The sequence below is a fragment of the Xenopus tropicalis genome, chromosome 4, assembly GCF_000004195.4.
Source record: "Xenopus tropicalis strain Nigerian chromosome 4, UCB_Xtro_10.0, whole genome shotgun sequence".
Taxonomy (NCBI): Eukaryota; Metazoa; Chordata; class Amphibia; order Anura; family Pipidae; genus Xenopus; species Xenopus tropicalis.
In genome coordinates this window covers 13,629,987-13,756,501 of record NC_030680.2, presented here as the reverse complement: position 1 = coordinate 13,756,501, position 126,515 = coordinate 13,629,987, and the positions used below count along the sequence as shown (strand labels likewise).

General features: G+C 46.9%; 3 protein-coding genes across 7 annotated transcripts; all 3 read left to right on the top strand.

The window, feature by feature from the left end:
- The first annotated feature begins 50,519 nt into the window (after positions 1–50,519).
- Positions 50,520–58,908, top strand: slc35c1 (solute carrier family 35 member C1). Of its 4 annotated transcripts, none has more exons than XM_004913376.4 (3): positions 50,520–50,625; positions 55,116–55,636; positions 58,206–58,908. In XM_004913376.4, the coding sequence occupies exons 2-3, from the start codon at positions 55,144–55,146 to the stop codon at positions 58,769–58,771; spliced, it is 1,059 nt and encodes a 352-aa protein (XP_004913433.1). In that variant the 5' UTR covers positions 50,520–50,625; positions 55,116–55,143; the 3' UTR covers positions 58,772–58,908. The 4 variants fall into 4 exon arrangements, with proteins under 4 accessions (XP_004913433.1, XP_002934120.1, XP_031756345.1 ...); XM_002934074.5 differs by lacking the exon at positions 50,520–50,625 and adding an exon at positions 53,651–53,917; XM_004913375.4 differs by lacking the exon at positions 50,520–50,625 and adding an exon at positions 53,652–53,990.
- A 7,378-nt stretch (positions 58,909–66,286) lies between these two features.
- Positions 66,287–86,962, top strand: cry2 (cryptochrome circadian regulator 2). Its single transcript, XM_031900484.1, has 12 exons — positions 66,287–66,708; positions 70,881–70,989; positions 73,425–73,567; positions 77,888–78,072; positions 78,708–78,796; positions 79,098–79,238; positions 79,884–80,195; positions 80,336–80,487; positions 80,839–81,041; positions 82,478–82,558; positions 83,970–84,123; positions 86,395–86,962. Exons 1-11 carry the CDS (start codon positions 66,539–66,541, stop codon positions 84,095–84,097), a joined length of 1,713 nt encoding a protein of 570 aa, XP_031756344.1. The 5' UTR covers positions 66,287–66,538; the 3' UTR covers positions 84,098–84,123; positions 86,395–86,962.
- Positions 86,963–91,058: 4,096 nt separating this feature from the next.
- mapk8ip1 (mitogen-activated protein kinase 8 interacting protein 1) lies at positions 91,059–126,056 on the top strand. 2 transcript variants are annotated; one of them, XM_031900483.1, is made up of 12 exons: positions 91,059–91,175; positions 107,334–107,448; positions 108,976–109,203; positions 120,942–121,023; positions 121,103–121,915; positions 122,033–122,108; positions 122,279–122,451; positions 122,611–122,717; positions 123,152–123,271; positions 123,888–123,958; positions 124,108–124,206; positions 125,136–126,056. In XM_031900483.1, exons 1-12 carry the CDS (start codon positions 91,090–91,092, stop codon positions 125,206–125,208), a joined length of 2,043 nt encoding a protein of 680 aa, XP_031756343.1. In that variant the 5' UTR covers positions 91,059–91,089; the 3' UTR covers positions 125,209–126,056. The 2 variants fall into 2 exon arrangements, with proteins under 2 accessions (XP_031756343.1, XP_002934139.3); XM_002934093.5 differs by lacking the exon at positions 91,059–91,175 and adding an exon at positions 99,365–99,468.
- The last annotated feature ends 459 nt before the right edge of the window (positions 126,057–126,515 follow it).

Sequence of the window (126,515 nt, the reverse complement as noted above, 5' to 3'; positions counted from 1 at the left end):
CATTTTGTCCATCTGTCAGTCTTCTTGATGCTCCCGCTGGCTAATGTCATCTTGTCTGCCTTGTCCGCTGTGCATTTGAGCAGCGAGGACATTGCAAAGGCGATTCTGCTTTACTAGGAGCCTGCAACACGGGACTTACTCATATATGCTCCCTGCTATAATTGGTAAGCATAGAAATTTCCCCTTCATTATCGACTTAAACCATTCCAAGTACAGTATAGGGGTAGCTTAATGAAGGCCCAATAATGACCTGCCATCACACTGAGCACTGATAACCCAATCCAATAATATTGCCCATCTCTATGTCCCCATCATCCTCTGGCTAAAAGGTTAATGATCGTAATAAAATTAAACTGTGTCTCCAGCCCCCTATAGGCATTGACCCACTGAGGAAAGTAGCAGCCTTTCAATATGTTTTAGTTGTCTTCCCTGTAAATAACAATGAATACATTCATACCTGCTGGTAACATTACCTACACTATATATATATATATATATATATATATATATAATTCCATCCTTGCCCTTACCTTGCTAGCTGTTGAGGTGACAGGTCAGGAGTTAGGACCCTATCCCCTTAGGGTCAGATACAAAAGAAAATATCATAAGCCATATGTCTGCAACATGCACGTGAAAAATTGCAAATTGTATAAACCTGACTTTGAAGAATGGAGGCCATAGCCCAGCACTCTATATATAGCAGCATCATTTGCAGCTTTCACATCGCACAGTATTGCCTTGACAGCTTTTCCTTCACTTTTTTTCTGGGGCTTATATATATCATGGCGGAAAATCAGTGAAACCAGTGGCAGGTCCTCTTGCCAAATTTGATCACAGAGACCTGTTAGACATAGCCCCCAACCTTAGAATATGTGTAACAAGGACAGTCTGGCGCCCCATCATTGAGTAAGAAAGGGCTCGGTACCCCAGAAGCTATTGTGCCAGTTAGGGTTACAGTGGTTAGTATAGGGATGATAGGAAGCACCATGATGGGGAGGTCCTAGTTATTCCTACCAGGCACCAGATAGTGAGCAGAACCTGACAGTATTGAGCTATAGAAATAGTTTCTTTTGGCTCCGATATACATTCCAGTGAAAAAATTATTTTGAAGTCACATGTTTTTAGCACAAATGTATCTTGTAGTCACAAAATGAAATTTGCCAGCACAAAAGAAATCATATGTGCGCAAATATAGATTTTGTAGTGATACAATTACAATCTGTCTAACAAAAAGTATCTTTAATTTAGCAAATTTAGTTACTGAAAACTGTGATGATGGAAATGAATTAACAGGTGTTGTGAGGATCAAAAAGACTGACAGAAGTGAATTAAAATGTATAATTGACAAAGAAAAGCTTCTGAAAGCTGAGGAAAAAGTAATAATAGAAGTAAAAATAGGAGGGTTTTATAACCTATCATTGCCTTCATTTTTAATCCCCCGGCCAGTGTCGGACTGGGCCCGAACCCCCCAAGGTGCCCCTGCGATCCCCTGACGCACCACAGGTAAGTTTCATTTAGGCACTATCGGGGGAGGGGGTTGGAGGGTGTTGGAGGCCCCTGCAGGGGTGTGTAAAGGCGGCGGTGGGGCCCCTGAGACAGAAGCCCCAGTGGGCCCTGCACCCCCCAGTCCGACCCTGCCCCCGGCCCATGCTCACATTAATTTGGCATAAATTGGCAGGATTCATTGTATTACTATTGCCGGGAACTAACTATAAATTTGACACCATTTTTCTTTTGTAGTGCTAAGCAGTGAGGAGAGACAGGAAGTGAATGTGACAGGAAGTAGGTTTGCCACCACGGCCTGTATTTTACCAGCCTGGCCGTTAAAAAAGATGCTTGTTCCCAATGTTATCTATAGGGATGAAAGTTAGAAATATACAGATGCTGGTATAAAGGTGGCAACCCTAACAGGAAGTGAATGTGACGGTGAGCACATACAGGAAGTGACTGTAACTTAGCATTATGGCAGCGCAACGCAGGGTTGAGTGTAGACAGAGGCAGCGCAGTTGCCAGTAGTAAAACCTGGTACTCACACGTGTCTATGAAGATTCTCATTTATCCAGGTCATGATATACAGTATCTAGTAGAATTAAGTCTAAAACAACTGGACTTTTCTGAGTTTTTCTTGAAAACGTTTCACCACTCATCCGAGTGACTTCTTCAGTTCTCACACCATTGAGCAAAAGGTGGACATTGGGTGAATATCTGTGTGGGCTGGAGCCTTTCCCAGAATGCAGCCATTAGCAGAGGAAGTACTTCAGAGACTGTAGGGAGCGATGGTGCTTGCAAAGGCGGCGGCATCAGCAAAATCACAGATGTATTGAAATTCATACCATGGTGGTCATGGCAGGAGGAGACACAGCAAGGGAAATACAGCAGCCAGAGGATGAGACATTCCACCATAAAAACTATAGTGTCAGAGGCCACCCTGACCGGTTGAGCTGAACTACTGATAGATTTTCGGAAACAAAGGTAAATCAGGTAGGCTTGGGCACATTTTTAATTTAATTAATCCAGTCAAGTCACTCTGGCCAAATAACCCATAGGAACCAATCTGATTATTCTAAATCAGGGGTGGGCAAACTAAGGCCCGCGAGCCACATCCAGCCCGTTGGTCTTTTTAATCCGGCCCGCCGACTCCGCAAGTCTCATCATGCGAGACTTGGCATCTGGGGACTGATGAGCGGAAACGGTGTAACGCTGCCCCGGCCTGTTTGTAAGTCAATGTGGCCCCTGAGCCAAAAAGTTTGCCCACCCCTGTTCTAAATGCACTGACTAGATCAATAAATCCTAACTGCTGATTGGCTAGTATGGATTACTGAACCTGAGCTAAAGCACAAGGTAAAATACCAGAACATACAACAACAAATTAGTAACACAAACTGTGATTGTGGCTTGTCTCGGGAGATATGAGTGCTGAGGGAATGAAGCACTTCGGCTAATGTAACAAAATTATATAGCTTCGATGCCTTTATTGCTTCACTGAAGGTTAAAAAAAAAAGTCCTTTCTTCTTATCAAAAGGAACATACACTTCTATGGACTGAGATTTCTATTTCTATTGTTTTCATCTTCCATTTCAGCATTTAGCATTTCCCCCTTATCTTCATTATTAATTTAGTTGTGCCTTTCTGTACTTTTCCAGCTCATTGAATTTTATATAGAGGTGCCCTTGCCCTGCATACTTAAAGTGTCATTTTCCAGGGGATATATAAAGTGGTAAAGTGGTAGAAAAGTATTTTGAACACTTTTGAAGGTACTAACTGTCTCTATTGCAAACTCTGATATCCACCTCCAAATCTGTCCCAGCTATGTCCCGCCACACACTCCTGCCCCACAGGCTACTAAACTGCCCAGATCACTGTATAAAGTCATAACATTCTGCCTGGTTCTTTTTATTCGTTTTTTTTTATCTATTTTTTTAATCATCAGCACGCAGGGACCAACATAAGTTTCAATGACACCTGGAAGGTCATTAATGAATAACATAAAAAGAAACAGCCCACTGACAGACCCCTTGGGTCCCCCAGCAACAGAGCAATGAATAATTACTGGGGGTAATTACGAGGGGAGTCCATAGAGACACTTCAATAAGAACAGATCCACCTCACCAACCATCAATGCCTTGGGACTACAAAGCAGTCACCTCTCCTTACTGAAAAGGTGAAAATTAGCTTTGGTATAAGTACAAACAGACTTGCCTTTTGTGGGGTGCAAAATGGGGGTGACTAGGGGTAGCACAAGATGGCAACGTAGGACAAAATGGCGACAGTAGAGCAAGAAAGCAGAGTGACGCATCACTATCTTTGTTGGCCAAGGACTTTCCGACTTGTAGGTATTCTGTAATCTCAGTTAGATACATGTGAGATTTTTCCACCTTCTCCCAAATTTCAACGAAATGTTACTCAGTTGTTACTGGACTACAAATCCCAGAATAATGTAACATATAATGAAGGGTGAGGCATGCTGGGAGCTGTAGTCCAGCAACATCAGGGTTGTATTCTTAAAGCAATATTGCACAATAAAACTTTTCCTAAACTTTCCCCCAAATCCCCACAGCCAGCGACTGCTTTTAAATGCAAAAGATGCTCCAATGAGAATCCCAGCTGATCTGTATAAATCCGGCTCCATGTTCTCTGTTCCTGCAATTGGAGTTGGGAGCATTAAACACAGTTTCCCAGCACTGAACAAGTCTGTCCTTATCTGACATTATCTGCATATGTAAGATACCAGCAAGATGCCTGACATAGTGCTGGGAATCAGCATTTTCATTGGTCAATTCATCTGCATTTATAATGAAGTTTTTTATCAGTAGAATTCTCATTGGTACATTTTTTTGCATCTATAATTATGTTTTTGGCAACTTCTATAGCAAATCAAGGGGGCGCAGTGGGACAGCATCATGGCTGGGTTTGTATCCCCTTTACTCATATTAAATATACCTTCCCCGTAGTGCTTATTGAAAGGGCAAAGCCCCTTACCTAATTCTGTGGAGTGTTCCTTGAGTGGGATATGTAGTTCAGTGCAGAGTGATTCATTTAAGTGTAAAATTAAGAAGGAAGTAGCCTGAAGTCTGGAGTAAACTCTAGGTTATAAGTGGTAGGAGTGGAGATGTGTCCAAAATACATTATATCTGTAATCTCCATCTTTAAGGTGTGTGGGGGCCCACCAGAAAACCTTAGACCACAGACCTACTCTCCAAACTATTTTTCCTCCTTTCCCCACCCAACCTCTTTATTATCCTAGTCTCTCATGCTAGCATCTATTCATCCATCTATTTTTCCTCTTTATTTCCATTCAGAAATAGGAAATGACCATGCAGCCAGCTGAATGGTCAGGGGCAGGAGGGCCTAGGGACACCTGGGCCAACCGGGAGTCTTCCAGGTATCCTGGTGGGCCAGTCCGTCAGTGGGCCTCCTACCCAAGTTGTGAGCTTCTCCACAGTTATCAGGGCTAATTGCAAACACCCTCAATCATGTCTTTATGGAGGGTAGAGGGAGAAATGCCTGGCAGGGAGAGCAGAACTGGGTCAGTGGGTCTCACAACCTGCAAAAGGGCCCTCAACCAAAAAAGTAAGACCAACTTGTGATTGATTGCAACTGAAGCAGCACTGGAATGTAAATGGGCAACGTGCCTCGTCCATCTTGCTCACTCCTGACTGACAAAATCTTACCTGCAATTAGGGAACTGTAGTTCCATTTTCCCAGCACTTTTCAGAACGAGCTCAGACTAACTATAGCCAAAGTTTCCTTCTTCTCTCAAACTTACTTACATGCTTCTTCGTGCCTGTCAAGTGCCGAGCCTGCATCCACATTACTGAGCGTTCAGCATGGCTTGGTGAATTAATTCACCTCGTCTCTCTGGATGAAAAGCGGCAGCTAACATCACAAGCCCCCGCTCAACAGCTAAGAGCTGTGAGACACTGTCTGATGGGGGAATTGTAGTCTGATTCCGTTGTCTCTCCATTGAAGTCTTGAGACCCAATTAGAGACATGCGCGGCACAGCGAGAAGAGTAAAGGGCAAGAAGGTTAGTGAAACCAAACTGTTCCTGGTTTCTGCTGTACCGGCGAGCTGTCTGGATTTGATGTTGGGTGATGAAACAGTTCTGATAAAAGAAAAAACAATAAAGTGTTATTTGTCTAACAAGTTCTGCTCTTACCCAGGTGCCCTGTTCTCTACTGACGGCAAATTGCAAGGCTGAACAAGAAACCGACTATCCAGAAAACGTAGACGCGGGCCATTCCTGTAGCCTTGAGCTGAGGTGCTCACCTTGTCTCTGAAGGCAAATTCCACATCACAGCAAACTAGTTATGAACAGCAGCTAAATTCTAGAAATGTAAGGTTTAAAGGGGTTGCAAACCCAGCCGTGATGCTGTCCCACAGCGCCCCCTAGTTTTGCTATAGAAGTTGCCAAAAAATATAATTACAGATGGAAGAAAATTCGTCAGCAAGAATTCTACTGATAAAAAAAAACTTCATTATAAATGCAGATGACTTGGCCAATGAGAATGCTGATTCCCAGCATTCTCAGGCATCTTGCTGTTATCTTACATATAGAGATAATTATGTCATTTTTCCCTAGGGCAAAACGAGTTACAACAGCGGGCAAAGGCGCCGTCGGATTGGGGACTGCATCAACAAGCCAATGCGGTCCCTCATCCGATGGAAACTCAAACCTGCCAAATCAAAATCTGCCCAATTTTAGGCCTGGTCTTGGTCGGGTAGGCCTGTCGGGGTGCCCATACATGGGGAGATAAGCAGTTGAATTGGTCTGAAGGACCTGAACCGGCGGTTGAAATCTGCCCGTGTATGGCCACCTTTAATGGGGTGTTCACCTTTATGGGGTTATGTAATAAAAGGCACTAAGTTTACTAAGGAGCAGTAACCCATAGCAACCAATCAGCAGGTACCATTTACTGGTCACTTGTTTAAAAGCAAAGATCTCATTGGTTGCTATGGGTTACTGCCTTTTATTACATATGGGGGTTAATATGTTATAGAAAACCCTATTTCTAGCAACTTTGCAATTGGTTTATTTATTTTTAAAGGAGAAGGAAAGTCATTTTGGCATTTTACTGCCAATAGATTTGCCACGTTAGTGCCACGTAGAACAATATATTTATTCTGCAGAAACCTTTACCATACCTGAGTAAACAGCTTTAGAAGCTTTCTCAGTTTGCTTAAGATAGCAGCTGCCATTTTAGGTAGCTTCCTTCCTGCAGCTCTAGCCAATATAGCTGAGATCACACATTCCTCAGGGAGAGGGGAGGGAGTTCTTAGCATTCTGGTGGGAGGGGGGGGCAGGAGAGGGGAGGGGGGAGCAAGAGAGGGGAGAGAGCAGAGAACTGCACAGACTCTGGCCCCGGGAATGAAGGCTGTTTCTGAGAGAGGAAGTCAGACACTGGAACATCATGTTTACAAAAGAAGAGACAAGAAATCCTGTGTTTCTTTTGATAGAGGACTCATGCAGCATTACTGAAAGGTCTATGCAAATACAGCCATAAGCACTTACAGTAATGCTGCACTGAGTCCTCTATCAAAAGAAACACAGGATTTCTTGTCCTTTTTTTGTCTTGCCTTCCTCTCCTGCCTCTTGCCGGTTTCATACGAAGACCAACTGCAATTTTTCATACGAAAAGTTAATTTAAAGCTTAACCAACGATTTAAGTGGAATGTTCCTGCAAAACATCCCCAGTATAAGGGATTATCTACAGTATAATGGCATAATTTTATCTCTAGGCAGACTTGCTTATGGGGGGGTCCCTGCTCCAGCCATTAAGCACCCCACTGGCATCTTGTAAAGTGATCATAACATTAGAGGTGACCTGTGGGGTGTGCTACTCAAGGCTCTTAAAGATTAAAATCTCCTTCAGAAGCCTGGAATGACACATTAAGAGGGAAATAATAATAACCTGCACTTCGCATTAGACAAATATAGAGGAAATATTTAAGTGGATCTTTATATATACCTTAAATATCTTAATAGAGCAGCTCACAAGCTGTTTTCCAACAGTTTCTCATCATAATTAGTATCCTTGTCCATTTAAACACCCAACTAAGATTCAACTCTGACATCAAGAGCCCACCCTGTCAGCAGTTAGACGTCAATAGCGCCATGTAGATGTTATTTATGGTGGAAATAAGCTCCCATAGGAGGGATACAACGACCATGACAAAAGACCGCAAATGTTCACAAAAAGGGGAAAGGGAAGGGGCTTCCCCCTAGGAAGTTTGCATTCTTCACAGTCCACTGCCCAGATCACTGTTTAAATGTCCCATATTGCTCCTCAAGTAAAAAAATTCAAGATGGCTGTGCATTCCACTGTGGAACGCACAGCCATCTTGGAATTTTTACAGGAGCCAAGCAAAAGAGGAGGAGAGAAAGAGATAAGCAGCATGGAAGCAGCAACTTTGGTGTTAGTTTTCTGCCTATGTAGCGTAGGTGAGGGAATGCTTTCAACCTTCCTATTTCTAAATTCGTCTTACTAGCATGTGTCAAATTAATGGAGTACTTGTGTCCATTTTTCAGTGATTTTACTGGCTTCTCTGGGGCTAGAAGAGTGCTCATTGGTCATTTCTACAGTGATTAAACTGGCACGTCTGTGGTTAAAACAATATGCTGATTATCCATTTGCTGTAGTAATTATACTGGCTCATCTGGGGTTAATATGCTCCTTTTTGTAGTAATTATACTGGCACATCTGGGGAATGTTTTGATAAAATATTGGGGTATTTAGGGGTGTGGTCACCCCTTGATTGATTACCTACAATGTTATTGTATACAGGCTTAGTTTAGAAAAACAGGTTGTGTTTTCTTCATAACATTGCCCCCCACTCCGGAAAATTTTCTATCGACACCCGTGCAAAAGGCAAATCCAGGTTAAATGAAGTTTAACATCCTTCTTGCCTTCCTTGCCTCAGGCCCAACTTCATTTTATTTCAGCCATTATATTCAACCTAAAACTCTGCTCTTATGTATTATAACACTATTGCCTTGTTGTTAAATCATTGCATGAATCTATAGCCCCAAAGGTCACTGTATACTACAAAAGAACAAATAAAAGTCCAAAGGCAATTGCACTAAAAGGTCTTGTTAAGCAAATTACAATTTGTGGATCAATAGTCCCACCCTTTCTAAGAGATCCCAGAAACAATGATCAATAAAGTGTAATGTGCTATACAGTACTTCTCAGTACAAAATAGAGTGGCTATTGAACCCCTAATGTATATTATAAGGATATTAGAAGTCACTGAGGGGTTCTGTGCCCATATAAAGGCACAAGGCTGCAGGCTGAGTTATACAGGGAACTCTGAGTATCACTCATGTATTATAAGGGATAATGTACCCCCTACTGTAAATGATAAGGATATTAGCAGTCACTGAGGGGTTCTGTGCCCATATAAAGGCACAAGGCTGCAGGCTGAGTTATACAGGGAACTCTGAGTATCACTCATGTATTATAAGGGATAATGTACCCCCTACTGTAAATGATAAGGATATTAGCAGTCACTGAGGGGTTCTGTGCCCATATAAAGGCACAAGGCTGCAGGCTGAGTTATACAGGGAACTCTGAGTATCACTCATGTATTATAAGGGATAATGTACCCCCTACTGTAAATGATAAGGATATTAGCAGTCACTGAGGGGTTCTGTGCCCATATAAAGGCACAAGGCTGCAGGCTGAGTTATACAGGGAACTCTGAGTATCACTCGTGTATTATAAGGGATAATGTACCCCCTACTGTAAATGATAAGGATATTAGCAGTCACTGAGGGGTTCTGTGCCCATATAAAGGCACAAGGCTGCAGGCTGAGTTATACAGGGAACTCTGAGTATCACTCATGTATTATAAGGGGTAATATACCCCCTACAATAAATTACTGAAAGATCCCTTATTCAGAAAACCCCAGGTCCCGAGCATTCCGGATAACGGCTCCCATACCTGTACTTTTCAACCCCTTCGCTCACCATTAAAGCCTGCATTTTTTTTTTGGTTAAAATAAATTACTAATGAACCTCAGGGATCTGTCTTGCCCAAAAGAGCCTACGGATATCCGATAATGAATAAAATGAATGCAGCACTAAAGTAAATCCAAACAATTCGGTCCTACTGTAGGACTGGAAATTTAAGAGAAAGTGTCTCCCCGAGCTCCCGTTTAGAGCAGCTTTTATTTCGGTGCATTGTTTGGTATAATGGCAGCATTATGTTCCTGTGTAGCCTTCCCATCAGAGGAAACGGCCCCCACAGGTGGGCTTTCAGCCATGATTGGATCATTTTTCTAACTGACAGGCAGAAGCCTTAGCCATTCCTTTAGGCTGTCACACGTTGGCCCCGACAGAGCCAAACTTAGCGCTCTTGCTTGGAAACTTGAATATCCGAGTAAATAAGCCACGCCGGGCAACAACCCTAGTTAGGCAAGACTCACACATAGGGCTATAATACTAGAGTCATATATAACCTGTAAAATATCCATCTTAAAAAATATTGCATAAGTCATAATCTATAGGCAGCGACGTCACCTGCATGATATAGTAAATAATGTACCCCCTATTGTCAAATATAAGGATATTATAAGTCACCAAGGATCTTATAAAGGCACAAGGCCAGGGATCAAGTGCTTTTATACAGGTCATGGAACTCTTCGGTGACTTCTAATATCCTCATAGTTGACAACAGGGGGTACATTATTTATTAGTAATTCACAAGTCATGTGACAGAAATGACATCACTAAGCACCGTTTACAGGATATTTGTGGCTCTTTTTATAAAATGATTTAGATTTTAGAAGCTTTATTTTCATGATTTACCCATTTGATTAGCCCTGATAGGAGCGGAGGAGGTGGCATGGTCTAGGTGTAACAGGGTATGGGGTAGGGTTGACAACTTTCTCAGCTTCTTACTCCAGGCAGGAAGCTGGAAGTGACATCACAGGGTTGGGTGGTGACATCACGGGGGCAGGAACGGGCAGACCATTGATGTCACGGAGGCAGGGCTATGATGTGGCGGTCAACGATTGGCCGATCACTGCATCAATCTCCTGCAGTCCTGCAGGTGGCAACCATAGGTATGGGTTTGGTGTAATTGGATGTAGGGTTCTGGCAAATGCCTGAGGGGCTGCTGTAAGGTGCCATAGACACTCACTATTTATTGGGCTGGGGGGCTGTTTGTGCCTCTGGGTACTGGGAATGCCAGGGGGGCTGTAAGGTGCCACAGACAGTCACTATTTATTGGGCTGGGGGGGCTGTTTGTGCCTCTGGGAACTGGGAATGCCAGGGGGGCTGTAAGGTGCCATAGACAGTCACTATTTATTGGGCTGGGGGGGCTGTTTGTGCCTCTGGGTACTGGGAATGCCAGGGGGGCTGTAAGGTGCCATAGACAGTCACTATTTATTGGGCTGGGGGGCTGTTTGTGCCTCTGGGTACTGGGAATGCCAGGGGGGCTGTAAGGTGCCATAGACAGTCACTATTTATTGGGCTGGGGGGGCTGTTTGTGCCTCTGGGTACTGGGAATGCCAGGGGGGCTGTAAGGTGCCATAGACAGTCACTATTTATTGGGCTGGGGGGCTGTTTGTGCCTCTGGGTACTGGGAATGCCAGGGGGGCTGTAAGGTGCCACAGACAGTCACTATTTATTGGGCTGGGGGGCTGTTTGTGCCTCTGGGTACTGGGAATGCCAGGGGGGCTGTAAGGTGCCACAGACAGTCACTATTTATTGGGCTGGGGGGCTGTTTGTGCCTCTGGGTACTGAGAATGCCAGGGGGGCTGTAAGATGCCATAGACACTCACTATTTATTGGGCTGGGGGGTCTGTTTGGGCCTCTGTGTCAGGGCTGGAACTAGGGGTAGGCAGAAAAGGCACCTGCCTAGGGCGCAATAAGGGGGGGTGGTGCCAGGCAAGTACCCAGGCCCAGATTTGGGGGGCAGGGGGGGCAGAAGAATGGAGGTGGCATCTGGGCGCCCTGCAGGCACGTCTCCACCTTACCCCTAGTTCCTAGAGGCTATAATTTAATTGTAATTGCCACTTTTTATCCCTTTTCTTTCCATTCAGACCCACTCATATTCATATTCCAGTTTTCAATTAAACCACTGCCTGGTTGCTAGGGTAATTTGGACCCTAGCAACCATATTGCTGCTAAAATTCCAAACTGGATAAAAAGTGAAATAATTCAAAAACTTCCAACTAATAAAAAAAAATGAAAACCAATTGCAAATTATTTCATAATAGCACTCTCTACAATACACAAATTAACACAATAGTTAATTCAACTATTAACTATTATTCTAGATACCGGAAAATATCCCGGTGAGCCCCGGTCCTACTGTCTCTATACTGCAGCTAGAGGACTGCTGTATTTAGAGTTGCAGGGAAAATAAATGAGTCCCTTTGTAGTTGTCACTATGACAGGTTCATAATACAGAATTTATAGGTTTTTTAATTGTTGACATTATTAACAAGGGAGGACAGCCTAATGAATGATAAACTGCCACCATAACGCATTACCCGGCCCCTTTAGCTGCAGTGTGGCTTCAGGTACATTTGTGGCTTTTCCGAAGACATTTATTTTCTGCTTCGGTTGCACAAAACTGCCGCTAACAGAACAGAGGATTACGATTCCGAGGAAATATTTATCTATGTCTGTATTTACACTTCCCCGTGTTGATATTTTCCCTGTTTCTGTTCAAGGGAGCAAATTGCTTTTGGCTCTGAAACCCTCCACTGCACCAGTATAAACCAAAGCATTGCAGGGGATTTTATATCCACCGGGGGCTCCCTACAAGCGAATTCAAAACTATATCTCAATGTAGGATTTACTTTCCCTTTATGTTATTATAGACGTCCACGAGGACATATTAACAAGCCATAGCTTATTCTGCACAGAGGCGCTCATTTATTTGCTTGATTGGATTTATTCATTAGAGTGCAGGGTCGGACTGGGCCTCCAGGACACCGGTGGGCCCCGGCTCTATTGGGACCCGACCCTTTGCCGACGCTCCCCCTGCGTCGGCTCGGGGGAGGACGTCGGGTGGGGGGCCCTGCGAGGGGGGTTAGGGGGGCCCCTGCGGAGGGGGTTAGGGGGCGCCTGCAGGGCCCCTGGGGTGGGAGCCCCGGTGGGCCCTTTACCCCCCAGTCCGACCCTGTTAGAGTGGGAGTAGCCATAGCCCGCCCTGTTAGGCCAAGTGCTTACAATCCATCCATAATGCAAATTAAAGGGGAACTCCACCCAAACACAACTTAAAGGGAGTTCTATTAACTATATAAATATAATTTCAAGCAACTTTGCAGTTATAGTTATAATATGGTTTGGAACAGTTCCCTAAGCCCCGCCCCCTGTTCCCCTACTGATCTGGCTGACTACTTTGAGACTCAAATAAATGAGTCGTCAGTCTGCCTTCAGCCTGCAGCCTCCCAATCCCACAATTCCCTGGACACGGGATGTCAATAAGGAAAGGAACATCCCAGTGCAATGCATTGTGGGTTATGTAGTTCCTGCATGTTGCCTCTAAGCCGTGGAGAAGTTGTTACAATTTGTAACATCAATGTTTTAGTCCCTCCTCCCCTGCCAGGATTTCAAATGATGCAGAAAGAGAAGAACTGTTTTGCAGCTGGATTTCTGCATATAAAATGGTATTTATTCCTACTTTGTGAAGGAACAGATTACAGTGACAGGTATATTAGGGGTTTCTGTGCTGTGTGGGTTTTTTCTATAAATGTCATAAATGATAACAAAATATCATTGTTATTTGTAAATGTTATTGCTATGGAAAGTAGTGTTTGCTTATGCCTTTTGGTTCTCTGGATCTCATGAGTCAGAACCGGTACATGTAAACAACCTGAGAGTGACAGCATTAGCTGCAATTACATTTATAAATATTGTTTAAGCTATCTTAATTGTTCATGGCTTTGCATGACGGCATTATTACGCTAATAATCACTGCAAGCCTGACAAGGGCCAAGCCCAAATGTCTCTATTTAGGAGTAATTTATAGTAATGAGCAGGAATATAAATATGTCAGTATCTGGGCATAATAGCAGCTGGGTAACCTGTATGCCAAGTAAGTTAGTAATAGTAGGGTGATTACTATACAAGGGGCCCTGGATGGTTGCCAGGTAAGCTGTAGGGTTGCTGCTCATTGCAAGCAGGGAGTGGGTTGGTGCAACTCATTCAGGGGGGCCAGGGGCAATTCTGCTCCCCCATAATGCTCTATGGTGGCACTGCTGCCCCTGCACTTACTTTTTTGTGCAGCTACAAGGGCATGGAGAGACTGCATTGCTATTGAAGAGGGGGCAATTCCATTCCAGATTTCCAGTTTAAAAATTTTGGGTTGTAGCTTTTTGTTGCCTCTGCCCTGGTAACCTGCAGGGTACTGCCACGAGAGGCAAGGTTCCCCCCTAGTCTAGCCATATTCCCTGGGAAAACCAATCAAATCATGGAGCAAGTCTGCCTATGCAAAGGGGTAACTATACAGGATGGAGACCTAGGGGGCACAAGAGGTACAGGAGACCCAGGGGGCAGTTTAAATATGATAAATGTCTTCTTCTCAAAGTATAAAGGGGCCCTAAGATGATTTCTCTGTGGGGCCACTGTTTATATGTGTGAACATGCCACCCAGTATCGCTAACAGGGGTAACATTATGAAACATTCTTTCATTAATCTTATTAAATTATTAATCTTTCATTAAAAAATCTGTTTATAAAATGATTTCCCAATTTCATTTCCCTATTTTTCTTCAAAAAATGTATTAAAAAAAAACACACAAATAAGATGCGGAAAATTACCCTGCCAAGTAAATTATTTCTTTCAGGCCATTTCAGGTCAAATCCAGAGCACTGTCTGCAAGGAGCTTGCATCGGGACCTTAGATTATAAGCTCCACTGGGGCAGGGACTGATGGGAATGTGATAGGGACCTTAGATTGTAAGCTCCACTGGGGCAGGGACTGATGGGAATGTGATAGGGACCTTAGATTGTAAGCTCACTGGGGCAGGGACTGATGGGAATGGGATAGGGACCTTAGATTGTAAGCTCACTGGGGCAGGGACTGATGGGGATGTGATAGGGACCTTAGATTGTAAGCTCACTGGGGCAGGGACTGATGGGAATGGGATAGGGACCTTAGATTGTAAGCTCACTGGGGCAGGGACTGATGGGGATGTGATAGGGACCTTAGATTGTAAGCTCACTGGGGCAGGGGCTGATGGGAATGTGATAGGGACCTTAGATTGTAAGCTCCACTGGGGCAGGGACTGATAGGAATGTGAAAGGGCCCTTAGATTGTAAGCTCACTGGGGCAGGGACTGATGGGAATGTGATAGGGACCTTAGATTGTAAGCTCCACTGGGGCAGGGACTGATGGGAATGTGATAGGGACCTTAGATTGTAAGCTCACTGGGGCAGGGACTGATGGGAATGGGATAGGGACCTTAGATTGTAAGCTCACTGGGGCAGGGACTGATGGGAATGTGATAGGGACCTTAGATTGTAAGCTCACTGGGGCAGGGACTGATGGGAATGTGATAGGGACCTTAGATTGTAAGCTCACTGGGGCAGGGACTGATGGGGATGTGATAGGGACCTTAGATTGTAAGCTCACTGGGGCAGGGGCTGATGGGAATGTGATAGGGACCTTAGATTGTAAGCTCCACTGGGGCAGGGACTGATAGGAATGTGAAAGGGCCCTTAGATTGTAAGCTCACTGGGGCAGGGACTGATGGGAATGTGATAGGGACCTTAGATTGTAAGCTCACTGGGGCAGTGACTGATGGGAATGCGATAGGGACCTTAGATTGTAAGCTCACTGGGGCAGGGACTGATGGGAATGTGATAGGGACCTTAGATTGTAAGCTCACTGGGGCAGGGACTGATGGGAATGTGATAGGGACCGTAGATTGTAAGCTCCACTGGGGCAGGGATTGATGGGAATGGGATAGGGGCCTTAGATTGTAAGCTCCACTGGGGCAGGGACTGATGGGAATGTGATAGGGACCTTAGATTGTAAGCTCCACTGGGGCAGGGACTGATGGGAATGTGATAGGGACCTTAGATTGTAAGCTCCACTGGGGCAGGGACTGATGGGAATGTGATAGGGACCTTAGATTGTAAGCTCACTGGGGCAGGGGCTGATGGGAATGTGATAGGGACCTTAGATTGTAAGCTCCACTGGGGCAGGGACTGATAGGAATGTGAAAGGGCCCTTAGATTGTAAGCTCACTGGGGCAGGGACTGATGGGAATGTGATAGGGACCTTAGATTGTAAGCTCACTGGGGCAGTGACTGATGGGAATGCGATAGGGACCTTAGATTGTAAGCTCACTGGGGCAGGGACTGATGGGAATGTGATAGGGACCTTAGATTGTAAGCTCACTGGGGCAGGGACTGATGGGAATGTGATAGGGACCGTAGATTGTAAGCTCCACTGGGGCAGGGATTGATGGGAATGGGATAGGGGCCTTAGATTGTAAGCTCCACTGGGGCAGGGACTGATGGGAATGTGATAGGGACCTTAGATTGTAAGCTCCACTGGGGCAGGGACTGATGGGAATGTGATAGGGACCTTAGATTGTAAGCTCCACTGGGGCAGGGACTGATGGGAATGTGATAGGGACCTTAGATTGTAAGCTCACTGGGGCAGGGGCTGATGGGAATGGGATAGGGACCTTAGATTGTAAGCTCCACTGGGGCAGGGACTGATGGGAATGGGATAGGGACCTTAGATTGTAAGCTCCACTGGGGCAGGGACTGATGGGAATGGGATAGGGACCTTAGATTGTAAGCTCCACTGGGGCAGGGACTGATGGGAATGTGATAGGGCCCTTATTTGATATAATTAGATTGTACATAGATACATACATGTAACTTTATGGGTTTAGATGGGTACCCTAAGGGTTATGCAGAAAATCTACTCTAATCTTATTCTTTGTAGCATTAGCATTATTATAGACCCCCCCCCAAGCTATATCCTCAGGGCAGCAGTTATTGCCACTGGGCTGTACCAAGGGGTACGGTGGGAGCAGGTCGATGGCTGTTGCACTGCAGCGTTTGGTGCAGAGTGAGGGATAGAACTAAAGTCTCAGCAATCACTGATCTCCAGCCCAGGCACTGCAGTCACATAAAATAAAGAATAGATGGCAGAAATCAATATGGGTGACTCATGACTGATGCAGGTTGCTGCTCATTTCCGCCATCAGTTATTCAAGGGAGAGTCACCTGGGCATCTTGCAGAGCCAATGAAATGATGGGCCTAGGTTGACCAAATGGCCAGGAGATGTGGCCAACTCTTCCCCTTGGTCAGGCAGGAGGGAAAGACTATTCTGGCTTGGGTTTCTCATATTTCCCCTTTATGGCTCATCTCAACCTCTGGAAAGCTCTTTGGTGGGGCAAGAATCCAGCCTCATTGTTGACTGGCAGATACTGCACTACACATAGGTTCATAGCCAGGCTCGGACTGGCAATCTGGGGGTTCTGGCAAATGCCAGAGGGGCTGCTGTAAGATGCCATAGGTAGTCACTATATTTTGAGCTGCTGGGGGGTCAGTTAGGGCTTCTGTGTATTTTAGGGTTGTGACCTGTCCAGGGGTGTATTAAGGCCCAGTGCTGCCCTAGGTACCATACTTAAATATGCCCCTACGTCATGCGCGTGACGTCACTTCCACAGAGTGCCACCACCCCCTCACCCCCCAGCTCCATCGAAAAAAATATAGGCACCCAAGGGCCGCCCCCAAACCTGCCTCCCTAGGCATAGGCCCTTGGGTGCCTTATTATAAATACACCCCTGGACCTGTCCAGTTTTCACCCAGACAGACCAATTTTCAAAAGGGCCGTCTGGGTGAAAACTGCTCGTCTAGAGCATGGCAATCAGCCAATGATCACCATGTCATAACCATGTCCCCTGATGTTATAACCACACCCACGAAATGCCAGCTGCCCCATGACGTCACCTGCCCCACCCCCAACATCTTCCCACCCCGGGACCCCCAAGCCTCAAAAGGTGGCAACCCTAGTGTACTTGAAATGCTAGGGCATATTTTGAATCCCAGTCCAGACCTGTTAGTAGCAGGTAAATGGCCAGTGAAACATGATTTACTTATTTGTCTGCTGATCTCTGAGGGAGCACACAGGCCTCACAAAATGGCGGCTCAAGGGAAAGGATGTAAAAGGGCAATTTTTACTGATATATTGGCAAGATTCTTTAATAGGCCACTTAATATGATATAAACTATCTGTTGGTTAAATATTCTGAACCCCTGAGACTGCTGAGCAAATGCTGCACCCAGGAAGGGGAACATTTGCAGGTCTAGTGTGGTTAGATTAATGAAAGTGAATGTCTGAATGCTATTAATTTAGACTGTAAGCTCTAAAGGCCCTCTGTAACCCCTATGTCTGCTATCAGAGGGGCAGTTATCCCCTTATTGTATTTAATATAATACTAAAAACTCCATGTGCAGAGACACAAGGCACCACTGTCTGCTGCGAGATTAGCCCCGCGAGGAAACAGGTCTGCTGCAGTGGCTTTGATTGGCCCTGCCGGCGTATGAATCAGCACAAACAGAAAGGTAATCTGTCTCCCCGTAGCAGACACAGCAACAGCCAGCGTATACAGGAGATCTATTCATGGGCAATGGGCTTTGGGAAAGGCCACAGAACTGGGAATGATGGGAGTCACTGTCTGCCCTGTGCAATTTAAAGGCAAACTATACCCATTATAATTAATGTTTCATATACATTCTTTACATTTACATTAAAAATTATGTATTGTATTGACATGTCAGTTATTCTTATCCAGTACTTTAAAGCTACAGCCCTGATTTCTATATATAGTAGAACTGTTTTTATGCCACCTACCTGTTTTAGGCCTTGGCTTTTCTGGTCCTACCCACTTCCCATAGTCTACACCAGTGCTGTCCAACTGGCGACCCCCCTCTGTGTGGCCCCCCACCTGTCTGGCTGCTTTGATGGCTTACCCTTGTATAAGCTTTAAATGGTATCAGAACTGAGATTAACTGGCCCCCTGCATGGTTCTCACCTCAGATTCAGGCTGTAATCCCCCTGTATTGTTTAAATATGTAATCCTCTGTGTTGTTCACACCTTTTAATCTCTGCATTGTTTACCCCCTGCAGTGTTCACACCTCAGGCTCAGGCTGTAATCACCCATATTGTTCAACTGTTCACTCCTCAGGCCTGTGTGTAGGCAGCATAGGGTAGGCAGAGTATGGCACATAGGCAGCATGGGGCAGGGAGGGTATGGCACAAACAGGCAGCATAGGACAGGGAGGGTATTGAACACACAGGCAGGGTAGGGCAGAGTATGGCACACACAGGCAGCATATGGCAGACACGGGCATCATGGGGCAGTCAGAGTATGGCACACACAGGGAGCGTAGGGCAGGCAGAGTGCCACCCTATGCTGCCTGTGGGAGGGGAACCTGGCAGGGGTTTGTTCTGGGAGTTTGTTAGCAGTTGGAAATAGCCAGTAAATGCTCCCTAAGGTGTGTAATTATGTACTGATAAAATGGGTGTGGTTTGAAGTGGGTGTGGTTTAAAAGGGGGAGTGGCTTCCATTAGCAGCCCTCCACCATGTATGCGCGAGAAATTCTGGCCCTCGGCACCGCAGAAGTTGGACAGCACTGGTCTACACCTTCTTAAAGGTGCTCCCCCGGCCAGACAGTGTTCGCCCCTGACGCGTTAAACTTAAGCGCACTCAGGGGAGGATGTCAGCCGGGGGCCCATGCAAGGGGTTAGGGAGGCTCAGCGGGGTGTTAAGGAGGCTCTGCTTGGGGTTAAGGAGGCTCAGTAGGGGGTTAAGGAGGCTCTGTGGGGGGGTTAAGGAGGCTCTGGGGGGTTAGGGAGGCTCAGCGGGGGGTTAAGGAGGCTCTGCAGGGGGTTAGGGAGTCTCTGCGGGGGGTTAGAGAGGCTCAACGGTGGGTTAGGGAGGCTCAGCGGGGGGGTTAGGGAAGCTCAGCGGGGGTGTTAGGGAGGCTCTGCTGGGGGTTAGGGAGGCTCAGCAGGGGTTAGGGAGTCTCTTCGGGGGGTTAGAGAGGCTCAGCGGGGGGTTAGGGTGGCTCAGCGGGCAGGTTATGGAGGCTCAGCGGGGGGTTAGGGAGGCTCTGCTGGGGGTTAGGGAGGCTCAGCAGGGGTTAGGGAGGCTCTGCTGGGGGTTAGGGAGGCTCAGCGGGGGGTTAGGGAGGCTCAGCGGGCAGGTTTGGGAGGCTCAGCGGGGGGTTAGGGAGGCTCTGCAGGGGGTTAGAAAGGCTGAGCGGGGGGTTAGGGAGGCTCTGCGGGGGGTTAGGGAGGCTCAGCGGGGGGTTAGGGAGGCTCTACGGGGTGTTAAGGAGGCTCAGCGGGGGACGAGGCTGGCGGGGGCACCTGCAGGGCCCCTGGGGCAGCAGCACTGGTGGGCCATGCACCCATTTAATTGGACATTTAATGGGTTGTATAATAAAAGGCACTACTTTTGCCCAGGTGCATTAAGCCATAGAAACCAATCAGCAGTCTGTGCACTGTTGCTGGTAGATATTAAACCAAACCTGTCTGACCTTCGGGGAAACCTGCAGGACCTGTAGGTATCAGACAAGCCCACTAGGGATGTGTGGGTCAGCCCAACACCCAATTCCAGGCAGATCAATTGCCCCCAGAAGTAGATGGCTAGCCAAATTCGCTGCACAGTGCCAAGTCACAATTAGTGGGATGAGCCTTATTTAATACTCATACTTATCCCGTCCCTTCAATGAAATCAGAGAAGGGACCTTGTGAAGGTATATAAATCAGAATGTGGGCCAGTTCGGGGGTGGGTTAGGTTATTGCAGATTAGGGTCGGGTCCAGGCATCACTATTGTCCCACCCTAAACTAATGTTGGAATGAAGGATTCAGGTTTGGCCGAATCACAAAATAATGAATTTGGTGCATCCCTAGTTTAGACCTGCATTGATGGGACTGTCCTTGGCTCAGGTCCACTAAGTCAGGGCCTACTGGGAGATCCTCTGGAACTATAGAAGACCAGTTCAACCCTGTAACCATAGTTGCCCAGACCAAGATGGTGGCTGGTCTCCTCCAAAAGGTGGTTTTGATGTAAATCTGTGAGTAGAGTAGCCCTTTAAGGCGGCCCTGCCTTTCTGAGAGTGGTTTGTTCCTACAGAAAGGTCAGCAGAGGACAGAGGAATAATCTATTTAGGGTTTGTATTTTCTCGGGGTATAAAAGAGTTCAGTCTCAGCAGGGGTCCTTCCATTAACATTATAGCTTCATGCGTAGCACCGGCAGGTCCGGGGTGGGCCATGGACACACATTTTATACAATGGACTAACACCGCTGCGATCTCCACGCTCCAATTCCTGCAATTGCCCAGCCAGGTATCCGTGCTGAAAAGTAGGCCTGCGTCGCACAGCCGGGGAGGAGAGAAATCGTTTTACCAAAATAGAGAAAGCCTGCTGTTATGCAGTGTAGCTCCATGCTTTAGGGCAAGCATGTCATTGGCCTTGGGGCCCCAGCAGCAGAGGGGACACATAAGGGAAAAATGTTGTGAAATGTACAAAAGACATTGGGTTTTTCAGTGTATGCATGAGGGATGTTCAGGCTGCGGCCCACTAGCTGTTGCTGAACTACCATTCCCAGCACCCTCCAACTCCCAAACTCAAGATAACTAATAAGGGTGGCACCCCATCACATGGGCACCATGCATCCCTGAGCCCCTATCTCTTTGGGTACCTCACATGCAATCATGTTACTCTCCTTATCTACCCTACTGGGGGCAGTCCATGGGTCAGAATGAGGCCAACTTTACACAACCATTATAAAGTATCAATGAAATTACATCTGAACATCCCAAATTGCATAAAATACAGGTCAGAACAAATTATACCAACCAATAGCGTTGAAGGCTTCATTTGCTAACTTGTGGGCCACCATTGTTGTGCCTAAGGGCTGTAACACATGGGGAGATCAGTCGCGCCACGACAAATCTCCCTTGTCGCAGGCGACTAATCTCCCTGCAATATAATCCCACCGGGTAGAATGTAAATTGCCGGTGGGTTGCCATCCCACCGGCAATTTACATTCTAGCTGGTGGGATGGCATTGCAGGGAGATTTGTCGTGGCACAACTAATCTCCCCATGTGTCACAGCCCTTTACTAGTTAAGCCAACCACATTTCCTCTCCCCAACTTATGCATGGCCGTTTTAATAAATGGCTAAAAAGTACATTTGCCCAGGGTCCACCAGGATAGGGGGCCTACTAGTAGACCTTTCATTTGGGATAACTTTTGGCATCCCTCAGAGATGGCAGACCCCTCAACTGGAAGAGGTCTACAGCATGGTCATTTTAATTTATTTGCCTTTTTCCTTGTGGCATCACCGTTTTGTAATTTTTCTGCTTCCAGGGCTGTTGGTCACCTGTAAGCGCAGAACATTTCTTCATTGCTTGCCTTAGTGTATTGAACTCACATGCTAATAGGTTATTCTATCACAAATTTCATGGGGCAGTGGGGACCCACCAATTTTGACAGGTACTTTAAAGTGGCCCTCAACTTATGGTCAGCTTCCTAGCCCCCAGACTTACAGTATCTGTCACACCACATATCAGGGCTACTCCCCTTACCTTCTATAGCCAGTAAGGGTCTGCCAAAGGCTCCCACTGCCCCAGCAGTCTCCCCTACCTCCCCACTTTACCCCAACCTTCTTCGGAGGGAAGTTGGGATGGAGCTATTTCAGGAAACAACTTACTTTTAACGTTCTCAAACATCTTCACAGTCTACCAGAAAGGGAACTACGATCCCCAAAATCCTACTACTCCTGCTATCCAGGTCTCTGTTGAGGAATCTAATCTTACCGAGTATGGCCACCTTAAGTCTTAAAGGGGATCACCAAATCCGTGTTCCTTGAACCTGGCCTGCGCTTTATCAGGGGCAGCAACAAGTGTCCCTTGGTTCCTTTATGAGCTGAATGTTCAGGGGTTTTTTAACCATGAATTTTGGATGTTTTAGTGGAGATAGAACAACTGCATTCTCTTCCCTAGCAACCCAGCACCCATTGACCTGATATGACACTGGCCAGGGTCGGACTTGCAGCGGCGGCCCAGACCCGATCCCCAAAGGGCACCCCCTTGATCCTCCAGTCTCCCTTCTCCGACGCACTGCAGGTAAGCTTCATTTATGCACGCTCGGACGAATGGGTGGCCCTGCGGGGAGGTGTGTGAGGCCCGTGGCAGGGGCCATTGGGGGGTATAGGGTCCCCTGCACCCCCCAGTCCAACCCTGACACTGGCAGTAAGTACAGAGGGTTAAGTGGGGTAAGAAATCCCTCTGTTGCCTCCGCCCCAGAAGTACCCCTGTTTATCTCAGGGCAGCAGCTGAAATCTAGATTTTAGTCAATATTTGTCAGCATCACTTTACAGGGTAAGCAATAAAACAAATGAGCTGTTATGATTATAGAATGCGGGTGCTGTGCCATGTCGGACCGCCAGCAGCCCCTATGCCACTTAAAATAGATCTACTGGTATCTCCTGATAAAGTATATTAACCCCACCAAACGAGCAGATCTTCCTGTGTCTGGCCAGCTTAATATCACATTGCTCCAACCTGTTGGGCAGCTCTCTGACCCATATCTCAATGCTGCTCGGCCGGATGCTGAATAGTAAGGCTGAATAATCATGGAGGGCTACATTTGGCCGTGGCAACAACAGGTCTGACCGGTTAAGCCTACCACCTGGCTGGCCAGATCGGATAAAGAGTCCAATCAGATTTAGCGATTATTAAAGGGGACCTGTCACCCTAAGAAATTATTCCAAATCCTTTTCTATCATGTTAGTTGAGCAAAATAAACTTTACTTACACTGTATAAATTCATTTTTTTCCCCTTTAGCCTTGGAATTTACAGTCACAGTCTGCCAATTTGTGTGCACTGTTATTAAGGTAACTTTGTAATTATATCTTAGTTGGGATCAAGTACAGGTACTGTTTTATTATTACAGAGAAAAGGGAATCATTTAACCATTAAATAAACCCAATAGGGCTGTTCTGCCCCCAATAAGGGGTAATTATATCTTAGTTGGGATCAAGTACAGGTACTGTTTTATTATTACAGAGAAAAGGGAATCATTTAACCATTAAATAAACCCAATAGGGCTGTTCTGCCCCCAATAAGGGGTAATTATATCTTAGTTGGGATCAAGTACAGGTACTGTTTTATTATTACAGAGAAAAGGGAATCATTTAACCATTAAATAAACCCAATAGGGCTGTTCTGCCCCAATAAGGGGTAATTATATCTTAGTTGGGATCAAGTACAGGTACTGTTTTATTATTACAGAGAAAAGGGAATCATTTAACCATTAAATAAACCCAATAGGGCTGTTCTGCCCCCAATAAGGGGTAATTATATCTTAGTTGGGATCAAGTACAGTTAATGTTTTATTATTACAGAGAAAAGGGAATCATTTAACCATTAAATAAACCCAATAGGGCTGTTCTGCCCCCAATAAGGGGTAATTATATCTTAGTTGGGATCAAGTACAGGTACTGTTTTATTATTACAAAGAAAAAGGAAATAATTTTTAAAATTTTCTAATTATTTGCTTATAATGGAGTCTATTGGAGATGGGCTTTCCGTAATTTGGAACTTTCTGGATAATGGATAAACCCACTATGCCGAAGGCATACAGGCGGGGCAAGCAATATATGATTGACAGCTCAGATTTTTAAATCCATTTATACCAAGTATGGATAATTTAATTAAAAAAAGAATTTGTGTTTCATGTTTCATTTTTAAAGGACTTTTATTATACAGCTTTGTATGTGTGGGTGACAGGTCCCCTTTAAAACCAGGGATTTCCAGCTCAAAAAAAGGGAAACTACTTTTGAATTCTCCCCTGCTGCCTCCTAATTGGGACAGATAAAATGCACCCCCTTTGCAGCTAAAAGGCCAGCCCCTCTATATCTGAGGTCAGGAATGGCACACAAAAAATCTCAGTCCTTTGCCACCAGCTGGGAGGGCAATGCAGAGCGTAGAGTCGCCATGGAAACGGAAGTTGGCACTCATTCAGGGAGGCACAATGCAACAGAAATTAGAATACGCAGCACAAAGCAGCGAGGGGACGTGCGCACCTGTGTAGCAGCCCCTCAGAGGGATGTGGGTGTGAGGGGTAAGGACTGGAATAGCAGAGCAAGAGAAAGGACTGAATCGCAGCAGATGCAGCGGCTCCCCGTGATTGGCCACTTGTCAGCAGAAAGTGCCGCCGGTGCTCCGATTGTGCCAGAAGGCGTGCAATGCCCTGCAATTACTCACAGCCCCCTCCGGCAGCCAAACGGGCAGGAACACAGATTTCAGCACAACCAGGATCAGCAGAGTTAACCCCCTTTGAAAATAATGGGGATTTTGTATGATGGGTACAGGAATAGCTAAGTGGCAAGGGGGCACCCCGGAGATAATGCAGCACAAAGCGCAGGTGCTTTATGAATGGGGGGTATATGGGGGATGAGGGGGTGGAAATGAAAAGACATGGAACAGTTTAAAGGGCCACTAAGCTTTGCGGTAACTTTACTACCGTGCCAAAAAGTATTTACTAAACATTTATACCATTTGGTTTGTAAGTCCCAGCCTCCCCATAGGGCAGGGGTGGCCAGACTTCGTCCATCAGCGATCTACCGCTGACTCCTCCCCCTAGACGCAGCGTACATATGCATTCACGCCGCACTTCGGCATCTCCCGGCTTTGTCGCGGTCAACTAGGAATCCACGGGGGATCAACTAGTGGACCGCAATCAACGTCTTGACCACCCCTGCCATAGGGTGTAGGATTATTACTATTCGCATTTATTTATAAAAGTGCCAGCGCTGTACAATAAGTGGGTTACATACATTGGACATACAGAGTAACATATAAAGCAATCAATAACCGATACAAGAGGTGAAGAGAGCCCTGCCCAAAAGAGCTTACAATCTACAAGGAGACATACAGAGTAACATATAAAGCAACCAATAAACGATACAAGAGGTGAAGAGAGCCCTGCCCAAAAGAGCCACCTTTTTATAATATCTATACCAGGAGGGAAGCGGGCACAAAAAGGGGCGGGTCATAGTGGACTTGGGCGGGTTTGTGATGTCACATGGGCGGAGCAACAACTCCACAGGGCCTGAATCTCATCACCCAGCATGGAATCCGAAGAGGATTTGGTGACAATGAAAGCTATAAAGGAAAGAAAGGGGTCGGCTGGGGGCAGATTGGAGGCTGATTTCACGAGTTATTACAAATTTACCAGCAAGTACATTGTAATACCGGCCTCAGCCCTTGGCTGGTATGGCAGTAAAATACTAGCCCATTGGCAAATGTCAACTCTAGGGAATTAACATCTTGTCTCTCCTATCCAGGCCTGAAGGTTACCTACAGTAGTTCTACTAGTGATGGCCGCCCTGTATGGATCAATGGCACCGATACTAGGGATGCTCCGGACCCACTATTTTAGGATCCGGCTGAACCGAATCCTTTGTGACAGATTCTGCCGAAAACCACACCGATTCTGAGTCCTTGTTTGCATATCCAAATAGGTAAGGGCTAAAGAAAACTGTGCACAAAGTGCGTGGTGAAAAATCCGAATCCAAATCTTGGCCGAATCCTGGATTTGGTGCATCCCTAAACGATTCCAACAGGGACATAGACAAACATATAAGGGAAGTACTGAAAAAATACAAAGCGGTTTCCCTTTAACCCAGGTAGAGACAAAGGTGCCAATGGGAGGCTGCAGGGAAGCTGATCTATATAACGACCCATGGGAATTGATGCTCCATTGAAACCAAAAAAAGCTCTCAGGAACAAAAGTAGAGGCTCCTTATAATGGAAGAGCTCTATAAATAAGTGACCTCCTTTCAGGCATTGTTTGGGAAAATACAGATCAATACCCAACAGCCCTGCCTCAACCCAAGGGAAACTCTAAGCCAGGGACGGCGATGGGCACGGACTTCCCCAAGCTTCGCCCTCATTGGAGGCCACTGACCCGGGAAAGGTTCTTTTTCTTCTCCCTAATTTGATGCACTTAGTACAAAGTTTCACAATCAGGGAGAACACAGACACTCTCAGAGGGGAAAATCTATCCTGTATTGATGGGGAATAATAGGGGGAAAGTGCAGACTTCAGGTGGCCATTGTCTCTGCCTTTGCCCGGGCCGTGGTTATTGTGTTTGCACTGGCTTATAGGGTTACCTTGGGCTGAAAGCGTCCCCTGTCCTTATGGGTGATAATGGGGCTGTTATTGTGCTGGCTTTGTAGAGTCTCCATTAGTTCTTCTTCATAATGTACCTTATGTCGGGGCAGTTGGAGGTTCCTGAGACTTTTCTGTGGCCCCTCCTATACTTGTGCCTTTAACCTCTTATCACTTAGCTAGGGGGCAGGTACGGGGCATACTAGGCATTCTGTATACACTTTCTGACCCCCTCAACCATGGTCCTTAGGTGGGGTTGTTTATTATTATCATCATCATCATCATCATCATCAATAATAATAATATAGTACCTTCCCCTGACAGAGCCTTGCTTTTCTATAACTTACAATACATACACTAATGAATTCTATATTCTGTATGTCTAAATAGTACTTTATTGAAGTACCTGCTGCAGACTACACTGATTTCTGTGCAGCTATGCATTCAATAGTTAAGTGTAGTGTAGTGCCTTATGCGGCTCTATGGGGTGTCCCAGGTGGTCACTCCTGCTTGCACCTTCCTAGCGATGGCTCTGAGTGCAGGGGTAAGAAATTAGGAACTAGAACTACCACTCCCAGAATCCTTGGCCAACTGTACTTGGCAGGCCACAGAGTTTATTTCCTGTATGGAGGCCGCTGTTGTTTAGAGGGATATGAAGTAAAGGGCTGATGGACATGCACTGAACAGAACATGAGTCTATTAGATTCTGTATTTTTTTCTGACCCCCATCTCGCCCCCACAAGGTGGGCACCAGGCCCTGCAATCCTCTTAGCTGTGGGGATCTCAGGTGTCTCAGGATGGCCACGTAGCACACAAGCTTCCCCCTTAATCTGTGATTAGCCGCATCAGGTTGCTGCCTTAATGAAAGTGTGATGACAGCCATACTAGCACTCACTTGTTACGCAATGCCTGCCCATACACATAAATAATACATATATATCTATATATATAAAGTTCTCTCTACATCCATGCATACACGAGATAAGTTATGAGTGGCAGAGGGGTCAGTGTTGCTGTCTTGCACCTCTCAAAACCTGGGATCAATCCCAACCAGAGCATTAGGGTTTTTCCTTCCCAGTGTTTGTGTGGTTCCTTCCTACATTCCAAGTAAAGACTGCCAGGTTAATGGGATTCTGATGGCATTGTGCAACCCAGAACACATAGCAGGATAAATACAGTGCCAATTCCATGTATAATACCCCAGAACCCACAGCAGGATAAATACAGTGCCAATTCCATGTATAATACCCCAGAACACGGCAGGATAAATACAGTGCCAATTCCATGTATAATACCCCAGAACACACGGCAGGATAAATACAGTGCCAATACCATGTATAATACCCCAGAACCCACAGCAGGATAAATACAGTGCCAATTCCATGTATAATACCCCAGAACCCACAGCAGGATAAATACAGTGCCAATTCCATGTATAATACCCCAGAACCCACAGCAGGATAAATACAGTGCCATTTCCATGTATAATACCCCAGAACACGGCAGGATAAATACAGTGCCAATTCCATGTATAATACCCCAGAACACGGCAGGATAAATACAGTGCCAATTCCATGTATAATACCCCAGAACACACAGCAGGATAAATACAGTGCCAATTCCATGTATAATACCCCAGAACCCACAGCAGGATAAATACAGTGCCAATTCTATGAATAATACCCCAGAACCCACAGCAGGATAAATACAGTGCCAATTCCATGAATAATACCCCAGAACACACGGCAGGGTAAATACAGTGCCAATTCCATGTATAATACCCCAGAACACACAGCAGGATAAATACAGTGCCAATTCCATGTATAATACCCCAGAACACACGGCAGGATAAATACAGTGCCAATTCCATGTATAATACCCCAGAACCCACAGCAGGATAAATACAGTGCCAATTCCATGTATAATACCCCATAACACACAGCAGGATAAATACAGTGCCAATTCCAAGTATAATACCCCATAACACACAGCAGGATAAATACAGTGCCAATTCCAAGTATAATACCCCAGAACACACAGCAGGATAAATACAGTGCCAATTCCAAGTATAATACCCCAGAACACACGGCAGGATAAATACAGTGCCAATTCCATGTATAATACCCCAGAACACACGGCAGGATAAATACAGTGCCAATTCCATGAATAATACCCCAGAACACACAGCAGGATAAATACAGTGCCAATTCCATATACAATACCCCCCAAAAAAGAAAAAGTTCAGTTGTTAAGCCCAGACCCATATGGAGTTTTGACAAGTTTTCAATGTAAATTGATGACAATAAAACATTGGGAATTCTGTAGAATGTCATAGTGGAGTCTTATTTCTAATGGCACGTGCCATGCTGGATTACAGGGGTGGGTGATTTGTAATCTCCACTTTTATCACAACAACACCTTGTCTCAGCAAAAGTTCTTTTGACAAACCCGATTTGTCAATACAACGTTAGTACTCGCTGGGAAATGCTGACCCCTAGTGGTCTGAAAGATAGTACTCTATCTTGTTATATGTTTGGTTTTATTTTATGGAGTAGAGCATTATATGTTCTTGAGAAAAGGCAGGGGACAAAAAATAAAAGGTTGGAGGAGATGGGGATACAAAGGGGAGTAGAAGAGACAAAAATAATGGATTAGCCCGAGGAACTGAATTACTTTCTGACCCACAGTGCAGTTGCTAATGACTACCCAAGGGCAGCGCTGCCCCATTGGAACAAACCTGCGTGCTCAGCTTGCCAGTGCCCAGCATTACCCTGTGCTAATGTGAATACTGCCAGCTCTGCCCAGTGCTTCGCATAGTGCTGAATGCTAATGATAAAACCCTATCTGCTGTTACAGGCAAAGGATAGCCCTGCGTCTGTGCAACTGAAATCACAGGGTTCACAAAATATAAAGTTCTGTATTTTTACAGCATGAATGGGGTGCAAAGCTGTTGCCCTGAAAAGTACAGTATAACTCAGTTTGCTTGCACTTAGTGTATCCATGTCCTACAAGAAACCTGTGCAGCCATCAAGGCCTACCTGTGGGTTCTTACATTCACTGAGCCAGGTGTACTCAACCTACTGAGCCAGAAGTACTCAACCTACTGAGCCATTTGTACTCAACCTACTGAGCCAGAAGTACTCAACCTACTGAGCCATTTGTACTCAACCTACTGAGCCAGGTGTACTCAACCTACTGAGCCATTTGTACTCAACCTACTGAGCCAGAAGTACTCAACCTACTGAGCCAGGAGTACTCAACCTACTGAGCCAGGTGTACTCAACCTACTGAGCCAGGAGTACTCAACCTACTGAGCCAGGAGTACTCAACCTACTGAGCCAGGTGTACTCAACCTACTGAGCCAGGAGTACTCAACCTACTGAGCCAGGTGTACTCAACCTACTGAGCCAGAAGTACTCAACCTACTGAGCCAGAAGTACTCAACCTACTGAGCCAGAAGTACTCAACCTACTGAGCCAGGAGTACTCAACCTACTGAGCCAGGAGTACTCAACCTACTGAGCCAGGTGTACTCAACCTACTGAGCCAGGAGTACTCAACCTACTGAGCCAGGAGTACTCAACCTACTGAGCCAGGAGTACTCAACCTACTGAGCCAGGAGTACTCAACCTACTGAGCCAGGTGTACTCAACCTACTGAGCCAGGAGTACTCAACCTACTGAGCCAGGAGTACTCAACCTACTGAGCCAGGTGTACTCAACCTACTGAGCCAGGAGTACTCAACCTACTGAGCCAGGTTTACTCAACCTACTGAGCCAGGAGTACTCAACCTACTGAGCCAGGTGTACTCAACCTACTGAGCCAGGAGTACTCAACCTACTGAGCCAGGAGTACTCAACCTACTGAGCCAGGAGTACTCAACCTACTGAGCCAGGTGTACTCAACCTACTGAGCCAGGAGTACTCAACCTACTGAGCCAGGAGTACTCAACCTACTGAGCCAGGTGTACTCAACCTACTGAGCCAGGTGTACTCAACCTACTGAGCCAGGTGTACTCAACCTACTGAGCCAGGTGTACTCAACCTGCTGAGCCAGGTGTACTCACCCTGCTGAGCCAGGAGTACTCACCCTACTGAGCCAGGTGTACTCAACCTGCTGAGCCAGGTGTACTCAACCTACTGAGCCAGGTGTACTCAACCTACTGAGCCAGGAGTACTCAACCTACTGAGCCAGGTGTACTCAACCTACTGAGCCAGGTGTACTCAACCTACTGAGCCAGGAGTACTCAACCTACTGAGCCAGGTGTACTCAACCTACTGAGCCAGGTGTACTCAACCTACTGAGCCAGGTGTACTCAACCTACTGAGCCAGGTGTACTCACCCTACTGAGCCAGGTGTACTCAACCTACTGAGCCAGGTGTACTCAACCTACTGAGCCAGGTGTACTCAACCTGCTGAGCCAGGTGTACTCACCCTGCTGAGCCAGGAGTACTCACCCTGCTGAGCCAGGTGTACTCAACCTGCTGAGCCAGGTGTACTCAACCTACTGAGCCAGGTGTACTCAACCTACTGAGCCAGGAGTACTCACCTTACTGAGCCAGGAGTACTCAACCTACTGAGCCAGGAGTACTCAACCTACTGAGCCAGGAGTACTCAACCTACTGAGCCAGGTGTACTCAACCTACTGAACCAGGAGTACTCAACCTGCTGAGCCAGGTGTACGCAACCTGCTGAGCCAGGTGTACTCACCCTACTGAGCCAGGTGTACTCAACCTACTGAGCCAGGAGTACTCACCCTACTGAGCCAGGAGTACTCACCCTACTGAGCCAGGTGTACTCAACCTACTGAGCCAGGTGTACTCAACCTACTGAGCCAGGTGTACTCAACCAACTGAGCCAGGTGTACTCAACCTACTGAGCCAGGTGTACTCAACCTACTGAGCCAGGTGTACTCAACCTACTGAGCCAGGAGTACTCAACCTACTGAGCCAGGAGTACTCAACCTACTGAGCCAGGAGTACTCAACCTACTGAGCCAGGAGTACTCAACCTACTGAGCCAGGAGTACTCAACCTACTGAGCCAGGAGTACTCAACCTACTGAGCCAGGGACATTCAATCTAAATCTTGTGCAGCCAGCATAGAGTGCCAAACCAGTTAGCCTGATGCCATTACCCTGTTCAGCCTGGTACCTGCTATCTTGTATTTTAGGATTTACAGGTTACTGTTTGAGCTGCCTAGGATTCATAGGAAGAACAGAGTGATTATGCGATTAAACAACATTGCAGCCAGTTGATAAATGCCGTGCCTGTGAGCCGGAAGAATTTGTTTTTTCATTTTATTGGCTACAAAGGGAACACTGTGCCGGAACACTGTGCCGCGCTCTCCTGGAAGGTTTAATATAACTCAGGTGGCTTCTTCCAGGATCTTCCACATGGTTTCACTCCTCTCCATGAACCAAAGCAAACGATAACAGATCTGAATTGGCTGAAATTAAATTAAAGGTTTGATGCGCAAGGCGGGAACATGCCAGCGACTTATTATTCGAAAGGTACGCTCTCTAGAAAAGGTTCTATATTTCACCAGCTCAATCCTTTCCAATGATTGACAGTTTTCCTCGCTAATATACAGGGGAAGATATACTGAGCCTCAGCAATGTTTTCTGGGATGAGATTAATGTTGGAATGAGGAATAATGTTGCATTCTGCTGTGCCTGGTCTGGGATTCAAACTAGGCCCTGGGTTTCCAAGTACACAGGGGCCCAAACAGCCCCCCAGCCATCCCAATAAATAGTGACTGTCTATGGCACCTTACAGCCCCCCTGGCATTCCCAGTACCCAGAGGCACAAACAGCCCCCCAGCCATCCCAATAAATAGTGACTGTCTATGGCACCTTACAGCCCCCCTAGCATTCCCAGTACCCAGAGGAACAAACAGCCCCCCAGCCCAATAAATAGTGACTGTCTGTGGCACCTTACAGCCCCCCTGGCATTCCCAGTACCCAGAGGCACAAACAGCCCCCCCAGCCCAATAAATAGTGAGTGTCTGTGGCACCTTACAGCCCCCTGGCATTCCCAGTACCCAGAGGCACAAACAGCCCCCCCCAGCCCAATAAATAGTGAGTGTCTATGGCACCTTACAGCAGCCCCCCTGGCATTCCCAGTACCCAGAGGCACAAACAGCCCCCCCCAGCCCAATAAATAGTGACTGTCTATGGCACCTTACAGCAGCCCCCCTGGCATTCCCAGTACCCAGAGGCACAAACAGCCCCCCCCCCCCAGCCCAATAAATAGTGACTGTCTGTGGCACCTTACAGCCCCCCTGGCATTCCCAGTACCCAGAGGCACAAACAGCCCCCCCCAGCCCAATAAATAGTGAGTGTCTATGGCACCTTACAGCAGCCCCCCCTGGCATTCCCAGTACCCAGAGGCACAAACAGCCCCCCCAGCCCAATAAATAGTGAGTGTCTATGGCACCTTACAGCAGCCCCCCTGGCATTCCCAGTACCCAGAGGCACAAACAGCCCCCCCCCAGCCCAATAAATAGTGACTGTCTATGGCACCTTACAGCCCCCCTGGCATTCCCAGTACCCAGAGGCACAAACAGCACCCCCCCAGCCCAATAAATAGTGACTGTCTGTGGCACCTTACAGCCCCCCTGGCATTCCCAGTACCCAGAGGCACAAACAGCCCCCCCAGCCCAATAAATAGTGAGTGTCTGTGGCACCTTACAGCCCCCCTGGCATTCCCAGTACCCAGAGGCACAAACAGCCCCCCCAGCCCAATAAATAGTGAGTGTCTGTGGCACCTTACAGCCCCCCTGGCATTCCCAATACCCAGAGGCCAAAACAGCCCCCCCCCCAGCCCAATAAATAGTGAGTGTCTGTGGCACCTTACAGCCCCCCTGGCATTCCCAGTACCCAGAGGCCAAAACAGCCCCCCCCAGCCCAATATATAGTGATTGTCTATGGCACCTTACAGCCCCCCTGGCATTCCCAGTACCCAGAGGCACAAACAGCCCCCCCAGCCCAATAAATAGTGAGTGACTATGGCACCTTACAGCAGCCCCTCTGGCATTTGCCTGAACCTACAGATTGCCAGTCCAAGGCCGGACTGGGGGGAGCAGAAACGATTGAGCATGGTACACTTAGGGGCTGATTTACTTACCCACGAACGGGTCGAATGGAGTCCGATTGCGTTTTTTTCGTAATGATCGGTACTTTGCGATTTTTTCGTATGTTTTGCGATTTTTTCGGATTCTTTACGAATTTTTCGGATCCAATACGATTTTTGCGTAAAAACGCGAGTTTTCCTATCCTTTACGAAAGTTGCGTAAAAAGTTGCGCATTTTGCGTAGCGTTAAAACTTACGCGAAAAGTTGCGCATTTTTCGTAGCGTTAAGTTTTAACGCTACGAAAAATGCGCAACTTTTCGCGTAAGTTTTAACGCTACGCAAAATGCGCAACTTTTTACGCAACTTTCGTAATGGATACGAAAAACTCGCGTTTTTACGCAAAAATCGTATTGGTAACGAAAAATTCGTACAGAATCCGAAAAAATCGCAAAACATACGAAAAAGTCGCAAAATGTTCGTTTTCAAGTCGAACTTTTCCAATTCGGGTCGGATTCGTGGGTTAGTAAATCAGCCCCTTAGGGTTGGACTGGGCCACTTGGATACTGGGAGAAATCTGATGGGCCCCGGCGGCCCAGATGCGACCCTTGCTGGCACTCCCCCTGCCTGACCATTCCTCCCCAGACGCGTTTAATTTACACAAGCTCAAGGGAGGACATTGGGTGGGGGACCCTGTAGGGGGTTAGGGGGGCCCCTGTGGGAGGGGAGCCCTCGGTGGGCCCTGCCCCCCCCCCCCCCAGTCCTACCCTGGGTACACTCAGGGCATAACTAAGGTTTATACCTAGAGATGCCACCTACCCAATATTTGACCAGCCTAGTCGGCAAATCACCAGCTAGGGCCAGTCAAATACTGCCAGTGCAAACCCACTGCTCTGTGTGGTAGCGTCCGACTATTGAGCCCACGTTCCTGCCTACTGACTGTGATGTGCCCAAACTACAGATTATATTTCTAATGCACTCAAACTACAGAGCCTGCTGGGCTCAAAGTGCTGAGCACGATGCACATCATTTATTTATGAAAGTTATAAATATCCCTACACACACATATATATATATATAACATCTTATATAAGCCCGTACTGTTCCTTTAAAGCACCAAGCCATTTTTAGGTTCATGTATATTTTATATAAAACTTCTTTTTAAACTTATTTTTAAATTAAACAATTCCAATATGGGGATCCATGCAACCCCCCCCTACTGAGTTTCTACTTTCCCTTTACTATTCAGTCAGGCAAGCACACAGAAAGCCATTGTAATTTTTTTTGTATGCAAAGGGGATGACCCCCTAATTAGTAAAATAAACCAGCCCTGATTTTCCCAGCTCCACGCCAGCAAGCCGGCCCATATAATGAGCTTTGGGCTCACCTCCCGAGTCCCCCGGCAGCACCCCTAATTATTCCACGCCAGGCACACATCTGTGATTGTACCTCAGCCCATCCCGGCCCTCCCTCCTGCTGTTCCTGAGGCGCCCCCCCATCTCAAAACCCTGGCAGGTTCATGATTAATGCTGCTCGTCTCCAGAAATAATTATAATTTATGGGGGAATATCAAACAAGGATATCATGCATTATTCTAGAAATTAGCTTTTATTTGCATGTTCTATTTCGTTACATCTGGCTTCTCCACCAAGGACAACACAGGGGACGAGATGTGATGGGGCGCATTAAAAAAAAATGAATAATAATGCACTTAAAGGAAAAGGCACATTACATTACCAGCTGTTATTACTTGGAGCAGTGATATATTTATATAACATGGCGGGTTTCATAAAAGGGAAATTGCTGCTTAAAAAGATGATAAAAGGAAGCACTGGGTTGGATGTTAGCATATATTAAGCCCCCAATGCAATTCCTCAGCAAACCATAGTCAGTATTATATTAACTGGCTGTAGGTTTATAACACAAAGGTCCCTAAAGACTAGGGTTGCCACCCAGATGGTATTTGATTGGCTTAAGGCCCCCATACATGGGCCGATAGAAGCTGCCGATATGGGTCCCTTGGACCGACTCGGCAGCTTATCGGCCCGTGTAGGGGCAGAAACGAGGGGCCTGGCCGACCGATATCTGGCCTGAAATTATGCAGATATCGATCGGGCAGGTTAGAAAATCCAGTCGGATCGGGGACCGCATCGGCTCGTTGATGCAGTCCCTGAAACGACTGCCCCATGGCCGCAAGTGTAATCCGATCGTTTGTTCCCAGGGCCAAACAATCGGATTATTTTTTTTTTAAGCTACTTGCTACCCAATATCGCCCACCCGTAGGTGGGGATATCGGGTGAAGATCCGCTCGCTTGGCGACATCGCCAAGCGAGCGGATCTGCCCGTGTATGGCCAGCTTTAGTCAGCAAATGGCCAGCTAGGGCTGGTGCCAGTATTATATATTTATAGGTACATGGTGGTTAGTTGGGTTCTAGTTAGAACAGGGGGATTATGCTCTCAGTATAGGTAGGATGGTCCTCACCTCTTAGATTTAAACCAATACACATTTTATACTAACTATACATAGTACTTGGACTGAATGGGAGTTGAGCTCAGGGGGCAAAAAAAATGTAATATGTCCAACCCCCCCCCCCCCAAATTCCTATATACAGAATGGTTGCACCAGCAAGGTACCTGCCGAGTAAGGGTGCTGGCTGCCTTGAGACTACACAGGGGCCGTAGGCCAACCCTGATATTCCTCTGATTGAACCTGCTGACAATCCCTATTTCAGTAGGAGAAATGAAAATAATGCAGACAGAAACCCTTCTTACACATTGTTCTTGTCTGTGTCTTTATATAATAGGCATCTAGTGCTACCAACCCCTATTTCTGTAGGGAAATGAGAGCAGAGCAGGCAGTAACCCTTCCAACACTTTCCCCTGTCTCTACCCCTATATATTAGGTACCTACCTAGTGCTACCAACCCCTATTTCTGTGGGGAAATGAGAGCAGGGCAGGCAGTAACCCTTCCAACACTTTCCCCTGTCTCTGTCCCTATATATTAGGTACCTACCTAGTGCTACCAACCCCTATTTCTGTAGGGAAATGAGAGCAGAGCAGGCAGTAACCCTTCCAACACTTTCCCCTGTCTCTGCCCCTATATATTAGGTACCTACCTAGTGCTACCAACCACTATTTCTGTAGGGAAATGAGAGCAGGGCAGGCAGTAACCCTTCCAACACTTTCCCCTGTCTCTGCCCCTATATATTAGGTACCTATCTAGTGCTACCAACCCCTATTTCTGTAAAAATAATAAGAACGGGCATTAACCCTTCCAACTGTTTTCCTTTGTCTCTTTTTATATTAGACACCTATCTAATGATATCGGTTCTTGTGTAGGTAGGGGTCAAAATGATTCCATTTTCACATAGGTGTTCTTTTAGAAATCAAAGGCAAGGAACCTGTGCTGAATGTGCTTGTGACTTATGCTCTAAATGACACTTTAGAACATGGAATAATGCAACAATGTTTAAAACACAGAATAATGACCAGACGTAGCTGTGGGTTCTCTCTGCTAGTGGTCTTCTTTCATATTGGTGACAGTCATTATATGGCACAACTTCAGAGAATTCCCGCTAAAATATGCAAACTTTCATTAAAACATGGCACGTCTCTTTGGAATCTGCTGACTGCGGCAGCTAAAGGTTTTCTTTCAGTTCAAGGGGAGATGACCTGGAGTATTTGTGTTTAGTGAATGTTTATGGAACTGTTCCATGAGCAATATCAGAGCCTGGCCAACGCAGAAGGGTGCCCAAGGCAAGCACCCAGCATAGCCAGCTCTCAAGCCACCCCACCCACCCTGTCTCCCCTCAGCCTCTCCCTCTACTAGGGTTGCCACATTACAGAGAAGCGAAACATGGGTGGGGGCATGACGGGTGACATCAGGGCTGTGGCTGATGACATTGGAGGCAGGGTTTTGACATGGCAATCGGTGATTGGTTGATCCCTACTGTCAGTCCTGCCCGGTTTGTGGACAACCTTATAGTGGACAACCTTATAGTAGACTAATTAATACTACTTTGTTGCTTAAAAAAAAGTACACCTAAAAAGTGCATTGGGGCAGATCTGGTTACTTGGCACAAGTAAATACACCATAGCACCAGGGGTGGGTAGGCAGGTTTTTGCCTAAAGGGGGCAAAGAGAACTAATAGGTGTGAGCAGTTGCACTAGCTGGAAATAATCCAGGCCACACCAACTCTAAAGCTGGCCATACACGTGGCGATCTGACGATGTTTGGTGCGACCATCGGTTGCACGAGACATCATCAGATGTGCCACACACAGTCAGGGCTGAATCGGCAGGTAAGGAGGTAGAAACAATAGGATTTCTACCTCCTTCTGCCGATTCAGCTCTGAAGGGAGATTTTGATCAGGCGCCTTCTATGGCGCCCGATCAAAATTTTCCAACTGGTCCGATCGGCGTGTCGGCCGATATCAGCAGGTTCCTGCGATATCGGTCGACTCGCCGACATACCATACACGCACCGAATATCGTACGAAACGAGGTTTCGTACGATATTATCGGTGCGTGTATGGCCACCTTAAGCTGTCCCTGCATGTTTATAGCCGGAACCTCACCCAATGACATTACAGAATTAACAGGATAATGGTATAATGTAATAATGCCAGGGAGGAAGAGGAACCCCATCCAAATTCTGACTCCCCACCTACTTGCACATCATTATTGAGCTATTGGGTTGCCCTATTTAGGAAGATACTGGCCTTTACCTTTAAGTTAACTTTTAGTATATCACAGAATGGCTAATACTAAGCAACTTTTCAATTGGTCTCCATTTTCTCTTTTTTATAGGTTTTTAATTATTTGCTTTCTTCTCCCGACTCTCTCCAGCTTTCAAATGGGGGTCACTGACCCCAGCACCCAAGAAACAAACGCTCTATAAGGCTACAACTTTTATTGTCATTGCTACTTTTTATTACTCATTTTTATTTTAAAGCCCTCTCCTATTTGTATTCCAGCCCCTCATTTAAATCAGTGTCTGGTTGCTAAGGTAATTTTGGACCCTAGCAACCAAATAGCTGCTGAAATTCCAAAACTGGAGAGCTGCTGAATATAAAGCTAAATAACTTAAACAATTGCAAATTGTCTGAGAATAGAGCTCTCTACATTATACTAAAAGTTAATCTAAAAGTGAACAACCCGTTTAATAATGACATCAATCATCATTTTAACCTTGCCGGGCTAGAAAAATGCCAGCCAGTTGCCACAGGGATGCAAACCTGGGCCCAAAATGATCTGGGGAATCTTGGCCATACCAAATGCATATTACTGACAGCGGGAGACAGAGAAAAGGGGGTTTAAATCAGGAAGAGTCCCTGGGCCTGATTCACTAAAGGGCGATAAAAATTATCGCACGCTTTTTCGCGTTAAAAAACGCAAAATAACTTGCGCGCGTTTCACCATAGTATTATCACGTGCGAAAAATCGCCATTTTCGCATGGGGTATTTCTCGCACTAGTTTTACCGTTTTGCGTTAATTTCCGCGCTGAAAAGAATACGATCACATGATTCACTATAACTTTTGCGCGTTAAATATCGCATTCGGCTGTACGAAAATTAACACCTACTACAGGCAGGCGAAAAATTATACAAAAGTACAGTAAATGATTTTTTGCAATAAAATATGGACTTACAGTGTTATTTATTCAAGTATGTGTTTCCCCCAGAGTGACGCAGCCGCCAGTTTGCAGCGAAATGTTCATTTTTAGTATTGGCGTGTATGGCTAACATGGCGTGCGTTCATTTGCGCAACTATTTCTATTTGGCTACAAGTGATGAAATGTTTCGCCAGGCATGGATTCGCAGCGAATTTTTGGACGTGCGTTGAATTTTTTCGCGGTGGATTTTTTCATGCGTTTCGCAAAACAATCCGCCAATGGCAAAACACATGAAAAAATTTGCCACGCAAAAATTCACCGCACATCCACAAATTGATACAAGTGTCAAAAAATAATAGTCACGGGCAACAATTTTTTTGCCCGCACAACATTTTTGCCGTTTCGGGGATCTTTCGAAAGATTTGCTAATTTTTCACTAAAGAAACCAGAACACATTTGCTCATCACTAGTGGCTACTATTTATAAGCATCTACTATTTATATGATACCATTTATATGTGGCTTATATTTATATACACCATTTATATGTGGCGACAATTTTTATACACTATTTCTATGCTACCATTCATATTCGGCGATTATTCGCGTAATTTAGCGCATGTACAGGCAAATACCGCATTGAAATAGTCTTTCGCGAGTTAAATAACGCTTGCAATATCGCGCATAAAAAGCGCGAGTATGCTTATAGTGAATCGTGCGAAAAATCGCCAAAATTAAGCGGCGGTAAAAATTTTAGCGCACGTTTTATCGCCCTTTAGTGAATCAGGCCCCCTAAATGTATGGCGGAGTGGACATGTCTGCCAACAGGAAGTAGTTCACTTTTTGGTCCGTCTGTCACCCCTCCATCTTTAACAGCCATGGCACTTTCTATTAAATAATATCAGGAGAAGTAGATAGGCAGACCAAGTTGCACACATAATGCCCCAAGCAAACTCTCTAGATCTTTCTCTTAGTAAAATGGCTCCATAAAACAAGATGAGAAGCAAAACAAACAATGTTGTTGTGAAGTGACGCCTTCCCCCCTCCCAGACCCCTCGCTGGCCCCTCTCCCGCCTCCTTCAAGTTCTGCAGCTCACAAACAAATCGATTATATTTTTGCACAGAATTGCTGTTTCTCAGAAAGTTATTTTTGAACTCTCCTGCACCAGTAGGCTTTATTAATCGCCATGGAAACGGCTTGCCTCACAGTAACTTGATCAGGCCTGGCTTCCTGTTTATGAGCGTGCTGACGTCCCCTTTCTACCTATTCCTCACACGCTCTCCCCATCCCTCATCTACTCCCTCCTCTATTCCTCTATTGCTTCGCTCATTCTTTCCTCTCCCTGGGAGAGGAGGGCCGATCAGCCAAAAATATGAGACTGCCAAGGATGTAGGATTTAAGTCAGTGGCAGGGAAGGGGTTAAGCGTAACAGAACCGCCACACAGGACACAGTTTTTCTTCAAGGGGAGATAAACCTTTTAGAGCAGAGTTGGTTCAGACAAATGACTCCCCTATATTATCCAACATATGGCCACGGCGGTATTTATATATAGGCACCTGAGGGCCTGTACCTAGGGTGGCAGCCCTAAGGGGACGACCATGGGGTGCCTATATAATCAATAATTGATATGATCAATAATTTCCGAAGGAGATCACTGCTGGTGCGTATGATGTCACTTGCAGAGGAAGCTATGTCACGCAGAGGAAGTGATGTCAGGTGCACAAATACACTTTCGCTTCCAGAACCTAGGGACACATTTTGGTCTGGTGTTTAGGGTGGCACCAATGCATATGGCTAAAGAATGCGGAAAGCTGTAGTAAAGTCACTGGTGCCAAAATCCGCAATGAAGGGCATAGGAAAAGTCAGAGGAAGGACCATATCAATGAGCTGATATGGTCCCCAATCTGATAAAAATCAAGCCTGTCCAATCGACATCTGACCAATTTTGGGCTTGTCGGTGAGCCCCACACACGGGCAGATAAGCCACCTTGAGGGTAAGGACCCACGGAGAGGTTCAGTCGCCCGCAATAGATCTCTGCTATCATGGGCAACTAAATGCTCTGAAATGGATTTCCACCAGCAACAATAGGAAAACCGAAGTGCTGTTAAGGGCTTTCCATGGCAGGGCTCCTGGGGGGGGGGGTGCGGGGCCCCTGTGGTGGCAGCCCCGGTGGGCCCTGAACCCCCCATTCCAACCCTGCCTATGTATTGGACCTGGGTCCCAGGAAATCCAGGAGTTGAGCATTTCTGACCTAGAGGGTAACCTGATGCCCAGATTTTAGCTCAGTAATGACCGCTTATGGTGCTTAGCATTCTATAGCATGCCCATCTTGTGGTTTTATCTTGTTTTATGCTCTATTCCCAGCCAAGTTATGCTCCAATGTTTCCAATGCATTACTGGACCCTTGAGTTGTTGCAAGCTCGCTCCTCATCATTATTCAGGATGCAGCAAACTAGGGGGTCCGAGGGGGCTGTGAATGAGGTCAAATCACAATGTATGATGGAGAAACAGGTCAGCTTCCTAAAGTACTAGGGAAACCTAAATTGACTGTTCAGCCCAGAAACCCCCAGTTTTTCCACTAATTACTGTGCAGCAGTGTGAAATGCATTGACCTTTTATAATGACTCGAGCACTTGGAAGAAGAAATGAGAGTCTTTGAGACAACGTAGTCACCACAGAAAGGTTAATTTTACCGAAAACGCACACCAGAGTGATAAAAGTAATCCATAAGATTCAATTAAGTTTACCAGGCAATTAGACACACAGCGGCACAGTTTCAGTAATTACATCTTGCTGATTATCGGGGGGAAAGGCTGTGTCTGTCGCAATTCTCCCGAGTGCCGGCCTGAACTTCTCTGTAACCGGCAAGTGAAGAGTAGAAATCTCAGCAGGTCTGGCTGAATTCAGCGCACAGACATGGCCTGACCCTAGAGTGAGGCAACCATTGGGAGCAGAGCTGCCAGTGGGAATCCAGCACATTATCTAGAAAGTAAAATTATTCATTAGGTTTTTCTGTGAAAAAATGCCCATTGACTCCAATATACAGTATAGTGCGCTGAAAAATACGTTGTTGCAAAATATATGCCCATTGACTTTAACACCTTTCACAAATTTTTGCCATTTTGCCAATTTTTCAGCAAAGTGAAATGGGAGACACAGACTGCACAGTTATGCCCACCAGCTCACCCCAGGGCACTGAGATTATTAACCCACTACCTGCCTGTGGATTCTGGCAAATGCCAGAGGGGCTGCTATAAAATACCATATACAGTTACTATTAGTGATGAACGAAAAGAAGATTTGCGAAATGGCGAAAAATTTGTGAAACAGATTTGTTTCCTGATTTTTATTTGTCACCCGCGTTTTTTTTTTTTGTCTCCCGCGCGTTTTTGACACGACCGCGCCCAATTTGACACACAGCATTTTTTTACACGCGCCAAATTTTTCCGCTGTGAATTTTCACAGAAGTTTCGCAAAACAATTCGTGAATGGCGAAATGCGGAAATTTGCTGCGAATCCATGCCTGCCGAAAAAATTCGCACATCACTAGTTACTATTTAGTGAACTGGTGGGGGGGGGCTGTTTGTACTAGAAATGTCAGGGCCTATTTTGAATCCCAGTATAGGCCTGGCTGGGTCCCCTGGGTGATGGGCCATGCCAACTAATTTATGCAGCAAAGTTAAAAAGTCAACTATAGAGCATGCCTGGTGACAACCATGATCTGCAGCTAGCCCCACCCACTCCCTGCAAGCCCCACCCACTCCCTGCAAGCCCCACCCACTCCCTGCAAGCCCCACCCACTCCCTGCAAGCCCCACCCACTCCCTGCAAGCCTCACCCACTCCCTGCAAGCCCCACCCACTCCCTGCAAGCCCCACCCACTCCCTGCAAGCCTCACCCACTCCCTGCAAGCCCCACCCACTCCCTGCAAGCCTCACCCACTCCCTGCAAGCCTCACCCAGTCCCTGCAAGCCCCATTCACTCCCTGCAAGCCTCACCCACTCCCTGCAAGCCCCACCCACTCCCTGCAAGCCTCACCCACTCCCTGCAAGCCTCACCCACTCCCTGCAAGCCCCATCCACTCCCTGCAAGCCTCACCCACTCCCTGCAAGCCCCACCCACTCCCTGCAAGCCCCACCCACTCTCTGCAAGCCTCACCCACTCCCTGCAAGCCCCATCCACTCCCTGCAAGCCTCACCCACTCCCTACAAGCCCCACCCACTCCCTGCAAGCCTCACCCACTCCCTGCAAGCCCCACCCACTCCCTGCAAGCCTCACCCACTCCCTGCAAGCCCCACCCACTCCCTGCAAGCCTCACCCACTCCCTGCAAGCCTCACCCACTCCCTGCAAGCCCCATCCACTCCCTGCAAGCCTCACCCACTCCCTGCAAGCCCCACCCACTCCCTGCAAGCCTCACCCACTCCCTGCAAGCCCCATCCACTCCCTGCAAGCCTCACCCACTCCCTGCAAGCCCCACCCACTCCCTGCAAGCCTCACCCACTCCCCGCAAGCCCCACCCACTCCCTGCAAGCCCCACCCACTCCATGCAAGCCTCACCCACTCCCTACAAGCCCCACCCACTCCCTGCAAGCCCCACCCACTCCCTGCAAGCCCCACCACTTTATGGAACACAAACTGGAACTTTGTGTCATCTCAGCCCCCCACTGCCACAATGTGCCCCTATCTATATCCCCCCCGTCTTTCCTGATGGTGGCCTTGCCCACATGGAAGCATAAGATACAAATAGTACCAGTATTATAGCAGTGGAGGCAATAGCACCACAAGGCAGGGCATACGCACTGAAAAATGCTTGTGACTGGGGCTCAACTAAAAGTAACTGCCCCCCCCTCAAACTAACATTCCCCCCAGCAGTCTCAGGGACTGCTTCCTAATTATGCCCCGCCCCCAGGCAATGAGCTGGTGTCTCTATAAGGGAATCATTTCACCGGCAAAGAAATACAGAGAAATGGCATATTTTGTACATTTATAAACAAACCCTGAAGTGCGCTAATGAGGTTCTTTCACCTTCTCTTTATAAAGAACCAGAAAGAGGGGGGGAGGGGGAGGGGGGGGGAGACGTCAAGCTCCAGCAACTGATTAAAATGGGGTGCGAAAAGATATTTCATTTCCGACGTCAATAATGGCTTGTCTGCGGCACAAAGGGAAAGGGAAAGCGCCGGTGCTGTTTTATTGCCGCCAATCTTCAAAGAAATCGCTGCTTGGACGGCGGCGCTGCAGATCACAGCGAGTTACGGGCTATCAAACCTGTTTATAGTCGCAATAACTTTCAAATGGAGCAACTCCCAGAAACAACGGGCCCCTAATCTTAATCACCCAAGAAATCCTGCAAATATTTGTTATGGGGGAAAGAAAAGCCTCCTATTAAAACTCCCTGTTCGCGGGCGACTAATCTCCCCGAGTTGCCTTCCCCTGCCATCCCATTGGCGACAATGTAAGTCGCCGGTGGGATGGCAGACGCGGCGGGGCGATTTCGGGAAATCGCCGAAAAAGACTTGCGAGACTTACATGTTCGCCGGTGGGATGGCAGGGGAAGGCAACTCGGGGAGATTAGTCGCCCGCGAACAGGGAGTTTTGCCGCGGGCGACTAATCTCCCCATGTGCCAGAGCCCTTAAAGGGGTAGTTCACCTTTAAATATGATGTAGATATTGATATTCTGAGAAAATTTGCAATTGGTCTTCATTTTTTTATTTTTTTATGTTTTTTTCAGTCATTTAGTTTTTTGTTCAGCAGCTCTCCATTTGGTATTTTAGCAGCTATCTGGTTGCTAGGGTCTTACTTACTCTAGCAACCAGGCAGTGGTTTAAACAAGAGATGGGAATATGAATAGTAGAGGGTCTGCATAGAGAGATACGTATATACTCGAGTATAAGCCGAGTTTTTCAGCACACAAAATGTGCTGAAAAATGTACCCTCGGCTTATACTCGAGTCCCAGACCCAATGCTAGCAAATCCTGCTGCCCCCGCCAACCCTATAGCGATTCCCACAGCCCCCACCATCTCTATAGCCCACACGCACAGCACGGACAGTCTCTCAAAATGAAACAAGTCAGTCTTACACAGTGGCCGATTTAAAGTTCCTTCAGTCCCAGTTAATGTCGCTCTCAGCATTGGCGGGGGCAGTATATAACTTTTCCCATTACTGTACATGTGACATATTACATACATTACATATATATAATACTGTAGTATATATTTCCTATAGATCCTAATTATAGTTAATCATAATTGATTGAAGTTAAACACATATTATGTGTCAATCAATAATTACCTATAATTAGTACCTAAGTACAGTATTTCCCATAATTATCAATACTGATCAGGTATATCCATATCATGTGATCAGCTACTGCATTTCCGACCCTAGGGTAGGCTTATACTCAAGTCAATAAGTTTTTCCAGTTTTCTTAGGTAAAATTAGATACCTCGGCTTATACTCGGATCAGCTTATACTCGAGTATATACAGTAAGTAATACAAAGTAACAATAATGATAAAACTGCAGCCTCACAGAGCAATAGTGTTTGGCTGCCGGGGTCAGTGACCCCCATTTGAAAGCTGGAAAGAGGCAAAAAAAAAAGGCAAATAATTCTAAACTATAACAAATAAATAATAAAAACCAATTGCAAAGTTGCTAGGAATAGGGCATTCTATAACATACTAACATATATAAGAAATTCAGCACATTGTGACAACTTAGCTGTCTGTTAAAGGGACAGCATACACCCCTTTTCAACATGAGCTGAATGAATAGGGCTTGTGTGAAACACACTGTTTGCCTATTGTTTAAATTATGAAAATATCTATGGTGTCTATTATTTCTGGCACTAAACAAGAATATCAAAGCCAGTTCCATTTTAGCACTTCCAGTCACTACCTGATCTCTAGAAACTTCAGAGGAGATGATAAAACAAATTACCAGCCCACTGATAAGCCCCCGATAATGAGCTATACAAAGACTGCTGCTTAGATAAGGGATGGGTTTGTTTAAAGGTAGATAGTGAAACCTGAACTAACTGCCTTGTTTATAAAGGGGTAGGTAAGTATGAAGGGGTTGGTAAATTCAGTGAACATAGCCTGACCTTTTAAATGAGTGCTTTATAATGGCAAAAAATAGGCTTTTTTCAATTAAAACAATAGGCAAAGTGTAATTTCAACAAGTCCTATTTATTGTGCTGATTTTTAGGTGTATTCAGTCGCTTTATGTGGATGTTTTTGTGCTATAAAGTTCTTATAAAGCGATTATTTAACTTTGTTCTTTGAAACCCCCCCCCCCCCTTACATACTGTTATGCCCCACCACCACCCAAGGAGGCACCCCCATAATTTTGGACTTTATTTGTTCTGATTATCAGTGCATTTCCCTTATTATTCACACTGCTTCATAAATAAATAAGGCCGGAAGCACTGATCTCTTAAACTGGGCCTGAATATTTAGGTTTAGAGCCAGTTTTTGCGGAGGAATCTGACACTGTAAAAAATGAAAACTGAATAATACATTTTTTAATATCCTGTTCCTTTAGAAGTCATCTTTAAGGATTCTTTCTTAGATGCCATCTCTAAAATATGATCCTAAAATTGCTTTCCTCTTATCAGTGCCCATATAACCCTTGTATTGTGCCAGGGTAGCTATTCATGGGGTGAGAGTGCCCTCTAGAGGCAGCAACCAATCTGAAGGGGAAATTTATCTGTCTGGGCAATGCAGTTTAAAAACAAAAAAGATTTACCACTGTAGCAAATCGAGGATCACCGTGCCCAGATTTGGTTGGGTAGTTTGGGCAATTTGTTTCCATTGCTGGCCACAATGTGAGTGTTGCAGTTATACCTCTATCTACTGAGTGTTCTGAGCAGCTGTGGTCCAGCAACATTTAGGATAGAGTTTTAAGAAGGGCTAAAGCATCCTGGGAGCTGTAGTCCTGCAACATAAGTGATAGCAACACGGTTTATTAGAACTTCTACAAAGCTCTTTTGGGTCAGTAGCCCAATGAATGAACAACTATGCACCAATGAAAATCCTGCACTTTCCCTGCACACCTAGTTCATTGTTTTTGTTTGTGACGTGGTTAGGAAAGGTTTATGTTTCCTTTACTAACCTGGCCCTGGTGTTGTTGGACTACAGCAGGAGGTGAGCAGGAACCTCGACTTTGGAATGGCAGTGGATGTCATCTAGTCGGACTTTGCTAAAGCGTTTGATACAATACCGGACAGAAAGTTAATGATAAAATTGAGGCATATTGGCGTGGAAAATAATATTTGTAGGGAACTGGTTGAAGGATACAGTATATTACAGAGAGGGGTGGTCATTTGAACCTTTTCTAATTGGGCCAGTGTTGTTAGTGGGTACCACAGGGGTCAGTCCTTGGTCCTTTGCTTTTTACCTTGTTTATTAATGACCTGGGGGTGGGCATACACATTTTCTATTTTTGCTGATGACACTAAATTGTGCTATAAGTTCCATGCAGGATGCTGCCGCTTTGCTGAGCGATTTGATAAAAACATATGCACTTTGGTAGAAATAATATAAACACGTATTATACACTAAATGGTAGTGTGTTGGGGGATCCTTAATGGAGAAGGATCTGGGGGTTTTGTAGATAATAAGTTGTCTAATTCCAGGCAGTGTCATTCTGTGGCTACTAAAGCAAATAAAGTGCCGTCTTGTATAAAAAAGGACATTGACTCAAGGGATGAAACTTAATTTTGCCCCTTTAGGGCTCTGGCACACGGGGAGATTAGTCGCCCGCGGCAAAACTCCCTGTTCGCGGGCGACTAATCTCCCCCGTGTGCCAGAGCCCTTATAGGTCCCTGGTAAGGCCTCACCGTGAGTATGCAGTGCAGTTTTGGGCTTCAGTCCTTAAGAAGGGTATTAATGGCCTGGAGAGAGTGCAGAGACTGCAACTAAACTGGTAAAGGGGATGGAAGATTTAAACTATGAGGTGAGACTGTCAGGTTTGGGGGGAAAAGGTGCTTGCGAGGGGACATGATTACTCTGTACAAGTACATTAGAGGGGATTATAGGCAGATGGGGGGTTCTTATTCCCATAAAAACAATCAGCACACCAGAGCCCCCCCCCCCCCTTTAGATTAGAGGAACGGAACTTTCTATGTAACTGTGTAACTATGTGCAGCTTTCATCATGTTTTATGCACCTTGGAGTATGCTGAGAATTCTGTTTCACATATAACTTAACTATATTCTTCCCATCCCCTTTATGTTTCAGGATTCCTGTAGATGGCAATGTTGATTCACAAATAACGTATGATTCTTGATTATGTCGTTTAAAATCATAGATTTATATTAATAAATGAGATATGTAGAATGCGCTTACTATTTGCCACGGTGCACCGAGTTTCAGTGAAAATAAAACCTGCCTTTTTTTATGTGCAAGGAAGTTTTCAGTTACCCTTAAAAGGGCAGTAAACCCCTCTGAGTCCAAATAAAGAGGACTGAATGTACATTTTGCCTTGGTTTTTGTATTTGCTTGAGTTAAACAGGGCAAACAAAGAAAAGGGATAGCTTTTATTTTCCAACTTCCTGGTTCTTGTGAGCAATTGTGGGAGGATATGTTTGTTAATTAGATTGCCAATATACAGACAAACCCCCTGCATAATGGACTCTCCCTATCTGTAAGACAGAGACAGGCACAACTAAGGAGGGGATGGGACAGGGTTGTTTATTGTGATTGTTTAGTAAAGGCGGCCATACACGGGCCGATTGTAGCTGCCGATATTGGTCCCTTAGACTGATTCAGCAGCTAATCGGCCCGTGTATGGGCACAAACGACAGGCCTACCCGACCGGGCAGGTTAAAAAATGTAGTAAGATCGGGGACCGCATCGGCTCGTTGATGCGGTCTCCGAACCGACTGTGGGGGATATCGGGAGAAGATCCCCTCACTTGGCGACCTCGCCAAGCAAGCGGACCTTCACGTGTATGGCCACCTTTAGAGCTTGTTAGCTCTATTTAGATAGACTAAGTTAAATAATTATGTATCTTGAAATCAAGTATCATTTAGGACCCTCCCCCCATTCATAGAACCCTTCAAACTCACCCTTCAGCCCCTTTCAGCTGCCCTTATTGTTTGTTGTCCCTACTCCCCCACCCCACAAGCTACAGCCAATGGTGTATACAGTGCTATTGTCTCACCTCAGCAATGGATACACAACAGTTGGGCGCAGCTATGGAGATGCCAACACAGGGTGGGGCAATTGGATTAAACGGCCCATACCTTAATCCTCTTCATACCAAGATAAAGGCTGCAGAATGACTAGCTAAACTAGATCTTGGCTAATTTCGCACATTCCTTAATGCTGAGTTGGGCATACCCTTTTACTTTGCCAAATGTATGCCATTAAAGGGGATATAAACCCAGCCATGATGCTGTCCCACTGCGCCCCCTAGTTTTGCTATAGAAGTTGCCAGAAACATAATTATAGATGCAAAAAAATTCACCAATAAGAATTCAATAAGAATAAAAAACCTCATTATAAATGCAGAAGAAGTGACCAATGAGAATGCTGATTCCCAGCACTGTGTCAGGCCCCTTGCTGGTACCTTACATATAGAGATAATGATGGCATTTTCCCCTCATTATATGGCACAGGAATCAGACATGGGGATAAGGGCAGACTTGTTCAGTGCTGGGAAACTGGGTTTAATGCTCCCAACTCCAATTGCAGGAACAGAGAACATGGAGCCGGATTTATACAGATCAGCTGGGATTCTCATTGGGGGATTTTTCGCATTTTAAAGCAGTCGCTGGCTGTGGGGATTTGGGGGAAAGTTTAGGGTTAATGCTTCTATAATTTTTGTTTTATGGCAACTTCTATAGCAAAACTAGGGGGCGCAATGGGACAGCATCGTGGCCGGGTTTTAAACTCCTGGATTATGGGTTAGTGCTTGGATGTGATTTATATGTCTGACCTACCTGCCCTACTGCTGTACAGTACTATAAATAACTAATAATACAGGATATATACAGTATGTAACTAAAAATATCACACAATCAGTTGCCTGCAGTCAGTGAGGCTGTTAGAAGACAAGGGGGTGGGTGCAGCTGGAGCTGAATAGGCACCAGAAAGACCAGTTCCCCAGCCTGGGAGTGCCAACATCACACATAATGAGTAGGTAAGTGGCGTAACTCCTCCCTGACACCTGTTTCCTGGTGCTGACAGAGCAGGAAGGATCTTGCCTCGCTGAGGTTCCTGGGTCCTGCAGCCTCCCTGCCCCAGTTTCAGATTCTCAGGTACGTGAGAAGGAGTTTTCGGGGATAGGGGTCGCAGTACAGAAAGGCTTATGTTTTGGGGGGTTTAATATAAGGAAATGGATTTTATTTTATGAAGGATTTGGCTTCTACAGTGACATATATAGCTCTGAGTGAGCACTTGGGAGAGCGGCCCCATTCAGCTGCTCCTAGCTATAGCTCAACTGCAACTCCCACATCCCATAACTGCAGATGGTGAGGGATCACTTAAGCACAACCATCACTGAGATACATATATATATATATTTATATATATATATTGACCTTCTGTTTGAGAATTTCTGTGAATGTGGTGCTTTTTCTCTTTATAGTTCTGTTTACCTGCACCCGAGACAGTTGGCCTTACACTTAGGGTGAAGACACACAGAGCTACTTAGTAGCAGCAACTTGTTACGGCTACTTAAATCCAGAAAATCCCCTGCCATAGAGAATACTGAGAATTGCCTCTGCTAAACACAAGTAGAGACAATTATCAGTAAATGATCAGCATTGTCTATTTTAGTAGCCGCGACAAGTAGCTGCTACTAGTAGCTCTGTGTGTCTTCACCCTAAGGGTAGTGACCCTTTTTGTTCTTGTATATATTCCCAAGCTGCACATCATCTGTTGTACAACTGCAACTAACAGCAGTGCTGGAGGGCTGTATATAACACAAAGATAGTTATTACTGGGTCCCACTGACTGTTTCAGAGAGGGCTTGCCTGATGTGGTATTTGCACCCCTGTGCTTGGGTAGGGAAATAGAGTTTTACAGCTATACTACCTTAATAAACAAAAGCAGTCACAAGGGCTGCAGTTGGGGTATAAGGGTCCGACTTGAATTAAATAAGAGCTTGTTGTTGAATTGCAACTCTCTGAAACCCCTGTTAATTTAATATCAGTGTGAGCAGGTATGGGAGATGGCCCCTTATGTAATTTCCAGTCATTGTGACATTTTCCATTGGGCAAAGGCCATATCCTGTTGGCACCAGGAGCCACATCACACGCTAAAATGCCAGTCACAAGCTCCAGCGTAAGAACCAACAATTCAATTAAAAGCTGTTTTTTGGGTGGACAAATATCATAGGAGAATATAGCTATGCATGCTAATACACTGCACATAACACTAGGATCTGAAATCTATTACAGGTATGGGATGCCTTATCCAGAAACCCGTTATCCAGAAAGCTCCGAATTACGGAAAGCCTGTCTCCCATAGACTCAATTTTAATCAAATAATTCAGAATTTTTAGACTGATTTCCTTTTTCTCTGTAATAATAAAACCCAATAGGGCTGTTGGGGCAGAACAGCCCTATTGGGTTTATTTAATGGTTAAATGATTCCCTTTTCTCTGTAATAATAAAACAGTACCTGTACTTGATCCCAACTAAGATATAATTACCCCTTATTGGGGCAGAACAGCCCTATTGGGTTTATTTAATGGTTAAATGATTCCCTTTTCTCTGTAATAATAAAACAGTACCTGTACTTGATCCCAACTAAGATATAATTACCCCTTTATTGGGGCAGAACAGCCCAATTGGGTTTATTTAATGGTTAAATGATTCCCTTTTCTCTGTAATAATAAAACAGTACCTGTACTTGATCCCAACTAAGATATAATTAATCCTTATTGGGGCAGAACAGTCCTATTTGGTTTATTTAATGGTTAAATGATTCCCTTTTCTCTGTAATAATAAAACAGTACCTGTACTTGATCCCAACTAAGATATAATTACCCCTTATTGGGGCAGAACAGCCCTATTGGGTTTATTTAATGGTTAAATGATTCCCTTTTCTCTGTAATAATAAAACAGTACCTGTACTTGATCCCAACTAAGATATAATTACCCCTTATTGGGGCAGAACAGCCCTATTGGGTTTATTTAATGGTTAAATGATTTCCTTTTTCTCTGTAATAATAAAACAGTACCTGTACTTGATCCCAACTAAGATATAATTACCCCTTATTGGGGCAGAACAGCCCTATTGGGTTTATTTAATGGTTAAATGATTCCCTTTTCTCTGTAATAATAAAACAGTACCTGTACTTGATCCCAACTAAGATATAATTACCCCTTATTGGGGCAGAACAGCCCTATTGGGTTTATTTCATGGTTAAATGATTCCCTTTTCTCTGTAATAATAAAACAGTACCTGTACTTGATCCCAACTAAGATATAATTACCCCTTATTGGGGCAGAACAGCCCTATTGGGTTTATTTAATGGTTAAATGATTCCCTTTTCTCTGTAATAATAAAACAGTACCTGTACTTGATCCCAACTAAGATATAATTACCCCTTATTGGGGCAGAACAGCCCTATTGGGTTTATTTAATGGTTAAATGATTCCCTTTTCTCTGTAATAATAAAACAGTACCTGTACTTGATCCCAACTAAGATATAATTACCCCTTATTGGGGGCAGAACAGCCCTATTGGGTTTATTTCATGGTTAAATGATTCCCTTTTCTCTGTAATAATAAAACAGTACCTGTACTTGATCCCAACTAAGATATAATTACCCCTTATTGGGGCAGAACAGCCCTATTGGGTTTATTTAATGGTTAAATGATTCCCTTTTCTCTGTAATAATAAAACAGTACCTGTACTTGATCCCAACTAAGATATAATTACCCCTTATTGGGGGCAGAACAGGGGGCGTACTTGAAATTCGGTTGGAAGGCCACACACTAAGGGTGACAACACACTGGACTACTAGTAGCTGCTACTTGTTATGGCTACTAAATGCCAGAAAATCCCCTGCCATAGACAATACTGAGAATTGCCTCTGCTAAAACACAGGTAGTGACAATTATCAGTAAATGATCAGCATTGTCTGTTTTAGTAGCCAAACAAGTAGCTGCTACTAGTAGCTCTGTGTGTCTTCACCCTAATAAAGGCCAGAGCTGTTCCCACCCCTCCCTTAGACTCTTCAGTAAAACTTCCCTAATCCCCCCCCCCAAAAAAATAAAAATGAGCTCGCCCAACATTCCCAAAGCAAAAATGAATAAAGAACACGTGATCGTGACGTCACGGCACAGTCTTCCGCATTCTAAGAACTACCGTCTACCATAGAGAGTTCGGCGGCACAGCACAGTCTTGTCTAGGAAATAGCAGTTACCATCGAGACGTGCAAAGAGCGCTGTATTGTTATCTATGGCTGGGAGGACAGATTCCCCACGCTAATCTCGCAGCTCCTCTCCTATTAACTTTAAGGGGTTCATCTCCAGCTCTAAGCGAGTTCCTCCCGATTGCTGGGCCGCACAGGAGATCTGCCGGCTCCGGACTGAGAATGTAGGGTGGCCTCGCCCGTGTCATTGGATATTGCTTATTCCTCTGCCAGTCACAGGAGCGCTTTGTTTCTGCGGTGAAGATACCTGCGTACCGTTTCCCTTCATAGGGAGTGTAGGCTCTCCCCAGGGCGCTTACATAGGGCACTAAGAGCTGCACTTTCACTTGCCAGGGGCCACAGGAGCTGCCCTTTAGCCCGCCAGGGGCCACAGGAGCTGCCCTTTAGCCCGCCAGGGGCCACAGGAGCTGCCCTTTAGCCCGCCAGGGGCCACAGGAGCTGCCCTTTAGCCCGCCAGGGGCCACAGGAGCTGCCCTTTAGCCCGCCAGGGGCCACAGGAGCTGCCCTTTAGCCTGCCAGGGGCCACAGGAGCTGCCCTTTTACTTGATGGGGACTGCCCTAGCCTTAACCTGGGTGTAGCTGTAGTTCCATCTTGATTTGCCTGGCACAGTAGGAAGTGCCCTTTTACCTGCCAGGGGCTTTAGGAAGTTGCCCATTACTTGCCAGGGTCACCTAATCAGTTGACGGTATAGAAAGTAGCTGAAATTGCCCTCCTGTTCTAGGTACTCTAGTTTTACCTCGAATTGCCCTCCTGTTCTAGGTACTCTAGTTTTACCTCGAATTGCCCTCCTGTTCTAGCTACTCTAGTTTTACCTCAAGTAGCCCTCCTGTTCTAGGTACTCTAGTTTTACCTCGAATTGCCCTCCTGTTCTAGCTACTCTAGTTTTACCTCAAGTAGCCCTCCTGTTCTAGGTACTCTAGTTTTACCTCGAATTGCCCTCCTGTTCTAGCTACTCTAGTTTTACCTCGAATTGCCCTCCTGTTCTAGCTACTCTAGTTTTACCTTGAATTGCCCTCCTGTTCTAGGTACTCTAGTTTTACCTTGAATTGCCCTCCTGTTCTAGGTACTCTAGTTTTACCTCGAATTGCCCCCCCTGTTCTAGGTACTCTAGTTTTACCTCACAGCCCCAATTGTAGGCTTCCCTAGAATACAGCTCCTCACCTTGACAGGCGAACCTTTCCTCGATGTGATTGTAATGGAGAGATAGGAAAGGGTTAATATTCAGAATTTTCTGCCTTCTGCTTTTTGGGCCTGCGCGGGGAACGCCCTCTTGCTTCTGCCTGCACGTTTCTAACTCTTGCGACTTGTTCATGCCTTGCTGCCCTGACCTCCGTTTTGTTTCCACTGCTAACCATGAACAGGAACTTCAAGCGCTCCAGCATCCTCAGGATGGCTCTGATGGGGGCTGGAGAAGGGGACCAGGAGAAGGTTTCCCGGGAGTCCTTCCTGGTAAGGGCTGTGAAGATCGCATTGGTGGTAACGCTCTACTGGTTCATCTCCATCACCATGGTGTTCCTCAACAAGTACCTGTTGGACAGCCCGTCCCTGAAGCTCGATGCCCCGCTCTTTGTCACCTTCTACCAGTGCGTGGTCACGGTGGTTCTCTGCAAAGGTCTCAGCCTGCTCACCCACGTCGTTCCATCGCACATCCTGGAGTTCCCCTCTCTGCGCTTCGATCTCAAAGTCCTCCGGACGGTCCTGCCGCTTTCCATAGTTTTCATCGGCATGATCACCTTTAACAACCTGTGCCTCAAGTATCTCGGAGTGGCCTTCTATACGGTGGGCCGGTGCCTTAGTACTGTGTTTAATGTGCTGCTTTCCTACATCATGCTGAAGCAGACCACCTCCATGTACGCACTGATGTCCTGTGGAGTCATTTTAGGTAAGACTGCTGGCCAAATAAGCTCAAAATTGGGAAGAATTCTTATTTTTCCTAACTTTGTGCACAGGTTGCCATTGGTGAGTTTGATGTCCATGCATTAAAGGAGATGGAAAGTTAACAATCACTGGGGGGGGGCAAATGTTAGGCACCCCCCAGTGATTGTGATCGCTTACCTGAAACCCCCGGTGCTCCTGTTATGAGAAACTGCACCGGCCCGGGGCAGCTGCAAGCCAACGATCCAGAAAATAGAAGGAAGAGGATTGCTGTCTCGCAGCTTATCTTATACCCCAGGCTGGTGCCCCTGTTAGGAGAAAGCCACACCAGCCCGGGGTATAAGATAAGCGATTACAATCACTGTGGGGTGTTTAATATTTGGGACCCCGCAGTGATTTTTACCTTTTCTTCTTTAAACTGTTTAGACTCCATGGGGGTCAATTGGACTTCGAGCCACTCGGTACATTGTATTTGATTGGTCTGTAGTGAGTGCTTGGATTGGTATGGGGGTCACTTGCATCCCTTGGTGTTTTTAGAAGCCAGTGAATGTAACCCTCAGTACTGACCTAAGCACTCTGCAGGCTTTTAAATACTGTATGGGGTCGCCTTGTATATGGCTGCCATTAGACCAAGTATGTTGTTGGAAAGCCCTTTTAAGATGGCCATAAACTTACCTATAAAACTGAATTAAACAAGATTTTGCACAATTTTTAGTAAGTCTGTGGCTGACAGTCCCGACTCATATCACAGGTCGGTAGGTTTCTTGATTGGGCGGGTTTGCAAATATGATCTGAAGGAGCCACAGGTAAAGAAGAACAGCCATGCCTTGTACTGTATCCGTCTCTTTATCCCACGGGACAAGCAGTCGAGTACAGTAGAGGGTTGGCCCATGAATGGCAAACTTAAGGGGATAGCTACCCTAACTTTTAGTATGACGTGATTTTCTGAGACAGTTTGCAATTGGTCTTCTTTTTCTATTTTTGTGGTTTTTATTTAGCAGCTCTCCAGTATAAAATGTCAGCAGCTAGGGTGCACTATAACCTAACAACCAGGCTTGAATGAGACACTAAAAAATATAAATAGTAGAGGGAATGAATAGAAACATAAGTAATAACAAGTAGCAATAACAATCATATTGTAGCCTCGCGGAGCAATAGTTTTTCGGCTGCCGGGGTCAGTGACCCCTATTTGAGAGCTGGGAAAAGGAAGAAGAAGGCAAATAATTTTCCCCAGAATTCCTGTGTAACAGCTTACGCCCCCTTGCGCCCTGTACTTTGCACCTTGCATGCAGTTATGCTCAGTTATGCTCAGTTATGCTCAGTTATGCTCAGTTATGCTCAGTTATGCTCAGTTATGCTCAGTTATGCTCAGTTATGCTATTGGCTAAATCAGCACATTAGTGAGAGGCATGTATAGGTACAAGGACCTTGGGGTCAGCATTGAAGCGTGCTATATTTGGGCTTCTCATGTTCATAACTGAGCCCTGTTGTGCATAGGCATGCTGGGTATATTCTGCTGCTTGCTTAGGCTTAGGTCACTTAAACCGGTGGTAACTTCAAATTTAGTATGTTATGGAATGGCCAATTCTAAGCAACTCTTTCATTGGTCTTCATTATTTATGTTTTATGCTTTTTTATTCAATTGCCGCCTTCTGCCTCTTTCCAGCTTTCAAATGGGGGTCACTGACCCCGGCAGCCAAAAACTATTGCTTAATGAGGCTACAGTTTTATTGTTACTTTTTACTCCTTATTTTTCTATACAGCTTCTCTCCTATTCATATAACATTTAAACCACTCCCTAGTTGCCCAGTTAATTTAAACCCTAGCAACCAGATACCTACTAAAATTCCAAACTGGAGAGTTGCTGAACAGAAAGTAAAATATTTAAAAAACCATGAGTAATAAAAAATGAAGTCCAATTACAAACTGTCTCAGAATATGACTCTGCATCATACTAAAGGTTAACTCAAAGGTGAACAACCCCTTTTAAGAGTATTTTTAACCTCTACTAGAACAGCTACAAATGACCTTGTCTCCAAAACACATATTATTGGCACCTAGCAGGTCCAGACTGGGATACAAAATAGGCCCTGGCTTTTCAAGTACACAGAGACCCAAACAGCCCCCCCAGCCCAATAAATAGTGAGTGTCTGTGGCACCTTACAGCCCCCCTGGCATTCCCAGTACCCAGAGGCACAAACAGCCCCCCCCCAGCCCAATAAATAGTGACTGTCTGTGGCACCTTACAGCCCCCCTGGCATTCCCAGTACCCAGAGGCACAAACAGCCCCCCCCAGCCCAATAAATAGTGACTGTCTGTGGCACCTTACAGCCCCCCTGGCATTCCCAGTACCCAGAGGCACAAACCGCCCCCCCAGGACTGTCTGTGGCACCTTACAGCCCCCCTGGCATTCCCAGTACCCAGAGGCACAAACCGCCCCCCCAGGCCAATAAATAGTGAGTGTCTATGGCACCTTACAGCAACCCACAGATTGCCAGTCTGGGCCAGTGAGGTCCCTGTCCAGCCACAAACAGAAAAGCATTGTTCTTTGCTTACATTTGTATTTTGTTTTGTAGGAGGCTTCTGGCTGGGGATAGACCAGGAGGGGGCAGAAGGCACACTCTCCTGGGCCGGAATCTTCTTTGGCGTCCTGGCCAGTCTGTGCGTGTCTCTGAACGCCATTTACACTAAAAAAGTCCTGCCAGCAGTGGACGGAAGCATCTGGCGCCTGACTTTCTACAATAACGTGAACGCTTGCTTCCTCTTCACCCCCCTGCTCTTCATTTTCGGTGAAGTCGGCACCCTGTTTACCTTTGACAAACTGTTCGCATTTTCCTTTTGGGGCATGATGACCCTGGGGGGGATCTTTGGCTTCGCAATAGGGTACGTGACGGGGCTGCAGATTCAGTTCACCAGCCCCCTGACCCACAACATCTCGGGGACAGCCAAAGCTTGCGCTCAGACAGTACTGGCTGTCATGTACTACCATCAGATCAAAAGCTTTTTGTGGTGGACCAGCAATTTAATGGTACTGGGCGGTTCCTTCTCCTACACGTGGGTGAAGGGGCTAGAGATGAAGAAATCCCAGGGAGAGACCAATCAGAGCCAGAGTAATGGGGAAAAGAACTCAGTCGGGGTGTGAGACTGTCCAGCCGCAACGTTGGGCTCTAATGAACAGTGGACGAGATGATAATGAATCGGGTTATGGTCGGTTGAGGGTTAAAATCTCAAAATTAGGACACACAGGGTATATAGACCTTATAGGTAAAGTAAAGAAGCCAAACTGCCATAACAGAACTGCACTTGGATATTCAGAGGAATATCTGCCCCGTGGGCTGTCCTTACTCTTCTATGAAATACTGTGGGATTCCCAGGAAGCCAATACGCCTTTAACAGCTCCACCAATATGGATTCTGCTCTGTTTTGTACTATTAACGTCATGAGAGAGACCATTTTGTACACTTTTTATTTTGCTTAAATGTGTGCGAATACAGTCCATTAGGCCGGAAACATACACATATATAATCCCCCCTCAAGCTACTGATTCCCAATATAGGGGGCTGGCCCAGTTTTAGGACACAAGTAAGTATATGGTGGCTCTGCCCTTACACGTAGAGTTTAGGTTATTAATTGCCCTTTTATTTTATGTTTTATTTTATGGTTTATTCAAAATTGGTCCAGACATGTTACTACTTGTGTTTTTGTAGCTGCCCGAGGCCACCAACGTGTTAAAGGGGATACAAACCCAGCCATGATGCTGCCCCACTGCGCCCCCTAGTTTTGCTATAGAAGCTGCCAAAATACATAATTATAGATGCAAGAAAATTCACCAATGATACAAAACTTTGTTATAAATGCTGAAGAAATAACCAATGAGAATACAAAGGTGCAAGAGAACTGACCAGTGGGAATGCTGATTCCCAGGACTGTGTCAGGCCCCTTGCTGGTACCTTACATATAGAGATAATGATGGCATTTTCCCCTCATTATATGGCACAGGAATCAGACATGGGGATAAGGGCAGACTTGTTCAGTGCTGGGAAACTGGGTTTAATGCTCCCAACTCCAATTGCAGGAACAGAGAACATGGAGCCGGATTTATACAGATCAGCTGGGATTCTCATTGGAGGGTTTTTCGCATCTCAAGTCTGCCCTTATCCCCATGTCTGATTCCTGTGCCATATAATGAGGGGAAAATGCCATCATTATCTCTATATGTAAGGTACCAGCAAGGGGCCTGACACAGTGCTGGGAATCAGCATTCTCATTGGTCACTTCTTTTGTACCTTTAATTAGAAGAAGTTTTATGCCAGAAGAATTCTCATTGGTGAATTGTTTCATATTGCAATTGGTCTTCATTTTTTATCCATTTCTATAGAGAAATAGGGGGCGCAGTGGGACAGCTTTACAGTTGGGTTTAGTGTCCCTTTAAAGTTCTGTGTCCATGAAGATGTCCCCAGTAGCCCCCTATCTTCTTTTCTGCACATACTCTGGGCTGCAGGCACTTACCTGAGCTTACAGTATACTCACAGTATACAGTATGTATATATATATATATATATATATATATATATATATATATATATATATATATATATATATATAACTATCAATATATACAGTATATATACAATATAAGTTACAGTATATATACACTATAACTGTCACTATATACAGTATATACACGCTATAACAGTTACAATATATATACAATATAACAGTTACAGTATATATACAATATAACTCACAATATACAGTATATATACAATATAACAGTTACAGTATATATACAATATAACTGTCACAATATACAGTATATATACACTATAACTGTCACTATATACAGTATATACACGCTATAACAGTTAGAATATATATACAATATAACAGTTACAGTATATATACAATATAACTGTCACAATATACAGTATATATACAATATAACAGTTACAGTATATATACAATATAACTGTCACAATATACAGTATATATACAATATAACTGTCACAATATACAGTATATATACAATATAAGTTACAGTATATATACAATATAACTGTCACAATATACAGTATATATACAATATGACAGTTACAGTATATATACAATATAACTGTCACAATATACAGTATATATACAATATAACTGTCACAATATACAGTATATATACAATATAACAGTTACAGTATATATACAATATAACTGTCACAATATACAGTATATATACAATATAACAGTTACAGTATATATACAATATAACTGTCACAATATACAGTATATATACAATATAACTGTCACAATATACAGTATATATACAATATAAGTTACAGTATATATACAATATAACTGTCACAATATACAGTATATATACAATATAAGTTACAGTATATACACAATATAACTGTTACAATATACAGTATATATACAATATAACAGTTACTGCATATATACAATATAACGGGCACAATATACAGTATATATACAATATAGCGGGCACAATATACAGTATATAAACAATATAATCGGCACAATACAAGGCTGATTAGTAATTAATTCAGAGTCACTTACCTGGCAGCTCAGAAATTAGTGCAGCCTGCATCAGGGTTTAATAATCAGCCCTGTAGCATCAGCTTCTATGGCAGCTGGACCCTCTTTCTGCTTGAGGATTTTCCACTCCCCCTAAGCTCAGTTTGCCCCAGCAGCCCAGAGCCCACTGAGCATGTGCAGTGCCACTGACACATAAAGGACAGGCCTAACCAGATCCAAGATGGGGAGCTGCTGGGGGCAACTTTCAAGGCCTGAATCATTACTGTTATAGGGCTGCAGAACCTCTTGGCCGGTGTAGTAAGTTTAGTATAGGAAATACATTGTTTCTTCCCATAATGTTTTTCAGGCTTTAGTTCTCCTATGGTAAAAGTGTAATATCCTCCGTGTGATTTATAATTGTATTTAAAGTAAGGATTCCTTTTTCACGTTGTCCAAGAATCACTCCGTGGTAACCAGAGATTATTTTATTTATTTTGAAACTATAAATATTATGTGTAACTTGAGATTAAATTGTTACATATTTTTATAATCACCTTCAGTTCCAAGCACAAGGTTGTGCCGAGTACTATTCTGTATCCGAACTGTGCCATTTTACATAAAATTCTTGTTTCTGATTGGTTCCTTGCATTATTGGGTGCTGTTTTTGTTACGGTACAAAGTGTTAGAGGCTGTGTGGGGATGCAGCGCCTTATGTGTGATCCTGGGTCTTTTGGCACCACCGGGCTGCTGTAGGAACCCTGGGGCTACTGCCTGGTTGGAGGTGGAGGTAAAATTCAGAACAGGAGGTGGCAGGAAAGCAGCAGTGCCCAGAGCAACTATATGGAAGTGCATGGAGCATCCATATTAAGACAACCCCTATTTTAAAAAATGATGGTGTTAAATTCAGCTCACCTTAGTTTTATAAACTTGACAATATATTTTTTTCTGCAGCCTTGTGCCTTTATATGGGCACAGTGACTGCTAATATCCTTATCATTTACAGTAGGGGGTACATTATCCCTTATAATACATGAGTGATACTCAGAGTTCCCTGTATAACTCAGCCTGCAGCCTTGTGCCTTTATATGGGCACAGAACCCCTCAGTGACTGCTAATATCCTTATCATTTACAGTAGGGGGTACATTATCCCTTATAATACATGAGTGATACTCAGAGTTCCCTGTATAACTCAGCCTGCAGCCTTGTGCCTTTATATGGGCACAGAACCCCTCAGTGACTGCTAATATCCTTATCATTTACAGTAGGGGGTACATTATCCCTTATAATACATTATTAAATTATAATGTATCAGTTTATTTAGACTTTCTCTTCTATTCTCCTGACAGACTGCATTTCACACCACTCAAATCTGGTTATATGAACCAATATATGAACCATTAATAAGTTAGAAAACACTAGACAGTGTGAGAGGTTTATTGCTCAGTAAATCTATATGTGTCAGGCTGTCTATTTTATTCCCATTATATTTCCCTATCAGGGCCAGCGGACTCAGCGTGCAACTCACGGCCACGTCACGTGTTCATGACAAATTGTAGCAGAATAGACTGAACGGACACCATACTTATTCATAGGATACATTCTTTTATTCCTTCAAGGATGAGCAGGTTCAGACAAATGACTCTGTGTGAGGCGCATGAATGGAAAGAACTGTTTCCCCACCAGGTACAGTTCAGCTGGAGCTTTCGCTCAATTTTCCATATTTATATCAAAGTGAATAGTTGGCAGCTTGTTGCAAATGACTGTTACAAGGTCTAGTCCTGTGATTACAGCAATTTGCCATTGTAGTGTTTTTTTTAAAAAAAATTTGGGACAAAGGAATGTCTAACAGTTTAACTATTTACTGCTCAGTTAATGTTTGTGAGCAGCTTGGGTAAAGATATAGGGCAGGACTGCTGCTTACAATGGGGGGGATCAGATAGGATCTGTGCCACTGTGACAGAATGCTCTGTTATACAGATAGCTAGAATCTCAGCCATAAAGCAGGGCAGGACTGCTGCTTACAATGGGGGGGATCAGATAGGATCTGTGCCACTGTGACAGAATGCTCTGTTATACAGATAGCTAGAATCTCAGCCATAAAGCAGGGCAGGACTGCTGCTTACAATGGGGGGGATCAGATAGGATCTGTGCCACCGTGACAGAATGCTCTGTTATACAGATAGCTAGAATCTCAGCCATAAAGCAGGGCAGGGCTGCTGCTTACAATGGGGGGGATCAGATAGGATCTGTGCCACTGTGACAGAATGCTCTGTTCTACAGATAGCTAGAATCTCAGCCATAAAGCAGGGCAGGACTGCTGCTTACAATGGGGGGATCAGATAGGATCTGTGCCACTGTGACAGAATGCTCTGTTATACAGATAGCTAGAATCTCAGCCATAAAGCAGGGCAGGATTGCTGCTTACAATGGGGGGGGGGGGGGGGGGGGATCAGATAGGATCTGTGCCACTGTGACAGAATGCTCTGTTATACAGATAGCTAGAATCTCAGCCATAAAGCAGGGCAGGACTGCTGCTGCATACACTGGGTATTAGTTGGGTTCTGTGCCATAAAGCATGGTTCCATTTTTAGAAAAGAGAAAGGTAACTATCTGATGACACTATCTCATGCTGGCACAAGAGTGACTATGACTTTTTCGAAACTAAATATAAAATGTTTCCATTAGCTCTTTGCATACTGAGCCAATTACCAGCAAGCAGGGTAACAAGATACAAGGTGACTGGCCATGGGTTCTGGGAGTTACATTTCGGGAAAAGAAATCTGAGAAAGAAAAACCTGAATGTAACGGCAAAAGAACAGTGTCAGGAAACCGTAATATCTGGGGCTGTAAAGTCAGGCTGCTGTATTTCATTCAGCATTTGGCAGAAACAGGGGTTTGACAGTAACCAGCAGAGGGCGCCTTTGTCACATTTCTCATTGATTCATTATTTACACTATGGGCTGTATCCGGAAACCATTACAGGCCGCACACAGAGCACCCATGCCTTCAGGGTGCAGTGACTGTGGGGCCCACTGACTCCTCCTTCCGACTTCTGTAAATCTCCCTGTTACCCCTCTCTCATATCTGAGTTTCCTGAACTGCGGTGTATGTAGAAATATATCATATACAGAGAGTGTGGCATCTGAAATTAAAGGGAAAGTTCACATTTAAATACATTTTTAGTATGATGTAGACAATTTGCAATTGGTCTTAATGGGGGGGTTTAGCAGTTTTGGAATAACTTAGCGGTTTGTTTTCCCGTTTTGTAAGTTAGCAGATATTTGGTTGCTAGGGTCTTACTTACCCTAGCAACCAGGCATTGATGTTAATGAGAGTCGGACAGATGAATAGGAGAGGCCTTAATGGAAAGATAAGGGAGGGCTGCACCCCGGCCCAGGCCCTGTATATAAATGTAGCCCTGGTTACCAAGGTTCTACCCCACAGGAGGGTAATTATTAGCCCAGGGTTCTACCCCACAGGAGGGTAATTATTAGCCCAGGGTCCTACCCCACAGGGGGGGTAATTATTAGCCCAGGGTTCTACCCCACAGGGGGGGTAATTATTAGCCCAGGGTTCTACCCCACAGGGGGGGTAATTATTAGCCCAGGGTTCTACCCCACAGGAGGGTAATTATTAGCCCAGGGTTCTACCCCACAGGAGGGTAATTATTAGCCCAGGGTTCTACCCCACAGGGGGGGTAATTATTAGCCCAGGGTTCTACCCCACAGGGGGGTAATTATTAGCCCAGGGTTCTACCCCACAGGGGGGGTAATTATTAGCCCAGGGTTCTACCCCACAGGGGGGTAATTATTAGCCCAGGGTTCTACCCCACAGGGAGGGGGGTAATTATAAGCCCAGGGTTCTACCCCACAGGGGGGGAAATTATAAGCCCAGGGTTCTACCCCACAGGGGGGGTAATTATTAGCCCAGGGTTCTACCCCACAGGAGGGTAATTATTAGCCCAGGGTTCTACTCCACAGGGGGGGTAATTATTAGCCCAGGGTTCTATTCCACAGGGGGGTAATTTTTAGCCCAGGGTTCTACCCCACAGGGGGGGGTAATTATTAGCCCAGGGTTCTACCCCACAGGGGGGATAATTATAAGCCCAGGGTTCTACCCCACAGGGGGGGTAATTATAAGCCCAGGGTTCTACCCCACAGGAGGGTAATTATTAGCCCAGGGTTCTACCCCACAGGGGGGGTAATTATTAGCCCAGGGTTCTACCCCACAGGGGGGGTAATTATTAGCCCAGGGTTCTACCCCACAGGAGGGTAATTATTAGCCCAGGGTTCTACCCCACAGGGGGGGGTAATTATTAGCCCAGGGTTCTACCCCACAGGGGGGGTAATTATTAGCCCAGGGTTCTACCCCACAGGTGGGGTAATTATTAGCCCAGGGTTCTACCCCACAGGGGGGGTAATTATTAGCCCAGGGTTCTACCCCACAGGGGGGTAATTATTAGCCCAGGGTTCTACCCCACAGGGGGGTAATTATTAGCCCAGGGTTCTACCCCACAGGGGGGGTAATTATTAGCCCAGGGTTCCACCCCACAGGTGGGGTAATTATTAGCCCAGGGTTCTACCCCACAGGGGGGGTAATTATTAGCAATGGGCAATTCCCTGGGCAATTCTGCAGTCACAGCTGATTTCTTGCCATTATCCAATAGCACATACTGGGCAGTGGCCCTCCAGCTGTTACAGAACAGGAGCTACTGCCTGGCCCTTGGATAGTGGGGGTGCTTGTTCCGGATAGCTGGAGGGCCGGCAGCCCAATAGATATTGGCATGTGATAATAACAAGAGAGCATGTTCCTCCGTGTAAGCAGCAATGCTTCCCTCTATGACTGCAAGCCGCTTTCCTGCCACAGCTGGAGGGCCCCCTAGTCACAGTTACACATTATTACATCAGGAAGGCATGATTTCCCCTGTACCAATCAGACCCATAGTGGCCCTCAGCTATCCCACACACTGTCCCCTGCTGCCTGCCCAGGTGTGCTGCCAATCAATCGCCCCTGCCCCTTCCACACAATACACTGATATAACCCTGTGCCTGGAGACACACCCACAGTGTGGCAGTGGGCGGGCCTAATCCTGTATACTCCTGACCCAGACACGCATGGTTTACATGTGACAATTCTAAGCCCCGCCCGCCGCTTTAGCCTCCCACCAATCAGAGGGCCGCGTTGGCTGTGGGCGGAATCAGAGACGATTGAGTCCCGTGTACGAGCTGCAGGGGCCAGCTGTCCGACCCAGCGCCCATTGGTGCCAGTCACAGTGCTGGGCTAACGTGCGGCGGTGCCTATAGGCCGGAGAGCCGTGTCATTATCGGGACTCAGAGCAGAGAGAAGCACAGCCGGGGCCAGGGTGGAGAGAAGCGGGCTGGCATGGAGGGGAGACCCTCGGTGAGCTCGGTGCACTGGTTCCGGAAGGGACTGAGACTACACGATAACCCAGCCTTGTCTGCAGCCCTGCGGGATGCCACCTCAGTCCGGTGTGTCTATATCCTGGATCCCTGGTTTGCGGCCTCCTCCTCCGGGGGGGTCAATCGCTGGAGGTAAGGAGATGCTGGGGGGTCGCCGGGGGATAGACAGCTGGTACCCCAATTCTGCCTGGGGGGGGGGGGTTGGTACCACAATGCTGGCTGGGAGTGGGGGGGGGGGGCAGGTTGGTACCCCAATGCTGGCTGGGAGTGGGGGGGGGGGGCAGGTTGGTACCCCAATGCTGGCTGGGAGTGGGGGGGGGGGGCAGGTTGGTACCCCAATGCTGGCTGGGAGTGGGGGGGGGGGGGGCAGGTTGGTACCACAATGCTGGCTGGGAGTGGGGGGGGCAGGTTGGTACCACAATGCTGGCTGGGGGGGGGGGGCAGGTTGGTATCACAATGCTGGCTGGGAGTGGGGGGGGCAGGTTGGTACCACAATGCTGGCTGGGAGTGGGGGGGGGGCAGGTTGGTACCACAATGCTGGCTGGGAGTGGGGGGGTTGCAGGTTGGTACCACAATGCTGGCTGGGAGTGGGAGGGGGGGGCAGGTTGGTACCACAATGCTGGCTGGGAGTGGGGGGGGGCAGGTTGGTACCACAATGCTGGCTGGGAGTGGGGGGGGGGGCAGGTTGGTACCAAAATGCTGGCTGGGAGGGGGGGGCAGGTTGGTACCACAATGCTGGCTGGGAGTGGGGGGGGCAGGTTGGTACCACAATGCTGGCTGGGAGTGGGGGGGGCAGTTTGGTACCACAATGCTGGCTGGGAGTGGGGGGGGCAGTTTGGTACCACAATGCTGGCTGGGAGTGGGGGGGGGGGCAGGTTGGTACCCCAATGCTGGCTGGGAGTGGGGGGGGGGGCAGGTTGGTACCACAATGCTGGCTGGGAGTGGGGGGGGGGGGCAGGTTGGTACCACAATGCTGGCTGGGAGTGGGGGGGGGCAGGTTGGTACCACAATGCTGGCTGGGAGTGGGGGGGGGCAGGTTGGTACCACAATGCTGGCTGGGAGTGGGGGGGGGCAGGTTGGTACCACAATGCTGGCTGGGAGTGGGGGGGGGGCAGTTTGGTACCACAATGCTGGCTGGAAGTGGGGGGGGGCAGTTTGGTACCACAATGCTGGCTGGGAGTGGGGGGGGGGCAGTTTGGTACCACAATGCTGGCTGGGAGTGGGGGGCAGTTTGGTACCACAATGCTGGCTGGGAGTGGGGGGCAGTTTGGTACCACAATGCTGGCTGGGAGTGGGGGGGGGTCAGTTTGGTACCACAATGCTGGCTGGGAGTGGGGGGGGCAGTTTGGTACCACAATGCTGGCTGGGAGTGGGGGGGGGGGGGGGGGGGGGCAGGTTGGTACCACAATGCTGGCTGGGAGTGGGGGGGCAGTTTGGTACCACAGTGCTGGCTGGCAGTGAGGGGGGGCAGTTGGTACCACAATGCTGGCTCGGAGTGGGGGGGACGGGTTGGTACCACAGTGCGGGGTGGGGGGGGGGTCACTACGACAATGCTGAATGGGGGGGGGGTTCTGCCACAATGTTGGCTTTTTAGAAAAAAGTGCAGAGATTTTGTGTCAAAACTGGGAAGGTAAAAGGGGCAGGTGAGTTCCCAGGTTGTTGGAATACATTTGGGGGGTTACACCTAAAGAGGGGGGATTTACTCCAAGGAGAAGAAATGGTGCATCTGGAGTGAGGAAAGCTGCTGCTGGGGGCAATGTACTACCACTGGGTATGATAGGCCACAGTGGAGTGGCCCACCTGGGGTTGGGGTATTTTGGTGTGGGCATCGGGGCACAAATAGTTGTGGGGGCATTTATAGCTAAAGGCAGATGCTGAAGGTGCCCAGGTTGGAAATAAAGGGCTAGACATAAGCAGGGAATTATGCAAGGACTGGAGGTATTAAAAGTAGGGGGTAGTGGGTTCACTCAGGGTGGCATAGCTGTGTCTCAGCACCTCCTCCCACTAACGTGGCTGCCCCGTGTATATGAGGCTTACGGATAAGGAGGGGTTTATTATACAGCAGGTTTATCAGTGGGCAGGAAAGCAGAGGAGATGAGGTGGGCACACACGTGGGTGGCATAGCTGCACCTGACATGCACGGCTAATGGTGCCAGTTTCTACTAATATGATTGGCTGCCTTGCTAGCAAGAGTCCGCCCATCCTGTGACATCAGCTGTTGTTGAACTATAATTTCACTTGTCACTGAGAGATTTATTAGTTTATAGTGTACCCACTAGTGCCATGCTAAGCACATATTACATGTGTGGTACCTGCCTGACTGCTTCTGCCTGTACCGGCCAGGGATGTGCCACCTTGTGCCCCAGATATACCCAGCCCTCCTTATATAATCATTAAGCCGCGAGCTGGTTGTTTGCTATGCACGGGGCATGGGCTGCGTGTCCGACCTGTGCCAACACTCACACCACAATATTCTGCCAGTGACGTGGGCAGATGCCTCTGCTGGAGACCAGTGTTATATAACGGCCTATCTCGGGCACTGGGGCATCTGTATATGGGGTAAATATTATTGGTGCCCATAGGTTTTATGATTTTTTTTACATGGTATGAAAGTCACAACCTCGGGGATTACTTTGTACGTTGGTCACCTTCCTGCCTGACGCAATATATGTGTATATTTGTTCCAATAGTCAATATGTAACTGTTTTGTGGATTAAAGGGGAAGTAAACCCTTAGTCCAACATGAGCAAATTAACTACGACTTGTACTGAAAATACACTGAAAGCAATATAATATCAAAATACAAAAAACACGCAGATTATTGTTTTGTTTTTATCCTCCCCCCCCCCCTCCTTCTCATCCTCCGTGCAGTAACTAGGAGAGTTTCTAAGAGATTCTGTATAATTATTAACCTTTCTATAGCACAGACGCACGTACACAGCGCGTCGCAGTTGTAATGAGTTCTGTGTAAACATAGACCGCTGCAGCCTTGTTGAGGTTTACAGATAAGGAGGGTTTTATTATTCCATAGGTTTGTTGGGGACTTTTATTTTCCATGAAATCCAGCCTCCTTGTTGGAAAATGACAGTAATTAGGAGTAGAGATAAATGCCGTAGGAAGGGGGGCCAAACCCCTAGCTTAATTAGCCCCTAGGGATATAACCGTTCCTATGTACTAAGTGGGGCAGTTACCAAGAAATAGATGTCTGTGTAATGTCGGATTTGCCAATTAGTACATAGGAATGTGGCGTTGCCAGTGAATGTGTGGGCCCCGCGCAGCTTTCTCATTGTTACAGGCAGCAGCAAAGGCCGCCCGGCGCATGAGTCACATTGGCTGTATTTATGGCTCACAGACGCCTGAGAAATGGCAGCTCTGGACTTAATTGCAGAGCTGCACAGAGTTTATTGGGTGGCACTCAGACTGCACCCTGCAACCACAAAACCTTTACAAATAAAATCTGTGGGTGCATTTATTTAAAACGATAGAACCCCAGACCTTCTGTGGGGGGGCACTGGGAATTCTGTGGCAGTGTCTAGAGCTGGGATAGACACTGCCACACGTTTCCCTATGCCCCCCCCCCCCCCCCCCATTGAAACCTGCCCATGTATGGGCCCTCAAACTGGGCCCCTAAGGTGCCCATACACCAATTCGGATCCCTCAGACTGAGTGGCCAGCTTATCTGCCCGTGTATGGGCACCCCCAACAGGCCTACCCGGGCAGTATCTAGCCTAACATTGGGCAGGTTTCACTGCAGCAGCTGGTTGATGGGGTCCTCACACCGACGGCCCATTTACCCCAGGGCCAAATCAGCCTAAATCAGGAGAAGATCCGCTCATTTGGCGACAAGCGAATCATGACATGTATGGCCACCTTTATCTCCCACCAGTACCCTGTAGGGGGACACAGGACTCTAGCTGCCCCATCATACAGGACTCTAGCTTTCCCATCATGCCTAGGGACAGGAGGGTGCAGACCACACAAATATTTTCCTATAGCCCCCTGTTACCGTTTGACTGCCCCTTAGGAGGGCCCTATTTACTGCACCAAATACTCCTTTATCTAAAGCAAAGTGACTATTACAAGAACAGAGGGTATTTGGAACATTGCCATGCGTTCCTGGGCACAAAACCCAACCATGAAACCAAAATGTATGGAAACCCTGTGCCCTAGGGGCATTGCAACACAATGGGAGGGCTATGGGAGGTGATAAGGAAACCTGTACTAGCAGAAACAGTAACAGCTTGGGTAAGGCTGAGCTGGCAGGAAAAATATTGTTTTCATGCCGATATCCCTCTCTTTTCCAGGTTTCTCTTGCAGTCACTGGAGGATCTGGATACCAGTCTGAGGAAGCTAAACTCCCGCCTGTTTGTAGTTCGAGGGCAACCGGCAGATGTCTTCCCCAGGCTGTTTAAGGTGAATACTTGTCTGTCTCACTCGGGCAAATACACATATACACAATATACAATATAACAGGCACAATATACAGTATATATACAATATAACTGTCACAATATACAGTATATATACACTATAACTGTCACAATATACAGTATATATTCACTATAACTGTCACTATATATATTATATATACACTATAACTGTCACTATATACAGTATATATACACTATAACTGTCACTATATACAGTATATATACACTATAACTGTCACAATATACAGTATATATACACTATAACTGTCACTATATACAGTATATATACACTATAACTGTCACAATATACAGTATATATTCACTATAACTGTCACTATATACAGTATATATTCACTATAACTGTCACTATATACAGTATATATACACTATAACTGTCACTATATACAGTATATATACAATATAACTGTCACAATATACAGTATATATACACTATAACTGTCACTATATACAGTATATATACACTATAACTGTCACTATATACAGTATATATACACTATAACTGTCACTATATACAGTATATATACACTATAACTGTCACTATATACAGTATATATACACTATAACTGTCACTATATACAGTGTATATATACACTATAACTGTCACTATATACAGTATATATACACTATAACTGTCACTATATACAGTATATACACACTATAACTGTCACTATATACAGTATATATACACTATAACAGGCACAATAGAAGGCTGATTAGTAATTAATTCAGAGTCACATTACATGGTAGCTAGGAAACTAGTGCAGTCTGCATCAGAATTTAATAATCAGCCCTGTAGCATTGCCTCATAGGTTTATCTTCTGGGGGCAATTATGAAGGCCTGGATCATTATTGTTATAGGGCTGCTGCACCTCTGGGCTGGTACAGTTCATTATATAAAATACAGCATTTCTAACTATTTATTCTTATTTAGGGTTTAGTTCTCCTTTATATTTGCATTCTGTTGTATCATTTCTCACCAACAGCAAAGAATGGGCCCATACAGCTCGGCACTTGGGCAGTATATATTTATAGACAATTGACCCACTTAACAGCCGGAGCTCTCGCTATGCTCTTATCTATGAATGGTTTGCAGCATCCCATGTCCCTCTGCTCCTCCGGACGGCAGGATTCTGTGCCTGTAGCTTGCTGGTTAGCTGTGCGGTGGGTTTTGAGCACCTTAAGCAACGTGTTAAGTACCCCAAAATCAAAGTGTCCCAGTGCCTATTGGGTGATAGACACACGGAGCTACTAGTAGCAGCTACTTGTCATGGCTACTAAAATAGACAATGCTGATCATTTACTGATAATTGCCTCTATGTGTGTTTTAGCAGAGGCAGTTCTCAGTACTGTCTATGGCAGGGGATTTTCTGACGTTTAGTAGCCATGACAAGTAGCTGCTACTAAGTAGCTCTGTGTGTCTTTAACCTAAAAGCACACAGACTTCCGGCAGTTATTATCTGCCTTAGCCTTGTTTCAGCAGCTGCCTGTTGGGGCAGTGGTGGCAGTTGCAGTTTGACAACATGGAAAGAAAAAATTGGGAGTAAATTGGACCCTAGGGAGGGTTTCAATGGGGACCCGCTAATTCCACAGTGAGCCACCCTCGGTTTTGTATCAATGTGCCAAAAGGTTGTCTCTTATATTTGCTGTCATGGGGTCTCATGATGCTGGCAGGGACCCGGGGTGGGTGCTTAATCTGTTGTGCCCACCCTGCTGTATAGAGGCCGCTTATGCTCGGGTGCAGCATGTGGCTCTGGCTTGAGGAGCTTCCCCAGTAAAACGTGATCCTCTTATTGTCACGATCTTGAATTAATGACCTTCCCCGGCATGAGTGGCTCCCTAGGGCCAGACCCAGGCACAGTCTTTTCTCCTCTAAAGTCGTGATGTGAATATTTTGCCATTTATGTGCCAGCACTGTTTCCTCACTGCCTGTTCTCCCCCAGAAATCATCCCCCTGTTTTGTATGTATTACCAGGCGGTATCTGGGCCACGTTCCCATCACAAGATCCTGATAACAATGGCATGTGGGGATAGGATCAGTTAAAAGGGGGGGAAGGAAGGGGGTTCTCCATAGTGCTCTAAGGTGCAGAATATAGATTGTGAGCTCTTTTTAACAAGGAAGCCTGGGTTTCATTGATATGTCTGAATACATATAAACTATAATATCATATAAACTATAATATCTTCTTTCCAGTCAACATGTATATATTTGGGTGGGAGAGCTTCTATTTATTGAATGCTGCTTTCCCCTAGTGCAAATTCAGCACCCCCTAATGGTCATACATAGACTCATCCAGATGCAAGCAGTATGGCAGCGCCTGATTACAATACTTGATTGGCTGATTACGTGTTCATCATGTACTTCTGTTACTCAGCCTCTTTCCTCTCTGTCTTGTCCAGGAGTGGGGTGTCTCCCGTCTCACTTTCGAGTACGACTCGGAGCCTTTCGGAAAAGAGCGAGATGCAGTCATTATGAAGCTGGCGAAAGAAGCCGGAGTGGAAGTCATTGTGGAGAACTCGCATACCCTGTATGACTTGGACAGGTCAGTTGGGATGAAGGGTCACCCTGAAATATAGTAGGGAAGTGGGAAAAAGCATCCATGCTGCAGATGGCCATGTTGGACCTGTGTATATAGTATAGTGTACTACAGATGTACAAATCCAAGATGACAGCTACTCACAAAACGGGAAAGCCCTCTGATACATGTAGCAAGTGAAATGGTAGCTGGGGCAAATACTGTTGGTAGTTCTACCTACCAGAACTATATCTTATATTACAAGACTCAGAGATAAGGTAGTTTTAGCAGAAATATTATTATAGTGGTGTAGGCCCTTTGAAGCATTGTAATTTAAATTCTAGTCCTTAGATACCCCTTCAGAACTTACCCGTCATCAGTGAGTGTCTCCCTCAATACATGGGCAAAACCATGTGGAAAGTATGTTGCCTTGTTCTTTGAAGGTCACCCACTCACCCTATATTTGCACTGCTGTATATATGGTGCTGCCCCTATGGATACAGTATCTAGCAGGGGGTACAATGGTTCTTAGATCCAGTCAGTCTGCAGCTTTATCTCCTGCCAAAGTGACACAGACCGGTGCCAGATATACTGTATGTCGCCTGCCGGGTTCTGTCCTTCTACCTGCTGGGAGTTACAGCCTGGCCAAATAACTGGAAGGTGAAATCAAAGGAGAGGGGGATGTTGGTATCAGTAAGTAAATTCCGTAATTTCCTTCCCACGTGCAGAATGCTGAGAAACCTGCTAGAGTTCTGACATTGGGTTACACCACCCTACAGCAGGGAACGGGACTAGGTGAGGGGAAACCCTGGGGGAAATTCTGAAGATGCTTTAGTAAATAGCAGAAACTGAAACTGAACTGGAGTTTTTATAAACTGGAAAAACCTTTGCACTTCTGGAATAAAAAGGCAAACTTGACAGGAAAATGAGTAAACTAGTCCCTAGTTTTATCCCCTGAGAAACACTAGCACAGGGATACAATTGGTTGGTCCAACAGATAGCAAACAGCTCTTGTAGAATGGAAAGTACCAATAATGCTGGGGTCTTGGAACCCAGATTTGTAGAATGGAAAGGACCAATAATGCTGGGGTCTTGGAACCCAGATTTGTAGAATGGAAAGGACCAATAATGCTGGGGTCTTGGAACCCAGATCTTGTAGAATGGAAAGCACCAATAATGCTGGGGTCTTGGAACCCAGATCTTGTAGAATGGAAAGCACCAATAATGCTGGGGTTTTGGAACCCAGATCTTGTAGAATGGAAAGCACCAATAATGCTGGGGTCTTGGAACCCAGATCTTGTAGAATGGAAAGCACCAATAATGCTGGGGTCTTGGAACCCAGATCTTGTAGAATGGAAAGCACCAATAATGCTGGGGTCTTGGAACCCAGATCTTGTAGAATGGAAAGGACCAATAATGCTGGGGTCTTGGAACCCAGATCTTGTATAATGAAATGGACCAATAATGCTGGGGTGTTGGAACCCAGATCTTGTATAATGAAATGGACCAATAATGCTGGGGTGTTGGAACCCAGATCTTGTAGAATGGAAAGGACCAATAATGCTGGGGTGTTGGAACCCAGATCTTGTAGAATGGAAAGGACCAATAATGCTGGGGTGTTGGAACCCAGATCTTGTAGAATGGAAAGGACCAATAATGCTGGGGTGTTGGAACCCAGATCTTGTAGAATGGAAAGGACCAATAATGCTGGGGTCTTGGAACCCAGATTTGTAAAATGGAAAGGACCTCAAAGCTGCAAGGCAGCGATGCTTCCCACTGTGCCATGTTGCCCATATTGAGTGTTACTGTGTATAATGCCAGGTATGTAAGAACCAGCATATTCTTTAGAGCTGGGGTCCCCAACCTTTTTTATCTGTGAGCCAAATTCAAATGTAAAAAGAGTTGGGGAGCAACACAAGCATGCAAAATTTGCCTGGGGGCCAAATATGGGATATAATTGGTTATTTGGTAGCCCCTATATGGACTGGCAGCCTACAGGAGGCTCTGATTGGCAGCACATCTGGTTTTTATGCAACCAAAACTTGCCTCTAAGCCAGGAATCCAAAAATAAGCACCTTTTTTGGGGGGCCACTGGGAGCAACATCCAAGAGGTTGGTGAGCAATTGGTTGGGGACTACTGCTTTAGAGGGCTACAGGCAAGTGACAGTGAATGGCATGGGGCTACCGTGCTGCTTTGCTCGGCTAGTAGCTGTGTATCCTGTACTGGGAGCAGAGTCTTGTTATAATGAGAACAGGAGCTGCTGTGAGAGCCTCGCCAGTAAATGAATGAAATGAGCTGAGCATTGTGCTGCCCCCTAGTGGCCACTGCATGCAGCTACTGAGTCACACTGCCTTACATGTGCTGAGTGCCGGGCATCCCGTGTCCCTCCATGCTGTGACATGGCTCCGCCCCACACGTGCGGCCAGAGACGGTATTCCTACCCGGCCAGGCAATGAATAAACATAATCTCTGACATAGAGAAGGAGAACTGGTTGCATAAGTTGTTGACAGCCGAGGCTGGAGGTTGGGCAGTGGAACCAGATTGCCCTGTCAGGCTTATATAAAAGCCAGAATCATCTGGATATGCCTGTTAACCAGCAAAGTGCCACCCATTAAAAGGAGCCTGCACCCTGTTATATGTAATGTTCAGTTGCATTGCAGGGGGGGCAGGAATTAATTCTTTGTTTAAAGGGGATGTAAACCCTGCTGCACTGCTCAACCAAACTTTACTCAGTTGTTGCTGGACTACAAATCCCAAAATAATGTAACATATAATAAAGATAGAGACATGCTGGGAGCTGTAGTCCAGCAACATCAGGGTTGTATTCTTAAAGCAATATTGCACAATAAAACTTTTCCTAAACTTTCCCCCAAATCCCCACAGCCAGCGACTGCTTTAAAATGTGAAAAATCCTCCAATGAGAATCCCAGCTGATCTGTATAAATCCGGCTCCATGTTCTCTGTTCCTGCAATTGGAGTTGGGAGCATTAAACCCAGTTTCCCAGCACTGAACAAGTCTGCCCTTATCCCCATGTCTGATTCCTGTGCCATATAATGAGGGGAAAATGCCATCATTATCTCTATATGTAAGGTACCAGCAAGGGGCCTGACACAGTGCTGGGAATCAGCATTCTCATTGGTCACTTCTTCTGCATTTATAATAAAGTTTTTTTTATCTGTAGAATTCTCATTGGTGAATTTTCTTGCATCTATAATTATGTTTTTTGGCAACTTCCAATAAACCGTGACTTTCTACTTTGCAGCAACCAATTGTGTTTCAGATGCTTTCTGATTGGAAGCTGTGAGCTACTAGACCTCGAGTACACTTTGCTCCTGTAATATACATGGCCCCAACAGGTCCCTTACCCAGCAAATGGGAAAAAAAGATAAATTACTAGCCATAAAACTATTTAATCATTATAACAATAGATATATCCGCCTGAAAGAGGTCCATCAGTTGGCCACTCCCAATGGGCCTAACTGACCCACTGAAGAACTGACCAGCTGCCAGTAGCTGGGACACATGGCCAGGAGTGCAGAGCAGTGAAGTAGAAAGTACAGAGAGTTCCCTTGCTTTTAGATTGAATATTTGTACAGCACAAGGAGCCCTGCCCAGTGACTCCCAGCATTGGCCGGATCCTCATGGCTTCTGCTCTGGCCATAGTAGCAGCCTGTATGTTATAGAATAAATAGAGGTTGGGGGTTACAGTCGCAGGGGCAAATCGGAGGCTTCATAGAATGTCTAATCTTTCTCTGGGTCGGAGCCCTATAAAACAGGCTGAGCAGCTCTTTAATGCCTAATCTGCCGCTATTAAATCTATTCCAGGCAACCTGTTATTTAAAGGGCAGCTGTCTGTCTGTCTGTCCCGTGCATCATCATGCACTCACTGAATCTCTATCCAGCAGCCAAGCAATGACTATGCCTATCAGGCCAGTGGTCAAGATGCGGTAGTCGCTTCGTTCCTTGTCATGTCATTTAGACTAAGTCTAATGAGCTGAGCTAGAGAAGCATCTGGAGAAGCCTCTTGCTGCATATTAGCCGTATAAGACTGCCAGTATCATGAAAACAAAAAAGTAGTATTGGCAAAAGAGCAATTTTACATTTTTTGTTTAGTTCCCCTTTAATGCCTGACATTTTTGCTATCTATGGCACCTTTAGGGACTACCCAGAATTCCTATTACACACAGACCATTTCATGGATGGGGCCAGAGTTATAAAGGGCCATATTTCAGATCATGCTAATGGCCATATTAACCAATATCCATCTGATGGATCTGTGGAACAGTAATTCAGGCTGCATATGGTTCCTGTCACTGAGTTCCTTTTTTGACTTTTATGATCCAGGATAATCGAGCTGAACGGACATAGCCCCCCTCTCACGTACAAGAGGTTCCAGGCCATCATCAGTCGCATGGAGCTTCCTCGCCGACCGGCCCCCAGTGTCACTCGCCAGCAGATGGAGGCCTGCCGAGCTGAGATCAAGCGCAATCACGATGAAACCTATGGGGTGCCGTCTCTGGATGAGCTGGGTGAGTGGGATGCTGGGAGTTGCAGTTGAATAGCAGCTGGGAGGTTGTGGGTTAGAGATGGCAGAGTACAGTACAGAACAGAAGGGTTGGGTGAATAAGGTGTTATAATAAATTTACCTTGTAGAGGGCATCCATGGTAGAGTCCTGCACAGGTCCAGTTGGGGAGACCCACTGACCCTCAACCCGACCCACACCCGCAACACTGCCATGCCCCCTACCCACACCCACTGTGGGTTTACTTACCACCCAACCCCTGGACCGGAAGTGATCACTCCAGAGGTGGATCAACCAGGGAAAGGGAGAAACTTGCTTGAAATCATTCAAGCAAGTTTCACCCTTTTCCTGGTTGATCCACCTCTGGAATGATGTCACTTCTCGTGGGTGGGAGACCCACGGCTAAACTGGATAGAATTGGGAACTTTCTACCCAAAATCCGGCCACTTTGTGGGTATTCCATGGGTACCCAACCCGCTGCAGGTCTCTAATCCATGGCATATGACATGTGGTGCCATCTTTTATAGCCAAGGTTGATGTTATAAAGAGGGTTGCATGGATTTATTGGTTAAGGAATACAGTTAGCAAGGGGGTAGGGGTGCTATAAAGGCAGGGGTGTAACTCTCTTTGTATTGCTTCAGGTTTCCATAGTGAAATTAAGGGCCCCAGTATTTGGCCCGGGGGAGAAACAGAAGCGCTGGCACGTCTAGACAGGCACCTGGAGCGTAAGGTAAGTCAACATCATGCCCACTGCTCATCCTGATAGGTCGGCACATTTTCTTGAATGATATAGTCTCCTGCAGGTATTCCCCCATTAGTAATGCAACCCAGCCTCAGCATCGGAAAGTGCTAGAACTGGGGCCGTAGCTAGAACTGTGCCTAAGAAGGAGAGCCTATCAGTGGGAAGTTTTGCCCAAATGCAGTTACACATGGCAACCAATCAAACGTTCTCCCCTTATTATTAGAGACACCTCCCATTTTCTTATAGCTGCCTGTATCTGTTTTGACTGTTTTTTCCCCCTTCTCGCCAGGCTTGGGTGGCAAACTACGAGAGGCCGAGAATGAACGCCAACTCCCTGCTAGCGAGCCCTACGGGGCTCAGCCCATATCTGCGCTTCGGATGTCTATCGTGCAGACTCTTTTATTACCGCCTGAAAGAGTTATACAAGAAGGTACTGCAGAAATTGAAGTTTACCCTGCTGCACTGCACTGCTTAACCAAACCAGACTACAAATCCCAGAATAATGTAACATATAATGAAGGTTGAGGCATGCTGGGAGCTGTAGTCCAGCAACATCAGGGTTGTATTCTTAAAGGGATTGTAAACCCATGATACTGTCCCACTGTGCCCCCTATAGAAGTTGCCAGAAAACAAATTATAGAAGCAGAAGAAGTGACCAATGAGAATGCTGATTCCCAGCACTGTGTCAGGCCCCTTGCTGGTACCTTACATATAGAGATAATTATGGCATTTTCCCCTCATTATATGGCACAGGAATCAGACATGGGGATAAGGGCAGACTTGTTCAGTGCTGGGAAACTGGGTTTAATGCTCCCAACTCCAATTGCAGGAACAGAGAACATGGAGCCGGATTTATACAGATCAGCTGGGATTCTCATTGGGGGATTTTTCGCATTTTAAAGCAGTCGCTGGCTGTGGGGATTTGGGGAAAAGTTTTATTGTGCAATATTGCTTTAAGAATACAGCCCTGATGTTGCTGGACTACAGCTCCCAGCTCTCAACCTTTCAAATTAGGTGCTGCCTGTCCAGTATTGGTGCTCATTTAACCAGTATCCCCCCATGTTTCCCCGGGCAGGTGAAGAAAAACAGCCCTCCCCCACTGTCCCTGTACGGCCAGCTGCTTTGGCGGGAGTTCTTCTACACGGCTGCCACCAACAACCCCAAATTCGACCAAATGGAAGGGAACCCAATCTGCGTTCAGATCCCGTGGGACAAGAACCCAAAGGCACTGGCCAAGTGGGCGGAAGGAAAGACGGGGTTCCCGTGGATTGACGCCATCATGACGCAGCTGAGGCAGGAGGGCTGGATCCACCACTTGGCGAGGCATGCCGTCGCCTGTTTCCTGACCCGGGGGGATCTGTGGAACAGCTGGGAATGTGGCGTAAAGGTACGTGTGCCTTTAATTGGTGCTGCTGCCATTTAGGCCACAGTGCTTGGCAGTCAGACCCATTGCTCCAGTTCCTTAGGGAAACATGGCAGCCCTCGAAATATTTATAACACAGTTTGGTCTCCTTTCTCACCCGCCAGGTTTTCGATGAATTGTTACTGGACGCTGATTTTAGCGTCAACGCCGGCAGCTGGATGTGGCTCTCGTGCAGCGCGTTTTTTCAGCAGTTCTTCCACTGTTACTGCCCTGTGGGCTTTGGGAGGAGAACTGACCCAAGCGGCGACTATGTAAGGTGTGTTGGGGATATTTTGTGCTCCGACTGATAAATCTCTTTATCTCTTATCATGCCATGTTCTAAGCCTGTGTGCAGTATAGAGGAGAATAAAGGGTTAATGCGCTGTATTTATTATACATATATATATATATATATATGTGTGTTGATTTTATATCTCCTATTTATAAGGCAAAGTATAGATTATTGTATGCACAGAACATTTCTCTTGTATCTGTGAGGCTTTCTCCATAGACCTAAATGGAATACGGTGTCTGGCTAGGGTCAGATGCTTGCTTGCTTGCTAGGCAGGGATTGGCCAGTCTGTGCCTATAGTGGTCATGCTTAACATTGCCTGCGTTTTGCCCCCAGGAGATACCTGCCCGTGCTGAAGGCTTTCCCATCCCGCTATATATACGAGCCTTGGAGTGCACCCGAGTCGGTGCAGAAGGAAGCCAAGTGCATTATCGGTATTGACTACCCAAAGCCCATCGTTAACCACGCTGAGGCAAGCCGCATGAATATAGAGCGCATGAAACAGACCTACCAACAGCTGTCCCGCTACAGAGGCCTGTGTGAGTATAGCCAGCTGGGCACTGGGGTTCCGGTGTCATGGTGGCTGTGCTACTCTGTGGCACTATGGCCTTCTACTCTGTGTGTGAATTCTGATCTTTGTTCTGTGCTTGGTTTGTGGCAACAAGTTGGTGCTGAATGCAGTGGCAAGACCTGGCTCTGTATGGCTGCGTGCCCTGGTGCCATGTATGCTTACAGGCTCTGGGTAGTTGATGCGTGCAGTTGGATGCACTGGCCTCAAAACAAAACAGGGGTGCCTGTCAAAACAAAAGTAGCAGTGCCCACCTTGGTTTAAAAGGATGCCCACCTGAGTTAAACAAGTAGCAGTGCCCATCTGAGTTTAAACAAGAGTAGGGGTGCCCACCTAAGATAAACAAGAGTAGGGGTGCCCACCTAAGATAAACAAGAGTAGGGGTGCCAACCTAAGATAAACAAGAGTAGGGGTGCCCACCTAAGATAAACAAGAGTAGGGGTGCCCTCCTAAGATTAACAAGAGTAGGGGTGCCCACCTAAGATAAACAAGAGTAGGGGTGCCCACCTAAGATAAACAAGAGTAGGGGTGCCCACCTAAGATAAACAAGAGTAGGGGTGCCCACCTAAGATAAACAAGAGTAGGGGTGCCCTCCTAAGATTAACAAGAGTAGGGGTGCCCACCTAAGATAAACAAGAGTAGGGGTGCCCACCTAAGATAAACAAGAGTAGGGGTGCCCTCCTAAGATTAACAAGAGTAGGGGTGCCCACCTAAGATAAACAAGAGTAGGGGTGCCCACCTGAGTTTAAACAAGAGTAGGGGTGCCCACCTAAGATAAACAAGAGTAGGGGTGCCCACCTGAGTTTAAACAAGAGTAGGGGTGCCCACCTAAGATAAACAAGAGTAGGGGTGCCCACCTAAGATAAACAAGAGTAGGGGTGCCCACCTGAGTTTAAACAAGAGTAGGGGTGCCCACCTAAGATAAACAAGAGTAGGGGTGCCCACCTAAGATAAACAAGAGTAGGGGTGCCCACCTGAGTTTAAACAAGAGTAGGGGTGCCCACCTAAGATAAACAAGAGTAGGGGTGCCCACCTAAGATAAACAAGAGTAGGGGTGCCCACCTAAGATAAACAAGAGTAGGGGTGCCCTCCTAAGATAAACAAGAGTAGGGGTGCCCACCTAAGATAAACAAGAGTAGGGATGCCCACCTGAGTTAAATCCAATACTGAAGTGTTGGCACCATCATTGGGAATGGTGTGATTGATATGGTGTGATTTATAAGGTACCTTGTGTACTATTTTCTGGGTGCCTTGGCTTGATCCCCCCCGGCAGCTCTATATAGAGCATAATGATCAGTGCTAGTGCCCCCATGGTGTCAGGGTCCCATTAACAGCCGCACTGCCCCCTGTATTCCTCCCTCCCTTTCACATCTATTGTTATTCATACTATTCACCTTTTCCTTCCAGGTATCCTGGCTTCTGTACCATCCTGCATGGAAGATCTAGGGGGCCCCATGGCAGACTCCAGCCAGAACATATCGGAAGCAGGTAAGATGGCTCCTCCCTCTCACACAAGTGGAGAATCGGTTCTGGCAGCACAGTATACGGCCGGCATTTAGTGCTCATAAAGGGAATTTGCAGTCTTAGGAAGCTGCGGTCACACAGTGGGATGGTGCCGTACTGCCAGTGCTGGTTTGGTGATTTGCTGTAACTCGTTAGTCCAGTGTCTCTCTCCCATTTCCCTTTGCGCTTAAAGGGGATACAAACCCAGCCATGATGCTGTCCCACTGCGCCCCCTAGTTTTGCTATAGAAGCTGCCAAAATACATCATTATAGATGCAAGAAAATTCACCAATGAGAATTCTACTGATAAACATTGTAAATACAAAAGATTTGACCAATGAGAATGCTGATTCCCAGCACTGTGTCAGGCCCCTTGCTGGTACCTTACATATAGAGATAATGATGGCATTTTCCCCTCATTATATGGCACAGGAATCAGACATGGGGATAAGGGCAGACTTGTTCAGTGCTGGGAAACTGGGTTTAATGCTCCCAACTCCAATTGCAGGAACAGAGAACATGGAGCCGGATTTATACAGATCAGCTGGGATTCTCATTGGGGGATTTTTCCCATTTTAAAGCAGTCGCTGGCTGTGGGGATTTGGGGAAAAGTTTTATTGTGCAATATTGCTTTAAGAATACAGCCCTGATGTTGCTGGACTACAGCTCCCAGCATGCCTCACCCTTCATTATATATATTATTCTGGGAGTAAAGTTTGGTTGAGCAGTGCAGCAGGGTTTACATCCCCTTTAAGCAGTATGCACTTCATGCCATTGTTTTTTGCCTTCACCAATACCCTCTTATATTTCAGCTGTTGATTGGCCGACAAGTTTGGTTTTGTGCTGAAACTTTCAGCACAAGCGTGTGCAAAAAGACACTGACTTCCATGATGGTACCTTGATGTCTCACTCGGGCCTCAGTCAGAATGCTCTAGCCTCTGGCTGTGATGTTCAGAATAAATGCACTTTTCTATAGAGCCCTTTGGGGCCTTCACACATTGGATGACAGTTAGATGGCCCAGTCGGCACTTTCAGGTTCCATTATATCGCTCAGTTTGCTGTGTTTAAAAGGAAAAGCTTTTCAGAATTGCTGTGTAGGAAAAGCTACAAAGCCCGTGATATTGAAAGACTATAAAACCCACAAGTGCAGCAGGTGGCGGTTAGAACAGGCAGTCAGCTGTTGTTGCTGATACAATTCTAGCTCTCAAAATGCTGGACTCCCTTGTTGTGGCTTTTAATCACCGTCTTGCATAGAGACTACAAATCCCATAATGCACTTAGCCCTTCCCTCAATGGGGGGCAGCAGTAAAAGAAAGGAAATGTCTATTTATAAGGATGTTGTTTCCAGTGTATACATGGTCTTTATGTGTTGTATTTACTTCTGTTCTTGTTGCAGCTCCTAAACAGTCTCTGTGCAACGTCGAGTCCCCCAAACGCAAGCGCAAGGTGTCAGAAGAAGAGCCGCATATGAAAGTCAGGGTGCTGTGCGCCCCTGAGACAGAGAGGCCGGCAAAAGACTTCTGAGCGCCGCAGCGGAACCCCCCTCCCTGGTCAGTAGCCAATAACCAACACCGTTGCCATATGTGAAGTCATCCATTAGGAGTCTCTGTAGCTCCTTGAGAATTTAAAGGGGATGTAAACCCAGCCATGATGCTGTCCCACTGCGCCCCCTAGTTTTCCTATAGAAGTTGCCAAAAACATAATTATAGATGCAAGAAAATTCACCAATGAGAATTCTACTGATAAAAAAACAATAAGAATGCTGATTCCCAGCACTGTGTCAGGCCCCTTGCTGGTACCTTACATATAGAGATAATGATGGCATTTTCCCCTCATTATATGGCACAGGAATCAGACATGGGGATAAGGGCAGACTTGTTCAGTGCTGGGAAACTGGGTTTAATGCTCCCAACTCCAATTGCAGGAACAGAGAACATGGAGCCGGATTTATACAGATCAGCTGGGATTCTCATTGGGGGATTTTTCGCATTTTAAAGCAGTCGCTGGCTGTGGGGATTTGGGGAAAAGTTTTATTGTGCAATATTGCTTTAAGAATACAGCCCTGATGTTGCTGGACTACAGCTCCCAGCATGCCTCACCCTTCATTATATGTTACATTATTCTGGGATTTGTAGCCCAGTAACAACTGAGTAAAGTTTGGTTGAGCAGTGCTGTGCAGCAGGGTTTATATCCCCTTTATCCAACAGTCAGTGGTACAGTAACGGGTGCTGGGTACCTCTGTAACTGAGCCTACCTGGAATTAATCAGACTTTAGTCCCATTTGGCCAGTATATCAGCAGGTTAGTATCCAGCCTATCCCACTGGGTTGGGCTTCAGGCTCAGGAAGGCTGAATTACTCTTTACTATTTATATTCCAGCCTATAAGACCATTACATTATCCCCCAGCCTAGTGTGTAGGAGAAATGTGCTACCGGGATAAACCCTTTAGAGAATTCCGCTCTTGCTTCCTATTGGCTGCCAATCATGCTTGGGGCAGTCCTTTATTTTATAGCGACTAGGTATTGGTTGCATATTGCCCTCTGTAGTTTTATTTCAACCAGTGAAACAGGACTGGGTGCCCTATTCCCCAGAGACAGGAAGGGTTAAATGTAATGGGAAATAATAGGTGGGATAGTTTAATGTGACCAGCAGGTGGCACCCTATCTCTGTATCTAGATATTCTTTCCTTTCTGTGAATGGGATCTATGGGTGGGAAACCAGCATTACCCAGAGGACTCTAGATGCGCCACGCTGCTGCCGTAGGGCATGTAGAATGTGCCCCCTGGGGAGGCAGTTAAATCCCTGTGCCGAATGTGCCATTAGCAAGTGTAACACACTTGGGAGGTACCTGCCTTTCTCCATTCCTTGTCCTGTCGTCTGTAAAGGGAAACTGCCTTTCCTCACTTCCCTGCATTGCAATCAAGAAGAGCCAGCAGATAGTATGTTATAAAATGTCCAGATCTTAGAAACCTTCCAATTGGTCTTTCATTTTTTAATGTTTATAGTTTTACTTCTTTCCAGCTGTCAGGTAAGGTGTCGCTGACCCCGCAATAAAAAAACTATTGCTCTGTAGAGCTATAATGTGATTGTTACTTTTCATGACTTATTGTTCTATTCAGGTCTCCTCCTATTCATATGTCAGTTTCTCATTTTAACCACTGCCTGGTTGCTAAGCTATACTGCACCCTAGCAACCAGATAGCTCCAAACTAGGGAAATGCTGAAAAAAAGCTAAATAATTTAAAAAACTATAAAAAATGAAAACCAATTGGAAATTCTGGCAATTCTCTTCCCTCTTTATAAATAACTGCATTATAAATGCAGAAGAAGTGACCAATGAGAATGCTGATTCCCAGCACTGTGTCAGGCCCCTTGCTGGTACCTTACATATAGAGATAATGATGGCATTTTCCCCTCATTATATGGCACAGGAATCAGACATGGGGATAAGGGCAGACTTGTTCAGTGCTGGGAAACTGGGTTTAATGCTCCCAACTCCAATTGCAGGAACAGAGAACATGGAGCCGGATTTATACAGATCAGCTGGGATTCTCATTGGGGGATTTTTTGCATTTTATCGCTGGCTGTGGGAAAAAGTTTTATTGTGCAATATTGCTTTAAGAATACAACCCTGATGTTGCTGGACTACAGCTCCCAGCATGCCTCTGCCTTCACTATATGTTACATTATTCTGGGGTAGTGGGTCAACGTGAGTTATGGGTTTGGGTCTCAAAAATTGGTTCTGCACAGGAATGGGGGCGGGGTTATTATTTCCTTTGCTTATGTACCTGAGGCTGATCTTGGTTTTTCCTCTCCCAACAGATGAGCAGCTGAGACACAGAGACGCCCGCACCCATAATGGCATTAGGACTAGCAGGAGGCTGCACTTTCCACAGGGGCCCCGAATAGATTTAACCTCTTAGCTCCCAGACGAGCGATGCTGATATCATTACTAGCTTCTCTGTCGGCCCTAGTTTAAAGCATTCTCCAACCCCCAGCTCGGTATTCGTCTTTATCTGTAGAAGAGGTGTCCGACACGGGGGCCTCTGGCTTGCTGCGGAACTACAGCAGGTCCCGTGGGGTTGGTGGGAGTTGTAGTTCCCCAACCACTTTGGCGCTTCCAGCTAGAGATCTGTGGCGTAGATGGTGGAGGATATTTCAAGCCAAACTGCCTGTGCCGCGTCTGGCTCTGTACATTGTATATAGGGTTACTAGAGGCTTGCTCATTCCCAGGGTGCAACTCATTCTGCCTTGGCAGGGGAGAGGTTAATATTGCATGTATTAGCAGAGCAGCGCTGCTGACGTGTAACCGCTCATATATGTACATTCTTCCCGTGTATGTAAATACAGATGCTGTTTGTATCATAAATGTAATTTTAAATACTCTTCACCCAGTCTGTCTGTCTTGTTTTCTTATCCTGGTAAAATGGTCTGTGTAAGGCCGTCAGGGGGTTGCTGGGAGTTGTAGTGCAATAAAACATAAGGGCTACAGGCTGGACATCCCTAAGTGATGTCATTTTTACCCCTCAGGTTTTCATTGGCTGGGAAGTGTTACTGGGAATGTAGAATCAGTGCATTAAGGATTATGGTAAAAAAACATAAAACTCGCTTTTGTAAAATGCTCATTTTTGTAGTAATAAATAATTATTGTATCTCTGCTGTGGTTTCTGCCGGGCTGCTCTCCTTCCCATGGTCAAGTTGAGCAGAGAAAACCCTAAGGGGTATATTTATCATGCTGTGTAAAAAGTGGAGTGAAGCATTACTGGTGATGTTGTTCAGGGCAACCAATCAGCTATTAGATTTCAACAGTTAGAAAACCAAAGCAAAGCATCTGATTGGCTGCTATGAGCAACATTACTCTACTTTTTACTCAGCTTGATAAATATACCCCTCAGTAACCAATCAGCAGTTATTTCATGTTTTAAAAAGAAAACACATTGGTCGCTAGGGGTTACTGGGCAAATTGTAACACTGTCAATACAGAACTGCCTGTCTCTCAACAGGGCCACAACTGTATTATTTAGCCAGTTGTTATGGACTATGGGGGCCCAGACTGACCTTCAAAGCACTGGCCAGTGGCTACAAGAGCCGCTAACTGTGGGCGGTGACAGATAGGGGCAGCAACCTGGCCCCAGGCCCCTCACCCCTAAGACCTGCCCTTGCAAGCACTAATGTTTTTAATTTACCTTTATTACCCCAGACTTTCCCCTGCCACATGATGGCTTGTTTCATTTAAATAATGAGCTCTGTATAAACAAGTCCCTCCCACCATCTGCAGCCTGTCTCAGGCTACCAGAGTATCATTTGTGGACTAATAATTTGATTGAAATTTTTCTCTTCACACAATCTTACTAACTTTTAGTATGACAGCAATATTCTGAGATAATTTGTGGTTTTTGAAGGATTCAGAATCCTTCAGCTATCTAGTTGCTATGGTCCAGTTTACCCTAGCAACCAGGCAATGCTGTGAATGAGACTGCAAGGTGAATAGGAGAGGTCTGAATGGAAAGCTAAAGATTGGAGCCTCACAGAGCAATAGTTGTTGGGCTGCCGGGGTCAGTGACCCCCATTTTAAAGCGGGAAAGAGGCAAAAGGGGAGGGCAAATCATTCAAAAACTATAAAAAATGCCATTACCGAGCCAGCAGCAGGCATTACAAGCCGCACACACAGACACGTTCGGATACTGGGGGTAAAACTAAAATCTCTGCCATAAAGCAAGGCAAGTGTCTGTTGTTTGCCAGACAGGAAACAGGTGCGTACCAGGAAATGGCGTCCCCAATGCAAGAACAAAAAGTGGCCTTAGCACTTCAGTCCCAGCTAATGAAGCCACATCCATTGGTTGGTGTTTGTATAAACGTGTCGGTGCCCAGGCTGGCACTGCTGTACAGACCATGGGGTTTCAGTAACATCTCACCATTTCCAGTGGATTTCTGTCCCTAAAATGCACTGAAATAGTAAATATGTGACCTTTGCCTCTTTATAAACAGTGACCCAAATATTGGGATGGGGGGGTGGAAACATGCATGTTTTGTTTATATTTGTCATTAACGTACCTTGCTTTCATTATGCAAAATGTCATATTTGGGTTTACTTCCCCTTTAGCTTTCAGCAACCCCCATAAACACTGTATGTATCCAGTGATTTATAATTGTTATTGAAAGCCGTATCTGTCTGGCTGTTTACTTTCCCTGCACTGCTGGTTCTGACTCCTCATGTAATTACCTGTATGTTGCTTAGAGTGACATTGGGATCCTGGCAAGTACAACATAAGCAGTCTGACCTATATCTATTTATACTATAACCAGTACACCCACGACTATAACCAATACTATAACCAATACACCCACGACTATAACCAATACTATAACCAATACACCCACGACTATAACCAGTACTATAACCAATACTATAACCAATACACCCACGACTATAACCAGTACTATAACCAATACACCCACGACTATAACCAATACTATAACCAATACACCCACAACAATAACCAATACTATAACCAATACGCCCACGACTATAACCAATACTATAACCAATACACCCACGACTATAACCAATACTATAACCAATACACCCACGACTATAACCAATACTATAACCAATACACCCACGACTATAACCAATACTATAACCAATACACCCACAACAATAACCAATACTATAACCAATACACCCACAACTATAACCAATACACCCACAACTATAACCAATACACCCAAGACTATAACCAATACTATAACCAATACACCCACGACTATAACCAATACTATAACCAATACACCCACAACAATAACCAATACTATAACCAATACACCCACAACTATAACCAATACACCCAAGACTATAACCAATACTATAACCAATACACCCACAACTATAACCAATACACCCAAGACTATAACCAATACTATAACCAATACACCCACGACTATAACCAGTACTATAACCAATACTATAACCAATACACCCACAACAATAACCAATACTATAACCAATACACCCACGACTCATTGACACTATTAAATGCCCGCTGAGATCTTCACACTAACAGGCAGCTATAGGTTAGGGCTAACGGGCAGTGTGGGTCCCACTTATTAAAAGACGCAGCATTGGCAGTGGAACTGAGGATTTTGGGAGCTGTAGTTCAAATGAGAATTCTCGATTTAAAGGGACTCACTGTGCACCCTCCCACCGGCACAGTCCCTTCCCATGGGGCACATTGCCCCCTCCTAAAGGTGGCACCCATAGTACTGCACAGGGGATCACCCAGTGTCACTGTATCTCTCCAGCCCCCGGGCACTCGCTGAGTGCTGGCAATTGGATACAGGGGATGAAAGATTTATTGGAATTATTTACATTGTATCATTCCAACTCCCTACTCCCCCTGCCCTCTCCCCTACCTGCCAGCAGCACCCTCTCCTCTCCCCCTCTCCCCTACCTGCCAGCAGCACCCTCTCCTCTCCCCCTCTCCCCTACCTGCCAGCAGCACCCTCTCCTCTCCCCCTCTCCCCTACCTGCCAGCAGCACCCTCTCCTCTCCCCCTCTCCCCTACCTGCCAGCAGCACAATCTCCTCTCCCCCTCTCCCCTACCTGCCAGCAGCACCCTCTCCTCTCCCCCTCTCCCCTACCTGCCAGCAGCACCCTCTCCTCTCCCCCTCTCCCCTACCTGCCAGCAGCACAATCTCCTCTCCCCCTCTCCCCTACCTGCCAGCAGCACAATCTCCTCTCCCCCTCTCCCCTACCTGCCAGCAGCACAATCTCCTCTCCCCCTCTCCCCTACCTGCCAGCAGCACCCTCTCCTCTCCCCCTCTGCCTTACCTGTCAGCAGCACAATCTCCTCTCCCCTGCCTGCCAGCAGCACAATCTCCTCTCCCTTACCTGCCAGCAGCACAATCTCCTCTCCCTTACCTGCCAGCAGCACAATCTCCTCTCCCTTACCTGCCAGCAGCACCCTCTCCTCTCCCCCTCTCCCCTACCTGCCAGCAGCACCCTCTCCTCTCCCCCTCTCCCCTACCTGCCAGCAGCACAATCTCCTCTCCCCCTCTCCCCTACCTGCCAGCAGCACAATCTCCTCTCCCCCTCTCCCCTACCTGCCAGCAGCACAATCTCCTCTCCCCCTCTCCCCTACCTGCCAGCAGCACCCTCTCCTCTCCCCCTCTGCCTTACCTGTCAGCAGCACAATCTCCTCTCCCCTACCTGCCAGCAGCACAATCTCCTCTCCCTTACCTGCCAGCAGCACAATCTCCTCTCCCCCTCTCCCCTACCTGCCAGCAGCACCCTCTCCTCTCCCCCTCTCCCCTACCTGCCAGCAGCACAATCTCCTCTCCCCCTCTCCCCTACCTGTCAGCTGCACAATCTCCTCTCCCCTACCTGCCAGCAGCACAATCTCCTCTCCCCCTCTCCCCTACCTGTCAGCTGCACTCCCTCCCCTTCATCCTCTTCTTCCTCCCCCTCCCTCCTCCCCAGCCAGAGCTGTGAGTACCAGAGAGAGAGAGAGAGAGAGAATGGCGGAGAGAGAGAAAACAGCCACTACCCCGGCTGGCTCTTCTCCTTTCCTGGGGCTGCATCTGGCGTCTCCTCCACATTTCAGGTACCGTCTATTGCCCCTGACCCAATCCTGCCTGCCCCCCAACCCAGTCCTGGGGGGTCTCCTGTCTCCCCTTACAGCATGGATGTCTGTTTAATGGCAAACACACCTCCCATGCACCATCTTCCTGCGCTGCTTCCTTACCCCTATACTGTCTGTGTTTGTGTATATACTGTGTGTCTGTGTGTGTGTGTGTGTGTGTGTGTGTGTGTGTGTATATATATATATATATATATATATACACAGGATGGATATGTGAGTGTGTGGGTAGCTGTGTGTATAATATGGATAAATGTATAGCTACACTGTGTGTGTAAATGGCATATACATTACATGGGTGTGCATCCATTATATTGCAGTACTGTATATTCTACTGTATCTGTGTATACAAGGGCACAGCAGTACAATGCCTGTATATATATGTGTGTGTATGGACATGGATCCTATGGCCATTAGCTCACACACACACAGAGAAGACGGTACTGGGCTCCGCTGGTGCTACTGTTGCCTTGGGCTTTCTCTGTGCCGGTGACTGTACGGCAGGGTGTGGTATAAATAGCGGTACCGGAGCCCTGCTCAACATACAATGGGTTAAAAGGTGTAATGATAGGACTATATGGATTTTGGGGACCTGGAATCATTTATTTGGGGGCCACGGATGGAGTGTAATGCCAATACCCCCCTCTGTATATGGAGGAACAGGTGGGGGGGTAGCAGACTGGAGGCAGCCATTGGGGCCACCGTCCCTTCTGTATGTGACTGATGAGCCCAAAGCCTGGGGGTGAGGGGGAGTGGGGATGCGTGGGTTAATGTAATGGATCATCCTTCTCCTAGCACCCTGGCAGTGGGCACTTATATGGGTAAGAAATGGAGATCCCTGATCTGTGGGGTTTGTACAATGTACAGCTGGCACCCATCGGGCATGTCCGTAGTTGGTAGCCAGGAACCCGTGTGTCACGGCACAGACTGCCAGGGGCTCAGCATTGAATATGCAGCTGGTGAGGCTGGTGCGGTGCCATGTGTGCCCACCCCCTGGGCAAGGCCTGCTCTGTATTGTGTTGCCTGTGGCTGGGAGACTTAGATTAATAGCTTGCAGACAGGTACCCAGAGTCCCATGTGATGGGGGCACCGCTGCAGCCCCGAGATGTGCCCCTCCTCGTGCTAACGAGGCGCCCGCAGCCCTGGCTGTCACCCTGGCTCTGCTGATTGTTTCTGTGCCGGGTGAGTGCATCTGTCTGTGCGTTACTGCAGCCTGAACTGGCACAGCCAATGGGGGGATACGGGAGGCTGCCATAGGGACCAGCAGTGCCAACCTGTGCTACACAGCTGCAGCCTCACTGGGGGGCAGGATTAGGGGACTGGGCATGAGGGGGATATAGGGGGTATAGGGGTACTGGAATGGTATATACTGTATATATATAGGGGTGTCACACACAAGCCCAGCCTCACAGGAATGATACATTGATGCATTCATTCAGGTAATGAACCTGCAACCCCTTGGCTCTCTGGGGGTGATGGGAGTTGTGGTTCATAGCTGGGTTCAAAGAAATAGATAGTTAAATATGGATAATAAATAGATGTAGATAGATGATAGATAGATAGATAGATAGATAGATAGATAGATAGATAGATAGATAGATAGACAGACAGACAGACAGACAGATAGATGATAGATAGATAGATAGATAGATAGATAGATAGATAGATAGATAGATAGACAGACAGACAGACAGACAGATAGATGATAGATAGATAGATAGATAGATAGATAGATAGATGATAGATAGACAGACAGACAGACAGATAGATAGACAGATGGATAGATGATAGATAGATAGACGGACAGATAGATAGATAGATAGATAGATAGATAGATAGATAGATAGATAGATAGACGGACAGATAGATAGATGATAGATAGATGATAGATAGACAGACAGACAGACAGATAGATAGACAGATGGATAGATGATAGATAGATAGACGGACAGATAGATAGATAGATAGATAGATAGACGGACAGATAGATAGATAAATAGATAGATAGATAGATAAATAGATGATAGATAGATAGATAGATAGATAGATGATAGATAGATAGATAGATAGATAGATAGATAGATATAGATAGATAGATAGATAGATAGATAGATAGATAGATAGATAGATAGATGATAGATAGATAGATAGATAGATAGATAGATAGATATAGATAGATAGATAGATAGATAGATAGATATAGATAGATAGATAATGCTTGTGACTCCTGAAACAATATAGCAAAAGCAGCTGATTTAAAGACCTGGAGGAGCACTGACTGTTGCTACATTGTTCCAGTTGGATCAGAACCAGAGAACAGAATGAGGTTCTGCTTCCCCTCATAATGCCAAGCATCCCGGGCACAACTCAGTGCTTCAGTGTTCCATGTGCAGTAGTGACGCCCCCTATGGGTCAGGCCTACAAGTCTCACATCCGTATTTACTCACAGTTTGCCCCTAACTGAATGTGCCAGATTTTCCACCAATTCTCATGCTGAAATTTCTGGGGAAAATAACATAATAAGTTGCACTAATACCTCCCCCTAATACTTTGTGCCAATGATAAATGAGTGGGGGCAGGGTAAATGGCAGACACACAGCTCGGCTGCTTTACTGTGAGGCTTGCGCAGCAGCCCTATAAATCCATCACCCCGCGCTGTTTTGGTGCTGATGCTGCGGGGTCACATGATGTGCATCCTCGACTCCATTACACTCTCTGTGGTTTCCCATGTACCTAATGCTTATGTGGGAGAGATCTGTGCGACTCCATATCCCTGCCCTGAGGGATTACAAAACCGATTTCCTCACCTCCACAAGTTAAAGGAAAACTATACCCCCAGAATAATACTTTATACTATACTAATACTCTCATGGGAAAACATGTTTTTTTTCAAAACCCATCAGTTAATAGAGCTTCTCCAGCAGAATCCTGCATTGTAATCTGTTTTTTCCATGGGGCTAGCCATATTCTTCATTTCCCAGGGTGCCACAGCCATGTGACCTGTGCTCTGATAAACTTCAGTCACACTTTACTGCTGCGCTGCAAGTTGGAGTGATATCCCCCCCCCAGCAGCCGATCAGCAGAACAATGGGAAGGGAGCAAGATAGCAGCTCCCAGTAGGTATCAGAATAGCACTCAACAGTAAGAAATCCAAGTCCGGCTTGGGACTCCTCCAGTTACATGGGAGTAGGAGAAACAATAGGTTAGCTGAAAGCAGTTCTAATGTGTAGCGCTGGCTCCTTCTGAAAGCTCAGACTCAGTCACACTTTACTGCTGTGCTGCAAGTTGGAGTGATATCCCCCCCTCCCCCCCAGCAGCCAATCAGCAGAACAATGGGAAGGGAGCAAGATAGCAGCTCCCAGTAGGTATCAGAATAGCACTCAATAGTAAGAAATCCAAGTCTGGCTTGGGACTCCTCCAGTTACATGGGAGTTGGAGAAGGTGGTGGTTCCGCTTATTTTGGGTTGGTAACTGCCCGACCTGGCAGGGAACTGAGAAGGGGTTAAGGGGCAGATCTGTAGTGATGGGGGATTCTCCGGTGCTCCAATAGGCATCTGGGCCTGGCCCCTGAATGATCTGTACAGCAGGAAGTAAAGAAGAGCCACAGAGTCATGTTTCCCTTCACTTCCTGTCAGCCAACTGATGGAAGGGTAAAAACTATATACTGCAGAAGCCTGAATACTCTCGTGTGTTTGGTGTGACATGTTATTAAAGCATAAAGTATGCTGGGAGCTGTAGTTCAGCAACAACAAGTATGGATTCTTGAGAGCAGCAAATACATCACTGATTTTGCCTCCATTTACGCTAGATGAGTCCTTTTGCTTTGAATTGCTTCCCATCGTCCATCCTGCCCATGAATCTGTATATTGACCAGATACCGTTGTACTATAATTCCCAGCATCCTATGTAATGCACTCTGTGTCATCAATACGCAGATTGTGCACAGATACTATTTAACTACAATTCCCATCATCCCATGTAATCTGCTATCATCATATATGTTCTTGCATACACAATGGTCTGGGAGGAAAAAAAATGCTAACCACATTTATCTTAGGGAGAGAAAATATACTGTTGCCAAAGCTCCACCCACTTTTAGGTATGCAAATTGTTCCCTGGGACACAGAGCCTAAAGGAGATGTAAACCCTGCTGCACTGCTCAACCAAACTTTACTCTGTTGTTGTTGGACTGTGAATGGGGACGGCCTTGGGGCGCCCATATATCAAATCCGGCTCATATACGGAGCAATTCTCTCCCTAAGCCTAATGTTCTGTATGTAAAGCCACTTTATCTGACAATGGGCTCTCTTGGAATGATAAACAAGCTCTTGGTTTGTGTGATAGTTTCTTAAAGGTGAAATTTTTTGCTCATCTTTAATGATAAATTAGAGAGGATTCTCCAATGAGAGCTAGCACTTTGGCAGCCATCTATTTGCTATATAACATAGGGAGATTAATGTGCGGTTGTAGCTTGCTGCTATTATCCTGTAGTCAAACATCAGAAAGGCAGGTATAGTGGCGTTGTGGCTGCTTTATAAAGGGTGCCATGTTGCTGTTCCCCATATGGTTGTTTTTCTGCGTGCTATCACTTGGCATACTGGGCTAGTAAATGCAGGTATAAAGAGCCCAGTAGAAAGGCAACATCCCCCCCCCCCCCATGTAATTCATGTTTGTGTGTAGGAACCATGGGAGGCTGTAGAGCATTGATGTATAAATATCATTTCCATCGATTTAGTCGCTTTGCCTGATTGCGGGCAGCCTCGTTAGGACACTATTTCCTGCTCTTTCCCATCATCCAATCATCTTCCTTCCTCCCTACAAGCAGCTCTTTGCTATGACTGACTCCAGATACAGTGTGTCCGTAATTAAGGGCGTGAGTCACAACCAGATCAATAATCCTGACATTTACCCATTATATGGGGGTGAGCAAGGGATATAAAGCATGTGATTGGCTGTGGGCAGGTCAGTAGCAGGTATAACCCCCTGCCCCTGCCCAAAGTGGGATGGGCTTAATGTGAATGCAAGCTGGCATCACTGAGAATGGGGCAACCCTGGCATCAGAGAGGGCACTATTTAACAATATCACAGACCATAGCTGCCATGAGTGCGGGATGGAGGGGAGTCCAGTCAGGGGTCCCATAGTAGAGGGAGCCCCAAGAGACATGAGGGTTTGATTTGCAGGCTGTAAAAGGGTTCAGGCTTGCAGGGCGTGTAGTTGGGATCAGGATCACCACTCCATCCAATGGCGGATAATACAGCAAATGGTCTGCTGCCTGCCCGACTCCTACTCTTGTCCTGCCCCATACATGCTATAGCTTCATATCTGGCACCCAAAATCTCTAGGGCCACATCAGAGACATTTGGCTCTCAGTAAGATGTGGGGAGTTGCAGTTCAGCAGGATAAGTTTTGTCCTGTAATCCAGGTTTTCCTCTCCAAGTTGCTGGGGCCCAGCCCCCAGGCCAAATGCCTTTGCTGCCCTACCCCACGTGGCTGATTGTGCTTATAGCTGCTAATAATAATACATATAATACTGAGTCTTAAGGTGCCCATACACGTTAAGATCTGCTCACTGGGTGAGGCCACCAAGCGAGTGGATCTTCACCCGATATCCCCACCTATGGGTGGGCGATATTGGGGAACATGTAGGCTAATTCAGGGGCCAAACGATTAAATTATAATGGCGGCAATGGGGCAGTCAGTTTGAGGACCCCATCAACGAGCAGATGCGGTCCACGATCCAATTAAATATTTTAACCTGCACAATCAATATCTGGCCGCTTTCAGGCCAGATATCGGTCGGGCAGGCCCCTCGTTCCTGCCCATACACGGGCTGATAAGCTGCTGAATCAGTCCAAGGGACCCATATCGGCAGCTACAATCGCCCCGTGTATGGGGACCTTTACTCTTTAGCGCCCACTTCAACAGAGCAAGAACATTACCTTGGCCAGTTGGCCAGCCCTGTGTCTTGGCAGCTGAAGAACTGCCAAACAGAATGCCGACTCTGCTATACTCAGGTTCCCAGAATCCCCCAAGGCAAATGGGACACCGATGAAATCACTCTGGCACTCTGACCCATTGGTGCCAATCCCATGCCTGTTTGCTGCCACTCTGTGCTATAATAAATCTAATTTGACAGTTGTATTTGATTGAACAGGGAGGGAAGTCACGACTGAGGATGCTGGGAAATGTATTTTCCCATTTATTGGCGGGTAATGAGTGAGGTCACAATGGATTTGTATTGCTACAGCCTGGTTGTTTACAGGGAGGGAAGTCACGACTGAGGATTCTGGGAAATGTATTTTCCCAGTTATTGGTGGTTAATGAGTGAGGTCACAATGGATTTGTTTTGCTACAGCCTCATTGTTTACAGGGAGGGAATTCCCGACTGAGGATTCTGGGAAATGTATTTTCCCAGTTATTGGCGGTTAATGAGTGAAGTCACAATGGATTTGTATTGCTACAGCCTGGTTGTTTACAGGGAGGGAAGGAATGAATGGGAGGTGATGTCATGCTGGGCGCGTAGGTAACGGCTGACTCATGCCTTACTATTCACATTACTGCTCATTAGCGCCAACGTCCAAGGCTACCGCTCTTACCAGAACCCCCCGCCACTCTCTCACCGTTTAACTCCTTGGCCTCGCCAGTCCTCCTCCTCCTCTCCCTCTGTGTCTCTGAGCCATGGCCTGTAATAGGATGAGTGCCTGCGACACTGGGGAGAAGAGCAGCCATTACAGGGACGGTACAATGGGCACTTATGGATTTTGCAGTCGTCAATATTTTATGAGATGATTTTGTTTTCTTCTTTCTAAGTATATAGGAATAACTGCCCCCCACCTCCACCCCTGAACCCCTTCCAATGGCTGCTGCATGGGAGAGGGAAACCCCCTTCCACTGCAAAATGATGCAAAGCCCCACAGAATAATATTAAAGGGGAAACAAACAGTGAAACGGAATCACATATTACCCAGTGTATTGCTAAAGCTCCCAGAATGCCGCAGCACATAATACTGTGGGTAAACATCCTGCGAGCTGTAGCCAAGCAACGAGTAGAGATGAATACGTTACTGTTTGATCAAACATGTCACTGGGGCCATAGGGGCGCTGCAAAAGCACCCCCAGTCTGATCTTCTTTCTTTCCTGTCCTTTGCTTATGCAGAAATCTTATTATTCCTAACATCAAACACCTAAACATCTCTGTGTCACCTACACGGTGATCTCCCTATGTTAACTGCTGTAACGGGGGCCCCAAAAGCCTAACATTGCACTGCTGCCCTTTTTAGAGTGAACCAGACAAACCAAATAATAAAAGCATTTTATTACAGATACAAGTAATCTAACAAGTAAGCCTATTGCCGCCTATCACTATGTCATTATGATCATTGTTATCTTACATATGGAGAGTATTGGGTTATTTTGGGTATATGATGTGGCACTGGAATCAAACACCAGGAGGGAGGCAGTACTGCTGTTTAGTTGTTCTGTGATAGGGAAATTCGGTTTAAAGGGCATGTAAACCCTGCTGCACAGCACTACGTTACTCATCTGTTGCTGGACTACAAATCCCAAAATAATGTAACATATAATGAAGGGTGAGGCATGCTCACAGTGCTGGGAATCAGCATTCTCATTGGTCAGTTCTTCTGCATTTATAATGAAGTTTTTTATCAGTAGAATTCTCATTGGTGAATTTTCTTGCATCTATAATTATGTATTTTGGCAGCTTCTATAGCAGAACTAGGGGGCGCAGTGGGACGGCATCATGGCTGGGTTTATATCCCCTTTAATTGTACAATAATTGATGTGGCTGGACTACAGCTCCCAGCATGCTTTGAACATTAGTAATTATGGACAATGGAGAGAGTTATTACTGAATGGCGTGTGATGAATAAGGGTGGTATGAAATGATTTGACTACTGGAAACCATACCGGTCAGGTCTATATCTGTAGTAGGGGTGATGAACAGGGGATGCTGGGAGTTGTAGTTAATTTAATAGACAGACAGTCACATGACACAAGGGAACTGGGCAGATGAAATCTATTAGCGTGCCAGGGTTTGGCTGCTGCCATACGGCAGGCAGATTGTGCTGCTGTCAGACACTTACTGCCATCTATATTTAATGAGCCCAGATGCTGAGCAGAGAGGGAGAGCTCGGCTGATTGCTATAGAGGGGAGGGAAGGCAGAGGAGGCCCCGAGTGGAGCCGATGGAGTCCAGCGATGATGAGGGCAGCTGGATGGAGAACCAGTGGGAGAACTGGTAGGTTCTGGGGCCACAGGTACAGGTTGGACCTGGGCAGGGGAGGGTATAGCAGTGGTGGGTATAGCAGCGGGGCAGGGGTTGGTATAGCAGTGGTGGGTAAAGCAGCGGGGCAGGGGTGGGTATAGTAGGGGTGGGTATAGCAGTGGGGCAGGGGTTGGTATAGCAGTGGTGGGTATAGCAGCGGGGCAGGGGTGGGTATAGCAGCGGGGCAGGGGTGGGTATAGCAGTGGTGGGTAAAGCAGCGGGGCAGGGGTGGGTATAGCAGCGAGGCAGGGGTGGGTATAGCAGGGGTGGGTATAGCAGTGGGGCAGGGGTTGGTATAGCAGTGGTGGGTATAGCAGCGGGGCAGGGGTGGGTATAGCAGCGGGGCAGGGGTGGGTATAGCAGTGGTGGGTATAGCAGGGGTGGGTATAGCAGCGGGGCACGGGTGGGTATAGCAGCGGGGCAGGGGTGGGTATAGCAGCGGGGCAGGGGTGGGTATAGCAGTGGTGGGTATAGCAGTGGGGCAGGGGTTGTATAGCAGTGGTGGGTATAGCAGCGGGGCAGGGGTGGGTATAGCAGTGGGGAAGGGGTGGGTATAGCAGCGGGGCAGGGGTGGGTATAGCAGGGGTGGGTATAGCAGCGGGGCAGGGGTGGGTATAGCAGCGGGGAAGGGGTGGGTATAGCAGCGGGGCAGGGGTGGGTATAGCAGGGGTGGGTATAGCAGTGGTGGGTATAGCAGGGGTGGGTATAGCAGCGGGGCAGGGGTGGGTATAGCAGCGGGGCAGGGGTGGGTATAGCAGCGGGGCAGGGGAGGGTATAGCAGCGGGGCAGGGGTGGGTATAGCAGCGGGGCAGGGGTGGGTATAGCAGCGGGGCAGGGGTGGGTATAGCAGTGGGGAAGGGGCAGGAGATGGGGGTTCAGCGAGTCTGATACACTGATCCTTTGCACTGATCTTTACTGACTGTTCTGCCCAATACGCAGTGCTGTGGCCCCTCAGGCCTTGTTTCCCTATGGGGGTGGGATAAGCAAGCGGCATCTAAAACAGCAATAATATTGTGGCACCTTCATCATTATAATGGAAAGCTGATGCCTTCAGAACTACATCTCCCTGCACCGCTCTGACCCAGGCTTGATCCAGAGGGGGGTGAGTGGTCTCCGAAATGCTTTTACTGAACTACAACTCCCAGCATCCCCAGCAGCTACGGGCATCTGTGACATATACAGAATGATATGGATTTTTTTATTATAGCAGTGTCTGTTCATGGTGACGGCTGGGGGTCTAGGGCACTCTCTGTCGGGCCTTGGGGCCAGCCCTGTGGGGCAGTAAGAGATACCCCATCTGTTACCTCTGTTTTAGATGGGCAGGGGCCTGACTATAGAGGAAGCACAACCTGCAGGTGCTTTGGGGGCCAATAGGAATAGGGGGCTCAGGTGACTTCTAGCTTTGCCTTTAGTGAAGGGTATGTTGCCCTGCTGCCTTTGGGGCCTTATAATCCGCCCCCCCCCCATCCTTTATATGTTACTCTGTATGTCCAATGTATGGAACCCACTTATTGTACAGCGCTGCGGGATATGTTGGCGCTTTATAAATAAATGTTAATAATAATAATAAGACTCACTAGAAGGTTGGGCCTTCTTTCCTCAATACTCTGGTTAACCCTTCTAGAGCCAGTTTGCCTGCAAGGTTTTGCTCAGTATTAGTTTAACCCCTCTAGAGCCAAGTTCTGCTGTAAGTCTTGGGTTTATTTTGTGTTAACCCTTATAGAGCCAGATGTTAAACCCAGGTGCTCATCTTGTAAAACTTTCATCAAAAGGTTAACCCTTTTCACCTGTAAGGCATTGCTCAGTATAGGTTTAACCCCCTAGAGCCAAGTTCTGCTGTATGATTCAAGATAGTATTGGATTAACCCTTCTAGAGCCAGATATTAAACCTTGTAAAAGCTTTACTAAGTATTTTGTTAACCCCTCTAGATCCAGTTATGCCTGTAAGACATTACTCAGTATTGAGCCAGTTCTGCTATCAGATTTGGTGCTTTTACTGCATTAACCCTTCGTGAACCATGTCCTCGTATAAGATTTTACAACATTTTTAATGAGCCCTCCCAGAGTAAGCTTTGCCCAATAAGGAGTTAACAGTTCCAGAGTCAGGTTCTTCTCATCAGCGCCATATATTGCTTGGTATTGGGTTACCCTTTGCAGAGCCATTTATATCTATCTATTTCACTTCGGTTAACCCTTCAAGACCCAGGGTCACTTACCTCTGCAGATCTCTAAATCAAAGTATCTAGACTATGGCCATGTTGTTTGCACTATCCCATTGGTCAGGGGGCCCTGTAGGTAGAAGGGGACACTGACTGATAAGCATTGCGTATGTCTATGAAAAATGTCTTATTTGCAAAGTTACTGTGGGTTCCTATAGCCCCCCCTCCCACTCCCCCTCCCACTCCCACTCCCACTCCCACTCCCACTCTCACTCCCTTCCACTCCCACTCTCACTCCCTCCCACTCTCACTGCCTCCCACTCCCACTCCCTTCCACTCCCACTTCCACTCTCACTCTCTCCCACTCCCACTCTCACTCCCTCCCACTCTCACTCCCTCCCACTCCCACTCTCACTCCCTTCCACTCCCACTCCCACTCTCACTCCCTTCCACTCCCACTTCCACTCTCACTCCCTCCCACTCCCACTCTCACTCCCTCCCACTTTCACTCCCTCCCACTCCCACTCTCACTCCCTTCCACTCCCACTTCCACTCTCACTCCCTCCCACTCCCACTCCCACTCTCACTCCCTCCCACTCCCACTCTCACTCCCTCCCACTCTCACTCCCTCCCACTCTCACTCCCTCCCACTCCCACTCTCACTCTCCCAGACTATAATGGGCAATGTTGGGCACTGGTAAGATTCTAATTCAATCATATGATTTACAAATTGCACGAGTTGGATCTGATTGAATGATCTGATTGAATGACCCCAGTGACCTTTAGTGCCCTTTCCCTGCACTGCATTAGCATTTGAGGTCATTTGCATAAAAGGGACAGTGCACCTTTTGTTTATTTCATTAGCTCTTGGAACCAGACCAGGTCTGCAGAGCTTAGCAAAACAATTAGGGAAACAACACCCTACAGCATTCCATTAACCAGACAATAAATGGCTCATTGGGCAGATTAGGCAATGCTCAAAGGCTAACCCCCATTCATTTCATTTATTTATAGGGGAATGTACCCTATCTAACATAGGGAGAGTGCTGATTTTGTATTGGCTCACTGATATTACTTTGTAATCAAACATCAGAAGGGTGGGTGTAGTCAGTGAGTTAAAATCAGTGCGCTAATAAAAGCCCAAGGGTCTCCCTATGTTAGTGAGAGGAGCTGTAGGTGTTTGCAAATCAGGCAAGGCGCCAGTTGGAGGTGCCTCTTAGAATAAGCAAATGAGCATGAATAATGTCTGTAGGAGATTATCTGTCTCTCTTAGAAGGTTGTGGCATTTCCCTCTAGTGCCAAGCTGTAGCTGCCATGGTGCCCAAGGGGTTGGCATAGCCAGAGCAGCGAATTGGGTCTCTGAGCTGCAGGGGAAAGGAGCAAGTTTAGGCTGGGGGCTTTTTATCCTGTTGTCTAAAGTTATTTACACTGTTATTTACACAGATCAAAAAATCTCCCCCCGGCAGTGGATAGCGATCAGCCTTGCGAGGGGGGCACCATAGCGCTAATAACACTGGAAATGGGGCTGATATGGACAAAACTGCTGCAAATACAGTTACAGCCTGGTCAGGTTGGGGCTGAAACCAAGCGCCCCCTAGTGGAGCTGAATGACTACAGAATAAACATCTCTGACCTGTAAACTAAAAAGCTGTCAAGAAATATAATGTGTCCTTTACATATTTGCCCACTTCAGTGCCAGGGGCCCAGGATACATTGCCCTACCCTAAAACTGGCCCTGGTGCTGCAAGGGTTAAGCAATCCTACGCTAGAACTTGCCATGGCAACTAAGTCCTGTGCTTTAGTTTCTTTCTGCCCCTAGGGCCCTGGTGAGAACGCTGACACCATCAGGGCACAGCAGGGAGTGCGCCTGACAGTAAATGGAGCTGACAGCCCTGCCATCTGGGTGGCACCGTGCCCCATACGCCGCTCGCTGGTACTGTCATTTACTTACAACAAGTGGCTATGAAAGCAGGGCTAGAAATGCAGACTCACCAAATGCCATAAATATTACATGATAAACAATGTATTCTCTGTATGTGCCCTTAGCTTGATGCTGCCCCATGCATGTTATGTACAAGAATATCCGGTATGTTGGGGCCCCTCTCACACACCCGCCCATTGCTATTGCACCCTAACTTGAACCCCAGCCTTTCCCTGTAGCCCAGACTTTCTGCCCCCCTGGTGGGATTAATGGCCACCTTGGCCTGGGTTCCCTTAGCAACTGCCATACATAGATGCAAGTGGCTGCTTCATTGGCTGCTGATGCCATTATTGGTGCAATGTTGTGCCAGGAGTGATACCATCCCCACTATGTAAACTGTGTGCCGCAACCTGGGTCAGACTGGGCCGGTGGGGCACTGGGGAAAAAAACCTGGGGGGCCCCAGATGATCCAGGCCCGTCCCCCTGTGGATAACTGCAGGTATTCGTTGGCGGAAAAAAGGGGTGTAGCCCCCGTCTGACACTGACCGCAACAACTGGCATAGACACCCTTCCCCCCCCCCCCCCCCCCCATTTACTGCCCCCCCGCGACCCACAGATTTAGTGGAAGTGTCTGGGAGAAGGTTGGGGTGAATTTTTTTTCAGCATTTTTTGATATTTACTGTATATAGGCACCCACAGTACCCCCTAAAGCTACTGCCCTAGGCACAGACTCTTGGCTGCCTGTATAGTAAATACATGCTGAGTTGCGCCCAAAATGTGCACTTTGCGTCATTTGTAAATAAGCGTTTTTGGTTTAAAACCACTTTCTTTAGCTGAGGCAGGTTTGTTGTTTAAAGGGGTTTATACAATAAAGCCCAAATGATTTCATAATACCCTTACTCAGTGCGTGCCATTCAGTAATATCTCTCTCCATTGTCCATAATTACTAATGTTCAAAGCATGCTGGGAGCTGTAGTCCAGCCACATAAATTATTGCACAATTAAAGGGGATATAAACCCAGCCATGATGTTGTCCCACTGCGCCCCCCAGTTTTGCTATAGAAGCTGCCAAAATACATAATTATAGATGCAAGAAAATTCACCAATGGGAATTCTACTGATAAAAAACTTCATTATAAATGCAGAAGAAGTGACCAATGAGAATGCTGATTCCCAGCACTGTGTCAGGCCCCTTGCTGGTACCTTACATATAGAGATAATGATGGCATTTTCCCCTCATTATATGGCACAGGAATCAGACATGGGGATAAGGGCAGACTTGTTCAGTGCTGGGAAACTGGGTTTAATGCTCCCAACTCCAATTGCAGGAACAGAGAACATGGAGCCGGATTTATACAGATCAGCTGGGATTCTCATTGGAGGATTATTTTGCATATTAAAGCAGTCGCTGGCTCTGGAGAGCTGGGAAATGTTTCATTAAACAATGCAAAAACTCTAAAACCCACATTACATTACATGGCAACACAGGAACCAGTGCAGCCTGCATATTATGATTCTTATTATTAATCAGATTCTATGGCAGATATTACCTGACATGTTGTTTTGATCATTTACTACGTTCCCTAAGCTCCGCCTCCCAACAGCAGCCCAGAGCAAACTGAGCATGTGCAAGCCCTAAATCTTAAAAAGATGGTCTAACAGTAAGTAACAACATGGCGGCCCCCTCTGGACTACTTTGAAAGCGTAAATCATTACTTTAATTAGGTTTTTTAACCTCTGGGCTTGTGCAGAAAGTTCAGAATCTTTATATTTATGTACCATATACAAAATATTGCATTTCTAGTGATTTTAAATTTTAGTTCTCCTTTAAAGCAGTCGCTGGCTGTGGGGATTTGGGGAAAAGTTTAGGGAAAGTTTTATTGTGCGATATTGCTTTAAGAATACAGCCCTGATGTTGCTGGACTACAGCTCCCAGCATGCCTCACCCTTCATTATATGTTACATTATTCTGGGATTTGTAGTCCAGCAACAACTAAAAGTTGGTTGAGCAGTGCAGCAGGGTTTACATCCCCTTTAATATCTATTTCCCACATGACCCATTGGTTGTGTCAGCGCCATTTCGCGTTTCTGACACTAAGGGGCACATTTACTAACCCACGAACGGGCCGAATGCGTCCAATTGCGTTTTTTTCGTAATGATCTGTAATTTTGCGGTTTTTTTCGTCGTCTTTACGATTTTTGCGTAAAAACGCGAGTTTTTTGGCGTCTTTACGATTTTTGCGTAAAAACGCGAGTTTTTCGGCGTCTTTACGATTTTTGAGTAAAAACGCGAGTTTTTCGTAGCCATTACGAAAGTTGCGCAAAGTCGCGATTTTTTCGTAGCGTTAAAACTTGCGGGAAACGTCACGCCTTTTAAGTTTTAACGCTATGAAAAAGGCGCGACTTTGCGCGCAAGTGTTAACGCTACGAAAAACTCGCGTTTTTACGCAAAAATCGTAAAGACGCCGAAAAAAACGCAAAAAATACGAAAAAGTCGCAAAATGTTCGTTTCCAATCGGAATTTTTCCAATTCGGATTCGAAATCGTGTCTTAGTAAATCAGCCCCTAAGGGGCAGATTTACTAATCCACGAACGGACCGAAAGCGTCCGAACACGTTTTTTCGTAATGATCGGTATTTTTGCGACTTTTTCATCGCCGTGGTGACTTTTTCGTATGTCCCGTGACTTTTTCGCCACCGTTGCGAAAAAATCGGATTGGTTTTTCCGCCGTTTACTATTGCTCAATACGGAAAAATCACGACGGAGACAAAAAAAACGCGCCAAATACGAAAAAAAAACGCGACGGCGACGAAAAAGTCGCTAAATTTTCGTTTCCAATCCGATTTTTTCCCATTCGGATTCGTGGATTAGTGAATGTGCCCCTAAGCCTATGTATATATTTAGGGTTCCCATTGGTTCTTTTGTGTGTCCATCAGGAAAGCTGGCCCCAAGAGAGCCCGTACCCTTGAGCTATTAAAGTGGTATCAACAATTCTCTTGTACTACAGGCGATTAATCTCCCCCCGCACTTGGCGTCCCGCTGGCACCGTGTCGGCTTTTCCCTTATTTATAGCTTCTGGCCCAGGATAAATCACGGTGTGGACAACGTGCCGAACCTGACACCTTTAGCCTGTGGCGCCATCGCTCACGTTGGCTCAGTCTGTTCTTCTTATACAACTATATCATAGGCAGGTCACCATCAGGAATCTCAGGGCCCTCCCTCCTAGGGGCCCTCGATGTTAACCCATAGGCTACCTGGGCCCCTAGAAGGAGGGCCCTTCCAACAAATAGAATGGGGCCCCAATGGAAAATAAAAACCCAGCCATGATGCTGTCCCACTGCGCCCCCTAGTTTTGCTATAGAAGCTGCCAAAAAACATCATTATAGATGTAAGAAAATTCACCAATGAGAATTCTACTGATAAAAACCTCATTATAAATGCAGAAGAAGTGACCAATGAGAATGCTGATTCCCAGCACTGTGTCAGGCCCCTTGCTGGTACCTTACATATAGAGATAATTACATTATTTTTCCCTTAATTATATGACAGAGGAATCAGGGGGCATAAACCCTTTTGCTCTACCCAAATTTTGCCGTACCAAAACTCCCAGAATTCTTCAGTGTAATATACCAAGGGTTAAATAAAGCTTTTTTACAGCATGATGGAATCTGTGGGCCGGCAGCGGCGATTTTATTGCGCAAGATGGATGGGCCTTTGACTGGAGACTCACCCCCCACCTATTGATTTGTGCTCCCCAGGCTCACACACGATATCACGCTGGAGGAGTTCGAAGATGAAGATTTATCGGAAATCACGGAGATCACAGATGAATGTGGGATCAGTTTGCACTGTAATGACAGCCAGCGCTGCAAGGTGAGTGTCGCTGGGGGAGGGGGAATGTAACAAGATATATGTATTCCTGGGGGGGGCAGTATCTATATTGCTATATATATATATATTTATATGTATATCTATGTCTAGAGTTGCTGCCAGCTCTTTACAGAACCATCAGCATAGCAAAGGGCTCTTTAATAGAAGGGCACTCAGGTTACTCTAGTAGGCCTACATACTGGGCCTGCAGGTGTATCTAGGAGAGCAAATAGGCTTTGTCCCCTGTGCCTAATTGGTCTTCCAGCCGAGCCCCTCTGCCACTGCTCCTGGGCACCCTAGGGCATGTGTATAGGGCAACATGGAACCCCACGTGTATGGACTGTCCTGTGCATGTACCATTTATGTAGGGGGTGGCATGGGGCCGTGCCTAGGGCAATACCAGGTATAAAGCTGCCACTGTCAGTTTATATTATTATAATATACAGTTTGGTCATTTCCCTATGGGACCAAACTGTAAATTATATCCTTATAAACTGTGCTTAGTGATGTCATCAGCTATAATCGGAGCTTAGTGACATAATTTATGTCACATGACTCACTAAAACTTCTATAAATAAAGTTCCCCTCATGCTTTTATATGGTCATCAAATTTATAATACCCTTATATTTTACAATAGAGGGTACTTTATTCACTATACAATATACAAGAGCTGTAAATATACTGTAATAGTTATAATCGGTGCTTAGTGATGTCATTTCTGTCACATGACTCTTGTATATTATAATAAATAAAGTGCCCCCTTTTGTAAAATATGAGAATATTAGAAGTCACCTGGGAGTTCCATGACCTGTATAAAAGCACTCGGCCTTCAGAAGTCTTTGGTGACTTATAATATCCTTATATCTTGCAACTGGGGTACATTGTTCACTGTATTATTAACATGTATTTACAGTATGATGATTTATTCCTCATCACTGTATATTAGAAGGGTTCATGGATTAAACATACAAATACCTGCTCAACAGATCTTACAATTTAAATAGAAATTACTTTATATATCAATGCGCATAAATGTGCGTGAGTGTGCACGCATGTGAGAGTGCACGTGTGAGAGTGCACGTGTCATTGCCCATCTGCTCCAGTTGGCTGGCTGTCTCTGTGTAGGACACACGGTCCCTGCAGGGAGCTGAGCTCATGTTTGGATGCATCTGTCTGTCTCTGTTGTTCTTTCCCATTGTCCGCTGCTGCCCCCTGGCTTTGCCCCCCCCCCGCGCTGCTGGGCCCTTTGCCTCTCATTGCTATTCTGCAGCAGTACCAGTGCCAATCAGGGCCCCTGACATGGGACGCCTTCTCTTTTCCACCAGTAGGACCCATGTGTCTGTCTCTTTATTTCTCCCATCTGCTCTGTCACTCCGGGTAGTCTCTCCCACTCAGTCTGCTCTCCCTTTGGGACACCAAAACTTTGCCCCTTTTTGTCCCCTGGCAGTCATGCTGCCCCCCATCACATGATGTCACTTGTCCCTCTCTCCCTCCCTCCGGTCCCATGACTCTGTCTCCTGATCCCCCAGAGCCGCCTGCGTTCGGAGCCTGGTCCAGCCCCAGGAGGAGGGGGAGCTGCCAGTCGGATCCAGGCGGAGATGCTGCAGTTGGACTTAATCGATGCTGGCCAGATCACTGAAGAGGAGACTTGTCCCTCTGCTGTGTCCCGACCTCTGGCCCCTCCATCGATGGACACCTACAGACCCAAGAGACCGACCACCCTCAACCTCTTCCCCCAGGCGGCGCCACGGACCCAGGTACCAAACTTGTATCCAACAAGCAGGCAGGCACCTACAGATACAATGGTATTGCCCAGGAGGGTAACTCTACCTTTCTGCCCTATGGTCTCTCCCATTTGGGGACTTGGGGGCCCCCCTGTCCCTGCCTGGCTCTTGGGGCTCCACCCCTGATGTAAATAAAACAAAGTGACACAACACTGTGCAAAGGCAAAGGGCGAGCATGGTGGGTGGAGATTTGCTGACTTGCTGACGACTTGGGTGGGGGGCCCCAGGGTGGCCGAACACCCCAATCTGATTCTGCTTTTGCTTTACATAATGCTCATTGGCGGAACCAACCCTAGTACCTCAGGGGTAGGCACCCTGGATATTTACCACTAAAAAGTGAACAATACATTCCACCATCTTGTTCCACCCCAGAGAAGCCTGCGCCATGGCGTATAATATAAAGGTTCAGTTTTCAGCTTCCAGAACTCAATTAGCAAAGGGAAAAGTCGGTGTCTGTTGCTTATATTGTATTGTCAATAGCCACCAAGAGGGGCTACACAGAGGCCCAAACAGCCCCCCCCATCCCAATAAATAGTGACTGTCTGTGGCACCTTACAGCCCCCCTGGCATTCCCAGTACCCAGAGGCACAAACAGCCCCCCCCAGCCCAATAAATAGTGACTGTCTATGGCACCTTACAGCCCCCCTGGCATTCCCAGTACCCAGAGGCACAAACAGCCCCCCCAGCCCAATAAATAGTGACTGTCTGTGGCACCTTACAGCCCCCCTGGCATTCCCAGTACCCAGAGGCACAAACAGCCCCCCCAGCCCAATAAATAGTGACTGTCTGTGGCACCTTACAGCCCCCCTGGCATTCCCAGTACCCAGAGGCACAAACAGCCCCCCCAGCCCAATAAATAGTGAGTGACTGTGGCACCTTACAGCCCCCCTGGCATTCCCAGTACCCAGAGGCACAAACAGCCCCCCAGCCCAATAAATAGTGAGTGACTGTGGGCACCTTACAGCCCCCCCTGGCATTCCCAGTACCCAGAGGCACAAACAGCCCCCCCAGCCCAATAAATAGTGACTGTCTGTGGCACCTTACAGCCCCCCTGGCATTCCCAGTACCCAGAGGCACAAACAGCCCCCCCAGCCCAATAAATAGTGAGTGACTGTGGCACCTTACAGCCCCCCTGGCATTCCCAGTACCCAGAGGCACAAACAGCCCCCCCAGCCCAATAAATAGTGACTGTCTGTGGCACCTTACAGCCCCCCTGGCATTCCCAGTACCCAGAGGCACAAACAGCCCCCCCAGCCCAATAAATAGTGAGTGTCTATGGCATCTTACAGCCCCCTGGCATTCCAGTACCCAGAGGCACAAACAGCCCCCCCCAGCCCAATAAATAGTGACTGTCTATGGCACCTTACAGCCCCCCTGGCATTCCCAGTACCCAGAGGCACAAACAGCCCCCCCAGCCCAATAAATAGTGAGTGTCTGTGGCACCTTACAGCCCCCCTGGCTATCCCAGTACCCAGAGGCACAAAACAGCCCCCCCAGCCCAATAAATAGTGACTGTCTATGGCACCTTACAGCCCCCCTGGCATTCCCAGTACCCAGAGGCACAAACAGCCCCCCCCCAGCCCAATAAATAGTGACTGTCTATGGCACCTTACAGCCCCCTTGGCATTCCCAGTACCCAGAGGCACAAACAGCCCCCCCAGCCCAATAAATAGTGAGTGACTGTGGCACCTTACAGCCCCCCTGGCATTCCCAGTACCCAGAGGCACAAACAGCCCCCCCAGCCCAATAAATAGTGACTGTCTGTGGCACCTTACAGCCCCCCTGGCATTCCCAGTACCCAGAGGCACAAACAGCCCCCCCCAGCCCAATAAATAGTGAGTGTCTATGGCATCTTACAGCCCCCTGGCATTCCCAGTACCCAGAGGCACAAACAGCCCCCCCCAGCCCAATAAATAGTGACTGTCTGTGGCACCTTACAGCAGCCCCTCTGGCATTCCCAGTACCCAGAGGCACAAACAGCCCCCCCCAGCCCAATAAATAGTGACTGTCTGTGGCACCTTACAGCCCCCCTGGCATTCCCAGTACCCAGAGGCACAAACAGCCCCCCCCAGCCCAATAAATAGTGAGTGCCTGTGGCACCTTACAGCCCCCCTGGCATTCCCAGTACCCAGAGGCACAAACAGCCCCCCCCAGCCCATAAATAGTGACTGTCTATGGCACCTTACAGCCCCCTGGCATTCCCAGTACCCAGAGGCACAAACAGCCCCCCCAGCCCAATAAATAGTGAGTGTCTGTGGCACCTTACAGCCCCCCTGGCATTCCCAGTACCCAGAGGCACAAACAGCCCCCCCAGCCCAATAAATAGTGACTGTCTATGGCACCTTACAGCCCCCCTGGCATTCCCAGTACCCAGAGGCACAAACAGCCCCCCCCAGCAGCCCAATAAATAGTCAGTGTCTATGGCATGTTACAGCAGCCCCTCTGGCATTTGCCAGACCCACAGATTGCCAGTCCGGCCTGTAATACCTGCCTAGGGACCCACTGACTGTGAGCTTTCCATATCTGCACAAGGTTGTTTCCCATGATTCCCGTGCACTCCCATAGTGCAATGCACACCGGCCAGGACCCAACCAGAACATCCAGAACACTCTCTGTAGGGCACAACAGTGATCTGAGGGGGTCAGCTGACATCCAGATAAATAAATGGCTCAAATACGGGATCTGTATCCTCTATATACAGTGATGCACTCATTGTAATATTATTGTACAAAGAACTACAACTCCCAACATGCTCCAAATGACCACAATGGTGATTTATCCTTTTGACTTTACTTAGCTAGTGGCTATAGAACAGGTAGTAGTGAAAAGCCCTGGGTGGTGGATAGAGGGTAACGTATTATTTAACAAATCTGGGAGTTGTAGTTCAACAACAGCTGGAAGTCTGCAGGTTGCTCATTTTTATAGCAAGGGTGTTTCTCAGCCAAATGTCCCATCTGCCCTTCCCTGAGGGCAGTCCTTACAGAGTACCCCATAGTAGCACCTTGTGGGGCAGCAGTTCAGGGACCCACTCGTGTATAAACCTTCCCTATCCCTGAGTAGGATATGGGGTGCCCCTAGTTTATAGAGTGGGGTGCAGCAGTTCAGGGACCCACTCATGTATAAACCTTCCCTGTGTGTAGGATATGGGGTGCCCCTAGTTTATAGAGTGGGGTGCAGCAGTTCAGGGACCCACTCATGTATAAACCTTCCCTGTGTGTAGGATATGGGGTGCCCCTAGTTTATAGAGTGGGGTGCAGCAGTTCAGGGACCCACTCATGTATAAACCTTCCCTATCCCTGAGTAGGATATGGGGCCCCCTAGTTTATAAAGTGGGGTGCAGCAGTTCAGGGACCCACTCGTGTATAAATCTTCCCTATCTGTGTGTAGGATATGGGGTGCCCCTAGTTTATAGAGTGGGGTGCAGCAGTTCAGGGACCCACTCGTGTATAAACCTTCCCTATCTGTGTGTAGGATATGGGGTGCCCCTAGTTTATAGAGTGGGGTGCAGCAGTTCAGGGACCCACTCGTGTATAAACCTTCCCTATCTGTGTGTAGGATATGGGGTGCCCCTAGTTTATAAAGTGGGGTGCAGCAGTTCAGGGACCCACTCGTGTATAAACCTTCCCTATCCCTGTGTAGGATATGGGGTGCCCCTAGTTTATAGAGTGGGGTGCAGCAGTTCAGGGACCCACTCATGTATAAACCTTCCCTATCCCTGTGTAGGATATGGGGTTCCCCTAGTTTATAGAGTGGGGTGCAGCAGTTCAGGGACCCACTCGTGTATAAACCTTCCCTATCTGTGTGTAGGATATGGGGTGCCCCTAGTTTATAGAGTGGGGTGCAGCAGTTTAGGGACCCACTTGTGTATAAACCTTCCCTATCTGTGTGTAGGATATGGGGTGCCCCTAGTTTATAGAGTGGGGTGCAGCAGTTTAGGGACCCACTCGTGTATAAACCTTCCCTATCTGTGTGTAGGATATGGGGTGCCCCTAGTTTATAAAGTGGGGTGCAGCAGTTCAGGGACCCACTCATGTATAAACCTTCCCTGTGTGTAGGATATGGGGTGCCCCTAGTTTATAAAGTGGGGTGCAGCAGTTCAGGGACCCACTCGTGTATAAACCTTCCCTATCTGTGTGTAGGATATGGGGTGCCCCTAGTTTATAGAGTGGGGTGCAGCAGTTTAGGGACCCACTTGTGTATAAACCTTCCCTATCTGTGTGTAGGATATGGGGTGCCCCTAGTTTATAGAGTGGGGTGCAGCAGTTTAGGGACCCACTCGTGTATAAACCTTCCCTATCTGTGTGTAGGATATGGGGTGCCCCTAGTTTATAGAGTGGGGTGCAGCAGTTCAGGGACCCACTCATGTATAAACCCTCCCTATCTGTGTGTAGGATATGGGGTGCCCCTAGTTTATAGAGTGGGGTGCAGCAGTTCAGGGACCCACTCATGTATAAATGTTCCCTATCTGTGTGTAGGATATGGGCCGGGGACCCCCTAGTTTATAAAGTGGGGTGCAGCAGTTCAGGGACCCACTCATGTATAAATGTTCCCTATCTGTGTGTAGGATATGGGCCGGGGACCCCCTAGTTTATAGAGTGGGGTGCAGCAGTTCAGGGACCCACTCATGTATAAACCCTCCCTATCCCTGTGTAGGATATGGGCCGGGGACCCCCTAGTTTATAGAGTGGGGTGCAGCAGTTCAGGGACCCACTCATGTATAAACCCTCCCTATCCCTGTGTAGGATATGGGCCGGGGACCCCCTAGTTTATAGAGTGGGGTGCAGCAGTTTAGGGACCCACTTGTGTATAAACCTTCCCTATCTGTGTGTAGGATATGGGGTGCCCCTAGTTTATAGAGTGGGGTGCAGCAGTTTAGGGACCCACTCGTGTATAAACCTTCCCTATCTGTGTGTAGGATATGGGGTGCCCCTAGTTTATAGAGTGGGGTGCAGCAGTTCAGGGACCCACTCGTGTATAAACCTTCCCTATCTGTGTGTAGGATATGGGGCCCCCTAGTTTATAAAGTGGGGTGCAGCAGTTCAGGGACCCACTCGTGTATAAACCTTCCCTATCTGTGTGTAGGAGATGGGGTGCCCCTAGTTAATAGAGTGGGGTGCAGCAGTTCAGGGACCCACTCGTGTATAAACCTTCCCTATCTGTGTGTAGGATATGGGGTGCCCCTAGTTTATAGAGTGGGGTGCAGCAGTTCAGGGACCCACTCATGTATAAACCTTCCCTATCCGTGTGTAGGATATGGGGTGCCCCTAGTTTATAGAGTGGGGTGCAGCAGTTCAGGGACCCACTCGTGTATAAACCCTCCCTATCTGTGTGTAGGATATGGGGTGCCCCTAGTTTATAAAGTGGGGTGCAGCAGTTCAGGGACCCACTCATGTATAAACCTTCCCTATCCGTGTGTAGGATATGGGGTGCCCCTAGTTTATAAAGTGGGGTGCAGCAGTTCAGGGACCCACTCGTGTATAAACCCTCCCTATCTGTGTGTAGGATATGGGGTGCCCCTAGTTTATAAAGTGGGGTGCAGCAGTTCAGGGACCCACTCATGTATAAACCCTCCCTATCTGTGTGTAGGATATGGGTGCCCCTAGTTTATAGAGTGGGGTGCAGCAGTTCAGGGACCCACTCGTGTATAAACCTTCCCTATCTGTGTGTAGGATATGGGGTGCCCCTAGTTTATAAAGTGGGGTGCAGCAGTTCAGGGACCCACTCGTGTATAAATCTTCCCTATCTGTGTGTAGGATATGGGCCGGGGACCCCCTAGTTTATAGAGTGGGGTGCAGCAGTTCAGGACCCACTCATGTATAAATGTTCCCTATCTGTGTGTAGGATATGGGGTGCCCCTAGTTTATAGAGTGGGGTGCAGCAGTTCAGGGACCCACTCGTGTATAAACCTTCCCTATCTGTGTGTAGGATATGGGGTGCCCCTAGTTTATAGAGTGGGGTGCAGCAGTTCAGGGACCCACTCGTGTATAAACCTTCCCTATCTGTGTGTAGGATATGGGGTGCCCCTAGTTTATAGAGTGGGGTGCAGCAGTTTAGGGACCCACTCGTGTATAAACCTTCCCTATCTGTGTGTAGGATATGGGGTGCCCCTAGTTTATAGAGTGGGGTGCAGCAGTTCAGGGACCCACTCGTGTATAAACCTTCCCTATCTGTGTGTAGGATATGGGGTGCCCCTAGTTTATAGAGTGGGGTGCAGCAGTTCAGGGACCCACTCATGTATAAACCCTCCCTATCCCTGTGTAGGATATGGGGTGCCCCTAGTTTTTAGAGTGGGGTGCATGGGCTCAGAGCAGGCCCCCCCCCGGCAGACGTAAGGGAGTATCCCGTGAGGGCCCCTGTGTCTCGGCTCAGTAATCTCGGCTAATAGAAGCCATTTAATCCGGCCAGTGGCTGCTAATAGGATGAGGGCAGGGAAATAGTTTATCCCCCTATGTCTTCCCTTAATCTCCCCCCACCCCCACCCTGTGGCCTTACAATTGCCTTCTTATCTGTGCCCCTCCCTTGTTTCTCTCCGTATCACCCAACACCCTTTCTGCTCACACATTCCCTGTCATTTTATTTGTACTCGCCCAGAATCCTTTGCTTCAACCCCTTAAATATGGAGACTTGCAGGATGCAGGTCATACAGAGTCATACAGGAGCATACACGGGCATACAGGAGCATACAGGAGCATACAGGAGCATACACGGGCATACAGGAGCATACAGGGGCATACAGGAGCATACATGGGCATACACGGGCATACAGGAGCATACAGGGGCATACAGGAGCATACAGGAGCATACACGGGCATACAGGAGCATACAGGGGCATACAGGAGCATACATGGGCATACACGGGCATACAGGAGCATACATGGGCATACACGGGCATACAGGAGCATACATGGGCATACACGGGCATACACAGACATACAGGAGCATACACGGGCATACAGGAGCATACAGGAGCATTCAGGAGCATACAGGGGCATACAGGGGCATACACAGGCATACAGGAGCATACACGGGCATACAGGAGCATACATGGGCATACAGGAGCATACACGGGCATACAGGAGCATACACGGGCATACAGGAGCATACACTGGCATACAGGAGCATACACTGGCATACAGGAGTATACATGGGCATACAGGAGTATACACGGGCATACAGGAGCATACACGGGCATACAGGAGCATACACAGGCATACAGAAGCATACACTGGCATACAGGAGCATACACAGGCATACAGGAGTATACATGGGCATACAGGAGTATACACGGGCATACAGGAGCAAACACAGGCATACAGGAGTATACATGGGCATACAGGAGTATACAGGGGCATACACAGACATACATGGGCATACATGGGCATACCGGAGCATACACAGGCATACAGGAGCATACACAGGCATACAGGAGCATACATGGGCATACTGGAGCATACAGGGGCATACACAGGCATACAGGAGCATACATGGGCATACAGGAGCATACATGGGCATACAGGAGCATACAGGGGTATACACAGGCATACAGGAGCATACACGGGCATATACAGACATACACGGGCATACATGGGCATACAGGAGCATACAGGGGCATACACAGACATACACGGGCATACATGGGCATACAGGAGCATACTCTGGCATACAGGAACATACAGGAGCATACAGGGGCATACACAAGCATACACAAGCATACAGGAGCATACACGGGCATACACAGACATACATGGGCATACATGGGCATACAGGAGCATACATGAGCATACAGAAGCATACACAGGCATACATGAGCATACAGGGGCATACACAGGCATACAGGAGCATACACGGGCATACATGGGCATACAGGAGCATACAGGAGCATACACAGACATACATGGGCATACATGGGCATACAGGAGCATACTCTGGCATACAGGAACATACAGGAGCATACAGGGGCATACAGGAGCATACAGGGGCATACACAAGCATACACAAGCATACAGGAGCATACACGGGCATACACAGACATACATGGGCATACATGGGCATACAGGAGCATACATGAGCATACAGAAGCATACACAGGCATACAGGAGCATACAGGGGCATACACAGGCATACAGGAGCATACACGAGCATACAGGATCATACAGGGGCATACACAAGCATACAGAAGCATACAGGAGCATACACGGGCATACACAGACATACACGGGCATACATGGGCATACAGGAGCATACAGGAGCATACACAGGCATACAGGAGCATACACAGGCATACAGGAGCATACATGGGCATACTGGAGCATACATGGGCATACAGGAGCATACAGGGGCATACACAGGCATACAGGAGCATACACGGGCATACACAGACATACACGGGCATACATGGGAATACAGGAGCATACAGGTGCATACACAGACATACACGGGCATACAGGAGCATACTCGGGCATACAGGAGCATACAGGAGCATACAGGGGCATACACAGGCATAAAGGAGCATACACGGGCATACACAGACATACATGGTCATACAGGAGCATAAACGGGCATACAGGAGCATACACGGGCATACGGGAGCATACACGGGCATACACAGACATACACGGTCATACAGGAGCATACACGGGCATACAGGAGCATACACGGGCATACAGGAGCATACACGGGCATAAACGGATATACAGGAGCATACACGGGCATACAGGAGCATACAGGAGCATACACGGGCATACAGGAGCATACACAGGCATACAGGAGCATACACAGGCATACATGAGCATACAGGAGCATACACAGGCATACAGGAGCATACACAGGCATACAGGAGCATACACAGGCATACAGGAGCATACAGGAGCATACACGGGCATACAGGAGCATACAGGAGCATACACAGGCATACACAGGCATACAGGAGCATACACAGGCATACAGGAGCATACAGGAGCATACACAGGCATACAGGAGCATACACAGGCATACACAGGCATACAGGAGCATACAGGAGCATACACAGGCATACAGGAGCATACAGGGGCATACACAAGCATACACAAGCATACAGGAGCATACACGGGCATACACAGACATACATGGGCATACATGGGCATACAGGAGCATACATGAGCATACAGAAGCATACACAGGCATACAGGAGCATACAGGGGCATACACAGGCATACAGGAGCATACACGAGCATACAGGATCATACAGGGGCATACACAAGCATACAGAAGCATACAGGAGCATACACGGGCATACACAGACATACACGGGCATACATGGGCATACAGGAGCATACAGGAGCATACACAGGCATACAGGAGCATACACAGGCATACAGGAGCATACATGGGCATACTGGAGCATACATGGGCATACAGGAGCATACAGGGGCATACACAGGCATACAGGAGCATACACGGGCATACACAGACATACACGGGCATACATGGGAATACAGGAGCATACAGGTGCATACACAGACATACACGGGCATACAGGAGCATACTCGGGCATACAGGAGCATACAGGAGCATACAGGGGCATACACAGGCATAAAGGAGCATACACGGGCATACACAGACATACACGGTCATACAGGAGCATAAACGGGCATACAGGAGCATACACGGGCATACGGGAGCATACACGGGCATACACAGACATACACGGTCATACAGGAGCATACACGGGCATACAGGAGCATACACGGGCATACACGGGCATAAACGGATATACAGGAGCATACACGGGCATACAGGAGCATACAGGAGCATACACGGGCATACAGGAGCATACACAGGCATACAGGAGCATACACAGGCATACATGAGCATACAGGAGCATACACAGGCATACAGGAGCATACACAGGCATACAGGAGCATACACAGGCATACAGGAGCATACAGGAGCATACACGGGCATACAGGAGCATACAGGAGCATACACAGGCATACACAGGCATACAGGAGCATACACAGGCATACAGGAGCATACAGGAGCATACACAGGCATACAGGAGCATACACAGGCATACACAGGCATACAGGAGCATACAGGAGCATACACAGGCATACAAGAGCATACACAGGCATACACAGGCATACAGGAGCATACAGGAGCATACACAGGCATACACAGGCATACAGGAGCATACAGGAGCATACTTTATGCCTGGTTCATTGATGCGATCCTCACCCGAACATCCTGTATCCTCATCATTATGATCTGTCTCCACTTGCCACACTCCCCTTATCCCTTTATCCCCCCCCCCCCCCCACTTACTCACACTTCTTTAATCCCTGTGTTACGGGGGGGCAGAAGGCAATTTCAGTATATACTGGTAGAAATATTGGGGGGCTTGCTTCTAGTTACCCCACTGAGCATCTCTCTGCCACCAGTTTTCCCCGTCTGTCTCCCCCATCTCTGCCTCCTGCGCTGTTTTTTTGAACATTTATCTTTCTCTCTTTCTCCTCAAGCTCCTCGGTTCCTCTAGTTTCACTGCCATCTCTCCCTGCCCGTCACTCCCTCACTCTATCTCTGCTCACCGGTTGCCATGGTTACGGCTGAGCTAGAATGGCCGCAGTGGCTTTAAGTGGCCCGAGATCCCTCTGCCTGACACGGCCCCTCGTATTCCCACCCTTTCAGTGCTATTATCGGATGCACAGAGAATGCCTAAATGATAAACCTCCTCACCGAGCCTACATTTCCCAGGGGGCACTGAGGTGCATTTCTGGGAAACCCCCAACATAAAGATCAAAGGATTGTGGGCAGAGTTTTCCTGGAAACGATTAGGGATCCTGAATATTAGGGCCACGATAAGATTTAAAGAGTCATCTACATGTTACAAAACAAAAGCAAAGATCTGATTGGTTGCTATGGGCAACATCGCTGTTGATGCTTGTCTCCAGTGTTAATAAATGCACCCCTAAAGCTCTGTATCGGGGAACCCCAGGCTGCTTCCCTCCCAATGCTGCCCAACAAACATGCAGTGTGTTCATCAATAACTGTAGGGGAACAGCAGGCAAGCAGTTATACCAAATGGAACAGTTCCACAGTACCCTCTGCTGGCTGCAAGTGGAATTACACTTGGTGGTAAAACCTGCAGATCCCCAGCCTCAAATCTGAGCAACCTGCCATAACCTTTAGCTAAGAATGGATCCCACACATACAAGAGCCCCTTCTCCCGACACCTAGGGACACAATAACTTCCACTGACACCATCTTGTCTTACTATCTGTTTGAGTTTCAGTCTTGTGAAACCCAATTAATAATCTGGCCAATAACCACCTCTGACGCCATGGCTTCGCCCCTACAAGGAACAACCCCGCTCCAAGAGTCATGACCCCGCCTCCCATATGTTACTTCTCCGCCCTTTTGTCCAGTTTTGGCCAAGGTCAATGGTGGTTAGTTGCAAATCTTACCTCACTATGCAGTAAGGGACCCCAGATATGGTAGGACCTGGGGCAGTTACTGGAACTTATGCCTTTAAAAGGTGATTCTGCCTAGTTTATTGCTAGTTTGAGAGGGGGTGGCATTTGCAGCATACAAGTGCCCAAATAGGTCCAATGTATGCAATAAGGCCGCTTCCTGCAGCCCCCCAAGTCTGCTGCTGTGGGTGCCTACATATAATAGGCCAATGGGGGGAGATGTTTCATAAAGTGCAAGAGACATAAGGTTCTTCCTTTCCGTAGGACACCCTTAATAATAACTCTTCGGCGAAGAAATATAGTTGGCAGGATCGTGTGTCCCGCTCCTCATCTCCACTGAAGACAGGTAAATTGGCAAAGTGTATTTGTTATGGAGCCTGGGGGGGTTTGTCATGTTCTCCATAACCTTATTCTGTTGCCCCCAGGCGATACCACTCCCTCCAATGAGCACGTGTGTCTGAGTGACGAGGGAAACCTGCCAGCTGTCACACAAGACCGAGGCACCTCCACAGATACCCCCTGCCGGCGCCACACTTCCACCCAAAGCACCACGGACGCTTCCAACCGTTCCTCCAGCAGATGCCGCTTGGATCCCCACCGAGACCGTATCCGTTACCAGACTGACGTGAGGCTGGAGCCCACAGAGGAGATTTTCCTGACTCCTGTGCAAAGGAGCTCGGACCCCCCAGAATCTGACAGAGCCTTTGTCTCACAAGCTGGACCCTGCCGCATGTCGGTCAGCTCGGACGCAGACATTAACGTTCGCACAACTAATGGGGGGCGTCAGCAGCTGTCCATAAGCGAGGAGGAGGAGGAAGGGGAGGATGGGGTGGGATACCTAGGGTGCCCAGGCAGGGGAACAGGTCCTCAGGGCCTTCAGAGGGCTTCAGTCAGCTCAGACACCAGTGGCCTATCTTATGACTCTGTGAAATACACCTTGGTGGTGGACGAGAATGTACAATTGCAGTTGGTCAGCCTGAGGCAGTGCTATGGGGGCTATAGCGACGACAGCGACAGTGGCACTGTGTATGACAACTGCGTCTCCTCCCCCTACGAGTCTGCCATTGGGGAGGAGTATGAAGAGGAGGAAGAGGAAGATAACATTGGAGGTGCAGGGAGGGAAGGTGACCGGGTTCGAAGGTCCATGTGCCTTTCGGAATCTTCATCCCCAGACGGGGACATCTCCTACTCCAAAAAGTTCCTCAATGTCTTCATGAATGGGCGTATGAGGTGCACCGGTGAGTTCTTCTTGGAGTCGTCTGTGTATTGGACCAAGCAGGGGTGTTGGGAGGTCTCCTAGTGTATTTGTACTGTAGAAGGCCTTGTCTCTAAGTAATTCCATTGGTCTCTCTCAGGCGCTGAGTCCTTTGGGTTATTTTCATGCCTGATAAACGGTGAGGAGCGGGAGCAGACCCATCGAGCCGTATTCAGGTGACATGCCCACCTAGTCTTCTTTATTCTCATGATCTTCCTCACTCACTTTCCTCCTTGGCTCACACTGCCCCCTGTCTATTGGTTTAATCACCTCCCTGTCTTTGATTTTTAGATCCTCGCTTTCCCTAACTGTACCCCCACCCATTGTACCCCCAATCTCCCTTTAGGTTCATGCCCCGTCACCCCGATGAGCTGGAGTTGGAGGTAGAAGACCCTCTGTTGGTGGAGGTTCAGGCGGAGGACTACTGGTATGAGGCATATAACATGCGCACTGGGGAGCGCGGGATCTTCCCTGCTTACTACGCCGTACAGGTGACCAAGGAGCCGGATCCCATTGCAGGTAACAAAGGCTGTAGGAAACCTACATATATAACCCACTGATCCAGTTGACCAGAGGATCTTCTAATGGGCACATGCTCCAATGGGCAACCAACCTAGAGCAGTTTCTTGCACCCCTTAGCATTCTGATCTGCTTTATTTACTTTCCTTCTGCCCCCAGAAAGCCGAGCGCCTAATTGGGTGGATCAGTTCTGGTTGAAGTTTCTGGGTTCTGTGCAGGTTCCGTATCACAAAGGGACTGATGTTCTCTGCACCGCCATGCAAAAGGTGAGTTGTCTCCTTCCATCACTTGAGCTGGGGGGTCCTTAGGGCAACTGCTTCACCCTGCTTACTCAGGAATCCTGGGAATTGATGTTCAGTAGATGCTGGAGGACCACATGGTGGATGTCCCTAGAGCAGGGAACTGGACTTATGACTTCAGACCAATAGAGATATCAATCATGAAGTCATCAGTTTCTGAGCAATGATAAAGGGTTAGGGGATCTCCCCGTACCGTCATCCTACCTACAAGCATAATGTACCATATGAGCAGTGACTTGTAACAGACATTCTGTGAGTCAGGTGACAAGTGACATCACCAAAGTGATGACATCATTCAGTATCATCTACAAGAATATGTTTTGTGGGTTAATCATGGCCTCTGTGTATTACATAATATGTTCTGCTGGGCTTTAACCGTTCATTGACCTTTTGTGTTTCAGATCGCAGTATCCCGCCGCCTAACGGTCCTGTCCAATCCCCCGGCCAACTGTATCCTAGAGATAAGCATGCGAGGAGTGAAAATTGCGGTGCAGGGGGAAGACCCCCTGGATCACAGCCAGGTACAATACCTACTATTCTGAGGAGAGGGTTGAATTATACAATATTTTCTGCCATGTTCTAGATTACAGATTGCTCTTCTGAGCACGTTTGCAATTTACATTTGTTTAAATGACAATATAATGAATATGAAAGAACAGCACCCCTTACTGGTCATTTTGGCCAAGTGGCTACATTATTACACATTATAATGGCCCAAAGAGCTTGAGTTTGTTCTAATACGTGTTGGTAAATTTGTCGACCAGAACTTAACCTGTTATCAGTGAGAGTCTCCATAATAATCGCTTACAGTGTGGATGTGATCAAAGAAGGTTCATGAAGGCTTCTGTGTGCTCCACTGTGCAAGACTATAGCATTCATGTAGGGGGCCATATTGGTGCCCATAGCTGTGCTGCTTCCTTATATAAAGAGAGTAACTGTACATAAAGGGAACCCTACAGTGCATTGGCTTGTTGCTGTGTTGTGTGATATATACATATACAAGTGCTTGTGTTATTATTTCAGGGAACCTTGAATGTCCCTGACCTAATCTGACCCCCTTACACCCCACAAATTAGCCCCCGACCTTTCATTCAAACCCCTTTCCATTCATTCCCTTCTTATTCTTGCCTCTTACAGGTCAACACATGCAGTCACTTCTTCCAGCTAAAGAATATTTCCTTCTGCAGCTATCACCCCAAGAATAGCAAGTGAGTGCCCGATCCCCCCAAAGGGACAATGCTGCGGGATGGTTCCATGTGGTTTCTGTGTGTGTGTAGTAGTGCAAGGGGTATAAGATACCCCCTTTTGCCAGCCTTGTGTTCTTATTACCCCCATCTCTTCTCAATTTTTTTCTTAGATATTTTGGCTTTATCACTAAACACCCTTCTGATCATCGCTTTGCTTGCCATGTTTTTGTCTCAGAGGAATCTACAAAGCCCTTGGCAGAGTCTATCGGGTAAGGAATAGCACAACTTCATATAGAGATATATATATATATATAAAGCTCCAGAGAGCTCTGAAGTTAAGAAACAATAAGGCACCACAGAAAACACAGGGCTGCTGAACATGAGCGTACATACAGCAGGACTACGACATGGATCAATTAGCCTACTAGCTGCACTTATATGTATGATCAGCCTTGTCGCCCCCTACTGGTGACATTACCAGTGGATGTAGAGAATCCAGTCTCTGACAGTCTCTCCCTTCCCCTAAAGCAATGGGATCCCTGTACTTTTAAACCGTCCAAAAGGAGTAAAGTACAGACCCCCACTGGGGCATTGAGCTCCAGGCATCACATGTAGTGGAATTGTATGCAAGTCCATTATACCCCCATGTTGTTCTATAAGCAGCCATTACAGTAGGAGGGGCATAAGGGGCCAGAGAACTGCTAACCCCCCTAATAGCAGCGCATCTATCACAGGCGACTGAACCGCTCCGTGGGCTCTTACCCTAAAGGCTCATTGCTATTGGTCAGTGTCGTCATGTAAAATATTTTCCCACAAGCCCATTGGCTGAAGATTAATTATATATCTTCTGGTCTGGCAGTTCCTTTTACATATATAGGGGCACTGGGATTCACTAGGATCCTGCCTGGCACATTTTAGGGGTGCCCTAATGTACTTACACATGTCTTTGAGCTCCATCTACTATGTATGTATGTATGTATGTATAACTTTATTTACAAAGTGCCACAAGGGTACTCAGCGCTGTACAGTCTTACAAAATACAAAATTACACACAGGGAGGACAATTGTTATAATAAATACAATAAATATATATAAATGCACAGGAGTAAGTGCCATGTGGTATGAGACACAGTAGGAAGGAGGTCCCTGGCCCGTAGAGCTTACAATCTAAGTGATCCTTCTCTTTCTTCCCCTACAGAAGAGCCTTCCAGCAGTTCTACAAGGAGTTTGTGGAGTATACGTGTCCCACAGAAGACATCTATCTGGAATAACCACGCCGTGTACCGAGGGAACCTTGTTCCGTGCATGGACATACTGCTCAGGTGTGAGCGACGGAGGGCAGGGCGCTGCCAGGCTGGTGGAAGGAGGGCGAGAGGGGGTGACAGGCCTCCGCTCCTCCTGTCTGTGCCTCCACCCTGTAGGCCAGTTGGTCCAAGGCGAGTGCGGATTGTGCCCACCTATAACTTCTGCCAAGAACTCCCATTTCACCCGCCTTCTCTGCCCCCCAACCCCCCACTCCCCATTCCTTTGGGGACACCAGAAGATGACTGCATTCAGATCCCCATCAACCTCCCTTTTCAAGGCTCCACCTGGGAAGCATAGGGAGGAGGGAAAGGCAGCGGAAAGCAGGACTTAGAGGAGTATTTATAATGCAAGAGAGTGAGTGTGAGTGCGAGCAGGGCCTATGCAGGTGAGTGATCGCTCCAGGTTTGGGTGTGAGTGTGGATGTACTGAGGTGGGTGCTTGCACGCTTACAGAGTCACGTACACTTGTAACCACTGGGACGGCTTCTGCACTTGCATAGGGAGCCCATAGAGTGGCTGGGTGCCTGCTGTGGCCCCTACCAGACGGAGGCGCCATGTACAAGGGCCACATGAGCACAGAGCTAAATGTATGTATATTTATACCCAGAAAACGAGGTTGTCTCAGGAGTTACAGAGTGTATTTTTTTTTTTTCTGGGTGGCCATTGGTGCTAAGTTTCTCAGTGTGCGGTCCTACGTGACCCCCCCTCCCCCTTGTAAGCTCATTTAAAGATACAGAAAGGGTACTCGATGCAGCACTGGGGGTTGGGGCAAAGGGGCAGCTTTGAGGCTTCTCAATAAAACTGACTGAGAATGATTTTGGCTCGGTTACTTTGGCAAGAACTGCCCCCAACGTGTGATTGGCTGTGGATAAACAACTGCGCAGCTCAGATTGGCACAGAGTGTGTGATGTCATTAAGGCGCATGATGCAAGGCAGTGATGTCACTGTGCCAATGAGCAAAGTCAGTTTATTCAGCAGTTTGGGGGAGCATGGGCACCCCAGAACTTAAAGAAACAGTTACATGATATCATTGTAGTATAGCTCGGCGCTGTCGGGATCGTCCCGCTTGCTTTTGCCAGATTCTTTCAGTGGTGAGGAATTGGTGACGTGGTGATACCTTGGCCGGTGCCGGGGGACATTGCCATACTCTGCAAAGGGTTGTGATTGGCCATAAAATACAGAGAAAACAGCATCATCAGTAAAGCAACCATAGCCCTACAGGCAAGCTTAGCCTCCACCCATGAGTGTTCTTATTTGCATTGTGGCATATGGTG

Bases quoted from the DNA above. Each gene is read 5' to 3' on its own strand.
- slc35c1 (XM_031900485.1), top strand. From the start codon at position 55,108: ATGAACAGGAACTTCAAGCGCTCCAGCATCCTCAGGATGGCTCTGATG. The intron at 55,637-58,205 runs GTAAGACTGCTG...TTTGTTTTGTAG, and splicing joins GTCCTGTGGAGTCATTTTAG to GAGGCTTCTGGCTGGGGATA.
- mapk8ip1 (XM_031900483.1), top strand. From the start codon at position 91,090: ATGGCGGAGAGAGAGAAAACAGCCACTACCCCGGCTGGCTCTTCTCCT. The intron at 91,176-107,333 runs GTACCGTCTATT...TGTGCTCCCCAG, and splicing joins GCGTCTCCTCCACATTTCAG to GCTCACACACGATATCACGC. The intron at 107,449-108,975 runs GTGAGTGTCGCT...CTGATCCCCCAG, and splicing joins ATGACAGCCAGCGCTGCAAG to AGCCGCCTGCGTTCGGAGCC.
- cry2 (XM_031900484.1), top strand. From the start codon at position 66,539: ATGGAGGGGAGACCCTCGGTGAGCTCGGTGCACTGGTTCCGGAAGGGA. The intron at 66,709-70,880 runs GTAAGGAGATGC...TCTCTTTTCCAG, and splicing joins GGGGGGGTCAATCGCTGGAG to GTTTCTCTTGCAGTCACTGG. The intron at 80,196-80,335 runs GTACGTGTGCCT...CTCACCCGCCAG, and splicing joins GCTGGGAATGTGGCGTAAAG to GTTTTCGATGAATTGTTACT.